The following is a 144179-nucleotide window of genomic DNA, read 5'->3' as shown; positions in this document are numbered from 1 at the left end:
TATGATCACATGTGTGAATTAAGGCCAACCCTCCTTATGTGGGATTACCATAATCTTGGATTAACGTATGACCACTATAGTTTCAAATTATGGGGCTTCCATGGCTTCCCCAGGTTGCACTTTAACCTTATGATGTGCCTACCTAATGAATTCTTTATAGCACAATTTTAATAGTCTGTCTATCAAGGAATGTATATAGGTGACTCCATCTAGAACTCCCATAGAATATATTAACTTCATTGCCTAGGATCACTTGAGTCTACCCTTGCAAAAGAAGATCCACCTCATTCCCATGAGGTATTGACTTACAAAAAGGGTTCCTAACTAGCTCTAAGGCCTACTAACAAGTTTCTAGCATCAATTATGGGTAGTAGCTTTCATGCGACAACCCAAATCGAAATAGACCCATGTTGGTACTTGGTTCAAAGAGAGTGAGAAATGAGGGGAGCTAGATGAATTAACCCCTCTACCCTAGGGTAAAGTGTCACTCCAGTCCCCTAAACTGACACTAAGTCGAGATCTAGACAACACTCTTAGACGGCTCTTCCTAGGAACTCCTAGTCTAGCACTTCTTGTGGGCAACCTCTTGGCTAGTCAAGATGACCCTACCATAGAATGAATTTATTGAGAATCATCCCACCACCCACTTCCCATTGAGACAAGGTTTTCTCATTTTGTAATTACTCACCACATGAGTTTTACATATACCAACTTCTTTAATTAAACCTATTAGTACAAGTTCTTATACATGGGTTTTGGCTAGTGCATTTTTTACATATAGAAGGGTATCATATAAATGGGTTATTTACAGATTGAATACAAAAGGGTTGTAAATTTTTCAAGGTTTATTCATAGATAAGGATATTTATAAATAGGCCTTGAATGCATGTCATATATAGGATATACATATAAGCATCAACCCTTGTTTGCAAGTCCTCAAGATGAGTATAGCTCTCCCCCTTAAGGGATTCTCAAGATTTAATAAAAACCAAGGCAAACAACTTGCCTTCATCTTAGAAATCATTCTTCTTTTCAAGCAAAAAAGTGTTTCTTAAAACATTTTGACAAATGCCAAAATAGCCCTTTGAATATTCCACAATGAAAAATATCATTCAATAAAATATTTCCATCTAAGGACTACAATTAGGTTTCTTCATGTCTCTTGAAGATAGAGTTTAGTTACCAAGTTAGCCCGACCATTTTGGTCTACCTTCTAGTTTATAGTTTTGTGGTTTGCAATCATACTTCATGGGGTATATCAATTCATATAATAATTTCTCATCAAGGAAAGAAATTAGTAGTTTCTAATCTCATAGTCTTCCTATGCAAACAACTAAGTTTTATTGGAATATATGAGTACCCTTAGTACTATATAGGTTAATCATGCTCCTTCAAGGATAACCTAGTCATGGAGTTATCTACACCTTTTATAACATGACCAATCAAATCCCATTTGTACTCACATTAGACTATAAGGATTGCTATCACATAAGAGAATTTCAAGAATAATTTCCTTCTTTCTTCTAGTATAACTTATCCCATGAATAACTTGTATGGTAACTATATAATCATCTCATCATTCCTTGCAAGAATATATTGACTTAGGTGTTGAGAAATATGAGCTAAGGTTGACCAAAATAGGAAATTCCTGGGAAATAAGTCATAGATGATCATGACCTCAACTCAACAAGACTGAACCCATTAATGACTAGCCCAAAATAAATAATTAACAAAAGTAGAAAAAGAAATATAGGGGGCACCATAAGCTTGATTTGATTCTGCTGAACTCAAACTATTTCTCTAGCTTGCTTTAATGCTTCAATGCTCCTTCAAACTCTCGAAGCTTCAATCCCTTGGTCAATGGGTCTCAAGCACTCATTGTAGCTTGCCCTTCCAATATTCTATTTATGCATTGATAAAAAGTCAAAGGAAGTTGACTCATCTTCTTCCATTTTGATATGATGATTCCACTTTAATCTTAGCTCTTGACCCACTAGACCAAGCTAGAAAATGATCATCAACATAAGCCAATACTTATAAGACAAGTAAAGATTGAGCTTGTATTTTGCAATGGATTATTCAAGCATTCATGTAATCCATACTTCTTGATATAATAGTGAAGCTTATATTTTCAAGATTCTCATATTCTACCAACCTTTCTTTCTCCTAAAGATTGATGGATCTTAGCTCTATTATAGCAACATTTCTATACATCTCCTACAAATACCCTTATCGATGAATTTTTTTTGAATAAATAACAACCCTTTTCTATTCAATCTATAAATAATCTCTTTATATGACGCCCTTCAGTAATGCATTTTGTTAGGGAAATCTATTCATAATTAAATGAGTATTACATAGATATTTTAGCAAAACTTGGAGTTTATACTGAATCAACCTTACAGCATATATACATGCATTTTGGTAGGGTTGGAATGCTTGTATGCATGTTTGAGACGTATCCACCGAGAAAACTAGGGAGTAACATTTGGTGGTCGCCCAATTGCACGTTTCAAATTACACTACCTAGATCCCATGGAACATGTGGACTTAATCAATTAGATTGTTTTTAGGTCTATCACTTGCAGGGGAAGCACTTGGCTTGAGCTATGAGGATTGACCTGGGTTCCTAGTAACTATATAAGGGGTTACCTAATAGTGTTCAACATCGAGCTAAGAGAGCCACTTGTGTGATTAGTAAAAGTTCAAAAATGAGGGTAAGTATCACACTTGGTTCAACGAGAGTGAGAAATGAGGGAGAGCACAATACTAACCCCTTTTCTCATAAGGCATAGTCTCACCCTAGCCCCCAAAAACAGTGTTATGCTAGCCTAAGATGGTTATCCATTATCAACTCTAAGTATTTAATCTATTTGAGAATCACTCAACCAATCACACCCGCCCATCCGTAAGACTTTTCCATTAGGGAAAATAGTCCACTAGCTTTCCATGTAAGCACATGAGGTATCATTTAGTCCTCTATTTATTTAGCACAAATAGTGAACATTTAGAAACAACTTCATTAATGAACCCAATAAGAGCTAGTTCCTCCGTGTAAATTATCACATAAACATGAAGACAATTGAATACACTCCTTTCAAAACAATCTTTCATTGCAACCATGAAGGAAATACATCTTATTTCTTTAGTTATCATGCACACACTCTACAAAGAAGGTGAAAGGGGTGGTAAGGAGATAATGGTAAAAGTTTTTCACAACATATACCATGCCCAATCCCTCTCATTATGTGGTTGAGTAGTTCATTTCTGTTTTTGTGAGCTATTGACAAGTGAAGTTCACAGGAAAATCCATGTTGTCTTCTCCTAGCTGTCAAAGCACAGGTCCAATAACAATTTTGGATGCATCAATTTGCACATGGAACATTAGCTTCCAGAGCTCCTAGGATAGGTGCATTGATTAGAGCTTTCTTTAATGCTCTAGACTCATGTTTATTGCTATTCACTATTGTATATTGTTGTGGATAACAATCTTTATTAGTTCTCTTTACCATGGATTAGCCTCTATCCCTAAGTTCTCTCTTTTGGATTATGGATTGATGTTGGGCTTCTTTGTGATCACTTTATTGATTGTGGAGAAGAGTCAAAGTGGTAAATGAGAGAGAAAAAGCAATTTGAATATTGTGAGTACATGCTCTTTTGGATTATGGATTGATGTTGGGTTGCTTTGTGATCACTTTATTGATTGTGGAGAAGAATCAAAGTGGCAAATGAGAGAGAAAAAGTAATTTGAATAGTGTGAGTGAATGCTCTTATACCACCCTTCTCCTTGTACAAGCTATATTCTTCTATATTTATTATTATTTAATTAGTTATTTCTCGCTTATTTACTCTCATTTTGCTTTTCTTCCTCTTCCTAAGTCTAGGACTCATGGGCTACTTTATTATGCTTGGGAATATTTTATGTCTTGAGAACTCATGTTACATGTATTTGATAGTCAACATTGAAGGTTTTATGAATTCACAACAAAAGATAAGCGAAGTTAACTACTAAGACAAATCATATGGGTGGTAAAATAATTCATGGGATTATTACAAAGGTCGAGATAGGTTGAAATAAATCCAATTATGTGAAATGTAATTTGGATACATGTACATTACATCCCCTCCATGTTTGAGGAATTAGGATGTCCTCATCTCAAGAGAAAATAGGGGTGATCTTTGAATAGAGTAGCTTTGTCTATTCAAGTGGCACCCTCTTCAAGGAAGTCCTTTCATTGTACCAAATATTCTCAAATAGTCCTATCTCTAAAGATTCTCTCAAGCTACGTCTCAAGAATCCTTGTTTGGCAATTAATTGTCATCAAGCACATGATCATGATTTGGGACATATGCTTTGAGAAAATCGACAAGAAATACTTAAGATGTGGCAAAATTTGCAACATGTAGGCATGCCTTCCAAGACACTTAAAGATCTTCTAGGGACCATAGTATCTTGGACTTATCTTCTTAGATGTCACCAATGATAGATGGGAAACTTGTTGTGGTTGAACCCTAAGCAAAACAATATCTCCCTCCTTGAGTATTCACTTTGACCTCTTTAGATCTACATATGCTCCCTCCTTGAGTATTAGCTATCTCGATGACTTTGATGTCATGATGGATTGCTTTCACTTGCTCTTACATATCTTCTAGCATTTTCTTATATGCTTCTCCATTAAGCATAGGGTTTGAGAAATTTAAAGGATATTAGGTAATCTTGGCCGTAGAGCACTTGAAAGGGATTCATTCTAATGCTCTCATGATAGGAGGCATTATAAACAAAGTCTAGCAAGAGTAGTTATTTAATCCATAATTTGGGTTTCTTGCTACAATAAGCTCCTAGTATGTCCTCATTCACCTAATTCACCCAATTAGTTTCAAATTATTTCTTTACTTCTTTCATCACTTAGAGAAATTTTGACTCATTCACCTATTTCACTCAATTAGTTTCAAATCATTTATTTATCTCTTTTATCACTTAAGGTACTTTTAATTCAATTATCATTACTCCCTAGGAGACAAGATTTGTGAATAGGCCATTCTAATCGATATATTTCAGGAATAGTTTTTAATGTGACATAAAGTATAGGGTTCACATGCCAAGGATGAGACCACAGACACACCCTTGTTGTTTCAAAGGTTTGGCTCACAAAGTCGTGGCTCTCACCTAGCCTACTCAGATGCACATGATACACAATGAACTAACCTACCAATGATAGATTGAATTGAGGCAGTTATAGTGAGCATGCTTACCAATACTTACCATGTTGTAGTTGCAACATGTTGACAAGTGTTGCTCCATGATCCACATGTACACCTACTCACTCATCTTCTAGCTTGTGTCATTGCCACCCTTGCATGAACACTAGGGATAGCTCAAGCAGAAGAAGAAATATGGAGGAAGCTTCACTTTCCATGTCCCTTGCTTCCTCACTCTCCTCCCTCACAAGCTCTCAGTTGCTCTAAGAAATATGGAGGAAACTTCACATTCCATATCCCTTGCTTCCTCACTCTCCTCCCTCACAAGCTCTCACTATCACTTGAGTTGCTCTAAGAGAATAGATTAAGGAGAAGAGAAAGGTGCAAAAGCTTCTCACTTGATATCCCTTACTCTCATACTCACCCTCTCCCTCAACCTCACTCTCTCCTTTATAAGAAAAGATAACACAAGCATGAAGACCACAAGTTTGCACACACATGAAAAGCCCTAGACCACACTTGAGTTGCTCTAAGAGAATAGATTAAGGAGAAGAGAAAGGTGCAAAAGCTTTTCACTTGATATCCCTTACTCACATACTCACCCTCTCCCTCAACCTTACTCTCTCCCTTACAAGAAAAGATAACACAAGCATGAAGACCACAAGTTTGCACACCATGAAAAGCCCTAGACCACACTTATGACATCTTGGCCACCCACACTTGCATGCACTCGGGTGTTTCCATGAAGCTAACTAGATTTCTCAAAATAATAGCCACAATTTGCACAAGAGTGTGGCCCTACACAAGCCCTCATTTTCCATTAACAAGATCTTTAACAAGAGAATTGTTGTGGGACACATAATGATAATAATAATAATAATAATAATAAAGGTTGCACACCATTTGTGAATACATTCACTTCTGGCTTGCTTACTCCATTGGGAGGGAAGGGTTAACATTTTATCCCCCTCCTAGATGAGTACTAGTTCCATGACATGTGGTGTATAACCTAGTTCTGGGGATGGTTGTGGTAGCATTGCTCTTTTGGAAGATCATACTCATCCATGAGGCTGTGGTGTAGGTGTCATTGTAGTTCTACATTTGGTGCTTGAGGAGGTAGAAAAAGGCTCATGGATCTTGTGTTAATGCAATGGATAACAAGTAAATGATGTCGTAAGCTCTTCAATGGATTCTTCAGCAACCTAAAATCAAGGTGCTCTCCCTTGGGGTGTGTCTACCTTACTTTTCAATGCTTGTGCTCCTACATGTGTAATTGGGAGATGGGCCAAGCCAAGTAGGCATGCTCCTTTGTCCCACACTTAAGGTTGTAGTTAGTGCATGGTATTATTGTGCAGTGAAGTCTCAAGGTGATAGGTCATCCGAGCAAGCTTGAGGTGTCTTGCCCTTGATGTGCCCTAAGATTGTGCAGTGGGGAAAGGGATAGGGGGTTAGAAGTGGATTTGGTTGACCAAGGCCACTAGATGTGCCTAACTTGAGGAGCTCTAGGTGCAGTGTTTGTGATGTGCACCTATCTAGACCAGAGCTTCTACTCTCTTTTATTTGATTTTCTTTTTCTTCTTATTTTCTTTTTTTTGCCTTTTTTTTAGCTTTGTTTCTTCGAGAGTGGTTGTAAGGTGAGACTCAGACATCTCTTGCTAAGCATATAATCTTTAATTGCATCCCATAGCTCAATGGAAGGCTTTGGATAAAAGGGATGGCTAAAAAAAGAAAAGTGGTTGTCCACCATATCCTCTAGTAGCACCAAATAGTAGGATGAAAAAAAAGTGGCCCGTAGGTGCAATCATATCGTGGCCACCTTGTCTATGCCTACATTGATGTCAAAGTATAAAGGGGGTGCTCTTTCTTTGTAAGGAGTAATGACTTGCTCCAACACCTTGACCAAAAGACAAAGTATTTGCAAGTGGTGATGAAGGTAAGGTCAAGGCAATTGGTGAAGTGTCTAAGGAATGTGGAAAATGAAGGTTGCAAGTCCCTAGGTTGGAACAAGTACAACTTTTCTTGTACCATGGCATTGACTTTGGGAATCTTTGGAAAGTTGTACCAACCATGGATTTCTAGATTATAACGTGCATGTTGCCAAGGATAAGGATAGTATGTTCATTTTCCCTCTCATAGCTTTTATCATCACAAAATGTTGACCTTGCAATGTCATCCATCTCTAGGACAGCATACCACCACTATGGCTGAAGCTTCCAAATTTCTTGTAGCTAATAATTTAAGTGCTCACCATAGCTTTTACCTTCTTGAATTTGATGAGCTCACTAAAGGGCATCTTCATCCTATTGCTCCCTCCATTTCTTTGCTATGCTAGGCTCTCCATTTCATGTTATAAATGAAACAATACATGCTCATTCAAGTGGGCATTTTGCATTGCTCTCAGCAATCATAATGATGGGTTCTTAAGAGGGCTTTCCATTGTTCTCATCTATCATAATGATGGGTTCTCTTAAGAGGCCTTAAATAACTATACCACTATTTCTTATTGGTCATGTGATAGGACGCTCCATCATCTAGCATCGAGGATTCATCTACCTTTGAAGTCTAACATAAGGAACAAACTTCTCAATCACTATGAATAGCTCCACCTCAACTTCATCAACATTCACAAAGTCTTTGCCTTTGGAAGAAGACCTTATTGTGCCATTCTTTTCATCACTCTCTTTCTTTTTGCATTCAATTACCAGGTGATCACTCTTTCCTCTACAATGGCACTTTCTTTTGGGCCTATTCTTACCATCCTTCTTCTTCTTACCTTTAGCTTTAGTCTTTACTACAAATCTAGCATCTCCACCATTTTCTTTCATCATGGTTCTTCAGCTACATCTCCTCCTCTAGTAACATGGCACTCAAACATGAAACTAGACCATGATTCAAAACTTGGAGAATCAACTATGTGGATCAAGAATCTACATTATAAAATGGTAGCTAATAGGATAGCAAATAAAATTGATAGACTCCCTAGGAGATGCATCTAAGTCCCCCCCCCCCCCCGCCCACCACCACCAATTATGATGGCTTTGTCATAGCATGGAATACATAAGTTAGAACTCTTGCTCTTACTTTTGATTGATATCTGAGTAAATCCCAATTGGCTAGATTTGGGATGTGTGTTTAATGATAAGGATTAAAATTTTAGATGCAATGGTAAAAATGACACAAAGTGCATCTACATTTTGTTATTTCCAGGCATGAAGAAGAGTCAGATTTGGTTGCAAGGATTTCTTAGATCTAATGTTGCAGATAGTTCATTAATCTCCAAAATTCTATCCAAGAGCTCATATAAGTCTAGAATGGTGTTGACCTTCAACTTTTGCAAAGTATGTTTTTTCCATTAATGTTTCCATTCCGAAAGGAAGGTGGATGAATTTGCAAGGTTTACATTGGTGTAGCTAGATTGTTGCTTCCTCTGGTGGTACTATTATTACACTAGTTGTCTCATTTCTAGCATTTTTCTCTCACAAGGTTGAATTTCTTTTGCACTAAACTATTACACAAAGAGCCTAGTGCTTTCATAAGAAAGCACAGCACAATGGAAGATAATAGCAAACAAAAGTACGAGAGAAAATATCATAGCTTTTTTTTTTTAATATCTTTTACCAAACTGATACAATTGATTGTTGAAGGAAGGCCATGTCCCATGCACTCCTACAAGATTCGATCGTGATCTAGACAGATGCTGGACAGAGGGAAATCAGTGTAGAAGGTATGTGTGCTCAATAACTATGGATTATGCAAGAGCTTGGAAAAGAGGTCAACATGGTAGGTAGGGAAAAGGTGCATCCATAAAGCGGATAAGGGGATCTAAAAGTGAGGTGGAAAAGAGATATGGATGGATAAGGTTTTTAGAGAGCAATGTTGTAACGATCAAATCTTATACATGTCGCATATTAAATATCCTCCAACATGGTTCACCTTAAGTCACCATCCATGTGATCCAATCGACCCATCTACCACCACCCTGTGTTATGATAGTCTAGGGAATATTCCCCAAAACCCATCACTCATCACTTTGTGTATACCACTACCTTCATTAACTATTTCCCACTTTATCCAACAATCAAGTCCACGTATGCCATCTCATAGCAATCTAGTCTATAAGGTTAGACCCCTTCCAGTGTCTAAATTTGGTGCCCTATCAATGCCCAGTGCCCATCATGGATTCTCCTCATTTGGGGGCCTTACAACATTTGGTACTCGGAACATAGGCAAGGGGTGATTGAAAGATGGTAATTTGAGTGACGTGCAATGGAGGTGTATGCTCCTTTACTTACAAGGTAGAACTTTCATTTTCATTTTTAATTGCCTAAATATCATGGTAGAGGGAGTGAATAGAATGACTGAGAGAGGCAAGTCTCCCTCAAAATACTATTAATTGTAACATCATTCCCAATATAGTTTGTAGGATTAATAGGTGAGAGCATCACATGAAGCAACTCTCATGCCAAGAAAATTGCATCCCTTTGACATAACACAAATGAAATGGGAGTGCATCGATATGGAGTTTGTACAAGTCTTCCCAGTATGCAAGGAGATTTTCACATTACATAGTATTGTGACTCTAATTTTAGATCCAATTTTTTGAAAGCCTTATTCCAAGCAATAAGTACTATTTATCTTCCTCAATCCGATGGACAAACAAAGTGGATAAACTAGATTATCAAGGATATACTCATGACATGTTGTAAGAGAGAACAATAAAGTTGGATTCAATACTTACCCCTTTAATATATTTGCCTACTACAATTCCTATCATCAAAGCATAAAGACATCACATTTTAAGTCTAATATCAAGAATGCTTATCCCCTCTAAACTTCTCCAACCCTACCAGTAGGGTGAAAGGATCAATGCAATGCTAGAATAACTAAAGGTATACACAAAGGCCATTCCCCAATGTAGTAAGGTCCCAAGATCGATAAAAGAAGCATGTTAATTTAGGGAGATCCAAAATGATCTTCAAGGAGAGTGATATTTTCTCTCTTCAAATATGACCTAAGAAAATCTCAAAACTACTTGGGAAGTACAAGAAGTTGAGTCCCCAATTTTTTGGACCTTACAAGGTTGTAAAATGTATAGGTAGCCATACTTTAAAGGTGGAGCTTCTGTAACATATAAAGATTGATTATATATTCCATGTAAGCTTATTGAACTCATATGTACCTAACCCTAATCATCCTCTAGATCATCGGCAAGTTGTAATACCAAAACAAGGATTTCTTGGGTTGCAATCAAGTAAGGTTGTAGATGCAAAAACCAAGTGTCTTAAGGTTGTAGATGCAAAAACCAAGTGTCTTAAGGTTGTAGATGCAAAAAACAAGCATATTTGCAAATGCACCATCATAAAATACTTGGTGCAATAGAAGAACTACCCACATGGGTTGATAAATCCTCCCTTTTAAAAGAATACCCCAAGCTCTTGTTGAAAATAAGAACCTTGAGTTGTTCAAGGGGGATTGGATGTAACATCCCCATTTTTTTTCACAAAAAAATAATATTGTTTTTCTAGCATTGAAGGGAAATAACCAAGGTTTTTAACCATGCATGAATCTTCCCCAATCATTAAACATTGAGTGTCATGGCGAACTGCCTTTAGTTCAAAGTTTTAAGCCCCATACAAAGAAGGTTGTATAAAAGGTTTTAATGATCCTAAAATAGGGTTATCAAATGGTCATCAAATAGTCAAACATTGCCTATACCTTTCCCTCTATTGTTATTCTAGCCAAAATGCTATCTAGTTGCTAATTCCATCAAACCCATTAGGTAGGCCTCAATTAATAAGCTTATATAAGAAAGTATATAACAAGGTTTTAAGATCCTAAAATAGTGTCATCACAGTTAGACATTGACTATGTACCCCTAGCCTCGATTGTTACATTGGTCAAAATGCCACTTGGCCAATTCCATGAGAGTTATGACATCAAGAAGAACAATAAAGATGAGTTGCTTTCTACATAACTAAAATCAAAGCCAAGCGATCACCATTGCCTACATATAAGAATTAGAACCCAAGCTAACATTGTTTTAGGGGGTTGGATGTGTGACTATGCTATGAAAGATGGGTTGACACTTAACTTCTTCCTTTATTCACAGTCTCTTTGCCAAATATAGTTAGTTAGTATCATCTTTGAATAGTTGCAAGTGGTCTTTCTTAGATGGGCATTAGATTACTATTGAAGTGACTATCTCTCATTCCTTATTATTCAGGAGGAGAACTCCATGTTAGCCGTTAGCCTATGTCCACAATTTCCAAGAAGGGGATTGGATGATGTTGCTCATGGAACCATGAGATTTGGTTGACTATTAGAAAGTGGACCCCTCTAAGGTTCCTGAGGAGTGCACCTTACATAACATGTAAGATGCCACGTGAGTTCAAAAGAAATGGCATTTTATTTAGTAACATTTACATAATTATATTTACATAACGGGTTTTTCAATTACAATTTGGAAATATCTATAAGCTTAGTAAAGGAAAAGGGGCCATTTTGTGGCCTCATAGCATGTAAAGAAAGGGTATTTCTTAATACCCTATGAATGTACATTATATGGATAAATTCTTATAGGTGCACCCCCAAGTAAGGTTCCAATGAGGGGTATATCACATTCCTAGGTTTCAAGCCATTCACTAGCCTCATTAGTTCTTAACTTTGTTGTTTAAGTGTAACCATCTCTTCAGAGATTGTAGACTCTTTATTACTACTCCTATTGGTTTGGCCTACACTAGTGGGTACTAGGCTTTGCTTATTTCTACTCCTTTCTTTGTGCAAGTCACTATCTCAAATTATCTTATTAAAGAATGTTTATGTTACTTTGGTCTATGTAGAATTATTGCCTAGTATCTCATATCTCGAATTCCATTAATAGAGGCTCTTAGAGATAGCCCCTTTTGAATGCAATTCATTTGCAAGTATCATTTTGAATCAAACTTGATTTAAGATATGTAAGTGTCAGTTGATTTCTCCTCTTACTTAGCATTCATAAGCGGAAACATAAGGTTTTCCCATAGTTAGTCTTTGAGAACTTCTAATGAAGAGATCCTTGGCATGGAAAAGCCCAACTTTTTGGATAAAGTCCAAAGTAGTGAATAGGTTCTCCCTTTTTGTTCTAAACAAAGCTTGAAGGCATTTGTATGCTTCATAAACTTGTTGAAATTTCTTGATTGAATATTGTTGCTTTTTTTATCGTAGACTTTCAATTGCTCTTTAGAAGTAGTAGCTATTTCTTGATAACTAAGCAAACTTGTTACTAGCCTAGCATTTGTGTTCACAATGGAATTGTTATTTGCAATCTACTTTTGGATTATGTCAATAACTAAGCCTTCTAGAGTATATGAGTTTTGTTGTTAGCATCACATAGGTACAACTCATCCTCTCTCTTACAAAAAGGTGATCTCACATAGCCAAGGATGAGGCACACACAATAGCTTTCAATCCCTCCCTTGAGTTAGACTTTACTTGAGGCATACTACCTCTACATGAGACCTATATCTATTACACATTTTGGACTAGACACAACATTGAAATATTGGCTCCTACAATATGAGAGGACTACAATGAGATAACATACCATCATTCTGTTACAAACTATGGAGTGATATACCATCATCTCTCCACCAAATTTGGGGTGACATAACATCAACTCTCCATAAACAAATATCATTCTACACAAACTTGGAATTGCCACAAATACTACTCACATCTAAAGATTTTAACAAATAGCTACACTGCTCCAAATATCCAAATTTGAAGCTTCATCACAACTATTTTTGTTAGTAAAGAAGACTAGGAGATTTTTATATAAAGGTTCCATGTCTATTTAACCTTCTTATTATTGTTAGTAAAGAAGACTATGAGATATTTTTATATAAAGGTTCCATGTCTATTTAACCTTCTTATTATTTGGTAGGTCGATAATCCTCCATAAATCTCTCAAGTGTCCATCTTGTACATGGTTGATGGCCTTGAATTGGGCCTAACACATCTTGACGTTCTTCTCTCGATCTCATTCAAATTTTGTTGTGGAAGCTTGATTGGGCTCCATGGTAGTGCTCTTACAAAAAAATTTATTGATGGCTTCTTGGTTGATCCTGAAGGTGTGTACTTCATGACCAAAATTATCTTCCTATGTTGATCATAAAACACACAATGTGCATTAACAATGCATCTACTATGTGTGTGGTCAAATGGCCTAAGTGGATACTTATGTGTTAAAAGATGATGGTGATGTCAAGGATGAAAGTATAAGTGCTTAGGTGCTTATTGAAATAGTCTTAGATTAGCAATAAGTGATTAGTAAGGCTAATGAATATTTAAATTTTAATGGCTATGGAGGAAGCCTCCATTTGGAAGACTAGCACCTAGTTGCTGGGTTGTAGTAACACATGGCATAATGGCTATTATTAGAAACTCATGAAATTTATTATCTTTTTATGCACAAATGGGTTAGATCTTTTTCAAGATGATTTAATTCCTACTGCTCTTCTTGCAAATTATGACCTCTTTGATGATGAGAGAACAACTATAACTAGTTAAGGCTGCCCTTTCCCATGACTTTGGCTCTTGGCTTCCTCTAGGATCTTATGACATAGCCAAGGAACATATGATTTTTTTTTAATAAGCTAATAAAATGATGCTAATATTTAAGATTTGTGCTTCCTCCCCCCCTTAATTGATAGATGCCTCTTCTGCGTTAGTTTCTCACCTCTCTACCATCAATAATTACGTAGCCTAAGTTGCTACAAAGCTTCCATGCCTTGCTTCTCCATTCATTGACCTACTTGAAGGCAATGAGGGAGAATGTTCAGGGGAAAGAAAGAAAGGCATCTAAGCTAAAAAAGGGGAAGCCAAGTAACAACTATCACCATCACGATGTTCCTAGCTTTGACCAAGGCTCTTTACTAATTAGAACTACCAACCCACAATCTCAAGAAACCCTACAATAGCCAAGAACAATAACACTAATAATAACAAACTCATCACCAGTAGGCATCACCCCACTTGTAGTAGCAACAATTGCCCCCAAGGACCCTAAGGCCCCTAGGATACATTGTTGCCTCTTCACTACTCTCACTCAGCATGCACTTGCACAATCCCCCTCTCCTTACCATGCTTGACCCCCAAGGACTTCATGATTGCTTGTGAGGATCTAAAGTGTTTTGTCTTAAGGGCTAAGCATCATGACATCTCTTACCTTGATCTCTAAATTCTTTCTCTTTCCACCATCCACCAAGCTCATCCACATTGGCTGCTAGCTTGCTACAAAATTCTTGAATCAACTTGACCAGGATGCCGATTTCTTTTTGTTCAAATCAATGCCAATGGCATTCTAGCTTCCAAGATAATATTTCCACCATGTTTGGCACCCAACATGCATGTGAATGCTTACTTCTCAAGAAGAATAACCTTGTCCAATTTGCCTACTATCCTAACCCCATCAACAAGTGCCTCGACCTAGCTTGTTGCCCTTAGACACATATGATTGGCTGAAACTATGATCCTCAAATCAACAATCACTATAACTTCCCCAAGTTTCCCAATGTTTATGCCTTTATCACAAACATTAGATTCCTCTTCCAGCCTCAAGACCTCATTCCCTCTATTTGCTTCTCAATTCACAAATTTCTTAGATCTTGCCTTCCTTACCACCATCGACTACCTCTTCTTATTCTCCTCCTAAATGCCCCTCCCACTATCATTGATGACCATCTCCCCCATCTTTTCTTTGACATTAACGTGTATATTGACTCGCTAGCTAATGTGTAGCTCCACTCCCAAGCTCCATTTGGCACAAAGTATACCCAAGTATGTCTACACTTCTAGGCAAGTTTCATTAAGTTTTGGTACCTTCTTAAGATAATCAAGGCAAATCAATGCACTTTTAGCTTTATTTTTTAAGAGAGTCTCAACACTCCTTATTAACTCCAGAGGAAGGACCTCTCAAATGGTTTTTACTTTTTAAAAAGTCATTTCTTGTCACATTGATAGTACAAGCCATTTATGCAACACGCTCTTACTAGCAAAGATGATGGAATCTAGGAATGAATCCCATCATAAACTCTAATTTTGAAGTACACTAGTAGGAACATACTCCAAAAATTGTATTAGTTCATCTGAGTTTGTTTTTTGGAGCACCTACCATCTCAAGTTAATTGGATGATCAATGCCTTTGACCTAAAATCATATATGCATTTAAGTGGTTTTAAGAAAATACGAAACCTACAAAGAGCAAATAATAATTAGCAAAGCTCTCTAATTTTACCTAGACCACCACCTCAAACCCTTTCTTATCATATAACTCAAGGTATTCTAGGACTTCCTTGCATCTGTCCCATAGCACATATGTTTTCCTCTCCAATTTGAGAGCACCAAGGGATGACGCCATGGTTGGCACATATAGCAACCTCCCTAACACTAGTGATGACTACAATCTCATTGTTTAGCCGAATAGGAAAATTGTGGAAAGAAACTCATATGGGGCATGAAGGAAGAAGTTTGAGTGAGAGCACAAGCAAGTAGAAGCAATGGAGAAGTGGGCTATGGTAGATAGAGCAACAAAACAAAAGAGAGAGACTCAAGATGTGGGAACTCCAATAATCACAATGTGTGATTGGCCTTCCCTTATTTAAATGTCATTGAAACAATAAAGAATGAAGTGACAGTGATGGGCACTTGCCATCTACAATGTGTAAATGTGCGGACCCATGACCTATAATGTATAGCTATGCAGGTACTATTAGTGTAGTAATACATTGGCAACATAAGCACATGCACCTTTACCCCCAACAACCTCCCACTTAAAGGTGAATGTACTCCTAGTAAGGAGAGAACAAGAAAAAAGTAACAAAGCACAAATGTACATAAAGTACAATATGATGAGAAAAAATGTCATCTCATCCAACACCCAACAACTTCCTTAGGAAGGCAAAATGCTATGTTGAGAGACTTTTAGTGAGTAGATCTACAAGATTTTGGTCAACTGAGATCTTGACAAGCTCAATGGACTTGTCCTCAACAACCTCTTTGGATAAAGTGTTGATACACCTCAATGTGTTTTGTCTTTGCATGGAAATCTAGATTATTGGCCAACTAAATAACACTCATAGAATCTGAATGTAGTGTAGGAACCACATCAGTAATACCAAGGTTTGCCACCAATAGCTCAACCAGAGAGCTTCCTTGCAAGCCTCTATGGTTTCAACATAATTTCCCTCTATAGTGGATAGAGCTTTGCATTTCTATATCTTGGACATCCAAGAAACAATACCTTTAGCAAAGGTGAAGACATAGCCAAAGGTGGACTTCCTACTATCTACATATCCTACGTAATTAGAGTCAAGCATATCCCATGATTCTTGTATTCCAGACACCATAACATAGGCATGCATTTGTAGTTCTCTTAAGATACATCATGATACCCTCACAGCATCCCAATGTTGCCTGCCAAGTGTAGCCATTTAGTGTGACACAGCTTCCATTGTAAATGCTATGTCAGCATGAGTGGCTATCATGGCATACATCAAACTACCCACTACAAATGCACAAGGGATCTTGGCTATCTTAGCCTTGTACTCATCAGATTACGCACAATGGACATGACTAACATTCACATGAGAAGGTAAAGGACAACCAATAGGCTTAACATCCTATGTATAAAACCACATTTAAGGACCTTTTGGATGTACTCCTTCTACGACAAGTAGAGGAGCCCTTTAGAGCAATCACATGTGATGCGCATCCCAAGAACATGTGAGGCCTGTCCTATGTCCTTCATCTCAAAGCTCTTCTTGAGTTGACCTTTCAAAGCATCCAGTTTACCATGAGCACTCCTAGCAATCAACATATCATCCACATAGAGTATCAAAATGATAAGGCTACCATTGCGGACCTTCTTCATGTATAAACATAGATCCATATCACAATGAGTATATCTATGTGAATGCATAAAAGCATCAAACTTGTGGTACCATTCCCTAGGTGCTTGCTTAAGGCCATAGAGGCTCTTTCTCAACTTGCACACTAGATATTCCTTGCTTTTTTCCTCCAAGCCCTTACGTATCTACATATGAATCTCATCATGCAAGTCCCCATGTAAGAAAGCCATCTTGACATCTATCTGATGGAGATCCAGATCTAGTTGTGCAACCAAAGCCAATATCAAGTGTAGGGTAGACATCTTGGCTATACGAGAGAAGGGTTCATCGAAGTTAACACCATGCTCTTACTTAAAACCCTTAGCAACCATTCTAGCCTTATAAGCTAGCTTAGGGTGTCCAGGGGTACTTTTCAACTTGTACACACACTTGCATGGCAAAGCAGGCTTTCCACCAAGCAAAGGAACAAAATCCCACATATGGTTTTTCTATAGGAAATCATACTCTGATTGCATGGCCCTCTCCCAAGACTGACTATCACCATTATGCATGGCTTCATCTTAGGTAAGAGACTCACCAATATTTGTCACCATAACACAATCCATAGAGGACTCAAACCAATTAGGTTGACGTCTATCTCTAGTAGACCGCTACAAAACAAGCTATGGGGCATGTACCTCCTGTCTAACATCATGAACCTGGTCTGCTCAAGTATCAACTACTTTGCAAATTATCTAGGTAGCTATACAATAATAGAAGGCTTCTCCTGAAATATCACCCTACATACCTCAAGGACCTGCTCGAGCTGCTTACACATTCTCTTCTCATGGAAAATAACATCATATCTATAGACAACCTTTCGAGCATGTGGATCCCATAAGCGATAGCCCATCTCACCTACATCCTCATAATCAAGAAATATGTATTTCATAGACTTGGAATCAAACTTATTGCACTTATCCTTGGGAACATGGCAAGAAGCCTCACAAGTAAAGATACGCAAATGAGCATATGATGGAGGTTTTCCAAACTATACCTCCTTTGCAACCTATAATCAAAAGAGGTACATAGGGATCGATTAATAAAGTGTACAATAGTAGTAACTGCCTCAGCCCAAAAGTGTTGCAGTAAGCCTACCTAGCTAAGCATACTAAGAACTTGCTCATGAATCCTTCTATTCATGTACTTAGCCATACCATTATGGGTAGGGTGTACAGGGTGGTCAACTGACACTTAATACCCCTCTCATCGCAAAACTACTCAAAGGCTTTAGATACATACTCACCCCCATTATCAAATCATAGGCATTTCAACCTATACCTAGACTTGTTCTCAACAAAAGCAAGCCAACATTGAAATGTAGCCAAGACTTTCGATTTCTACTTTATGAGGTATATTTAGACCTTATGTGAGTAATCACTAATGAAAGTAACAAAATACTTCGCACCACCTAAAGACTTATAGGGCATAGGTCCACAAACATCATAATGAACAAGAGCTAGAGGCTCACCCATGCGTATAATGCCAAACTTCTTATGTAAATTGTGGGTCTACCTGCCATAAAGACAATGATCATAGGAACCAAAACACTTATAGTCAAGGGGCAAAAGATACATCAAACGAGTAAGCATTTTCATTTCATTTAATGATGTGTGCCAAGGCGATGATGCCATAATGTTACATGTGATACTTAGCCATTACCAAGACATGGTTGATAGACCTAGATACAAGTAAGGGAGAAAGAGTGCCAGACTTGGCACCTCTAGTGCCAAAACAAGATTTCCACACGTAAGCTCCCATGAGGAATCACCAAAAGATACAATATAATTTGCATCATCCAACTATCTAGCCAAAAGGAGGCTTTTACTAAAAGCCAACACACATGGCATACATCATGCAAACTAAACATTGTGCTTGAAAGAAACTACAATGGGATATCTCCAATATCGACAATATGTAATGCCAAGTACCAATCTGATAGATCCTGTCATGCTACAATAGGAGTGGAACTACTCTTGATGAGGGGTGATATGAAATGAAGCCCCTGAAATCAATCAACCAACACCACTGAGCATAGGTGGACAATGCATCAATCAACTACAAAACATTAAGAGAAGAAGCTTCAATTATACAATCATCATCAAAATCAGTCTACATGACATTAATCTCTTCAATCTTGATGCTAGACGTGCTTGGGACAATGCTACAATCATCATTCTTTTCTTGCACTTTATCCTTTCCCTTTCCCTTGTGCTTGTCGTCATGCATTTTATGGCATTATGGTGGAATATGACCATGCTTCCCACAATAGTGACAAGTTAATGTGGACTTATGGTCACGAGACTTACTACGAGATTGTCCACATGATTGAGGGCCAGACTTCTGAGAGTCTCTCCCATAATGGTCATTACCACTCTTGCCATTATTGCCTCTGAATTGTCAAAACATAAGAGTGCATCCTCTACATCATGCAATTTCAACCCATTAGTAGGAATATTTGCACACATAGCAGTAGAACTATGTCCCATGGCTCGAGCAATGTAACTAGCAAGAACAAGGGAGGAAGATTGTCCTTAAATTCAATCCCCTACAAAGATAAGTGGCTAAAAATAAAATGAAACTCATTTAAGTGGGCAGACATGAACGTCCCCTCCATACGAAGGTCCACGAGTTACTTTAGCTAATACATTTGAGAGGCATGGTTGTGCTTATCATAGACATTACAAATCTCATCTCGTAAAACTGCTAAGCAGTTTACTATCAAAGATAACATTATAATAGACCTGCTTAGAAAGTGACAAAATGATTGTAGATTTACATATCTCATCTAGTTCAGCCCAATTCTCTGCATTAATACATTCACACTTAACACTCTCATGTATCAATGGCTTAATCTATGATTTTTGCACTAGAACATACCAATTTTGTGCCTTCCAATAGCTATAGTTGGTGCCATCCAACATGTCAATGTTGAAGATAGCACTATCATTTGATCCACCAACCATAATGCAGTAAATGAAAGCATGCTCCAAGACAAATAAGTTTTTGTAAATGACAACAAAACAATCCAAAAGCATAGCCAAGACAATGTTTAATAGAGGAAAAATTGCAAAGAGTAGGGTTGTCCACTAATTTCCAAAGAATATCAATCAAGTCAAGGTATTCACTCTCATAAACGATGCATAAACTTGTAATTACATCAAGTTGAAAATAATAATAGCAGTAAATCCAAAGCCAAGTGTGAGCAATTAGCTGATAAAATCCAATCTATAACTACCAGCTATATCCTGTAAGAAGTAGGGTAAGAATAAACCATTAGCAGTGACCTAATCATGCAATTGGTTTTGAGAAATGTCAAACTCAATGTGTTAGAGTGGGATACATCCAATAGGCATAACTGTCATGCATATAGTGATCTTAAGATAACGAAAGAGAATTGCCAAATACACAATTGACTAATCAAGTGTAAAGAAGCTCAATACATAGCCAAACAAGATGAATACATCACTAACAACAACCTGACAAAGATAGGTGGTAGCTCAAAGCATGAATCAAATCAGCCCACTAGACAACAACAGTATCTAAATAACATTTGGAGAGCATAGATATAACTCAAACAAGTATCACTAAAGTAAGCTCAACTACATAAACTCAAAGCTCTGCTCAAATGCAAAATAGCTAAGTAGCTCAAGTGACTTCCACTTGAACAAAATTGAATGCTTAATGAGTAATGCAAGCTCAAAACATCAAGTATGTGGCCAAATAAAATCCCAAATACATCAAGCATAGAGCCGATAGCATAAATCCAAGAGAATCTTCAAGCCCGTAATGTCAATTATCACTGTAGCAACTGGCCAAAGCTCTAATACATTTGACAAAGCTTAAATGTGAAGCTCAAAATATTCCATAACCATATCCTAGTACATAGCATCAATGCCATACATCAATACATCCACTAAAGTACCCAAATATCATCAGATGTCAATAGACATAGACTTTCATAGTCAATCAGCTTGCTGTGATAGCATACAACAGATATGTCCTGAATAGTAGTTAACAATATTCAATCTTGAACACAATTAAATAGTAGGTCTATCCTCAATATACATTGAATAGTAGATCTATCTACAACATAATGAACAGTAGATCTATCCTGCAACATAATGAATAGCAGGTCTATTTGCAATAGAGTAAACATCAGGTCTATCTTGCACAGAGTAAACAATATGTCTATCCTGCATAGAATAAATAGCAGACATGTCCTACATAGAATAAATATCAGATCTATCCTACATAGAATAAATATTAGATTTGTCCTACACAAAATAGATAGTAGGTATGTCCTACACATAGTAGACAATAGGTCTGTCTTACATAGAGTAAATAGTAGGTCTATCCTACACAGAGTAAGTACCAAGTATACTACCAATGCTAGGAAAAAGAAGCTTAAAAACATGTATAATCTAGGCTTTCCATGATGATCTATTTACTACTATTTTTGGCCATAGTGGAGCTCTTGTTGAAGCTTAATCAAGTCTACTCGATGCCATGAAGGAGCCCACACAAGCCAAGAAGAGGTCTATGAAGCATAGGATGAATGCATACCTTCTTGAGGGGCAACCAATAAACCTTGAGCTGTAGGTTTCAAATATGAGCTGAAGCACACTAAAGAGAAGCTCCTCGAACCAATGCTATGATACAAATTGAAGGGAGAAGCCCGAGTGAGAACATGAGCAAGTGGAAGCAATGGAGGAGTGAGCTATCACAGATGGAGCAAGAGAGCAAGAAAGAGACTCAACATGTGGGAACTCTAACAATCATAATATGTGATTAGCCCTCCCTTATCAAAATGTCACTGAAAGAATAAAGAATGAAGTGACAATGATGGGTGGCTACCACCTGCAATGTACAAGTATGGAGGTAGTGTTAGTGTAGTAATATATGGGTGGTGTAGGCACAAGTGCCTTTACCCCCAACAAGGCACTTGTGCAATAGAACAATGTCAGGTGAAAAGAATGGACACTAGGGCATTACCAAGACCAAGTTACCATTGCAACTGACAACACAACCAACACTAGGGCATACCAATAACTGAGGAAAGCCATTAAAAACCCTTACCAATAAACCTGAACTGCCGCATATAGTCTCTTCCTTGATAGGTCACCACCATGAACCACATGTTGAAGTCTTCCTTCAGTGGCAGGCTTCCATGAAGTAGAAGAAGACTCCAATGAGGCATAACTGGAAAATCTCTACATGATCCTATCCATGGATAGGGGAATCTATGCCCTAAGGCATCTCTTCCTAGTCCATGTGGCACCAACCTCGTGTTGTTCGTTTAATGGTGGCATGCTCCTTCCTAACTTTGATCTCCATGTCAACCTTGTCCACTTTGCTCCTACGAGAAATTGCAGCAAAGTCTAGTTCCATTACTCAAATCTTGTTTCTTGCCATGCTAAAACTTAGAAGCTCCTTCCTCTCCACCCCGTTTTTTGGTTTCAGGTGCTTTCATGCATGCAAGACACAATAGCTGCCACATGTCAAGTGGCTTAAAGGGGAGTTAATGCCATGATAGCTAGTAATGCTATTAGCTAACTCCTCTCTACCCTCCTATTTTCTTTGCCCCTGCTTCTAGTTTTCTACTTCAAACAATGCAAACTACTCAACATAGTTGGTTCATTTGATTAGGTGATAGCTAGTGGGAAAAAGGCAATCCTCATGAATATGGATTTTGACAAAGTGAATGATTACATCTATTGACGCTTCATTTTCTTGACCATGAAAGCTCTTAGCTTCACTAAACAATGCATAGGGTTGGTCAAGACATTTTTCTCTAATATTGTGACCCAGGTATGCATCAATGGCTCTCCATTGGAAGAATCTTCATTGCAAAGATCCATTAGGTAAGGCTGCCCTTTAGTCCCTCCTTCACTTTGCTCTAGCTATAAACCCCTTAATACATTGCATTGAATGGTTAGTGCAAAGGGGCACCCTTAGACCATTAAGGTTGCCTAAGGAGGAACACTTTACTACACAATTTTTGGTAGACGACAACTCTAATGCGGTGGAACCGGAGAAAAACCAATTGGATGAATTGGTTGATGCTTACCAACTATTCTCTGAGGTTTTGGCTTGCTGGTAAGTCAACACAAGATAGAAATGTTTTACATGGGATTGGATGACCCCCTTGATTGCTTGGCCGACTATGGTTTCAAGGTGATAAAGGTGAGAGAAATATTCCACTACCTAGGGTGCCCTTTAGGTTTGGGCCTCACACAATAATAGAGGTTTAACTAGTTTCTTAGCAAAGCTAAGACTAAAGTTTGTGCATGGGTGGAAGGGAATATAAGGGATAGTCATGAATAGCATTCAATTCCTTGGGACCTAATCACAACTAAAAAGTATGAGCCCCCTGGGGATAGAATCCCTTAGAGACAAAGCTAGTAGCCAATTGCTCTTAGGAGTCTTGGGAAGGATGGTAGCCATGTGCACTAATAATAAGGGATTGGTTAGTTGAGAGCAAGATACCTAGTGGTTCTAGCAAGGCCTCGAATGGTATGACTTATTGTTCTTCAAGGGATTCCAATAAGAATGTCAAACTCAAAAATGGCACAGAAGATGGTCCAGGAGTGGAAGAAGGTGGTGGATGAAATTGAATAGAGGGGGAACCAAGAGGGGAGAGGTGGCTTATCTTCTAAGGGTCATATGGCTATTTCGTGAAGCATTTGAGGATGGCTACCCACCAATAAGGGACTGTCCGGAGGAGCTAAGTCGATAGTATAGGCTAGAGGAAAGGGAGGTCACCGGGTTGGAAGGAGTACTAACCAAGTTTAGAGAGGGTTGGCCTACTTTGCACATGCTAAGATATATGAACCTCTTGAGATGTTTCCAAATTAAGAGAGGGGTTACACGTGCTATTCCAAGAAGAGAAAAGATTTCCAAAAGAAGGATGGTCACTTTGTCTTCAGGCTCTATGAGCAATGGAGGAGCGGGTACCCGAGAACCAAATTGAGAACATGGAAAAGAAGAGTCGGGAGGGTGTGGAGATGTACCTCGTCACACCATCTTAACTTAGTTTTATGGCATACCATCGTGAAGAAATGGCCAACTAGGGAGAGGCTAGCTAAGTCAGAAAGCTCCTCTCCTATGTGTAGCCTATGTGAAAGGCATGTGGATTCTTTGCAACATTTGTTATGGGAGTGTGCCAAGACGTAAGGCCCATGTGGCAATAACAATGAGATCTGTTGAATGTAGGCTTCTGTGGAAGGATTGATTGCAAAGGGGCCCTCTTCGGTGACTTTGGTGGCTTGAATGAGTCACTAGTAGAGCAGAGCTATGGGATGTCATTAAAGGCTATTTTGATCAAAGAAGTTTGGAATTCTAGGAACCTTAGGCTTTTTGAAAGAAAATGGTGCAATATAGACTTCTTCCATTGTAAGGAGATCTTAAGAGAGATGGGTAAAAAGAGCTCCAAGTATAGGGTCTTTCATAGGTTTTTGAAAGTCTCAAATTGAATCTTAGTTGTCATTGGGTTTTAGGGTAAAAGCATGATGATATTGGTATCTTTTCTTTAGGTTACAAATGCACCACACACAACATAACCACACAAGCTATTTTAGCTCATGCATTAATTATATGCATATAAGCACTTTAATGGTGACTTAAAGCATCCAAAAGGGGTGAAATCCACTCAACTAGTAACAGGTGATTTGAACATCATTTTAAGAAAATACATAGCCTACAAAAGGGCAAATAATAATAGCAGAATAAATGAGTTCTAGGGTAATTGCTATCCTTTCTATACTTAACATGTGCAAAACATGACCACATGAATTACTTTAGCTCATGTGTTATTTATAGACTTTAGCACTTTAATGGCCACGTAAAGCATCCAAAAGTGGTGAAATCCACTCAGCTGGTAATGGACGATTTGAACATAATTAAAGATTCTAACATACATTTCCATATTCTCATGCAAATAAGTTGTGTCCAAAGGCACAAAGGGCAATGGTTGTCTTGACAATTTTGACCAATAAAAAATGCACGGATTGGATTTAACCTAAGTATCTTGATTGGAAACATGTTGAATTGCTCCCAAAGTAATTGGGAAAAAAGAATAAGAAATAACTTTATAAGGCTCTCCTTGAGCTCAAACTTGATTATGCTAAAGGGCACTTTTATGCTATGTAATAGATTCATTTGGAGAAGATGTATCATCTTCTTATATAACTTTTGTGGATTTGTAGCTATTAGATACACTTCCAAACTATAGTAGATGTTGGGGCCTCATTAACTTATCATTTCCATATAAAGTAGTGATTTGCCTTGGAGGTGTCCACATTCAGTCATGGAGGATGGATGAACTCATGGATCCCATGGTTCAATGTTTACATCCATAGTGATTTGTTGGAGGTTACATGCCCATCATCGAAATTCCCAACATTGTAAGACCCCCAAATGAGGAGATACCATGATTGGAATTGTACATTATTAGGGTGCCTAGTTTAAAATTGGAGGTAGTCTAGCCATGCAGCCAAAAAATGGCTACAAGATGTTTTATGTGGACTTGACCATTGGAGCAAGTGGAAAAGCATTAACAAAGGTTAGTGGAGGATACACTTGAGGTACCTTGCATTTGGTTGCAAATTACTAGGGGTCATAGTGGTGGCAAGTGTGTTGAACTATGCATGCATCAAATGGTCACAAGTGTTTATAAGATCACCATTGAAGCTCATTTGAGTGCACAAGTGGCCAATAATTAGCTAGTAGAAATTTTTACTCTCTCTTATTCTCCCTCCCTCCCTCCCTCCCTCCCTCCCTCCCTCCCTCCCTCCCTCGTATGCTCTCTCTCTCTCATACTTGTGCTTGTAATCTTCCTATAATGCAATGTTTTCTTTCATGATCATGCATGGTTGATGGGTTCTCTACCCTAGCTTGCTTGCACCTATACACACATTATGCTTATGCATTGTAACGTGTGTACCTAAAATTTTATCTGCACCTAGTAATAAGGTGGTTGGTAACCTTGGAGCAGGTTTGTTAGTTATAGATAATCTTGACTATGTGCCAAGTGTTGATAGGTTGTCCATGTACCCTTAAGGATTTAGGGGCTAATTCACACCTTGGACTACATGAAAAGTTGCATGCATGGTCGCGTGCCTTGTGGCAAGCGTTTCAATATATGTTGCATGTTATAGGTGAATGCGGATGGAAGTAATGCTACAACAATTGTCTCTTGCTTATGACATTTTGCAATTGTGTATGTATCTCCATGCACACTAAATTCTATTGAACACTATTGTGTATAACTTATGTATTGGTTTGGCAAATAGTTTTAGGATAATGCCCAATTTTCCTTGAATGAAAAAATCAAAGTCATTTTAAATTACAACGAGTTAAGAAATCATGATAATATAGAAATATTGTATATTTATGGTGATGGTTTCAAGGAGGTGCACATTGGCCCATGTTTAAAGTTGCATACAAATCTAAGTAGGAATAGTTGCTACAAACAATCATAGTTCATTTTGTGTGTGTTGCACATGACCGTCTAAGTTGGGCCTCGAAGTAGCACATGAACGATCCCTAGTCACAGTTCTCATTCGATTCTCCAAAAGCATGCATGGGGATGTTCTCTATCTATTTATTTCTCACATTGTCTCTCATAAATGCTTACACATGTGAACCTACTGTGTTTGAGCTATGATGAAGAAAGAGATTAATATTTTCTATTGTGATTTTGCACCTACGCTCAAAAGGTTCTAACAAATCAAGCCCATACAAAATCTGTATTTCCAACAGAGTGTTCGTAATTAGTTCTAGCAAAACACATGGCCTGAAAAGCTCACCAAGGAGACGTGATATCATGATAACTAGCTACTATTCAAGAGCTAATACTCATGATTAGATCGATCAAAAATAAGATTTGTTAAACGAGAAGGGGCATGCCATGAGCATAGTTTATTTTAGAAGACATGGGTTGGAAGGAACTAGTGAGCAACTTTGGGATGAAGCACACTCTTATTTTCCTAGGGTTTAAGATGGAAGCCATTATTCGAAGAAGCAATTAAGGAAAGGGCCACATGTAGGTAAAAATAACTCATACGAGTTGATGGAGTCAAAGTTTAGCGCATGCGAAGTTTACTTGACTTCATCTCCTTAAAATGACTTGCTTGTGTGGCACTAAAGCATTGTGTGAGATGAGTCTTTAACTCTCCTTGATGAAGAGATTCCCTCTCTTGTGATGTGTTTGTGTAGTTGGTGGCTAACGCATTTGTACTTATACGTGGCCCAATTCATGTTGCTTGCAACTAGTACCTCACATAAGCTAATTGACCTATGCCGGCAATGACTATGTGACTCATCCATAGCGCGCTCTTTGTGGGGACCAAGCCCCAACCTTTAATACACATTATGTGACTCCCCCATAGCGTGCTCTTTGTGGCGACCAAGCCCCAACCTTTAATACATTGACCTATGCATAGCTGAGCTCTAACTAGAGTTATCCATAATGTACTCGCCATGGGACCAAGCCCCAACCTTCAATATCTATTGAAACAAGAAAATAAGTAGACATGATTAAAAGAGTGTTGGCAAGGATTTTGAAGACGCTTTAATGAAAGCCTTCCGTGGGTCTGCGTTGGTTTGTAGTAGGAGGGAGGCATAGGCTCAACCCTAGAGAGACTCCCCACGGGCCACCATTCTTTACACCCCCCTGTTTTTTGATTGATTTGCCCCTTTGCCTCTTTTCTCCCCCATGTCACTATTTACACCCATCCTCCTGTTGCCTCTGAACTAAATTAAGAACACTCGTTCAGTTCTTTCTTCCCTTCGCCATCATCTCCCCCCTTTCCTTCTATCTTTTTCCCTTCGGCGGTTTGCGTTTGCCTCGGCTCTGGTTCTTCTTGCTCAGCTCTGCGCTTTTTAGGGTTTCCCGGCTTCGGCACAGATCCACCCGTAGCGAAAACCTTCCAAGATGCGATTGTTTTTGTGGATTTTTTGGAACAAAAAAGAACCATTTTAACAGAACTTGCCCTCTCCTTTTATGGAAATTTATCGCCATTAAAACTTAAACGCTAAAAAAAGAATAAGCTGCGTCTGCTGCCATTCAGCTCCCCGCTATGATTGCTACACCATCATCAAGGCCTCGCAAATAATGTGCGATGATACTGACATCACTTGTTAATTACGCCTGTTACTGTTGAAACTTAGGAGACGGAATAACGATTCCGGAGCCTTGCTAGGCCTTCTTTTTGACCTCTCCAAGAAGAAGCAAGCGGTTCTGTTGGATAATCTTCATGTGTGAATAGCTTACTTGGACATTTGAAAGGAGGTGTGTGTACTTAAACTGGCCATTCAGCTACACTTGTGGATTGTTGCCAAGCATGCCAATTTAATGACCAAACCTTGTTTTACAGGCTCCCGCATTAACAACCCTGTCAGGAACCCTTGAACCTGGCAGGTCTTCAGATGGAAAGATAAGGAGCTATGGCTGGAGTTTTGCAACCTTCTGAAGGGAAGGATTTCATGAGTATCAGCTAATAGAATATGCGCAAAAGAGGAGAGAGAGAGAAAGAGGTCTTCGTGTGCACTGATTATTCATGGTTTTTCTTGAAAGGAATTGATGCTACCATGTTCTGAACCTAGAACCACTTGGAACTATGTCACCATGTCCAATCATACTTTTTACTGCCAAAAAACAGTCTGCATTCATTTTTGATGCATGGTTTTCAAGAGGACTCCTATCAGTGTAGACCCTGCACCAATCATCATGGCGGACAGTGGCAGAATTGTCACTCGATTTTTCTGTGGAGATAAGTCCTTGGGCTCGGTAGCCATTGTTCCATTGTCTAAACGGCTGCCATTCAAGCCTGGAGAAGAATTCAGAGTGTCTTCATTTTCACCAGCAAGTGACCGCTGCTTCCCACTCATAGTTCTTCATACACTTACCAATGACGGGGTGTTGATCAAGCTGGAGCCTACGGAGTTTTCCAACCTTTCAGCAGAGTCAAGGGAGTTGGAGATGGTACATTCTTCATGCATCAAGGAAGCCAAGGTATGTTCTGCAAGGGGTGAAGGGATTGGTTTTGTCTTAGTCACTTTCGAATATTGAATGGCTTATGAAAATTGAAAGTGATAAGCATGGCAATGCAAACTGTACAAGTAAGAATGTAGTTAAAGAAACTTGTGATTGGCAACATTAAGGATCTTTTAATTGAAAGTGATAAGCTTGACAATGCAAACTGTACACTTAAAGAATGTAGAACAGGAAACTTGTGATTGACACCATTAAGGATCCTTACAGGTTTGGCCTCCCATGCTGGGTTCCTCAAGACATCTGCAGTCAAGCTGTTGGAGGTCTGTGAGTGATGGGTCAGCGATGCATTTTAGGTGTTGGGCTTTTTTAAAGCCCAGAGGTTTCGCTAGCTTTGCCTTTCTTTAGCCATTGGATATCGGAATTGTGATCTTTGCTTTGTGCCAGTAAGTCTACCTAGTCGGCTGATATGTTTGGTCTGTCTTGCTTGTGAACTTGGCCTTGGAAGTCATAGCGATCTATGGCTATGCAATGGCCCTTTCGTTTGATGATATCCCTCAGGTTTTTACTAGACTCAAATTTGAGACACATTGTAAACTCGATGAAACTTAAGGTATAGATTCCCAATCCACATAAAACCCAACAAATCCATCATGAATTGCATGTTGATGCTTGTAGACCACCATGGGGTTCTCCATTCCTAACTAAAAGTAATGACAATAGTATCCGCTTCTGTGTGGATTACAAGGGTGCTAATAAAGGAATTGTTTAGAATAGATATGGGTTACCTATGATGGATGATCTCATGGTTAGATCATGTGGTGCAAATTGCTGTACAAGGTTGACCTTTGGTTCAGATATAGGCAGGATTGCTTCTAGGGATGCCTTGAAAATGGCCTTTTGAAGTGGGTATGGATGCTATCAGCTTTTATCTTTTGTAGTACCACTCTTAAATATATTATGAACCCTCAATTTTGTTTGTATCTAGGATAGTGGACTGTAATGCTTCTTGATAGCATATTTGTTTTACAGAGATCATTAGACAAACAAGTGCAACACTTCGCCTCATTGTACTCTTATTTAGGTGAGAAATGTTGTATTAAAAACAATCCAAAGTGTGATTAGATTTTATATTTTATATTTTATAGTTTATAGTTTATAGTTTTAGGGCAGGACCAGTTGTATCTTGGCCATGTTGTCTTGGCTGGTGACATCCTCATAGACTTAAAAAAGTGAGAGTAGTGCATGGGTGGCCTATTCTCTGAATCATCTTCTTGTTTGAGATAAAGATGAAATGTCTAGTAGAAAACACAGAATTTATCTAGGTTGGCCACTCTCAAGGGGAGACGTGCTTTACAATGGGCTGAATAGAAAGCCAATTTGGTGGGCTAAAATGCCAGTCAATGTGAGTCCTCCACTAAATGGTGGTGCCAATATTTCAAATAGCTATAAAGCTCTTCTCTTGGAACCTCTATAAATGCCTTGAGTTTGCCTTAAAGATCTCTCATCTATTGGATTCTTTGTCCATATGGAGATAGAATGTTAAGCTACTTGGCATTGGACTTCGAGTTAAACTCTTTTTTTCAGCAGCCCCAAAATAAATTCCTCAATTGAATTCGTTCAAAATGGTTTTCTAGAACTTTGGTATAACGATTGGCCGAGAATGCTCATTAAAAGGGAATAATTGTCATTGCCAATTTCATCTTGTTGCTACATTCATCCACCCCTGTTTGCTGCTCTGTTTCAAAGCATGTGACCCTCCTCTAGCCTTGGAATTGCTATATTGCATAGTTTTGTTATCATTGTGCAGCCATATCTTCTTCTTCAACACCTGACATTGAGTATTGGTGGCTCTTTGGGCCTATTTCAGTGGTTGTTGGATAGTCCTCTGTTCCTTGAGCATCCATTGTATCACACCTTGCACACTCGGTTTATTTATTGACTTCTCATTCAACTTGTCAAAATAAGGTATGTTTTGATACTATGTCAAAATAGTGTGACGGAACGGAATGCACTCATACCATAAGAGAGAGAGAGTAGGGTTTGTGGGAAGAAAAATAGACTATATGGCAAACATTGAGAGAAGAAGAAACTTAGAGAAAACACAGAAGAAGATGATGATGAATGATGAATCGTTGAATCATGCTAAGTGAATCAAGCTAATACAATAGAGCTGAAGCTCTAAAGATGACTGCACTATCTTGTGTGATCAAGCGGCAGCATTTGAAGGGAATTTGCACAGTGAAGGGAGCGAAATGTAGTCCTAGATGAAGGAAATGCTGAAATCTCTTTGAGATGATGGCAGCTATCAAGGTGATTCTTGGGCAGCCAGCTGGAGAAGAAAACACGAATATCTGATGAAGATCTCTCTGTGTAAGTGGCTGCAGATAGTGGGCAGCCCTTCAAGAGTGAAGAAAATACAAAAACGAAGGTATTTGATGTAGGGATGATAAAGAGGGCATAACCTGCTGTAGATGGCCTGAAACTGTTGCCAATGCGAGCCTGATGATGACGCCAAGTGAGGAGGGTTGACACCAGATGATGAAGGCTGCAAAATGCTAGGTGGAGATGGATGCAAAAGCCATGAATCATAGTGTCCTTGCGGGGTGTGAACGGCAATGGAGAGGATGGAGAAAGGAGAGAAGAATATGGAAGAGAGTGATAGAGTGTCAGAAGGAATGAATGTGTGGAATGAAGAATATGGGATGTCGGTGCCGTATTTATAGGCATAGACTGTCTCAAGTGGTGCCCCAACTCCTCGAGTGGCACCCACTGAAGTCTCTCAAGTGATGCCTTGGCTCTCTTGAGTGGTGCCCTGACACTAAATAATGATCCGAATAAAGCCTTCTTGGGGCTGTAAATGGAGCCCAAATGGAATGAAGGAGAGAGATGTATTGAATGACTTGGTTTCTCAACACAACTTTCATCATCCATCTTTGTAATGGCGTGGTAGGATCCATTCGGACACGTGGCATAACAAAAGCCATATAGGCACATAATCAAGCATAACAAAATTGACAATGTGCTCACCTCCTAGCCATAAACCCAATATGGGTTCACCCTTGACTCGAGTCTTGGAATTAGCAACAAATAGACCGAGCCTCTACCACGAGCTAGCGTCCCATACCACCAATCCATAGCAATATGAGTGTGTGGATAGAGCTACCTAGGGGTTGTGTGGATATAGAGTTTCCTAGAGTCTTGAGTCTAAGTGTGCATTGTGAAAAAATGGTATGGTAGACCCAATATGGGCCATACATGTATGCACTATGGGCTATGCATGCATGGGCTCAGCTAGAAATCCTCAACTCTCAAGTACAACCATGATTGTGACCACTTGATGGACAATGCCTATAAATAGGAAAAAGTGGGGAGAGAATGTTATAGGTCAGCTAGAAAAATAGGCCAACTGGGTGTAGTTGGTTTGGATTGAGCCGTGGAATTAGTAGCAAATGGACCAAGCCTCTACCGCAAGAGCTAGCGTCCGGTACCACCAATCCATAGCAATATGGGTATGTGGATAGAGCTACCTAGGGGTTGTGTGGATATAGAGTTTCCTAGAGTCTTGGATCTAAGTGTGCATTGTGAAGAAATGGTATGGCAGATCCAATATGGGCTATGCATGTATGCGCTATGGGAAATGCATGTATGTACTCAGCTAGAAATCCTCAACTCTCAAGTATAACCATGATCATGACCACTTGATGGACAATGCCTGTAAATAGGCAAAAGTGGGGAGAGAAAATGTCGTAGGTCAGCTAGAAAAATAGGCCAATTGGGTGTAGTTTGCCTAGATTGTGTTAGCAGATATGTTAGTTCATGGTTGAGTTTGTGAATGTCAGTGGGCTAGGGCACCAGGATATTGTCTTGATTATTTAGGCATTTTCTTGGCATTTTATGACGGTCATTTTAGCATTTATTATTGGCCAACCAGCATTAAATGCCGGCCGACTTGACATGATTTATGGCATTATTTTTGCCTGTTTATTCAGGCTTCTCCTCCACATTCATTGATCATTCATCACCTGATTGGTTTTGGTGGAGGGAGAGGAGCAGGTGTCCGTGCCTTCACAGCCTAGTGACTCACATTGGTTCTGTAGTGTCTCATATCTTGGTATATGGATTCCATTTCTTGAGTGTCTCTTTGCTTTCGAGTTCCTTGTGAAGTGTTCTTTTCTTTTGCAGTGTTTCTCTTTCTCTTTTCTTTGTCTCTTTTGTTTAGTAGTCTATTACAATAGTTTTCCATGCTTCCATCACTGCATCCACTTTTGACAGATTGACATATGGGGGTCTCCCTAGCTTGGCCGGTGACCTCTAACACCCCCTTGTAGATTTTGGACGCAGCATGAGGCTCGGGGATTTGGAGTTTTAATGTAGAATGGTGTGATGAAGAGCTTTGTGAAGAGATCTACTGAATTGTCTTCTGTCTTGCAGTACTTTGTAGTGACAGTATCATCCAAGATCTCTCGGATGAAATGGTATTGGATCCCTATGCGCTTTGTTCATGCATCTCGAGGCTTGCTCGACTACATGGAGTACATCATGGAGAACAAGAGAAGTACTAGTAGGAAACTACAAATGTACATCACCGATGCCAACAATATCACATACGTGATCATCTCCTAGGTATATTGAATCAGAAATGATATGGTAAGTATAGAACTGATTGCGATGTGAGGACATGAAAGGAAGTCCCCAAATTAAGTAACTAACACTGAGAGAATGAAGATTGATCTTTAGTTAACTGCATGGCACCAAGTGAAGAAGCAACCAAGATATAATCATCTGAATTGTATTCCAATGCATTAATCTCCTCAATCTTGATAGTGGATTTAGTAATATGCTAATCATCAGATGGCTTAGTATTATCTTGCATTTTTCCTTTGCCTTTCTCATGCCTATCCTAGCCCATCTTTTGCCATTGTGGTTGTATATGTCCGTGCTACCTACAATAACGACATGTAAGAGAAGACTTGGGGCTGTGGGATTTACTATGATCTTGCCCACGAGCTCTAGACTTAGATCTATTTTGCTGTGGGTCTCTACCATGGCAGTCCTAATTGCCTCTTGTATCATTCCCACCTCTAACTATCAAAGCATGAGAGGCGTGGGCTGCATCCATATTCTTCCTGTTCACTTTCTTAGTGAGTAAAGCTCCCTCTACATTTGAGCATTTAAAACCATCCTCAAAAACATTAGTGCTAATGAAAGTATAGAATGTATCCCATAACTCAGGAAGAGTGACAAGCAAAAACTTGATATTATCATCAAAGATGATCTTCTGCAATGTAAGCTGGCTGTAAATAGAGTGAAACTCATTTAGATGAGGAGACATAGGAGTGTCTTCCTTCATACAAAGGTCCACAAGCTTCTGGAGCCAGTGTAATTGTAAAGCAAGGCTTTGCTTATCATAAAGATCACATATTTTCTCCCGTTATTGCCATGCTCCACTAGTAGTCTCAATGATATTAAAGTTTACTTACTTAGACAAATACAAAATGATAGGGGACTTGCATAACACATCAAGCTCCTCCCAAACATCAATATCCATATCTTCTGACTTTAGGCATTTGCATTTTAATGGCTCAACATTAACAAGTTGATGTAGTCAATGTAAGGAAGCCTTGTAAATTGCACCACAATTTTCGCGCTGCTATCTTGGGGCTTGCCTTGTTACTCTTGACCTTTAGAGGTCACTTGTTGGCAATGGCTAAATGCCTTCTTGGAGTTGGGAAAGAAGTTGGAGAAGGTGGGGAGCTGATGCGTACCTCAAACGGATGAAGAAATGGCTGCTATGGAAGCTCAGTCGAAGCTTTGTCTCCTAGGTTGAAGTAGAATGGCTAAAGCTCCTCAAATGCTTGCTCTGATACCTGCTGAAAGGGGTGAGGAGTGAGAGTGAGAAGAGCACAAGCAAGAGTAAGAGCATAAGTGGAAGCAAGAGCTATGTCTATGGAGGTTTGACCTCAAGAGAGCAATATCGATATGTGGGCACTCCAATAGTCACAATGTGTGACTTGCCTTCCCTTTATTATTCTATAATAGTAAAGAATAAAGAATAAAGATGACAATGATGGGCGGCTACCACTTGTATTGTACAGGTGTGTGGGCACTTAAGTACAAGATAAATATAGGCGACTAGGCACAAACGGCCTTTAACCCCCAACATCACCTTGTGATAAATAAGCCTAGGCACTAACACCGAAGTACCATTCTGCTCTAGAGTCTCCAACTCTTGTTCCATGGCCTTATACCAATGGACATATTTCAATGCCTCTCCAACCGATGTGGGTTTCTTGTTTGCCATGGCATGGGTTATCAGCCCATAATTAGTGTGTAGGAGCTCTCTTGTATGTGCTTGGTTATGACAAGAACGTTGTGGCCCTTCTTGCCACTCCCACTCCTTGGGGATACCCTCAATGCTTGCATTAGGGAAGTTTCGACGAACCCATAAGGAAGGAGGCGAAATTGCCCCTGCTCCTTAGTCTTTGATGACGTTTCTTGATTAGCTGCATTGGCAAGGTATCTAGTAGTGAAGAAGCAATCTCTTGCTCAATAGTCTAAGATTCTAATGGCTCCTCCTATATTAGCCGCGATGATCACTATCACTTAGATCTTGAAGCATTAAGTCTCACCTTCCTCTATGGCTCGAAGCTCTACAAACTAACATCTTGACTAGTGAAGACATCTTGGAAATTTGGACCATAGACGCGGTATTCCATTGTTGGCAATTATAACCCACGAACACTTGTTTAATAGACTTTGGATTCGTCTTGTTAGACTTCTTTGGGATATGTACACATGCATCATACCCAAAGATCTTGAAATATGAAACATTAGGCTTTGTACCAAGGTACGCCTTAAATGTGGTCATGCTTGGAACTCTTGACGTGGGTGATCTATTAAGGATACAAACAATTGTGGCTACTACCTCTGTCTATAGCACTTGAGTTATCTATCGATGCTTCAACATAGTCCTTGCCATCTTGAACACTATCTTATTCTTTTGCTCCAAGATACCATTCTCTTGTGGAGTATTGGTGTTTAAGACCTCTTGATGAATTCCTTGCTTCGCACAAAATCAAGCGAGCTCACTCGAGGTGGATTCTTTGTCTTGTGTCACAAGGACATGAAATTTTATTGCTTTGCTTAGCATTTGATTAAAAGTTAATCAAATGTGCTAATGTGACTCGCACATGTGAGGCGCAAGTCAATTATTTCATAGTGTGGGACCTAGGACTCCGAGATATCAGTTGGTGCTAAAGGCAAAAGTTGTAATTGTTAGAAGATGGGCATAGAAACCCACTGTAAGCAAGGGAGTATAAGGGCAGATGAGTGTGAATAGCCCTAGGGGCAGGGGAAACCCTAACCCTAGCTGGCAAAGGGCTATATAAACAGCCTATGGGTCACTATCATTTGTGAGAGAGTGTACCCAAGTTGTACTCTAATCAACTTAGTAAGCAAGATTTCATTCTTGTACCTTGAGCTCTCTTCTCCCTCTTGTGCACACATTCTACTGTTGCAAACTCTGATTCTCAACATGGTATCGGAGCCATCTCTGATCTCCTCAGCTTCCCTGAGCATCAGTTATCACTAAGTGCACATGAGCTGTCATTTTCTTCATCCTATCCTTCTTTCCTCCATAGCTGCCTGCAACCTACCTCCATTGGAGGACTTGAGGAGGACAAAGGAGGCCATATTAGCCTGAGCTTTCTTCTGGAGATCTTTTCCCCACATCAGGGCGCAGCTCCTCGTCAGTTCAAACCCTGACATTGTCCACGTATGAGGCCAGCATTGTCAAGATCCCAGGAATGGCATAGTTTCTGACAGCGTGGCATCTTCTGGCATGGCGCGGGCAGCAGGCGGCGCAATCTCAGCCACCACCATGGGGCTTTGATAGCCTCCCAAGTGGGCTATCCTCATCTAAGAGGGCTCTGAGAAATTCATCTTATGCTGGCTACTACAAGCCAAACCCTAATTGTGTTTTTTTGGGCAGGCATAGCCAACAAGCTCCAAGCTTGACATTTTGTCATTTTTTCACTCTGAGCTTCATTAACAGTAATTCTAATCATTGAAGCAGAGTCTCTGAACCCTATTCCAGAGTCTAAAGCTCTTGGGCATGCTCAATGGACATCACCAAGCATTGGGAAGCCAACTTCTAACCGGGTTCCATTCAAGCACTTCACTAAGCTTAACAATAGTGCTTTTTTAACACTAATAATAAATCATCAGGTTAATTGCTTGCTGGGCATTCATTAAAACCCAATGAGTTTTTTATTCCTCTTCACATATTGTTGTAAGGTTGTGTGTAAAATTAACACATAGACCATCATGCACAAGAAGTGTATTGCATACCGTGAGTGACTTTGCCTCAAGTATATTGGTTAGTGAAATCAATAGCATGAGTGTCATCATACTCTCCTCGGAATCATCAGCAACAAGCATTGAGATCATAGATAAACCGTGCCCAACACAAGCTTCATCCACTAAGCCGTACCACAAGGAGGAGCCTGAAGTCCAGTCTAGGTTTACTTCATTAAAACCTAAAAAGACTATTAAAACACGGAAGAAGCTTGCACATACGAAAGGACCACCAAAGTCATACTTTGAAATATTACACTTATATGATTTTCAGCCTTTCTCTTCATTGCAACTTTGACTTCACCTTGTCTAATTTGCTTCCGCATTCAGTGAAAGGTTTGTAAGGGACTAGACACTGCCCTTGTCCTAACAAGTGGTAAGACCTTCCCAATGACCACAACATATACTGATGTCCGTCCTCAAATTCGAAAGTTTGATGGTAAGGATTTCCATCCATGGCAGGTACTTATAAAATACAAAATGATGGAGAGAGGGTATTGGCCTCTTATTCAAGGCAGTAGAGTTGTAAACTTTGCAAATATGATTGATATAGAGGATGACCAATGTGCTCAAGCAATCATAATGCTACACTTAGATGAATCCCTGATTCATCATGTTGATCAACTAAACACTGCTAAAGAAAAATGGGATGAGCTTGAAAAGCTCCATGGAGCCATTGGCAAAAATACTAGAATCTTCCTTAAAATTGAATTCTTTAGCTTGGAATATCGTTCAGGAGAAGATTTGGGAAAATTCATCTCTCATATGAAGGGACTTATGGCACAGCTTGCTTCTGTACAAGCTCCAATACTTGAAGAAGATGCTATTGCTATTCTCCTAAAAGCTGTAAAACAGGTGTTTCCTACTCTTGTAACCACTCTCACCAACATTCTAGATTCTACTTTGGCAAGTACCATTCAATCCTGTTTGGATGAAGAAAAGAGAAATCACAAAGAAAGCAGCAACAGTCAGGCAACTTCAAATTCCCGTGAACAAGTATTGATTCATACAGTTCTCACTAAATGTTCTTTCTGTAAGAAAAAATGACATCTTGTAAACAATTGCTGGAAGAAGTATCCCGAGAATATGAAATGTAACAAATGCAAGAAGACAGGGCATATCACTAGTAAATGCCCCAACACTCCTGAAATACCCAAAGAATTGGTGGCCAACTATGTCTCCAATTCATTTGAAGATCGACTGTTTTGACTATTTAAATCATCTACCTAAAACAACCTTGTAAGCTTGATTTATAAAGGCATTCCAAAAAGGGGGGAAATCTCTTACATGCCTTGTAATCCAATGCCACCTTGGCATTGAGGGGGGTGTTAGAAGATGGGCATAGAAACCCACTGTAAGCAAGGGAGTATAAGGGCAGATGAGTGTGAATAGCCCTAGGGGCAGGGGAAACCCTAACCCTAGCTGGCAAAGGGCTATATAAACAGCCTATGGGTCATTATCATTTGTAAGAGAGTGTATCCAAGTTGTACTCTAAGCAACTTAGTAAGCAAGATTTCATTCTTGTACCTTGAGCTCTCTTCTCCCTCTTGTGCACACATTCTACTGTTGCAAACTCTGATTCTCAACAGTAATAAGTTATGCTTGACAGGTATACTAGGTGGTACTCGGTGTTAGATTTTGGCCTAGATCAATTTATTGGCCACTAATATTGGTGGTCGTTGAGAAACCATTTCTTCAGTTCATCACCTTCAGTAAGATGGCCTATTTAGGCTACCTTTTCATACATTTTCCACACTCACTGTTCATTCTTCACCTCTCTCCTGTCATCAGATACCCCTCCACTCCATCTCCAATCTCTCCATTTCCCCCACACCCCTTTTGGAGGATATCAAGGTTGGTAGTTGGTGGCTCCTTCCTTCTTCGTCTGGATGCATCAGCCTTCCACACCTAGCAACAGCTCCCACACTATTGGTGTCATCATCCTCATACTTGGCGTCATCATCCTCATACCTGGTGTCATCATCCAGACCCTCCTATCTTGCGTTTTGGGTCTGTTTCCACTTGGCGTCATCACATCAGCCTTGGCGTCAGTGTTCCTCCCTTCTGTCAGAAGTGGTGCAGCAATGGAAGCGTAAAGAATATGCTGAAATAAATGCTGAAACACAAGATAGAAGAAAGAATGAACACAGTAGACAGATGAGAACTCAGATGTATGCTCGGGAAATGGAATCCATATCGAACACGAGACAGCAGCATACAACGGTGAGTCACTGGCTGCGTGGGCTCCTCAGCACCGGCTCCTCTCTCCCAGAAGGATCTCCACTGATGGCTGAAGTACAAAAGACTGTGGAGGAGGAGCCCTATAAATAGCCACAAAAGTGGGGAGCATAAAATGCAGGTCGGCCAGCATTTAATGCTGGTCGGCCAGCAATAAATGCTAAAAGTACATCATAAATGGCCACAAAAATGTGCCATAAAATACTGCATAAAATGCTACATAAAATGCCCAGCCTCTGCACATAGACTCACACCATGAGCTGACTAATATCTGCTAACACCCTCTCTCAGATCATGTGGGATCTGATACAATAAAATAGTACAATGATGGAGAATCATAAACTACACAACAAAGAAACACCAGAAGGACCATGGATGTCCAAGCGGTGAGTGGCCAGCCCACCACCAAGATGCCTCGGAGAGTATTTGATGTCGATGTCGATCGTACCAACACCACCTGAAAATAGAGAAGACTCATAGTAGCTCTCTGTGTAATGTCACCTATGTCACTCAGGACAGACAAAGCCAATCTGCCAAACATGTCTCTGAACATGTGACCATGGATTCCCCGCCTTTGGCCAAACCACCAAAGTGTCCCCTCTTGTGAGCTCCAGACGAAAGCCTCTCGCTCTCTGTCAAGAAGAACAGCTCATCAAGAACCCAGAAATCAACTCCAGTCTCTAGGATTTCACTGCCAGATACCGTCGATGCGTCAGGGACATCCCTCTCTGGATCCTGTGCATCGATATCAAAATATAGATGAGGCACTGCAGCCCCACCAACACCCGCTCACACTCCCTCTCTGGCATAAGAGAGTCGTGAGGGATGACCTCATCACCACCACTAGAAAGCAGCCGAGGAAGGGGCAACCAAGCCCTTCCCGCGATCCGAAGAAGAGGATCCCTTCCGCGCCTTGGACTTCCCCTTGGTCGGAGGATCGGAGTCGGAGTCTGAAGAAGGAGAGGACTCATCGGTAGAGTCAGCATCCCGCTTCGTCTTCTGCTCCTTCTTCTTGGAAGCCGCTAACTTCTTGCAGTCCTTTCGCAAATGTCCCTTCTTGCCACAGTGGTAACACTGGGCCTTTGACTTCTTCTTCCCGTCACCCCTCTTTGAAGCTACATAAGCCTCACCTCCATAATGTGCCGGAAGCCGCCCCTGTAATCTCAAGGATGCCTCATGCTCAAGAAGCATCGAGGTCATATGTGTAAAACTGACAGGAGTCGATGATGTCTGCACCCGCAAAGCATTGGCCACTCCATCAAACTCCGGGGGGAGCTTGTAGAGAACCGTCCCGACAAGATGGACCTCGGGAAGAGCAGATTGCATGTGCCGAAGCTGGTCCTGTACCTGCGTAACACGAAGAAGAAAAGACTGAATAGTATCTTTCGGCTCAAACTTCATCTGCTGGAGCTGGCCATAAAGTGTGACGGCCCGCATGGTGGAAGGTGCCTCGTACATCTGCTGCAACTTTTGCCATACTTCAGGAGACGTCCTACAGGAGGTAGAAAAGAGAAGTAGAAGAAAAGAAGGTCGTTTGGAGAGTGAGCACAGCCAAAACGCAACCAAAAACACCAAAAATAGTGAGTTCACATGCAATATAACCCAAAGGCTGACCAGAATAAGCCAAAAGCTGCTGCACAAAGTGAAAAAATCAGTCAAAAACTGCCAAAACCAGCAAAAACGGCCTGAATAATCAGAAAAACAGGCAAAAATAATGCTGTAAACAGCAAAACGCAGGCTGCAAACTGAATAAACAGGGGCTAAAGATTGTTGCCAGTAGTTTGATGAAGGAAACACGGGCAGCAAAGAGTGGAACAGCAGTAAACGCAAATCTGTCCAGAAAAACGCAAAACGCAAATGCTGAATCACTGTCGCCAGCAGCAAATCAGCAGTCGCCAGCAGGAAGGACAGCTGGCTGATCAGCAAGAAGGGTGTAAATCCTGAAATCAGCAAGAAAACACAGCACAAATAGGTTGCAGCCTGAGCTCTGATACCATGTCAGAAGTGGTGCAGCAATGGAAGCGTAAAGAATATGCTGAAATAAATGCTGAAACACAAGACAGAAGAAAGAATGAATACAGTAGACAGATGAGAACTCAGATGTATGCTCGGGAAATGGAATCCATATCGAACACGAGACAGCAGCATACAACGGTGAGTCACTGGTTGCGTGGGCTCCTCAGCACCGGCTCCTCTCTCCCAGAAGGATCTCCACTGATGGCTGAAGTACAAAAGACTGTGGAGGAGGAGCCCTATAAATAGCCACAAAAGTGGGGAGCATAAAATGCAGGTCGGCCAGCATTTAATGCTGGTCGGCCAGCAATAAATGCTAAAAGTACATCATAAATGGCCACAAAAATGTGCCATAAAATACTGCATAAAATGCTACATAAAATGCCCAGCCTCTGCACACAGACTCACACCATGAGCTGACTAATAGCTGCTAACACCTTCTGGCATCTGTGTTTGGTGGATAGAGGCCACACCTGGTTGCGTTTTCACCTTCTAGAGCCTTCCTCATACTTGGCGTCACTTCTCCCAGCTGGTGTCAGCTCCATCTCATCAGGCTTAAGCCTTCTACACCTGGTGTCATCTATTTTGGCTATGCACCTTGTGTTTGGCGGTTGGATCTTCCCTTGGCATTGGATCAGCTTTGATAGACACTCCACACCTTGCAGGAGGGTACGTTTTGCAGCTACTGGGCTTCTACACATGGCGTTTAAGCTTTTTGGTGGTCGTCCTATTGTTTGACATCCTTTGGAGACCGATTGTAGCTGTGATCACTCTCCTTCACTCAGACGGCATCAAAGGATTGCTCTTTGCTCCCTCAACAACTACCCTTCACCTTCAGCACACATCTTTGATATCCCAACTGTCGGAGGACTACGCTTCGCTCCCTTCACTGTGCAGATTCCCTACAGGTGCTACCACTTGATTCAGACAAGACAGTGCAGTTATTTTTTGAGCTTTGGCTCCATTGTATCAGCTTTTCTCATTATAGCATGATTCAGTGCATCACCATCGTGTTCTTTTGAGTTTCTTTTCTTTCTCAGTGTTTGCCGTATACACTATGTGTTTCACCTTTGCAAAACCCATTGACTCTCTGGCACCTTGTTTTTCTCGACATGGTAATAGAGTCGGAGGTGTTCAGAGAGCTTCAAAGATCCTTTGCATTAGAGAAGGCAAAGATAGGTTGCGGGTTTGGCATCTTCTTTTGACTACCCCACATCTTCCGCTGCATCATTGGGAGATATCCTTTTCCTCTTCTCCCACCCTCCCTCTCTTTTCTAGGTGAACACTCCAATGATGATATGACTTCTCCACAGGCAGATGGACATACCACTGGGTGCTCCTATTGTGGCATCACCAGACACACCACCGCTGCTTGCTGCCTTTGACCTTCGCTCCCTACTCCTTCGGAGTATATGCGTCTTCAACTCGGCACTCCTTGTGCCACCTCTCCTTTTTGGGCCACAGAGATCGTTCTGCATCGGCTATCAGAATACTATGCTCAAGGCAATTAGATGCATCCGATGCGCACTAAGTCCTTTTTAGCAAAAGGAGGATCGACAGGCGCCACGACCTCTTGGAGATTGTTGCAATGCCAACGATAGTCTCCTCCCACTTATTTTTAGGTAGTGTGGCTTCCATGACCTACGGATTTGTAGTTCGCTCCCTCGCGAGATAGTGATTGTTGGATACCGTCTCCTCGATAGTCCGCTCCTTTGAGAGACAATAAATGGCTACTCGACTCCTTCCTCTTTTTCGACTACCCAGTCTGCTCCACTGAGAGACAACGACTATCACCCACCTCTTGCTCATTCTGAGCCCCACCCTTGCCTACTCAGGTTCGAGAGGCCACCTCTGGGAGTTCACCACCCCAAATACCTTCGGCATGACTGGCGTCACTTCCTTCATCCTTAGACATTTCGGAGTTCGTGATCCATGAGTTTTTGGATTCCCTATCTACATTAGAGGGGGATTCAGAGGGGGATGTCATTTCTTTGCCCCGAGAGGGGGCATCTACTTCTTCTTTGACTTCAGCAGGGGTCCCTCCACCTCCCACCTCAGAGGGGGAACCTTCTCCACATGAAGTTCTTCACCCATCCTCTACTTTCTTGGGGTGGTTGTCTTCGAGCCATTATCTCTTCTATTGATACCCAGGATCTTCAGGTACCATCTCGATCGGGATCTTGGAGGTTTAGCTGTGACTTGGTGACGAGGCCTTTGTCTTCCTTCCAGCATGGATGCACGGAGCTAGTGGCTTCTCTCCTGAGGTTGAGTTTCGGGTTCTCCAGTTCATCCTATTTTGTCAGATGGGAGAGGATCGAGGTGCAGTTGAAGTGCAGTAGACAGTGTGAGAGTGAGAGACAGAGTTGAGCACGACACCCAATGCAATAGTACTGAATAGAGTGTTAGCTGAAAGTACAAATGATAACCCTTATACCTTAGGGTTATAAGGGGCTGTTCACACCCGAACACAGTAAGTGCCCGTAAGTGTGCACCACAAGCACATACAAAATAGTACACATAATCTGGGGGAAAAAACCTCTCCTACCGAGAGTAAAAAGTGCCCCAGTGTCCTAGTGATCACCCGCACACTCCCATATGAGCGTAGGCGTAAGTAAGGTGTGTGAGATACCCAACAAACCCCCCTGGAGTGAAGAGTGATCAAGTGTACAAGGATCATCCGCCACCAAAGGGCGTCAAATTCAAAGCATCGCGAAATGCTTCAAATTTGTCTCGTGGAAGAGCTTTGGTGAAGATGTCTGCCACATTGCTGGTGGTAGGACAGTAGACAAGGCTGATATCACCTGCACGTAGCCTCTCTCTGACAAAGTGGTAGTGAATCTCTATGTGTTTCGTGCGAGCATGAAACACAGGGTTCCGTGCCACTGCAATGGCACTCTGACTGTCAGTATATAAAGGAGTAGGCTCCGTAACAGATACATCCAAATCAGCAAGTAAGCGTCTAAGCCATACGCACTCAACTGCAGTAGTGAAGGCTGCCTTGTACTCAGCTTCACATGACGACGTGGCAACAGTGGATTGTTTCTTGCTAAGCCAAGAAATGCATGACGAGCCAAGAAAGAAACAATTGCCACTAGTGGAGTGACGAGTATCAAAATCACCAGCCCAATCAGAGTCACTGTAAGCATGTAACTGCAGTGGTCCCCCCTTGGCATAAAGCAATCCAAGAGCTCTAGTACCCTGCAAGTAACGAAACACACGCTTCACAGCTTGCCAATGCGACATACGAGGCTGATGCATGTACCTGCTCAAAACTGAAACGGCAAACTGTATGTCTGGCCGAGTGTGGCATAGATAGATGAGACATCCCACTGCTGGAGCATAAGTATGGATATCAAACAAATCACTGTCATCATGTAATGACAGTTTGAGCCCAGGTTCCATGGGTGTACAAACTGGCTTGCAATCCTGTAAGCCAAACTTCTCAAGAAGTTGCCCAATGTACCTTGACTGACATAATCCAATGCCTCTAGCATCATGTACAAACTGGATGCCCAAGTAATAGTGCAAAATACCCAAGTCAGACATGTCAAAAGTTTGCTGTAAATTATTTTTGAATGCTGAAATCTGATCAGCACGTGTTCCAGTGAGCAAAAGGTCGTCTACATATAGACACAAAATCAGCATGGATCCCCCCTCTTTGTGTACATAAAGGGTAGACTCAGATGGGCTGTTTACAAACCCCTGACTAAGCAAGAAGGCATCTATCTTTGCGTACCAAGCTCGTGGAGCTTGTTTCAAACCATATAGAGCTTTTTTCAGCTTGCATACTAAATTTTCTGAGCCTTCAACTGCAAAACCAATGGGCTGCTGTACATACACTTCTTCCTGAAGTTCCCCATGTAAGAATGCAGTCTTTATATCCAGCTGATGCACTTTCCAACCAAAATGTGCAGCCAAGGCAATCATAGACCGAATGGTCGTCATACGGGAGGTAGGAGCAAAGGTCTCCTCATAGTCAATGCCCTTTTTCTGTGCGTAGCCTTTAGCTACCAGCCGTGCCTTGTACTTATCTATGGATCCATCTGCATTCCTTTTCAATTTGTAGACCCATTTCGTACCAATGGCACGCTTGCCAACTGGCAAAGACACCAAATCCCAAGTATGATTCTTATGAATAGAATCCAATTCAGCTTGCATGGCTGCCATCCAATGCACACTATGTCGTGCATCCTCAAAACATTCAGGCTCCTCATTATCATGAGTACATGCTGCCATAACCAACTCCATGGAATGTGCTGAATCATGCAGTCGAGTTTGCCTTCGAGTACGACCAGCCAAGGGTGTTTCCAAATGACTATCTCTCATAGTCTGCGTGTACCATCTAGGCACCTGTCTTGCTTCCTGACTGTGTACAAGTTCCTGCTGAATTTCAGTTTCAGCAATGTGCTGATTTACTGCATGTTCCATAGGAGCAGCTGGCTGAACATTAGGTTCATTTGCTGAAGTACCAGCTGAATCACCAAATGTGATGGGCAGCAGCCCTTCAAAGACATCACGGGCAGCCTGATATGTATCAAAACCAGCCAAGGATAATTCTGATTTTTCATCAAATACAACATCCTTGCTGACAAAAACCTTCTTGGTCACGGGATCATAGAGTCTGTAGCCTTTGCTTTCGCTGCTATATCCCATAAAGATGCATTTTACAGCCTTGTTGTCCAACTTCTTTCGAAGTACCTGTGGAATATGGGCATATGCAAGACACCCAAAAGTACGGAAGTGGCCAACAGAAGGTTTGCGGCTGTGCCAAGCCTCAAAAGGTGTGACGGTTTTCAAGGCCTTGGTAGGGCATCTGTTCAAAATGTGGCAAGCGCACATGACTGCTTCCATCCAAAAACTATGAGGCAAACTCTTTGCCTTCAGCATACATCTGGCCATCTCCATGAGTGACCGATTTTTCCTCTCTGCTACCCCATTCTGCTGTGGAGTATATGCAGTAGTGTACTGATGGATAATGCCCTTCTGCTGCAAATAAGAATTCAGCATAGAGGACATGTATTCCCCCCCTCGGTCCGAACGGAGAGTCTTAATCTTGCAACCAGACTGAGTTTCCACAAGTGCACTGAAAGCCAAAAATGCATCATACACTTCTGACTTCTTTTTCAAGCAGTAGACCCAGCACAAACGTGTAAAGTCATCAATAAATGTTACAAAATAGTAACAACCACCCAATGACTGTGTCTGCATGGGCCCACAAACATCCGAATGCACAAGCTGCAATCTGGCTGTTGCTCTAAAAGCAACATCACGGGGAAAAGAGAAACGATGCATTTTCCCCAAAATGCAACCCTCGCATAAATGCTCAGGAGGTCTCTCCAAGAGAGGTAATCCATCCAACATCTGAGTACGCTGTAATAGCATCAAGCTGCCATAGTTTACATGCCCCAAACGAGCATGCCATAACTCTGCCTCTAACATAGCAGGAGTAAGAGTGGATGTCAAATATGCAGACTGATCTACCGAAAGAGCATCCAACTCATATAACCCATGACACAGAGAACCTGTCAAGACCAATGTCATGTGTTCCTTGTCACGGACCATGCAACGGTCATCATCAAAGGTGACCTGCAAACCACAACGTGCCATAGAAGAAATGGAAAGCAGATTCTTCTTAATGCCAGGCACATACAAAGCATCCTGTAGGCGGAGAATAGAGCCATCAATGGCTCTAAGCTGAATCTCCACAATACCACGAACAGGGTATGATGCATTATTAGCACACTGAACAGACTTCCCAACGGGAGGTGCACCAAGAGAAGCAAACAAATCTCTACGAGATGTGATATGCCGTGAAGCACCACTGTCAAAGAACCAAGTGTCAGCATCCTCTGTAGAGCTAAATGCTCTATCAGCCCAAGAGACATCATAACTGCAAGTGTAAAAACAATAGTCCCTGTCTGCAACAAAGGACGCGGACTCACTAGCAGTGGAAGGAGCTGCAGAAACAGACATCCCTGACTCCTCCTTCTTTTCTTTGGCGATGCGCTTCCTGCACTCAGTGATGTAGTGGCCAGGCTTCTTGCAGTAATGGCATTTTCCTTTCTTGGCTTGCGTGCTCCCCTGTTTCTGACTTGTCTGTGAAGTGTTACTACTACCAGAACTCTGCGAAGCATTTTTCCCTTGGCTGTTTTTACCCTTCTGCCTTGACATAAAAGCCTGCTCAGAGGCTATACCATCCACACCACTGTTCCGTCTAGTTTGCTCCTCCTCTAGAAGCAAACTGACAAGCTGAATGAAAGTGATGGGCTCTTTCGAAATCCTCATAGTGAGGTTCAAGGCAGTATGAAAAGCCAAGTAAGAGGGAGGCAGTGAATTCAATGTCGTAGAAATCAGCTGCGCATCTGAGTAGTACTCATCCACATTCATGAGTTGCTCCCGCAAGTCCTGAATTTTGTTGAGATGATCCTGCATAGAATCACCCTCATTCATCTTTAGAGTCTCTAGCTCTTTCTTCAAGAAAGAGATGCGAGTCTCATTCTTTCCTGCAAACATCTGCTCCAATATCAACCAAGCTTCTTGTGAAGAAGCTGCTGAACGAATATGAGGAATGATAGAACGCTGAACTGCCAATGCAATCAGCGACATAGCCTGTGCATCCCGTGTATCCCAAGTTTTCTGAGCTGCAGTTCTTGGGGGAAGTGGCTGAGCGGGGTGAGGTGGAGGGGGCTGAGGTTGCCCTCTTGCACGTCCTCCTGGAGGAGGAGTAGCGGGAGCCACAACTCCCGGTCGTGCTTCCTCTCCACTGACATAATCCCACAAATTTTTGGCCACTAATACATTCTTCATCATGAAAGACCAAAGGGAATAATTGTTCCCATCCAATCGGTCTTCCTTAGACACATAGGTGAATACATCTCCTCCCTGATTTGCCATTATTTCCCAAAAGGTAATAGAGCAATGTCAATGCAGTACGGGCTGGAAATCTGCAAATTTCCAGAAATTGCAGCAAACACAAGTCTGCAATTAATGTGCAAAGGGTACTCTGTCAAAAAAAAACTGTCACTGATGCACGCTTCCCAAGGTGCAATTAGTGCTCAGCAGCACTAAAACATCAAAAGCCCCAAAATTTTGCCAAAATCTCTGTCAAAAACAGTCGTTCTGTGACTGTATCAGCAGTTTAAATGCATCTGTCCTCCAAATACACAAAAGCCCCAAAATTTCTGACCATTCAGTCCAGAAATTTGCATGAATTTTCCTTTTCCAGTAGATCTGTGCCAACCGCGTGTGAACCGCCGCTTCCAGAATTTTATTCTGGGCTGGAATGACAATAATTTTGAAAATTTTACCTGGGCGTGCAGCACGTCGCGAGCTGCTGACGTGACGTAGACTGGCGGGCAGGCGGGAGCAGGTCGTCTGATTGGCTGACGAGTCGTGATGGGCAGGCGGGCTGCGCGTAGACAGGGCAGGCAGCGTGAAGCACGTCGCGAGCAGGCGTTGACTCCGCCTGCACGAAACTGGTCGCAATACTCGCGAGCTGCTGACGGATGTTTGCAGGAAACGGGCCCTGGCGTACTAGTGGTGCTGCTCGCGAGCTGCTGTCAGACGACTGCTGACGTGGACTACTGTTGACGTGGATGACTGCTGACGGGCAGGGTACTGGTGGAGGCTGACCACGAGCTGTACTGTGCTGAGGCAGCTCTGTGGAACAGCGCCTGACTGCTGACAGAACTGACGACAGGTTGTACCTGTGCTGTCGTGACGTCTGACGCTGGAGCAGGACTGGCGTGTGCTGCAGAAGCTGAGCTCAGAGCTGAGCTCTGATACCAAATGTCAGATGGGAGAGGATCGAGGTGCAGCTGAAGTGCAGTAGACAGTGTGAGAGTGAGAGATAGAGTTGAGCACGACACCCAATGCAATAGTACTGAATAGAGTGTTAGCTGAAAGTACAAATGATAACCCTTATACCTTAGGGTTATAAGGGGCTGTTCACACCCGAACACAGTAAGTGCCCGTAAGTGTGCACCACAAGCACATACAAAATAGTACACATAATCTGGGGGAAAAAACCTCTCCTACCGAGAGTAAAAAGTGCCCCAGTGTCCTAGTGATCACCCGCACACTCCCATATGAGCGTAGGCGTAAGTAAGGTGTGTGAGATACCCAACATATTTACTGTTCTTTATTGTAGTTTACCTTTCATGTGAAAATCTTTGATCTTAGGGATCCTCTACCTCCTATGCATTGCATGATTTCATGATCTTTGTACTAGGGCGCTTGGGCAAGTGAACAATTTCCCTACGAGGGACACTGTCCAAGTGGCACCTGCTACATGAGCATTTTTCCGCATGTAGTATTGCATCTCTTCGCTCCTCTTTCTCCAACCCTTTTTGGGCCTGAGAGGGGGTGTTGAGAAACCATTTCTTCAATTCATCACCTTTAGTTAGGGTTTCGCATTGACAGCCCCAAAAAGGGCCTATGCCCTCATTTTTGGGTATCAGTTGGGCGCCCACATTAGTGGGGAGCCACCCTAGATTGTGCATGCCTATTTATAGGCCTTCTCCACACTCACTGCTCATTCTTCACACCAACCACACTTCTTTCTTCTTGATCTGCATGCGTCAGCCTTCCACACTTGGCGACAGCTCCCACATTGTTGGTGTCATCATCCTCATGCTTGCGTCATCATCTAGACCCTCCTACCTTGCGTTTTGGGTCTGTTTCCACTTGGTGTCATCACATCAGCCTTGGGGTCAGTGTTTCTTCCTTTTGGCATTTGCGTTTGGTGGATAGAGGCCACACTTGGCTGTGTTTTCACCTTCTGGAACCTTCCTCATACCTGGTGTCACTTCTCCCAGCTGGTGTCAGCTCCATCATCATCAGGCATCAGCCTTCTATACTTGGTGTCATCTATTATGGCTATGTACCTTGCGTTTGGCAATTGGATCTTCCCATGGCATTGGATTGGCTTCGGTAGACACTCCACACCTTGCAGGAGGCTGCGTTTTGCAGCTATTGGGCTTCTACACGTGGCGTTTCAGCTTTTTGGTGGTCGTCCTACTGTCTGACATCCTTTGGAGACTGATTGTAGTTGGTGATGACTCTTCTTCACTCAGACGGCATCAAAGGATTGCGCTTTACTTCCTTGATAGTTGCCCTTCACCTTTAGCATACATCTTTGATATCCCTACTGTCGGAGGACTGCGTTTTACTCCCTTCACTGTGCAAACTCCCTACAAGTGCTGCCACTTGATGTAGACAGGACAGTGCAATTATCTTCTAAGCTTTGGCTCCACTGTATTAGCTTTTCTCATTATAGCATGATTTAGTACATCATCATTGTGTTTTTCTGAGTTTCTTTTCTTTCTCAGTGTTTGCTGTACACACTCTGTGTTTCACCCCGCAAACCCTACTGTCTCTCTGGCACGTCATTTTTCTTGACAATGGTGGTGACATTAGAGACTAGGCATTAATTTTTGATTAATGTCGATCTAATGGCTAATAATTGCTTAGGGATACTTGGAAGACAAATTGACCTAGCCAATTTAATTATTGGCTGGTGAAATTAAATTTTAAAGCACTAGAACAATTATTAAATTACTTTTCAGAATTAATATTTTAAACATTAATTTAATAAGTTGGATAATGTTGAAAAATGGGATTAAAGGGTTGCCACTTGGCAAAACTTACCCATGCAAGTGGAAAAAACGTTTTTAGGGGTTGGTGGAAGTATATTCCAACCATTGTGAGAGAAAAGGAGGTTGTTAGAGATGAAAGAGAGGTTGGTGATGTGATTTCAGCCACCAAGGATTAGTCCTATAGCATGTGACAGTAGTTTGGAGCCCTTTAAGAGTAGTGACGATAGTCCAAGGTCTTTTTGGTGTAGATGACAACATATAGGATGTGATAGTAGTCTTTTTGGTGGTCCTAAGTTGTAGATGATAGCTTTCATGGTTGTTTGAGTAGGGCAACATCAGTTTTTTAGTGTTTCTCGTGATGAAACTTTGAAATTTCTCTCTCTATAGCATTCTCTCTTATCCCCTAGCCATCTCTCAAGTTATCTCAGCATTTTCTAGCAGTTTGAGCCATCAAAGGAAGAGATTTCAGTCAAACTCTGTTGTAAACTCTAATTCACAGCAAAAATTAGGGTTTTGACAACTGCCTCAAGATGTGTGTTCAGAATTGAGGGCCTAGGACTTGAATTTCAACTGCTGAAATTGAAGAATTTCAGGGAGATTTAAGAGGCTAGCTAGCCAATATCAGATTTGGGGCTGAATTTGTCTTTCAAGGAGGAAGGTGAAGGCCAATTTCCAAGCAAACCAAGGGGCGAATTGGTTTGGAGGCTTATTGGTTAGTTGACATCAAGAGGCACTTGGATTAGTGGAGGAGGTTAAAGAATTTCAGTTGTACTCCATCCATTTATAATAAAAGTTAAAGAAATTACCGCAAGGGACGTCAGTTTTGGGACCAATAGGCTGTCCAATGTCCAAGATTGTATGGTAAAGTGTGCATTTTAGTTTTGTGAATTTGTTAGTTTCTGTAATTAAGTGCTTAATTAGGTTATTTACCACTCAAATCAAGAAGGAAGGTTGGTTTCATCTTGGATGTGGCAAAAGACCAAAGAAGAGATGGATCTGAGGGTGACAAGAAGAGTGCCAATGTTAATGAAGTCTGTTGATGAAGAATGCTAGCCAAGGAGCAAGACCTCTCTCTAGATAAAAATTTGATTCAACAAAAGGTTAACACAGGCTATGGGAAATGGAGAGGCCTCAAATGGATCACTCTAGAAAACTCTAGTCGGGGAAGGGTGAGCCAAGCCTCTAACTCAACTGTGAGACAATAGTAAGGAACTATTGAAGGCACCATAACTTGCATAAAGAAAATAGGAACCAAGGCCAAGTAGCAAGGGATGGTGGCTCAATGACGAAGGAAAGAGATAATCACATAAACAAAAGGCTTAGAGTAGACTCTGATTCTTGAAGAAGCTTCTCACGACCTTGGGAATCCCCCTTTGAAACACAGAGGTCGAGGGAATCCACAATTACATTACCGATATCATCCCCTTTGAAAGAGATGAGAGGTATGAGGGGACCACAAGAGGAGATGGTTAGGGATGGATGGAGCCTATGGATAGATGGTGCACAATCGAGAAAGTGTGGCAATGGAAATTTGGCTTAGAGGGCCTTGTGCAATGGAAGGGGAATGGAGTATGTATAGTCCCTTCTCTTACCAACTTGCCATACGAGGGGTGGTTGCAGAAGAATCCTCAACAAAGATGGCTTGCTTGGTGAAGGTGACATGTCCAAAGTCTAGTAAGGCCATAAATTGAGAGAAGATGGAAGCCCAAGTTCGGAACATGTAGCTCCTTTGAAATGGAGCTTAGTGAATGGTTAGACAATAAATGCAAGGTGCCAACACCATTGGCACCAATGAGATGTCATCAATAGTGATTGTACCCTTAGATGGATGAATGAAGATCTTGCAACAAATATATATGATTCAAAGCACCATTGTCAATAAGCTAAGGCTTCTCTGAAGACAAGGTAGTTGTGGAAGAAGGGTTCTCCATCTCATGGATGTGAAGGAACATACACTCACGAGTGATAGTTGTGGTAGATGAAGGCTTTGAATCCCAATGTAGATCCAACCTTTGGTCTTGGATGGAGATGAGGGTATTTCTTCTAGGACTTATCCTTTGGGTGAAAGGTCTTCCCTTAATGGGGACATGTGGGGTACCCTCTCCACTTTCCCAAAAAATATGTATCAGAGTTTGAAAGTGACTTCAAATTCTTCCTCTTCTCTTTCTTGTGCTTGGCTTGTCTTGCACTTGTGGATAATGCCGCAAAAGTACGATTATGTGCACAAGCTCTGCCAAAATCAGTCTCCCTATGACACACATCCTGCTCAAGCACCAATGGGACTAGCTCCTCCCAAATGATAGTCTCCCATATACGAGAGGTGAGAAGACCGGTGTAAAACACATCATATGTTGGTGATGGAAGATGTGAGAGAAGTGTGGTAGCTAGGTCCAGTCCTTATCAAGGGATGCAAGCTTGTCCTGAATCTCCTCCATCTTGTGGATGTGATCCTTGATTGTAGGGAAATTTGCCATAGAGAGTTGTCATAGCTTCAACTCAAGAGATAGATGATGCCCAAATGTTTGGATATGGTAGAGAATTGCCAATCTCTTCCAAACATGTGTGGCTGTGGGGATACATCTGCTATGCACAAACAGAGAATATGCACAACTCACAAAGGGAAAAGAGGGGGTGTTGGCACTCAACCATAGAAATGTTAGAGAGATCACAGCCAGGCAGGAGGTTTCAGCCCGGTGCAGTCCAGTGGGACTGCATGCAGTCGGACTGCCACGTGGCAGTCCGACCTGCAGCAGGCAGTCGGCTGCATTTAATGCAGCCGACTGCGCATTTCTGGCGCCCTATTTTCCAGGCAGTTCTCGGCTATTTATACCCGACAGTCTCAGCAGTCTGACACACTTCTCTGACGCAGATTACAGACCGGTGGCGTGCAGATTCTGTCTCTGTTCATAGATTTCAGACAGCAGACAGTGCAGACTGCAGCAGACTTCGAGGTGGACAGCAGGTTGTATCGTCGAGGTGGAGACACGCAGTCCAGCGCACTGCGCCCGTGTATATCTTTGTATTCAGCATTCTTTATACAGCAGATCTTCATCGTCCACTGTCTCTTTCTCTCCCTTCTCTCTCTGCGTTCTCTCTCTCTCAGTCCTACGCTTCCGCACCGCTGCACTCTGACATGGGCATCAGAGCAGTTTTTTAGGGCTGACTGAGCACAGAATCGACCTGAAGAGGAGTTTTCATTGCGACACAAATTTGCGTTTTTTTGCGTTTAAGGGCAGACAGGAGGGCTGCGCCTTGGAACAAGGCTGAAACGAGTGTGGGCGCAGAGGAAAGGAGTACAGGTGGTGGATTTGCTGCTGTTTACTGCTGTTTGACGCGGAGGAAGTTTGAGTTTTCAGCCTACAAGTGCAGGTTTTGCTTTTTCATTGCCTCCGGCGGGTGAAGAAGCTTCAGGACGCGGAAGAGCCTTAGCAGGCTGAGTTTTCCCAGTCAGAGGGGGCTGCTTTTGCGTTTGTGAAGGCATTGCAGGTGAAGATGTCTACAGAGATGGACTTGGAGTTCCAGGCGATTATGGACCGGAAGGTGCCTGTATTACCAGCTCTTCCTACAGATCAGAAGCTCGACGGCGACAACTACCGCATTTGGCGCGTCATGATGTTGGCCAACCTTGAGTCCTATGATTTGGCGGAGTTGGTACAGGAGGAGATTGACCGGCCCTCGGTAAGAGATGAGTCCAAACTCTCTTCCGATGCTCGTGCGGAGTTGGCCAAGGCCCAGTCTCATTGGGACAAACTGAATGCCAGGATTCGATCCTTTCTCTTTCTATCATGCACTACAGCCGTGATCGCTCACATTGAGCACTTGACGGTGGCTCGGGAGATATGGCTGGAGCTTGATCAAATGTACAATCGGATGACCTTGATGAAGAGGGTTTCTTTGGAGGTACAGATGCGGACCTTGTCCGTCAATAAGTCTTCTTCGCTACGGAAACACATTAACAAGCTAAGGCAGCTACAGATGCAGGTTCAGAATGCGGGGAAGCCGATTTTCTCCGAAGACATGGCGATCACACTATTATCCCAGTTGCCGCCACGATTCGGTACATTTTACTCTGTCCTTATTGCTTCGGGGCGAGAGTCTACTCTTCGCTGGGAAGAGTTGGTTCCTATGGTTTTGGACCAAGAGAAACAGTTAAAGGGACGGAATGCTTCCAAGTCGGAGGCGCTGATAGGTCAAGCCTCTCAGAAGAAGGGAAAGGACCAAAAGAAGAAAAAGGGGGATAACAAGTCCAAGAAGGACAAGGACAAAGACTCCACATGCCATATTTGTGGAAAGACTGGCCATTGGAAGAAGGATTGCCCTGACAAAGACACGAAGGACACCAAGAAGAAGGATACTAAGGATTTTGAAGCGGTGGCTGCACCCTCATCGGCTGCATTTCTTCATCTAGCTGTCATTGAGGACGCTTCACCGAATGCTTCTGATGCTGCGATGACGGATCCCCAGGCTCGAGAGTGGATTGTTGATAGTGGTGCCTCACGGCACATGACTCCTTCATCAGATGGTGTTGCCCAACTGCGACCCTCGCATGGGCAGATTCTCATTGGAGACAGCTCTTCAGTTTCTATTGCAGATCGGGGTAAGATGCAGCTTATTCCGGATGGACGAGGTGGTACCCATACCTCAGAGGTTTTGCATGTACCAGGATTAGGATACCATCTCCTTTCAGTTCATAAGATTTGCTCCCTTGGTCTTTTGGTGGAGTTTGACAGTTCTACGGTGCGAGTCCTTGATCGTGGATCGAGGAAGATTCTCTCATCCGGATATGAGGAGAACGGCATTTATAAACTGAAGTCTTCCACTGCCCTCTCTACTCTTCTTCTTACCTCACAGTCACAGTCAGAATTATGGCATGCTCGGTTTGGTCACTTGAACTATGACTATCTTCGGAGGGCGTCACATGGACAGCTTGTTCGAGGGTTGCCGGATATAGTGGTGAGCCAGCAGCCATGTGTCTCCTGCATTCGGGGGAAGCAGCATAGGGATGCCATTTCCCACACAGCTTCGCGGCGGTCTACTTCCCCGATGGAGCTAGTATCTACGGATCTATGTGGCCCTATGAGGAATGAGTCCCTGCGTGGGAGCTCGTACTTCATGCTGATCGTGGATGACTATAGCAGGATGACATGGGCCTACTTTTTGGCATTAAAGTCAGAAGCTTTCTCGCACTTCAAGGATTGGGTTCTCTTTGAGGAGAACCGATCATGCCGGAAGTTGAAGACCTTGCGATCCGACAAGGGAGGTGAATTTGTGTCTAATGAGTTTGCTCGGTTTTGTGCAGATAGAGGAATTCACCAGGAGTTTGCCAATACTAATACTCCTCAAGAAAATGGTATTCTTGAACGGAAGAACCGCAGTGTGATCGAGATGGCTCGCACCATGATGGAGCACCGACAGACCTCTCAGGTTCTGTGGGCCGAGGTTGTGGCTACTGCAGTTCACATCCTTAATCGATCCCCTACTTCGGCCGTGGAAGGGATGACCCCATTTGAGGCTTATTTTGGAACGAAGCCAGATGTTTCTTACTTTCGGGTCTTTGGGTGTGATGTCTATGTTCACATTCCCAAGGCTCACCGTGATAAATTTGAAGCGGCTTCCCGAAAACAGGTATTTGTTGGCTACAGCTCCCAGTCCCAAGGCTACCGACTGTATGATCCCGTCAAGCGAGATGTGTACACTAGCCGTGATGTGCGGTTTGTGGAGGTTCCGGTAACTTCAACGGGTGAGGAGCATTCCATTCTTGGAGATCCAGGGGAGAGTTGGGCTCCTTCTACAGTTCCATTGGAGCCCGTGCCTTTTGATTATGATTCTGTTTCTGACACAGAGTCTACTGCTCCACCGGACACCTCTGAGGAGTTACCACCGGTGGATATTCCAGAGTCTTCTGTTGATGGAGAACGACGGGGGGAGGTTCAGCCTCCTCCACGCTGGGCCCGTGACACACTCCGTGATTCAGGGATCGAGGGGGTTCGTGAGGAGTGGGGACCGCAGGATGGTCCGCGGCGGTCATGGAGGCACCAGGCACATTCTACGGAGCTTGTTTGCTCCAACTATTGTTTGATGACTCGTGTTATGCAGGATCGAGAGCCCACCTCCGTGAAGGAGGCTTTACAGTCCGCACCATGGAAGAAAGCTATGGAAGCTGAGTTGGAGGCTATTGAGAGGAATGGCACTTGGTCACTCGTGCCCCGCCCCCCGAAGAAGAAGGTGATTGGAGTCAAGTGGGTCTTCAAGACCAAATACCTTAGTGATGGTACTTTGGATAAGCACAAGGCTCGCCTTGTTGCTAAAGGTTTTGCACAGCGCCCAGGTATTGACTGTCATGACACTTTTGCCCCCACAGCTCGTATGGCGACCATTAGAGCTGTTCTTGCTTTGGCTGGCCATAGGAGATGGCCTGTTTATCAGTTGGATGTGAAGTCGGCCTTCCTGAATGGTGATTTGAAGGAGGAGATCTATGTTGAGCAGCCTCCTGGCTTTGGTTCTTCAGATGGGAAAGTCTACAGGTTGAAGAAGGCCTTGTATGGCCTCAAGCAGGCTCCGTGTGCATGGAACGAGAAGATTGATTCGTTCCTCCAGTCTCAGTTGGGTTATCGGCGGTCCAAGGCCGATCCGCAGCTGTATGTTCACACTTTCGAGGATGGTTGTGTGTTGTTTGTATTATATGTTGATGATTTGATTGTCACAGGTGATGATGCACAGCAGGTCCAGGAGACGAAGTCAGCTTTACATTGGACGTTCGAGATGACGGATTTGGGTCTACTCCATTTCTTTTTGGGCCATGAGATTTATCAGTCTCAGAGGGGGATCTTTATCTCTCAACAGAGATATGTACAGGAGCTTTTGGTGTCTTTTGAGATGGAGGATTGTTGGGCCCTCTCGACTCCTATGGATCTAACTGGAAGGCCACTTCCCATTCAGCTTCTCCTTTGGCGGATGCGTCCCGCTATCGACAATTGATTGGGTCCTTGATTTGGCTTCTCAACACGAGGGTTGATCTATGTTTTGCTGTTGGGCTCTTGGCAGGGTTCATGAGTGAACCTAAGACGGTGCATTGGCAGGTTGCTCAGAGGATACTTCGGTATCTAAGGGGGACGTCTGATTTGGGGATTCATTATCCCGCAGGGACAGATGGGTCAGATCTTGTACTTGCAGGTTGGAGCGACTCGGATTGGGCCGGTGACGTGGACCACAGGCGGTCTACTACAGGTCACTGTTTTACTTTGGGTGCATGTGTTATTTCATGGAGTAGCAAGAAGCAGCCCACGGTAGCCCTTTCGTCTACTGAGGTGGAGTATCGGGCCGCGTCTTCCACCACATGCGAGGTTGTGTGGCTTCGGAGATTATTGGAGGAGGTTGGGTGTCCCCAGACTCGTCCTACATTGCTGCGATGTGACAATGAGAGTTGCATTGCCTTGGTAAGGAACCCTGTTTTTCATGCCCGGACGAAGCACATTGAGATCCAGTACCATTTCATCCGAGAAAAGCTTCTGGATGAGACCATCACTGTGGAGTACTGCAAGACGGAGGACAATCTTGCGGATTTGTTTACGAAGGCGCTTCCACAGGCTTTGCTTCGGAGACATTCCAGATCCCTCAGGCTTCTGCCCTGCCCAGGCTCTGAGAGGGGGTGTTAGAGAGATCACAGCCAGGCAGGAGGTTTCAGCCTGGTGCAGTCCAGTCGGACTGCATGCAGTCGGACTGCCACGTGGCAGTCCGACCTGCAGCAGGCAGTCGGCTGCTGGGCATTTCTGGCGCCCTATTTTCCAGGCAGTTCTCGGCTACTTATACCCGACAGTCTCAGCAGTCTAACACACTTCTCTGACGCAGATTACAGACCGGTGGCGCGCAGATTCTGTCTCTGTTCACAGATTTCAGACAGCAGACAGTGCAGACTGCAGCAGACTTCGAGGTGGACAGCAGGTTGCATCGTCGAGGTGGAGACACGCAGTCCAGCGCACTGCGCCCGTGTATATCTTTGTATTCAGCATTCTTTATACAGCAGATCTTCATCGTCCACTGTCTCTTTCTCTCCCTTCTCTCTCTGCGTTCTCTCTCTCTCAGTCCTACGCTTCCGCACCGCTGCACTCTGACAAGAAAGAGGGAATGCCCATTCTGGGCCTTAGGAACGGATTAACGCGTTCCGGCATGTGTCTACTAGCGAAATGCCCATGGAATGTTCTTGCCTGTTCCTAGCCCCGTTCCTGTCCGTTCCAACCCTATTTCGGGCCGTTCTGCTCATTGTTACTAGCTAGAGCTCTATGTTTTACACATAGCCATACTTAGTTTCCTTTCTTATTTTGCTTTGTGCTACATATTTTGCCCAGACAATTGTACCATCGTACACATGATTGTAACTCATGGTCTCATAGGTCATTTTGGCCTTTTGTAGACGTTAATATATCATTTCATTTCATTTTCATTTCTCTCTCTCTCTCTCTCTCTCTTTTCGTGAAGATAATTAAATTAAGTAGTAAAATATTTATATCAAACCATCAGGTCAGCATTCTCTCTGTATCTCTTACTTTCTATTACATCAGACCATCAAGTCATCAAAGAAACTAACGAAAGACTATTAGGACTTTTACATAGAGAAACAATCACACAGAAAGGATAGCTGGAGTAGAGCGAACAATAGCTAGCCAAAGAGCAGCAATGTTAGGAAGAACTAGGTCAGCTGATATCATAGAAGAAATCTGCCATAACACTAAACCTCGAACACAGACCACATGACTATGGATGCCCGAAACTGTAATTGTTTCTTGGGGCTATTTAAGGAGTTTAAATTAGGCATTAATGAATGCAAATTTAATTGTGGTTGAGGGGGGGTAGTTGGGTGGCAGCTAGAATAGGTGGTTGCTTCCCCAAAATGCAAAGCAACACCTCTAGAATGATGGTGATGGCACCTCTTGTGAGTATATGCAACAAGATGGAGTGAGTATTGATTGAACGATCAAGGATGGAATCGGATGTCCACAATAAACTCATTTATAGAGGATTTTTGGGTGCTTGTCCTATTGTTCAAAAATAGCCATCTATCTTCAAAAATGCTTTTAATTGTTTTCTGGGGTGGTTTAATGGGTTTAAATTAGACATTGATGCATGTAAATTTAAGATTAATGCAGGCCTTCATTTAAGTGGTTCATCAATTCCCATTGAACCCAAAAAGATCCCAAGATGAGAGTCATTACTCCACCCTCTTTTTACCCAAAACTCTAGATTTGCCAAGAAAATCATGTCTAGAGGAGATAAGGCTATGAGTGAGAAAGGCTTGGCTTGTGTTAGTGGTCATGCTGATCCTATTACACCTATCATTGGGAAATTGAGGACATGTATTCATGCTGATCCTATTACACCTATCATTGGGAAATTGAGGACATGTATTCATGTTTATGTGGATAGAAAGAAATTCTGCATCATTGCCACTTTCAGGATTGTGATGTTTTATTGGGTGTGCCTCGGTGCTGCATGGTTCATGGAGTGGTGTGAAGATATGCTAGGGTTTGCACATTGAAAATACTCAAGACTCTCAAGAGTGTAGAACACGATGAACAATGTTTACAGACAATAGTTCAAAAGAAATGAATAGGAATGTAATGAACGAAATGATGAATGGAGAGAATATGATATACATGGAGCTCAAGGAGTACAGATGTCCAATAGTCTTTCTCTCTTGTGGGGATAGAGTAAGGCAATGTTATCCTATAGAAAGGATCCCAAGTGCAACAATGCCCCAACCAAAACCATAACAATTCCATAGTCCAAGCTTTATTGAAAAAGCTTGGGAATGAAGATAGGGCTTGATGTACGATGAAGTTTGACCTAGTGTGGCTACTAGGTGCTTGATGCAATCATTCGTGTTGGGTTGAGCAGCGCGCGTGCGAGAGAGAGAGAGAGAGAGAGAGAGAGAGAGAGAGAGAGAGAGAGAGTGTGTGTGTGTGTGTGTGTGACCAACCTTCTTTCCGTGGTGGATGGGTGGTAAATCCTTGATTACAACTTAATTACAGCAGCAAACAATTAGTACAAATATGAAAATACAAATTTACCTACTAATCTTGGACAATGCACAGCCGATTGGCCCTAAAATTGGTGCCCCTTTCGGTATTTCTTTAGCTTTATTGAAGAAGAAGTTGATTTACAATGGGATTCTCCCAATCCCTTTTGGTATTTCAACTCCGCTTGCTGTCCAAAGTGACCAGCAAGTCTTCAATCTATTTTGCCCTTTGATTCACGTACTTAATTGGCCTTCACCCGCTTTGATGGAGATGGAAAATGCTCCAAATTCAATTATTTGCTGGTTCCTCCACTTGAGTTCAGCTGAAATTAACCTTCAGGCTTGTTGAATCCAAGTCTTGGAGCTTCCAATTCTTGGCATGCTTCCCAAGGCTGCTGCTAAACCCTAATTTCTGCTGTAAATTAGGGTTTACAGTAGGGAAATTTGCAATTTCTCAGCCTCCAAGGGTCCAAATACTGAGGTCTTCGGAGCAAGGCTGTGAAATGGCTGGGAGATGAGAGGGAAAGCTGTAGAGAGAGAAAATTCAGAGTTTTGTCGTGAAGAATGACTGAAAATCAGTCAAATGCAGCTGTTGCCTGCCACCACAACAGCTTGTAGATGCAAAGAACTGAAGAAAATCAGTCATTTACTGCTGCTGCTCTGTCTCAACAGCCTGTAGATGCTGTCTCCTGCTGTTGATTGGTCTTCTCTTGCGCTTGGCAGCTTGAGAAGGTCCTCCAATGGCTGCAAATTAGACCAGCAGCCTCTCCTCCCTCTCTCTTGCAGGTTGAATTTACAAAAATGCTTCTCTCTAGCCTCTAAATACGTTTTCAGTCTTGCATGGGCATTTTTGACAAGTGGCAGCCTTTCCAAATGGTTTTTTCAGCATTTTTCATAGTTAAATATTAATTTTCAACCTTTAAATACTCAAAATTAATCTAATAATTATTTCAGTGCCCTGAAAAATAATTTGACTGGCCAATAATTAAATTGGCTAGGCACCTTCCATTTCCGAGTGTCTCTGCGCCATCTTTGACGATCAAATTGGCGTTAGATACCATTAAACGCCACTTCTCTAGTGTCACCAACTGTCACTTATGACCAAATGGATGACCTAAGCCAACAACCGGCACGTGTTTTGGTTTTGGGGTCAATTCCTTATAGCTACTTAATTCCCTGCTTTACCAGATCTTAGACGTTTTGCTTACGGATGATCGAAAGACTCATGGCCAAATGGATGACCTAGACCAACAACTGGCACCGGATACCACCAAGTACCTGTGCGGCATAACGTATAGTAACTTTTGCCTTTGATATCACGTGATTTCTTCAAGTCCTAGGCTCGTAAATTTACTTCAACCTTGGTTGTATCTCACATGTGCAAAATTTACTTAATCATGTGATTACAAATTAATCCACATGTTAAGTGAGGTTTCAAAAATACATGTCCTCATGACAACCCTCCCCCTTGAAATCCTTGTATTTCCGTAGGGCATCATAGTCAATACAACATTGCGTATTGTTGTTCAACCATTCCTATGCCCAACATATGTTGAAACTTATTAGCCAACGTAACATAGTATAAGACTCACAAAGAATCTCAAAAACATTGCCAGATTATCATGTGACATGTCTATTTCTCATGAGCTTAACTCATTTGGCAAAAGCAAACCATAGTATAGCAAAAACTCATGAGCTTTATTGGATGTTAATTTGTATCTAGTTGCTTTGAGACTAGCACTTTTGTAGGCACTATGTGTACAAAGTCATCCCTGGTTAGATATTGCAAATTTTTTCATAGAAAAGATTGGTATCTCTCATGGTAGTACAATTATTCAAGTTTCTTGGTGACATGTGCTTAACTCCACAAGGCCTATTAAGGTCTCCCAGTCTTTTCTCCTTTCTCATTTGATTGCATGGTAGTAGGAAATGTTGTGTTTTGCAGTTTGGCACCCTCCCGATCTTCGTAAGGAGGAGAATTCACTGCAAGGAGAAGTGTTGGCTACCTCTAGGTTGTTGGATTGGCCTGATAAAGATTTGCAACAAGATAAGTTTAATTGGATGGCTCGTTTGAGGTTGCAGATAGTCCATGATGGGGCAGCCCTGTTTTTATTCTTTCTAGTGTATTTGTTAACACTTTCAAGTGCCTCGTGGCTATCATGACATTTGGTCATCCTTACAGGACAAGCTTTTGAGGTTCTCTCTCTCCTTTGCTTGCTTTATAGCCATCGTCTCCTTGGCTAGATTGGATGTTTGTGCTTCTTGATGATTTTGAGAAAAGGTCAGCTAATCAGATCTATCATTAGATGGTGGAAGCCAAGAGATGGGTTCTGGAAAGTCTAATAAATTATGGCATATTCGGGATAGCAAAAAGAAGTGGTAGGAAAGATTCCTCCAGCTCTTGAAGTCTAAGGTTCCTTATTAGGGTAAAGTGTTCATGTGGAGGTTGCTTATTGGGGGTCTTCCAACTGGGGATGTGTTGCGTACTCGCAAGATCTCCCGTGATCGCTATGTATTTTGCACTACATGTGATGAGACATTGCTTCATCTGTTTGTCTCTTGCCTTGTTGCTCAATAGATTTGGAGTTTTGTTTCTTGTGTGTGGTCCTTAGCGATTCAGCGATGGATATTAGCTCGCTCACAGATTATAGGAAGGATGACTTCTATGTTTGCTTTGCAATCAAATTATTCCTGCCTCTTCCATTTTCTTAGATGGACAACTCTGTGGCATATTTGGTGTACTTGGAATGCCTTTATTTTTGATTCAGCCTCAGGTATCCATGGTCATGTGGCCCGTGTTCATGGTTTAGTGTAATAGCAAATCTCCTCTATGGTTTTAGTTGATCTGGTTCTTCGTGCCTTTGCTACTCCCTGGCTGGATATTATTTGCTTCACACCAGTTGTGCTTTTTTGTGTGATATTTGTGTATTAGAGTCTTAGAGGCCTTTCAGCTTCATTTGTGTTTGTTTTGTTTTTCTTAGCTGATCTGATGGTCTGATGTAAATATTGCTACTTAATTCAATTATCTTCATGGAGAGAGAGAGAGAGAGAGGGAGATTAACGTCTTCTAAGGCCAAAATCGGCCTATGCTCTTACAAGTACACAAGAAGTTGAATAGGTTGATGTGATTAGATGTTGATGAAAGTACAATGGGCATTATATAGGCCTAGGGTTTCCCCAAACCCTTAACCTTAATTAAATGCTGGGAGGTGTAAAAGGTGTTCACACCTTTGACACACAGTTACATGCCTAAGGGATGTTCACATAGGAGGGCAGGTATAAAACTAACAAATCTCCCTTCGGGTCATGGGTGGCTGAATCTGTGACATCATACACACAAAGAAATGAAAATGGAAAGATTTTATCTCAAAGAGGCAATGTCTAGTCCCATACAATGATTTTGGAAAAGGAGATATGTAAGTGAGAGAGGTGCAATATGAGGATGACATGTTCTACTGAGAAGCTTAGGGACTTGAAGTAAGACATGGTTTAGAGGTGCACGTGCATGGCTTAGAGGCTAATCAAAAGTCAATGTGGCTTGGAGGCATTGGGCACATGACTAGAGGTCAGGTTCGAGATTTTTTTTTTTGCAAATAAAGTGTGGCTAATTATATTACTTCAGAAAAAACCTGAATACAAAGAAGTGCTCATGCTCAACAGACTAGCTGGAGTTGATGTAGAGTCACAAATATATCAGATGTACAAGCTTCTCAGGGTGGTCTAGGGGAAGATGGGGGCAAGAAGCCATTTGGGGGGGGGGGGGGGGGGAGAAGGGGGTGTATTGCCATCTAGGGCTGCTTGCCTGCATCATGAAAAATAGGTTTTGGCCGCCCCAAGTGTGCATGAAATGACAACAGAGCTCTTGACGAGCCCTAGGCTCACCCTGCACGTGGTTCCATCGGCCGCGGAGAGAGTGGATGATGGAGGTCTAGAGCTTTGCTAAAGTCGAGTGTATTGAAAGTCTCTCTCCACCAAAAACCTCTTGACACCGTGCCTTCTAGATATGCCTTCCAGTAAGACTCCCTATGATCTCCCATACCTCAGAGCGGTCTGCTGTGGGCTCTAGTACGTGGCGGATGGATAGAGCCTCCAAACCGACCATTGTGCATGACCCTGTCTCAATAATGAATATCGTGTCTTGCATTCGGGCCTCATACAGAAGGTGACGGCCTTGGTTGACTGCTTGCCGACAGAAAGCTCCCCATGAGATACATCCAAGGTTGGGTGCTATATGACGAAGGATACGGCATGCTCCTCTCCACACAAGCTGCGCCGCCTCACACGACCAAAGGTAGTGCCTTGGGGTTTCCAAAGGCTGCTGTGTGCAGCACTTAGAATCTCTCTTCTTTTGCATCTGGGCTAGCTAACTTCCCATCGCCAAGCCTCCATGTGCCACCATCCATAAGAAATACGATACTCTCCTTGGCCTCTATCTATCCCATAGGCGGCGCTAGAAGGTCCCTCGGAAAGGCTCCGTGATGCTATGCTCCCGCCCAGTGCTTGCTACGTGACAGTGTCCAATCCATGTCCTCCTGCATCAATACGTGTGTGTCAATCCTGGTAGTGTACTCCAGGAATCTCGGTGGCTTCTTGACGACCGCAGTGGCCGGCCATAGTCACTCTCTCGGATCCCACTCCAGCTCATTAAGTGGCCTACCCTCCCACATCCAGAGGCGCCACTCCTTGAGCTCTTTCCAGAACACATAAGGGTCCAGCCACCATGTCTTCCCCTGAAGGCGAATCACCCGAATCCTCCTCCATGAAAGGATAGCTATCCCCTCATCGTGTTGCCCTCTGTCAAGGGCCAAACGCCCCCTCTCCTGCCTGGTGAAGAAGGTCCGAGGTGGAGTGTCTCCCACTCTACCTGCCACCTGTAGGGGGATACCTGCTGGTGAGAATCTGGCGGCCCATACCTCCTCGGGCTCTATCGGCTCTCATATCATGGGAGCAAGCCACTCCTGAGGTATTGCTGTGTCTATCTCCCTTCTCCTCAGCTCCACTCCTCTCTGGCAGCCTGATACTTGTTGCAGCACCTTCTCGTCCACCATCTTGTACACCTCCCGCCATGTTTTGATGGTACGAGCCGTGCCGGCCTCCCAAGCAGCTCACTGGATGTGGGGGTGCTTGCCAATCTGTGCCCCTTCCCGATCTCCGACTTAGGGGTTTCAGATCACCGGCTGACGGTCTATCTCCTTTTGGTAGCGTGGGGGGCTCTGGATTAGGACCTTATGGAAACCCTACCACACACGGAGCATGCTGTATAAGAAGGGGGATCTCGGGGGGGGGGGGGGGGGTGATTTGGGCTATCGTGAAGATCCATCTCAAGACGGCCTCCACTCACCGCCAAGCCTCGGTCTACAATCTTGAAGACCCTCTTGCAATAAGACCTTCTAGGTTTTCCCTCCTGGTGTGAGGCCGTGGACTACTAGCTTGCCCAAGTGGGCCATACTCTAATACTCTGGGTCTATGATGCCAAGCCCTCCCTCTGACCGATGCTGGATGATGGTCGCCCACGCCACCTTGGCACGAGAATCCCTGGAACCGTTTGATCCGAACCAAAGGAAGTTCTGCACTAGGCGGCGAAGTTGAACTACACAGGATGAGGAGAAGAACCAATATGAGGCGATGTACCAGGCCGTTGCTAGGACTTAATTAACCACCAGGGCTCGACTTACTTGGGAGAGGCGAGCAGTACTCCAATAGGTCAGCTTCCTCCGAATAGAGTCGAGGACTGAAAGAAACTGTTGGGTGGGATTGATGTTGAGTCCAACTTGGAACCCTAGGTAATGAACGGTCTGCCCTTTGCTCACCCATCTAAACTTGGGAGAGGCGAGCAGTACTCCAATAGGTCAGCTTCCTCCGAATAGAGTCCAGGACTGAAAGAAATTGTTGGGCGGGATTGATGTTGAGTCCAACTTGGAACCCTAGGTAATAAACGGTCTGCCCTCTGCACACCCATCTAAATCTTAGGTGAACGCCCCACTCTGTGCTAGAGTCCAGGTCTGTAAGGAAACAAATCAACTTTCGCAAGTTGATTTTCACTCCCGCTGTAGTACAGAACACCTCAAGAGTCAGTCTCACTCTCTCGAGGATCAACTCATCGTCCTCTATGTAGAGTGCTGCATCATTTGCATACTCTAAGTCTAGCAACTCCGTCTCCTCTCTCACTAGAAGTCGGAGGTCGCGTAACCTGCTTACACGTGACTTGAGGAAGTGAGACATCGCCTTTGCAAAGAGCCAGGGGCAGCCCCGCCGCCAGACTGTCTCTCTAGCCGAAACACCTCCCTGCGCCTACCACCTATAAGAACTCTGTTGATAGCCGATCTGCAAAGTGCAGAGACTCTGCGGATCCGTTCTTGAGGGAAGCCCAACCTCACCATGGTGCCCTCTAGGAAATCCTAGTCCACCCTGTCATAGGCTTTCTTGAAGTTCAAAAGTAGTACAACCAGCCCTTGCCCACTGGGCCGAGCCCACTCTGTTCCCTCGAAGAAGGTGAATGCATTTTCTAGGATGCTCCTATCCTGGACAAAGCCTGCCTGTGTGTCATGAATGATGTCTGGAAGCACAAGGCGTAGTCGCCTACTAATCATCTTTGCTAGTACCTTATAGGCCAATGACAATAAGGTGATCGGTCTCCACTGGGAAAGCTCCAACCAGTCTCCCCCTCCTTTGGGGAAAAGACTGATGAGGCTTGTCGAGAGCCTCCCTGACATCTATCCTGAAGTGAAAATCTTTTGGAAGGCCATCAGTAAGGGGTCCTTCACCACCTCCTAGTAGGTAGTGAAGAAAGCCTTAGAAAGGCCATCCTCTCTCGGGCATTTCTGCCCGTCCTGTGTATGGAAAGTCTCCTCTAGTTCCTTCTCTGTGAAGGGGGCTAGGAGGGAGCGTCCCATCTCCTTTGTGACGAGAGACGGGATGTGATCCCAGACCTACTGTCTACATCGTTGTCCTCTAGCTAAGGCTTTCTCCTGTTGGAAAAGGCGCATGTAGTAGCTGGTGGCAATCTCCATCACCTTGTCTGGGCTAGAACGAGTTCCCCCATATTGATCCCAAAGACTGTGTATCTGCTCTCTTGAGGTGCGGGGCTGGTGCACCTAAAAAAACTTCGTGCACAATATGTCCCCCTTTTGCGGCCAGAAGGCTGCTGGGGTGCGGAATGAGAACTTCAAGCGCCTGTTCTCTAGGCCGGCGATGGCTGCTCGTGCACGCACCTCCCGTGCGTGGAGGGTGGGATCCCCTCGTGCCTCCTCTAATAATGTTTGCGTGGTTGCAAGGTCTCGCCGGAGTGCTCTCGTCTCCTCCCAGCTCTGTTGCATGGCTTGTAGGGCTGCCTCTTGGCAAATGCTACTCGACTCGGCTAGGACCTCTGTGATCTCCTCTACGATTTGGTCCCTCTTGCCCCATTCCTTGGTCCAGGTCTGCTCAATCTATCTCTTTACCTCCTCCCTCCTATAGATCGAGTCAAGGATCCGATAGGATCGTGTGTTTAGGGTAGATGTTGGAGGATCAAGTGTCAGGAGAACCGGGCAATGATCGGACAACGTGGTATCTGCCAACTGCCCAACTTGGCCTCCATGAGAGCATCCCCACTCTCCCACATAGAACCTATCCAACTGCTCCAGCAGGACTCCACCTAGCCCCTTGTATCCCCAAGAGAAGTCCAGTGATCTCTCCCTCTTGTGGAAGATAGTGTCTTTCCAAGCATCGTGTGCTCCTATTGCGAGTAGAAAGATCTCCCACGCCTCCCGCTCCTCCCCAGCCATGCCTTGGTAGTTTTTGCCTTTGCCTTGCTGGTCCTCTAAAGCCTCTAGGTTGTTAAAATCTCCTCCAACAATCCAAGAGTCCACCTTTAGGAGTCCTGCCATGATCTCCACCCAGAACCTGCTGCGTGCCCTAACCTTACTAGGGGCATAGACATTGAGGACTCCAAGGCAGGAGTCCCCAATATCCAATTTGATCCATAGAATTCTCCCTACCACTATCGTCCCGTGGTCTTGTACACAGGCGGTGAGACTCGGGCCAATAGAGGTGCATACTCCTCCACTCTTGGCGTGGGCATCGATGGAGTGCTCCTGGTAAGTGCATGAACCACCCGGGAGTACCTTCCCTACCCACTGGGCCTGGGTGAGAGTGAGCTTGTGCTCCTATAGAAGTAAGATGTCGATCTATTCGGCAAGGGCAGGCTGCAACTCCCGCTAAACAATCAACTTTCTGGAACCACGTGTCCCACTATAGTGGAGGGCATTCACATTCTAGGTGCAAGATGTAAACTCATGGGGAGACTTGTGACTGCGACCGAACAAGCATTTGTTCGGAGTTGAAGCTACTGACAAAGAAGAGGAACTAGGAGGCATGTGTATACGCTTTGCTGCGAGCCTGGATGGTGAGCTCCATCCCCCCGTGGTAGCCCTCGGGTGGGGACCATGGGGGTGATGGATACGCTTGGTGGTACCACCAGGGCATTTATCAACTAGGCTGAGAGGTGAGACTCCGTACACTCCTAGAAACGGGCCGCTTTTGCCAGGGGCCACTCGATCACATCTATTGGCGCTCTCCACTGCGAAGGGGCTCGAAAGATAATGCTTAGATGAGGAACCTCGGCCCTAGCCCACCAGTTAATGTCCATCATGCAACCTGGCCACTGCTGGGAGAAATGTGCCAGTCCACCTTCTTCCATCCACTGGGAGATGTGGTCTGCTACCTGGCTCTTGACCTCTTCCTCAATTTGAGTCGTTGTCCAGTCTCTAGTGTGAGAGTTTTGAAGGAAGAAGGCGTAGTTTGTTCCATCTGGTGGTGCCAGTAGATGGGCCTTGCTGCTCCTTGACTTGCGTACCACGAAGATTCCCACCTCTAGGGGTAGTGGAAACTCACTCTGCGCGCTCCGCAACTCTCAGGTAAGACCATGGCCCACTGTGAAAGAACTCTTGTGGTAGCAGCTGCGCACGGAGGAGCTGGTGGCTGTGTAGGGAGGGAGGGGGGGACTAGACTGCCGGTGAGTGGAGGATGTTGGTGTATGGGGATCCTCACCTCTTGTGGGGAGGGGGGAGATGGGTGAGGGGCGAGGGTCGCCTGTGCTGGGTGGGGATCAGGGGTATTGGTTGGCAGGGGGGATGGTGGGGGGAGGGGAGGATTGAGGGGTGGGGGGATGGTCAGAGGCACATGGCATGTGTGGGGGAGGGACGGTAGCTCTGGAGGGTAGGGGTTGTGGACTAGGGCCGGGAGAGGGGCTGTGGGAAGGGGGGGTGAGGGAGTGGGGTAGGTGGGCCCTCGGGTGAGGTCGCCTGTGACGCCTTTGTGGGGGGTGGATATGTAGGTTTGTGGTCCTGCTAGGTGGGTTGAGGAGGGGGGGCGTGCGTGGTGTTCTGTTGGGGGGCGATGCTTGGCCTCCTGCTCCCTGCTGTCGTGGCTATGTTTGAGGGGTTGACTGCGGCCCCTCCCGCCATCTCCCTCTCTGCCGTCTCTGGACCTATGTGAAGCCGTCCGTGTCCACCTGTGGGCCTGTCAGCGACATTGCCTTGGCTCCAAAGCGCGTGCACTCTGCTGCCAGATGCCCAAAATCATGGTAATGCAAGCACTACTCGGGCTGCCCTGTCACGATAACCTGTTGCCTAAAGGAGTGTGTGCCTACCTCAATCTCTAAAAATTGTGGTATGTTCTTTGTCTCTTTCATTGCCACCCGTACCTTTGGGACTCTTGTGGTTGTCACTACGTCGGCAAAAGAGGTGGGAAGGAGAGTGCCGAAGAGGCGTCCAAAGTCTTCCACAAGCTAAGGATACTCTATCGCCAGTTCGGGGAAGAGTAGGGTGACCGGGTGTCCAAGGAAATTGTTGTGGAGTACGAATGCCTCCAGTGTAAAACCATTGTACCGAGGGACCATGTAAATGACTCCTTTTGTGGAGGCATAGGGGGAAGTGGCCACTAATTCCTAGGCTACATTTGCCGAGGTGAGTTGTACCATGAAGATCCCTTGCCCCATAAGAATTGCCTCCACTATTTGTGCCGTGTTGATGCACAACGCGGAGTGAAGCCACAGTCCTAAGCTGAGCCTTGGACGGGGAGTGTCCTACAACCTGTCCAAAGATCGTTGTTTCTTTTAGCTCCAGCTTTGTGGCACGGACTGCTAAGAGCTATTCCTCAGAGAGGACTACACGCAAGGTGTTTGACTGGGGGGCACTCGCAGAATGCACTGACGTCTTACCAGAGGTTTCCATTACGTGTCCCTTTTGAGAACCCACCAAACACACTGCTGTACTGTTCGAGGAGGGGGGGGGGTGTTGCTGCAAGTGGAGGGAGCAACCGGGGGGGGGGGGGGGTGTGATAGTGAGGATAGGGGGGTCTATTTTCTGACAGTGGTGGGGCATCGGGCGCCAAGGGTGATTGCTTTAGGTTGGAGCTGCACGAGTGGGAGGCTTGGATCCGTAGGGTGGAGGCCAAAGAGTGCCTAGGGAGTCAGAGTGGCATCGTTGAGTGTAGTGGGAGTGGTACGTCCGCCTGGGGGTAGCGCGGGGGAGAAACTAGGGCGGGGAAGGAAGGGGAGGCAGTGCGGATGGTTGCAAGGGGGTGGGGTCCTCTTGCGAATGGGATGCAAGCAGGGGGCCATAAGACTGGGGGGGGGGGGGCAGCCAGGAGGCGGTGCAAAGAAGGCAGGCGGCGGGGGACCATAGGACCCGGGGGGGGGGGGGAGGTGGGTGCAGGGCACAGTGTGATGATGTGGAAGGGGTGGGGCAGTGTAGTGTCGGGTAGGGGGGAGGCAGCGCGATGGCGGGCGACAGGCAAGAGCGATGGGGGGGTGCGCCGCCAGTCAACAGGGGGGGTTTCAACGGTTTGCGATGGAGGGGGTGTGAGCAACGACGTGTCGGTCGGGAGCTGTCGATTGATAACTTTGATGATTGGCCTTCGGGATTAAACTCAGAGGTCATACATAAAGTGGTTACAAACCCCCTTGAAATAGAACTTCTAATAGAATCATGAAAGGAAAGTGCGAATCTTTTTGGATAAAAATTTGGGCAGAGTATCCCACACAATAAATAGATGTGTTTGGAAAGGTCTTAATATATGAGTTGGCATGATCAGTGTGTAATTCCAAAACACATTATTGATTTATTTATTTATGATTTAATTCAAAATGCATATTGATAGGGTCCATCATTGCCAAGAGACACAGATTGAATAGATACATTAAGAGCCTTGTCAGAAGTGGTAGGTGGCTCATTAGGGTCACTATTGGATAAGGTATTAGCAATGGCATATTGGGTGTGTTGTTTGTCTTTCTTCTTGTAGTATTGATCAATAGTATGACCAACACACTTGCAATATTGGGTGGATGTTTCTTAGTGTAGAAGGTTGCCACTTCTGTGTCAACATCTTTGTTGTGTCTTTTGTCATCCAAAAGGATGGCAACTATCTCTTTATATTGAATTTCTCAAGCCACCTTGAGAGTTGTCACGGTTTCATGGAATTGTGCTTTTTTCATCAAGCTATTAAGAAGTACAACCTTTTTTATCATTGCCATCTAGATGACTATTGAGAGTGGTCGATTGTTGATAAAGGAGGCTTAAATGATTAAGATGTTGCTTAAGAGTCTCAAGAGGATTGTAGGAGATACTAAACAATTACATCTTCAAAAATAATTTGGAATTATTAATATCTCTCCAAAATGTGACTTGAAGGCCATCCCATACCTCTTTTGCCATTTTGTGATGAGAGAGACCGAGTTCGATGATGGTGACTCCACTTTCGTTCTTCCTCGAGCCATTCTTGATGAAGTTGCGGATTGCTGTGAACGTGCTCTGGCTAGTTAGTGGATACGACCCTCCAACGTCTTTTCACATAAGTATGAGTTGAATCTTGATCTTCCAAATGGAGATCTTGACGGTAGATACCATATGCCATATCTTGATATCTCGATGGTAGATACCATGGAGAGGACTTAGATTGAAAAAGCCCGAAATTTGGTGATAAAAATTTTGAGAAATTTTAAGGGAAAAGAAAATGTGGATAAGATTTGGGTAAAGTCAAGCGATTTGAAGTGAGATTTGATGGCAGGTGTTAAAAGCCCTAAATTTGATTGGCAATATTTGTGAAATTTTGGCCAAAAAATTAAAATCTCCAATTTCATGTAAACAGCCCTTAAGAAGCACAGGTTTGAATTGAAATTAATTAAGGCTTAATGCTAAAAACCTCATTTGAATGTGGAGAAGTGATAAATCTTGATGTGTCAATAGCCAGGTTGATGTGGTGAGCTTTGGGTGTGACGTGGCTTGTAGGTGTTAGTGCTTTGTAGGTCAATGATTAGGTGTCTAGAGAGTCAACGAAGAGGTTGCAATTGGGTGCTGACTTAGGAAATGCTGCGAGTGGTTGTGCACTTTTGTTGCAAAGATGGCAAAGAAAACTATATGTCAAGGAGATGTGGATTTTTTGAGATGCTTTAATCTTGCTAGTAACATTTGATTAATTTAATAATTAAATGTGCAATGTTGTAAGGCACATGTGATGCACATGGGATTATTTCATGGTAACAGGCCAAGGACCTCAAGAAGGTAGTGGGTGTCAAAGGCAAAAGTTGTGATAAGTTATGCCAGCTGGGTTTTGGATGACAGTTGGTGATAGTTTTGGCCTTAGGACAGTTAATTGACCATTAAGTGTCAGTAGTGACACTAGGGACTAGGCACTAATTATTTGATTTGTGCCTAAGGGTCAATTAAGGCTATGGACCACTTGGGGTGTCAAATGGCCTAGCCAATTAAATTGTGGATGGGCATATTCAATTTTGGGTAGGGTTAGAAGGGCTGAAATTACTTTTCAGAATTAATCAATTTCAAAAATTAATTAATTGGTTGGAAATTGTGGGAAAATGGATTAGAAGTCTGCCACTTGGCAAAATGCCCATGCAATGGGAAAGAAGATTTTTTGGGGCTGTAGAGGCTGATTGAGTGCATTCAATTGGAGGGAGAGAGAGAGGGGGGGGTTAGGAGATGCTGGTCATTTCCCTATGAAGAATACAGCCATTTGCTGCAGGGGACAGCCACCAAAGGCCTTCAGGAGGCAGGCGACAGCAGGGAAACACTCATTGGAGGCTGATGACAGCATTTGGGAGGTGTTTGGCAGCAACCAACTGTATTTCATGCAGGCTGGAGTAGGCAGCAGGCAGATTCTGGGGTTTTCTCGTGAAGAATCTCAGATTTCTCTTTCATCTCAGCATTCTCTCACATTCTCCAGCTTGTGCTTAGCCATTTGTAGCAGATCTCAGCCAAATTTGGTGGACAGCAAAGGAATTTCTACTGTAAACCTTAATTTATAGTAGAAATTAGGGTTTAGCAGCTACCTTGGGAACCATGCCATCAGTAAAGGCATCGTACATTGAAATCAGCAGCTGAAATTCAAGGGAATTAGCAGAGATTTCAGATACCAGCCCATCCCAATTGATTTGGGTTATCATTTGGCCATGAAAGTACAATGGTTAGAGCTGCATTATATAGGCCTAGGGTCTCCCCCAAACCTTTGACCCTTATTCAATGCTGGGTGTAAAAGGTAAAACACCTTTGACACACACACTTACACAGCTAAGGTGTGTTCACACAGGGGCATGTATAAAACTAACAATTGGAACTTTGCCATTAGTTTGGATATAAGCCCTCATACAAAACAACCACCATTAGTTCCCTTATGAACCCTACATAATTAGTTAGGGTCTTGGTTCTTATATGAAATATTTGGCTGTGAGTATGCACAATTTCAAAGAAATAAGAGAATCCAAAGGTGGACATGATTCTCCCATTCATTTATCTTAGCAATATTTGTGGTGTGTACAAGAGGAAACAGGTGCCAATATTCTGCACTCCAGTTTGGATGCACTTTTTCACACTTCTGCACTGCTTGCTTGTGGAATGCACCTACTGTGGAGTCTTGGATAGAGCCACCTCAATCTAGAACCCATGAACTTGAACTGAAGTGAGTGCTTGTCACAATATGTGAAAGCTTGGCTAGGAGAAGACCGTCACAAGTGAGTAATTTTTGGACCAGAGGATTGCAGGGATGGTAGCTTCTTTTTGTCCCATGTCCCATTCCATGTGACTGTATAGTCACAAATGACAGCAATTGCTCTCCGTCCCCCATCCCCTCTGACTATGGAGAAGACTCCAAATACAAAGCTTTGATTTTGATGGTTGTGAAAGTGATGAGGTGATCATTTTATATGGCCTGTCTAGCTAGCCAGCCTTCTGATCTACCTTATGATCTCTTGCCCTGTCAATGCACTTATGCCTAGATTGCTTTGGGTGGCATTGACATATTAGGAAAGAGGCCTTCTCAGGTCTTAGCATTTGCATTATTTCCTCCCTATGTTTGTCCCATAGCTACTATGAGCAGGGATCAGGGTTAGAGAAGTGGGAATGATAATGGAATAGGTAGGAAATTGGGTATTAAAAAGAATAGGTAAAGTTAAGTTTTTATTATTTCAAACAAGTACTGGACGAGTATAGAAAGACATTATCACTCACTTTATGTAAACAAACATATTCAATTACCAAGGAAACAATGAGCAATGCACGATTTCCAATCAAGAGATAAAGTCTGTGTGTGAACAAAAAACTGCAGCAAACAGAGAGGAAAGAAGAGTGAATAGTTATGATGTAGGGGCAGAAGTTATGGCAGAAAGAATTGGCGAATGAGATAGGAAGAGGAATACATTCCCCACTTTCCTAACAGGTAACACCTGCGAGTGACATTAGCTAGAATATTCCACAAATTAGGAATACATCCCCCCTTCCTATCCATTTGAAAACACGTTCTCTGATTCCTCCTAGCTGCCATTACCCCCATTCCTTGTTGCTATGGGACTTTGCCCTCCATCTGAATGTCGTTGCATTTCATAGAAGATGGAAAGTGTGTTATTCTTTTGCAGGAGAGTTCAGGAATGTGGTCATCTGGACCATCACTTCAAAAACTGAAAATAGAAGTCAGATTGCCTGTGTGGACAGCATGTGCTATGTACCTTTCCACTCTAATAATAAAATGAGTTGGAGGCATGCAGTTTTTTCTGTTGGGAGGAGGAAAGTTGTTCCTTTGTTTCACTTTAGATGGGTGGTTTGCTCCAGTTCTGTGGTGTTTGTGTTTACAAGGCCAAACAGAAATTATGGACGATTTTATTATGGGTCGACGATTTTATTATGGGTCCCATGCCAACCAATATGACCTAGTTTTTTCAAATTGTTGGTGTTACAACTGCATATATGCATACAATTAGTGACCTGAATGTTTGCTTTCATGGAGTGATTGCAGTTTTTATGCAATGAGTGCACATAGTTTAACTATGAGAATAACAAGGCACATGCTTGCTTGTTATGTCTTTGCAAGGGCTACAGATTTTTAGAGTAACTTGTTCTTGTTTGGTGTGTCTTTTTGCTGAGTTTTTGAGGTTTGCCATTTGCTTGTTTGATTGTTGCAGACAGCTATAGTTTCATTTGCGGGAGGACTGGAACTTCACTTGGTGGCTATGAATGGTGGCAGAAAACAATGGCCATGTTTTTGGGGCTTTTTGATTGCAGCAGGATTATACAGTTCTTGCCTCACTATGCTGAATCTCCGGTGCCTAGCTCTTGTATTTGACTTAGATGAAACACTTATTGTTGCAAATACAATGCGCTCGTTTGAGGATCGGATAGATGCCCTTGGCTCAAAGATTAAAGGTGAAACAGATACCCAAAAACTGTCAGGAATGTCAGCAGAGCTAAAACGTTACATACAAGATAGGGCATTGCTCAAGCAATACGTTGATGACAATCATATATGGGACAGTACTGCAGAAGGATTTGTGAATGCTCAAGTTGAAGTGGTGCCACCAGTGGTTGAAGGAGGCCTTCCCATTATGCGGCCGGTAGTTAGAATGCTTGAGCGAAATATGATTTTTACTCGTATAAATCCTACTGTAAGTGAGACAATGATATGTGAATCTGATTGGTTTTGTTTTGATGGCATGAATTGCTTCATTGGACTAGAGAACTGTTGCATGATTGTTGTACTAGTTTTTTGCGCATGAATTTCATTTCATGGCTGTGTCAGAAATAGTCAACATCAACAAAGGTTGGATGGTGTAACTGACTAGTTCTTGTCGATCAATCGATAACATACTGCGCTGCAGAACCCAGACACCAGTGTGCTTGTAAGGTTGCGACCAGCCTGGGAGGAGCTAAGGAGCTATCTAACTGCCAAAGGTCGAAAACGATTTGAGGTTTTTATTTGTACAATGTCAGAAAAAGAATATGCATTAGAAATGTGGCGATTACTTGACCCTGAAGGTCAGCTTATAAGCACAAGAGAAATGATGGAACGAGTTGTCTGTGTCAAGTCAGGTGATTTGTTGACTGGTTTGCTCTTCTAGAAGGAATATAATCAAGATGCAATATTTTTCTGTTTTGTATGGGTTGTCTTGATCTTTTGGTGATGGATCATGGTATGTGCATGATGCAGGTTCCAAGAAATCCTTGTCAAATGTATTTGCAAATGGAAACTGTCATCCAAAATTGGCGATGGTGATCGATGACAGGCTGAAGGTTTGGGAGGACAAAGACCAGCCACATGTTCATGTAGTCCCTGCATTTGCCCCTTATTATGCTCCGCAGGCTGAGGTAGATTGAAATTCCATTACAGGCATCATTGAGAGAACGAGTCTTATGATTCATCATGTGACCTCTGTGATTGGTGGATGTTTTCTGCAGACAAACATTCCAGTACCTATACTTTGTGTCGCTCGAAATGTGGCATGTAATGTTCGTGGTGGGTTTTTCAGGTAATTTATGGTATTCCATATTATATCCCCAACCAAAGTGCAATGTGAGAAATGTGGCATGAAATGTCTATTGTTGTAGGTAAGGGATTAGCTCTGATATTATGATCTTTCTTCCCACGAGTTTACCTGAAATTTTTTTTTAAAAAAAAAATGTGTAGTTCTTCACACAATGTTACCTACGTAATACACAATAGGCCCTAGCCAACATAGAGGAGGACACCAAGCAGCCCCTGCTTTTTGGGTGCAGAAAGGAATCTGTGCAGAGGGTTCTTGCAGGTACGCTCGCCTAGTATGATGGGGATCAGATCAGAAAGGAACATGTGCAGAGGGTTCTTGCAGGTGCGCTCGCCTAGCATGAATGGGGATCAGATTTGCAGCCTTAGAGACTTGTATAGAAGGGTGGAGACTGGAGATGATTGGGCTGGCCATTGGCTTCTACAGATCATTGTTACAGCAGGACTAGGTGTTGGTCCAAGTGCTCCATTCTAGGGAGCAGGTTTTGGAGTGCATCCAGCCACTAGTCATCAGGCAGATGGGATGGTCCTTCCTTGTACCCTGCATGGAGAGGAGCTGCTTTGGATCTTCCAGGTGCAGGAGCCCTAACAGGATGGCTTACCTAGGGCCCTTCTTTTTTACCTTCTAGTAGGTAGGAGAACCAGCCCCTGATGATGGCTTTTCAGGAAATCTTCAGCTCTTGGCAGATGCCGGCTAGCTTCTGCTGGATTTTTTGGTCTCTTCTCCAAAGGAGGGATTGGCTGAAGCGTACTCAGTGGCAGCCCATCACTCTTTTGTGAGTTATCTGTAAGGTCCAAGACATTGATTAGGGGCAGACTCTGTTTTCTCTTACCAGATATCGTCCATGAAACTCAGATATGCTTTGTGCAGGAGCCATGTATCCTAAACTATATTTGCACCTTCTTCCAGGCCATGGAGGGAGCCTAGCATAGTGGGCAGGTTGTAACAGTGCTTTTGGGCTTTGAGAAGGCCTATGATAGGGTTGATGGGGATTTCCTGGATGGCAACCATGGCCCAGCAATGCTTTCTGCAACAGTGGATCAGCAGTGTTTCAGCACTTTACATGCCAGGCAGGGTCAGGATGATCATAGGAGGGCAGAGGGGTGAGGAGTGCCACCTAGAGAGGTTAATCAGGCAGGGGTATCCCCTAGTCCCATATATTTTTGTGCTCTTTGGGGAGGCACTCCCTTATTTTCTCTAGCCGAGTGAGTGGTTTGAGGGTGTCTAAGGTGGCATGTTAAAGTGGCATTGCAACCTATCATCAGAAACAGAGCAAAGGGATATCTGAGGATCATTGAATCAGAGTATCAGAGTCAGGCTGTGATGGGAAGTTGGTGGACTGAGGCCTTATGCCAAGCGGATAGACTTGGAAGCTTCTTCAGAGGGCTTTCAATGAGGTTGACCGTGTCGTGGAGGGGATTGGAGGCCCTTTTTGAGGTGCAATTTCACTGTAGCACTGACCACCCTTAGTCTTCATTCTCAAGCAATTTGTTGCTACTTGTGTGGCAGCACCTGTGTAAGGTGTTGGAGTAGAGATGTTGAGTTATCAAGAAGAGATAACATATAACCAGACATCTGGAATGGACAGGCTAGGGGTAAGGAGGGCTTGTAGCTTGGTGAGTGCAAGTGTATTTAGTGGTCAACATGGGAGGTTGCCTTGCCCATTCCATTAAGAGTTTGGAGGGATGTTTATTAGGATGCAGATGTGGAGGCTCTTCAACTGGGAGTGGGGAGTAGGGCTATAGGAGTCCATCACATGCAAGTCAATGCCTTTGTCTAACCATGGACCAGCAAACATCATAATTTGGCCCAAAACAATATGTTTTTTGACATTTTCCATACTTTTTTCTCCCTAAAACATGCTTTGTTTGAAACGCCCTTTTCATACTCCACATTTTCGCACGTTTGCAAATGTCTACATGGTGTGAAAAAATGCTTTAAATGTAGAAGACACAAAACGAATCGTAGAATAAAGAACAAACTGATAACATAGAACACTATTAGGGTTAGGGTAACTCAAGAGATAGTGAATACAATGAACAATGAAGTAAATGACCATTGAATATACAATGCTCATGCAGGGAACACACTATGCATTGAATATTGAACCTGGAACTCTTGTATCTCTAGTATGAAGGCAAATGCTATGAGCTGGAGAGTGTCTCATACTCCAAACGGATCTTGAAATGTAGCAAGGCAATCTCTGTGTGTCAAACAACAACAAATGTAGCCAGAGAGGTTGGATTTGATGCAGATAGGTAGTGAGGAGTGAGAAAGACAAAAAATACAAGTACCTGAGAGGAGAGAAAAATTGGGCGAGAGCTGGAGATAGTAGACAACTATGTAGGAAGTGGAGGCGACAGCTTGGGGAGAGAGAAACTTAGCAAACACAGATTTTGGATGATGGTGACAGTGTTTGATTGATGGCCACAAGTCCAGCTGATGATGTCAGCAACAAACATAAGCATTAGACAGTAGGTGACAGCTCCAAGGTACGAGGCGATAGCTCTTAGATGCAGGCGACAGCTCAAGGCTACAGGGGATAGCTCACAGGTGGGGTTAAAGGTTGGAATCAGGCCCCAGATTGTAGCAGACATTAATGTTGATTGTCATGTTCTCCCCAAATGGGGTTTGGGCCGTAGAGATATGGTTCTTGAAACTTGTAAAAACTAAACTAAGGGAGAGTGGTGGGCTACATGCTTATTTATTGATTGTTTGGCACACAAATTAGGGTTTTGCATGTGGGACATAGGAACTCTCTAGTGTTGCGTTTCTTTTTAAAATAATAAGGGTATTCATTAATTAAATATGTTTTTGGGCTGTTTAAGTCAAGCTGATGCATTTTCAGCTCAACACTCCCTTTTAGGTCCAAAACTAAGCCATGAGAAATAAGCCCTTTTTGTTCATGTTTTTGTTACCTGAAGGTGTCCCATCCCAAAGTAGCTAGGGTATTGGGCAAAGGGTGTACATCGACTGCCCAGTGACCTACCAAGACTATAGAGGTGATGGTTATCTCACCAAGGAAGCTTGAGCAATCACCTCAGAGAGGCCAAGGTATCGGACGAAGGATGCTCATCGGTTTCCCAAGGGCGTAAGTCTTAGAAAGGCGGATGGAAACAACAATGGACTATCTTTTTTGGTTTTTTTTTCAGGACTTGGTTTTAGTTTATGACAAGATTTAGCATTAAGTGAGAGTTTCAAATGAGTGCTCATCCCATTGAGTCACTGTGCCTCGAAGTACAGAAAATAAGGATAGATAGCTTCACTACCTTCGTAAAACAAGCAAAATAATTCCACACGCTACTAGGATAAGTGCTTAGGGATTTCTAAGGAGGTGTGTGTATGTGTCAATCATATGGAGAATATGTGGAGAAACAAGCAAGATGATGTGGTGAGCAAGCAAGGCAAGCAAAGCCAGTATGCAAGTATAGAAAAAAATTGCCTTTAGCGACTGTCATGTGCAATGCCATGAATATGATGGATCCAAAGTGGACCATTTTTCAAGGGTGATCGAAAAGTGATAAATGCGTACAAATGTATATTTACATGAATAGAATGCCAATGTATAGGGTAATGCAAAGAAAGATACAAGATTTTGTGCTCATGGAGAATGAGATGCAATGGTGTCACTTGGGTAGTGTCCTTACGGGGAATTGTTCACTTGCCGAAGCGCCCTTTTACAATTATGCCATTTTGGTAGTGCAGATGAAATCATAAATATCCATAGTGTACCATACAAAGTTAATAAATGATTGAGAGTAAAAAAAAAACTATAAGCATCATCAACCGTCCCCTCTCAAACTGAAAGGCAAAGCAAGAGCAAACCATCCTCTCCCCGTTAAGGTGAAAAAGTAGAGGAGGGTGTACCAAAGCCGATCTGTGGTAGAAGGTACTATAGAATTGGCTTGTTGATTGCCCTGGTCAAAGTATTTGCAAAATTGTCATTGGATGACACAAACTCTAGACGAATAGTGCCTAGCTCAACCTGCTCTTTAGTAAAATGAAAATGAACCGCCATGTGCTGTGTCTATAAGGAGTAATGATCGAATTGCCCACAAGGGCAATGGTACTCTGGTTATGGCAGTAGACAACTATAGGGGTCTCACAAGAAAATTGAAGTATGGCAAATGAGTTTCTCAAATACATGGCTTCCATAGTACCATTGAAGAGAGCTCGATACTTTGCTTTGGCTATGGAAGCCACCACAGTCGCTTGCTTATGGCTAGCCCAAGAAGCTTAAGGTGTTGAGGTAGCCGCCATGGGAACGCCAGGTGTCAGGATCTCTCACCAAGTCGAAATCAATGTATCCCTGCGAACATAAACCATGGCCATAGGTTAGTCCATAATTATAGGTACACCTTAAATATCTTAAAACACGAAGACAAGCAATCCAATGAGACATTCTAGGTGCATTAAAATACTGACTGAGCAAACTAATTGAGTATGTGAGATCTGGCTAAGTATGAATCAACCAAAGTGGTTTTCATATAACAAAACAATAGGTGGGAACATCAAAAGATTGACTTGATGTATACTTATGCATATTGAGAGCAGGATAAGGCGTGTGGTTGTGTTTGATCAGTACTATACTGCTCCACTAGTTGTAGGACATACTTATGTTGGGACAAAAAATACTTCCCTCGAATTGAACAATCTTCATCTCCAAGAAATAAGACAACGGTCACCTTGAATGTAGCACAAAGCTTTGCCTTGATTTTTGCTATGGCCGTAGAATTTGAGCCAGTGAGAAGTATATCAAGGTATAGCAGGATATAGTTGATCCTTGCACTAGTGGTGTGCATATAGAGATCTGGATCATAGAGGGTAGAATGGTATCCATGAGCTTGTAAGAACTTGTCAATCTAGTGGTACCAAGACCTTGATGCTTACTTTAGTCCATAAAGAGCTTTCCGCAAGCGAAATACCTTGTTATTTTGGTTAACAGAAGAAAAGCTGGGAGGTTGCTCTAGATAGACTTCCTCCTCCAAATAATTGTTTAGAAATGCATTTTTGACGTCCATCTGATAGATTGGCCAACCATGGTGAGTGGCATTTATAACCAATAGACAAAATGACGTCAATTGAGCAGTAGGTGTGAAGGTTTCTTCATAGTCAATGCCGTGCTTTTGCTTGAAACCTTGCTCTACAAGGCGAGTCTTGTATTTGTCTAAATTACCATTAGTGTTTAGCTTGGTTCTAAAAATCCACTCCGTCCCAATGATTGGCTTGTGACAAGGACGATCTACCAAGGTTCAAGTCTCATTTTGGTCAATACTATCCAGTTTTTTCTTGATGGTCTCACGCCACAGAGGATCTTGGAGAGCCTCCTACCAATTGTCCTGCTCGGAATGTGCAATGTAATTAGCTGTAAACAATGATGCATATGAAGCCTGAGGGACGAGTTGAGCAGATCTTCTAGGGCCCTTGGGAGTGGAATCTAGTGGAAGGATCTCCAAATCTTGCACGGTTTGTTGGTAACAATGAGGTAACGGGTCTTGCAGAGAATGCCTAGGAGCTACAATGTTTGTAGGAAGGTTAGCAGGTAGTAGACTTGGCTCAGAAGGCACAATCTCATATAATGTGAGTGGACGTGAGGACACCAGTCTAGTGTAGAAGATTGCACGATGTCCCTCTCATCAAAGACGACATCCCTCCTAATGATCACCTTGTTCGTCCGAGGATCGAACAATCGGTAAGCTTTGGCTTGGAAAGAATCACCCATAAAGATCAAGAGATCTGCTGAAGAGTGAGCTTTTCTATCTTGTCATTCGGAGTGTGTGTATAAGCACAACTACCGAAGATCCTCAAGTGAGAAACAAGAAGCCCAGAGCCAAAAAATGTCTCATGCAGGGTCTTTTTAGGGAATGCCGCTATCGGATATCAGTTAAGGATATACATTGAAGTGTTAACAACCCCTAATCAAAAGGTGTTATTGCCTGCCAGTAGAAAGCACCCCAAGAGATGCATCAAAGGCTGAGAGCCATGCGGCGAAGGATGTAGCATGCTCCTCTCCACATTAGCTGTGGCGCCTTGCACGACCAAAGGCAGTGTTTTGGGGTTTCGAAAGACTGCTGTGTGCATCGCTTACAAACTGCCTCCTGCATTTGGGCAAGCCAACTTCCCACCGCCAAGCCTCCATGTGCCACCAGCCATGAGAAATATGATATCCTCCTCTGTCTCCAGCTATCCCATAGGCGGCGCGAGAAGGTTCGTTGAAAAGGCTCCGTGATGGCGTGCTCCGCCCAGTGCTTGCTGCGCAACAGTGCCCAATCCATATCCTCCTGCATCAGTACGTGTTTGCCAATCCTGGCAGTGTACTCCAGGAGCCTCCGTGGCTTCTTGGCGACTGTAGTGGCCGGTCATAGCCACTCCCCTAGATCCCACTCCAGCTCATCAACTGACTTGCCCTCCCAGATTCAAAGGCGTCACTCCCCGAACTCCTCCTAGAAGACAAAGGGGTCCAACCGCCATGTCTTTCCCTGTAGGCCAATCACTTGGATTCTCCTCCATGAAAGGACAACAATCCCCTCATCCTGCTGCCCCTTGTCAAGAGCTAGACGCCCCCCCTCTTGCACAGTGAAGAAAGTTCTAGGTGGAGCGCTGCCCACTCTACCTGCCACCTAGAGGGGGATGCCTGCTGCAGAAAACCTAGCAGTCCATAGCTCGATCGGCTCTCGTATCAGGGGAGCAAGCTAGTCCCAAGGAATCGCTATATCTATCTCTCTTCTCCTCAGCTTCACTCCTCTCTGGTAGCCAGATACTCGCTGCAGCACCTTCTCGTCCACCAACTTGTACACCTCCCACCATGTCCTAATGGTACGAGCCAAGCTGGCCTCCCACCCAGCCCACTGGATGTGGGGGCACTCGCCAATCTGTGCCCCATCTTGATCTTTGACCTCAGGGTTCCAAATCACCGACTGATGGTCTATCTCCTCTTGGCAGCTTGGGGGGCTCTGGATCAAGGCCTTACGGAAGCCTTGCCACACGCGGAGCAAGCGGCGTAGGAAAGGAGATCGGGGGGGGGTTGATCTGGGGTGACGTGAAGATCCATCTTTGGGACGGCCTTCACTCACCACTGAGCCTCGGTCTACACTCTTGAAGACCCTCTTGTAATAGGACCTTCTAGGTCTGCCCTCCTGGTGTGAGGCCTTGGACGACTAGCTTGCCCAAGAGGGCCATACTCTGATACTCTGGGTATATAATCCCGAGCCCTCCCTCTGAGCGATGCTGTATGATGGTCGCCCACGCCACCTTGGCCCTGGAATCCTTGGAGCCGCCTGACTCGGACCACAAGAAGTGGTGCACCAAGCGGTGAAGATGTCTTGCTTTTGAATAGAAAAGGTTGCTTATTGAGATCCACACAGGATGAAGAGAAACACCAACATGAGGTGATGGACCAGGTTGTCGCTAGGAGGACCGGATTAACCACCAGGGCTCGGCTAATGAAGGCGAGCTGTGCTCCAGTAGGTCAGCTTTCTCCGAATAGAATCGAGGACCGGAAGAAACTGCTGGGCAGGAGTGATGTGGAGTCCCACTTGGAACCCAAGATAACAGATAGTTTGCCCTCTGCTCACCTATTTGAATCCTAGGTGGATGCTCCACTCCATGCTAGAGTCTGGGTCTGTGAGAAAACCAACTGACTTTCGTTAGTTGATTTTTGCTCCCAATGCAAAACAGAATACCTCTGGAGCCAGTCTCACTCTCTCCAGCATCAACACATTGTCCTGAATGTAGAGTGTTGTATCATTTGCATACTTTGAGTCTAGCAACTCAGTCTCCTCCTGTACGGGAAGGCGGAGGCTGGGTAATCCGCTCACCCAAGACATGAGGAAGTGGGACATTGCCTTTGCAAAGAGTAGGAACAGGTACGGGGCTAGGAGGCAGCCCTGTCGGACCGATCTTTCCGGCCGAAACTCCTCCCCCTACCTACCACCTATGAGAATCTTGTTGGTGGCCGATCTGTAGAGTGCGGAGACCCCACGAATCCAAGCCTGGGGGAAACCCAACGTCACCATGGTGCCTTCAAGGTCCCAGTCCACCCTGTCATAAGCTTTCTCAAAATCCAAGAGTAGTATGGCCAGTCTCTACCCACTGTGCTAGGCCCACTCCGTCGCCTCAAAGAAGGTGAATACATTGTCGAGGATGCTCCTATCCTGGACAAAGCCTGTTTGTGTGTCATGAATAATGTCTGGAAGCATAGGGCGTAGTCGCCTACCAATCATCTTTGCCAGTGCCTTATAGGCCACTGACAATAAGGTGATCAGTCTCCACTAGGAAAGTTTCAACGTATCACCCCCTTTGGGGAGAAGATTGATAAGGCCTGCTGAGAGACTCCTTGGCATCTGTCCTGAAGTGAAAATCTCCTGGAATGCCATCAATAGGGGTCCTTCACCACCTCCCAGAATGTAGTGAAGAAGGCCTTAGAGAGGCCATCCTCTCCCAAGCATTTCTGCCCATCCTATGTGTGGAAGGCCTCCTCGAGTTCCTTCTCTATGAAGGGGGCTAGGAGGGAGTGTCCCATCTCCTCTGTGACAAGGGACGGGATGTGATCCCAAACTTACTGTTTTCATCGCTGTCCTCTGGCTGAGGTTGTTTCCTGCCGGAAAAGGCGCTTGTAGTAGTTGGTGGCAATCTCCATCACCTCGTCTAGGCTAGAACTAGTCCTCCCATACTGATTTCGAAGGTTGCGTATCTGCTCTCCTGAGGTGCGAGGCTGGTGCACCTAGAAAAGCTCCCTACACATCCTGTCTCCTTTCCGCGCCTAGAAAGCTGCTGAGATGCGGAAAGAAAACTCTGAGTGCCTATTCTCAAGGCTAGCAATGGCAGGTCGCGCGCGCACCTCCTGTGCTTGGAGGATGGGATCCCTTGGTGTCTCTTGTAATAATCTCTGTGTGGTTGCAAGGTCCCACCGAAATGCTCTCTCCTCATCCTGGCTCCGCTGCCTGGCTTGTATGGCTGTCTCTTGGCATATACTGCTCAACTTGGCTAGGATCTCTGCAACCTCCTCTCTCCTGCCCCACTCCTTGGTCCAAATCTGCTCAAACTGTCTCGTCACCTCCTCCCTCCTATAGATCGAGTCCGGGATCTGATAGGATCGTGCGTCAAGGGCAGATGTTGGAGGATCAAGTGTCAGGAGAACCAGGCAATGATCGGATAGCGTGGTGCCTGCCAACTGCCCGATTCGGCCTCTGCGAGAACATCCCCACTCTCCCACATAAAACCTGTCCAAACGCTCTAGCAAGATACTACCTAGCCGGCTATATCTCCAAGAGAAATCCAACGACCTCTCCCTCTTGTGGAAGGCAGGATCTTTAGGCATCGCGTGCTCCTATTGCTAGTAGGAAGACCTTCCATGTCTCTTGCTCCTCCCCAGTCATGCCGTGGTAGTTTCTGGCTTTGCCCTGCTGGTTCTCTAAATCCTCCAGGTTGTTGAAGTCTCCTCCAACGATCCAAGAGTCCACCTCTGGGAGTCCATCTGCGATCTCCAGCCAGAACCTGTTGCATGCCCTAACCTTAGTAGGGGCATAGACATTGAGGACTCCAAGGCAAGAGTCCCCAATATCCAATTTGATCCATAGAACCCTCCTTGCCACTATCGTCCCATGGTCTCGTACATAGGCTGTGAGACTCGCACCAATAGAGGTGCATACGCCTCTGCTCCTGCCGTGGGCACCGATGGCGTGCTCCTAGTAAGTGTGCGAGCTGCCCGGGAGTACCTTCCCTACCCTCTGAGCTTGGGTGGGAGTGAGCTTGTGCTCATGTAGAAGTAAGATGTCGATCCGACCGGCAACGGCAGGTTGTAGCTCTTGCAGAACAATCAACTTTCTGGAACCACGTGCCCCACTATAGTGGAGGCTATTTACGTTCCAAGATGCAAGGTGTAAACTCAAGAGGAAATCTGTGATTGACCAAACAAGTATCTGTTCGGTGTGGAAGCTGCAGACGAAGAAGAGGAGCTATGAGGCATGTGGATGCGCTTCACTGCTGGCATGGATGGTGAACTCCATTCCCCCATGGTAGCCCTCGGAAGTACCATGGGGGTGATAGATGCGCTTGGTGGTACCACCAAGGCATTAATCAACCAAGCTGAGAGGTGAGACTCCGTACATTGGTAGAAACGGGCCGCTTGTGCCAAGGGCCACTCAATCACATCTATTGGCACTCTCCACTGTGGGGGGGCTCGAAAGATAATGCTCAAATGAGGAACCTTGGCCCTTGCCCACCAGTTGATGTCCATCATGCAGCCCGGCCACTGCTGGGAGAAAAGTGTCAAACCCCCTTTTCCCATCCACTGGGAGATGTGGTTTGCCACTTGGCTCTTCACCTCCTCCTCTACCTCAGTCGTCGTCCATCCTCTTGTGTGAGAAGATTCCCACCTCTAAGGGTAGTGAGAAAACTCCACGCTCCGCAACTCTCAAATAAGACCACGACCCACCGCGAAAAAACTCCTGCAATAGTAGCTACGCCTGTCTCGGGTAAGTGTGGCGTGCGGCATGGGTAGATGAACTAGTGGTTGTGTGAGGGAGGAAGGGTTGGAGAGCCGATGGGTGGAGGATGTCGGCGTTCAGGGCTCCTCATCTCTTGTTGGGGGGGGGGGGGGGGGGATGGGCGTTTGGGGCTCCTCATCTCCTGTTGGGGGGGCGGGGATGGGTGAGGGAGGGGTCGCCTGAATTGGGTGGGGATCAAGAGGGGGGGCCCCGGGGCAGCAGGGGTGATGGTGGGCGGGGTGAGGATCGAGAGACGGTAGGGGGGTTGGAGGCACCAGGCGGGTGTGGGGGGGGGATCTGTTTCTGGGGGAGGGGGGGTGTATGCTAGGGTTGGGGAAGGAGCCGTGGGGAGGGGGTGGGGGTTGTGGGCCTTGAGGTGAGGCGGCCTGAGACGCCTCTGTTGGAGGGGGGATGCTTGCTCTCCATCACCCTATCATGGTTGTGTTTGAGGAGCTCCCTGTGGTCTCCCTCTTTGTCCTCTTTGTACTCTTGTGAAACCGTCCGCATTCATCTGTGGGCTTGTCAGCAGAGCCGTCCTCGCACCGAAGCGCGTGCACTCTGTTGCATGGTGCCCAAAGTCATGGTAGTGCTGGCACTGCCCTGGTTGCCCAGTCACAATGACCTGCTGCCTAAAGGAGTGTCTGCCTGCCTCAATCTCTAGGAACTCTGGGATATTCTTGACCCCTTTCACTGCCACCCGTACCTTTGGGACTCCTGTGGCTGTCACTGCATCTGCGAAAGACGCGGGAAGGACAGTGCCGAAGAGTCGTCCAAAGTCTTCCACCAACTGGCGATACTCTATCGCCAGGCTGGGGAAAAGAAGGGTGATCAAGTGCCGAAGAAACTTGTTGTGGAGTGCAAATGCCTCCACAGTGAAGCCACTGTACCAAGGACCATTTATATGACCCCCTTCTTGGACGCATGTGGTGAACTGGCAAGTAACTCATGTGCTGCGTCTGCTGAACTGAGCCGAACCGTGAAGATCCCTTGGCCCATTAGGACCGCCTCCACAATCTGCGTTGTGCCGATGTGTAGCGTGGAGTGAAGCCAGTCCCAAAGCTGGGCTCTGGTTGGTGAATGTGCTATCACCTGACCATAAATCGCTGTTTCCTTTAGCTCCAGCTCTTTAGCTTGGATGGCTAAGAGCTGCTCCTCAAAGACGATGACACGCAAGGTGTTTGATTGGGGGCACTCGCTGAATGCGCCTGCGTCTGACCAGAGGTTTCCACTGGACGTCCCTTTTGAAAAAACTACCAATCACGTTGCAGTGCTACCTGAGGGGGAGAGTTGCTGCAGATGGAGGGAGCAACTAGAAGGTGGGGGAGAACGATGGCGAGGGGGGGGGGGGGCAGCAGGGTAGGGAGTGGATATGGCAGGGGGGGCAGTGCTAGGGAAAGGGGCCACGGGGGAGAGGGTGATGGGCGGGGGGGGGGGGGGGGGAGGGTGCTCAATGGCAGCGGCCGACAGGGCGGGTGCGAATAGTTGGGGCGGGGGGTTGAACAGTCGGGGCGGGGCGAGACAAATAGTCAGGGTGGGGCAGGCGTGGGCAAATGGGGCGGGCTGTTGTGAGTAGTCAAGGCGGGGGGGGGGGGGGGGGAACTCAGCGTGATGGGCGAGCTGTCAATCAGGCGCGACCAGTTGGGGGCGGGTGCGAGCAGTCGGGGTGGGAGGCAGCATTACGATGTGACGGGCAGAGTTGGCCACACACAGAAACTCTCTAGGATCGATTTTCTTTTAAATAAACTAGGTTTCTTCATTAGTTAACCATGTTTTGGGGCTGTTTAAGTAAAGCTAATGCATTTTTAGCTCAACAATGGCCTGCTTTTGTAGAAACTTAGAGAACTCGTGGGAGGTAAACTCACCACTAGAATCACTCTTCATTGTATCCACACGATGACCAGTCTGGTTATGAACCAATAGCACCTAAGCACTGAAATAAGTGAAGGCATCCGACTTGTGCTTGAGGAAGTACACCCACATGTAACTAGAGAAATCATCTACTATAAAACAGAAGTGCAACGCGCCATTTAAGGCGGCAGTGGATATGGGACCACAAAGATCTACATGAATAAGCCTAAGGGATTCTGCAGCATGTGTGGTAGACTGATGAGGGAAGGATGTACGATGCTGCTTACCTAGCTAACATGCTTTACAGAGCTCTTGAGATAGTTTTAAATGTGCAAGGCCCTTAACCATTCCCTAATGCGACAACTCATAAAGAGAGTTATAGCGAAGATGTTCTAAGTGAAAATGCCAAGGGCTCTCGTGTAGTAGCCAAGGCTTGGAAGTGATGGAACTGTGAATCATCGACAATCGGCTTGGTAAGAAAATGGATCATGTGGTAAAGGCATTAGGTCATGCCTTGCCGCGAGCAATTACTAAACCAATTTGAGAGTCTAGAACCTTGACAGTAGTCACTATGAGGAAAACAAGTTGCCCCAAGTGACAAAGCTACTAAATGGACAATAAACTCACCCCAAGCTGGGGGACATGATAGACATCATCTAGTGAAGCTAGATTCGGACCCTAGTTAGTGGAAAAATTGATGTGACCTTAGGCTTGAATCTTGATTGTGGAGTTGTTTCCTACACGGAATGTCCTAGCTGCAAGGGCTTGGTAAATGAAAATGTCCTCTATAGGAGTCATGTGATGGGTAGCTCCATTGTCCACAAGTCAAATAGGTGCTGATGTGTTCGGTTGTGACAAGTGAGCCTCTTCAGTAACATCGTCGGGAGGCCACTCGCAAATGTGAACAAGACTTGCATCTGATGTCTCTAAGGAGATGATGTGGGCCTTTGTAGACCAGTTAGACAAACCCTCTGGAGGTGAGTAGTTCACCGACTATGATGGTTGTCTAGTGGTAGTGTGGGTTTGGCCTCGCCATTGCCCTTGGTAGGGGTTGCCACCACATTGCTTCCCTTGTTGGGGGTTACTCGATTGGGGTGCGAGGGTTTGATTCTTAGATTTTGGCTATGTGCCTCTTTGCTTAGATTGACACTTATCATCATAATGGCCACCCTTTTGACGATGTTGACAATACCGATTCTTCTTAAGTACATTCTGTCGTCCAGATTTAGGAGTTGAGTGCGTGGTTCCTTGGGATTTACTAGCCTTGTTTTTATTTTGATTTTGATTTGAATTTTGTTTGCCCTTGCCCTACTGTCCTTTCTGAGAAGATACAACGAGAGTCCCTCTTCTATAGAGGACGTGCTATGAAATTGATTAAATAATCATGCATATTACAACAATTGACACTTAAATTCATAAAATGTGGGCATTTGAGGCTGTGAAATCACCTGCTACAAAAAATGGAAATATTTTCGTGTTAACTTGTTAATGAACAGGGTAACTTGATCGTCAGAGGACTTAGGAACCCTAGTGGTTGAGAACTCGGCGAGAAAATACCGATTGAAACCAACCTTCCTCCTCGGATAGGGTGGTAAATAACTTGATTAAGTACTAATGACAACAGTCTTAAAATTCACATATATTGAAAATTCACACTTACCACTTTAATGTTGGACATTGGATCCTCTATTGTCCCTAAAATTGGCGTCCCTTGCGGTATTTCTTTATCCTATATTTCAAATGGAAGGAGTATAACTGAGATCCTTTGATCTTCTATGCTAATCCAAGTGCCTCTTGTTGTCAAAATTGACCAGCAATCCTCCAAACCAATTTGCCCTTTAGTTTGCTTGGGGATTGGCCTTCATCGTACTCTTTGAAAGACAAATTCAGCCCCAAATCCGATATTGGATGGCTGGCCTCTTGAATCTCCTTGAAATTCCGCAATTTTAACTGTTGGAATTCAAGTGCCTACAATTTTGAGTACGTATGCCGAGGTGACTGTCAAACTCTAATTTCTGCTTTAAATTAGGGTTTACAGTAAGAGATTGATTGAAATCCCTTCCATTGATGGCTCAAACTATTGGAAAATGCTGAGATAACTTGAGAGATAGTTGGGGGATGAGAGAGAATGCTATAAGGATAGAAATTTTAGAGTTTTATTGCGAGAAACACTGAAAAACTGTCGATGCTTTGCTCAAAGAGCCATGGAAGTTGTTGCCTATAGTTTGGGACCACAGAAAGACTGCTGCCCCCTCTTTATGATGTTACTTGCACCAGAAGGACCTTGGGTTGTATTCACCTACTCCTGGAGGGCTCCAAATTGTTGTCACATGCTGTGGACTGATCCTTGGTGTTTGCAAATCACATTTGCAGCCTCTCCTTGCTCTCTGAAAGTCTTCTTTTCTCTCACAATGGTTGGAATAGTCTTCCACCAACCCATAAAAAACGTTTTTTTCACTTGCATGGGCAAGTTTTGCCAAGTGGCAGCCTTTTAATCCCATTTTTTAGCATTATCCAACTTATTAATTTAATAATTATTCTAGTGCTCAAAAAATTAATTTCACGAAAAAATAATTAAATTGGCTAGGCCAATTTGTCTTTCAAGTATGCTTGAGCAGTTATTGACTCTTAGATTGGCATTAATTAATTAATTAATGCCTAATCTCTAATGTCACCATTGATATTAGTAGCCAATAAATTGGTTTAGGCCCAAACCTAACATTGGGTACCACCTCGTTCTTGTTAGACATAACTTATCTTAACTTTTGCCTTTGACACCCACTACATCCTCGGGCTTGTTAGCATAAAATAATTGCCATGTGTATCACATGTACTAAACAATCTTGCACGTTTGATTAATAACTTATTCAAATGTTATTAGCAAGATTAAAACATCTCAAAATTTCACGCCCTCATGACATCGATACTTAGCCAACTTGACTTTCAAGTCATCCTTGTTAGTGATTCTAAAATTTTGGAGCTATGATCCAAATTGATGCAATGGGTCCTATCTTGAGCCGCATACTGGACAATCAAGTGTGTCACAACCCTCAGAAGCTAAGTCGAAATGCTTAAGCTGAGAGTGAAACTTAGACAATAAGCCTTGCATAGGCTTGACAACAACGGAGGCATTATGAGTCTTCCATGAGTGGACGACCTTGTATGAAACAAGTGCGAGATCAAGTTGGGGTTTCAACCCTTGCACTAAATCCCACAAGTTTTGAGAGTCTAAGACATGTCTTGTCAAATTAGACTAAGTGGTGTAGTTTGATCCGTTGAAACAAGTCTTGTCATTAAAAGCATACTTGGCAGATGAGGATCTAGAAACATGAGGTGTCTGTGAAGATGGATAGGTGGGGTAGGGTGGAGGATAAGATAGTGTTGGTGGTGGTGGATAAAGAGGAGGGGGTATTGGTGGATAGGCAAAAATAGGTTGCTGATGTCCAATGAGTGCCGATTGCTGCAAAGGTACTGAAATGAATATAGGCCCATATGGTACGATAGGTGGAGGTGGAGGTCCTGGGATATGATAGCCATGTCCAAATGTAGGCTAGGGCACAATATAATGACCGGATGGTCCACTAGATAATGCCATAGAGGCAAACAACGGTACCAAACGATCCACACTCAAGTATGTTTAGGATGCACTTCCAGAGGGAAAACTTGAAAGTGTGTGTGGAAGGTTGAGTCTCCATCATAGGTACACCACTTGGAAATAGGTATGTAGAAGTCCTAAAGACTATGCCTAAATATATAGAATCTCTTAGTGTGGTGTGTGGTGGTAAATGTCATGCACTTAAATAGAAGCTGAAAGGAAGGTATAGAGGAAGATGAGGGAGGGATGGATGAGAGCCCAAATGGATTGGTGATAGATGTTGTGGAAAACATGGTTGGCTTCTTTTGTCTATTGAATACATTAGATGAGGATGCACCTACTCCAAATTGACCATGTGAAATAAAATCATTTGAAGGAAAAGGAATGGAAGAAATACTCACAAGTTCTTCTTTTAGCTTCTTATATAGTTTTGAGTTCATAAAGAAATACATGTCTTCTTTATTACTCGGAAACCAAAGGTTATTTTGAAGAATCCCTTCTTGACAAGCATCCCACACGATCCAATAGAAAATACTGAATTAGTTGGCATAGAATTTGACATATTGGGGTTCGTACATGGCATTGGAGAAAAGTAGTACTGTGGAAGTGGATTGTAATCCGAGCCAAGTTTCACTTGCGGATAGCCGGTCTGTAGTGGAGATTCTGAAGGTCCTATAAGATCATTAGTTCTATGCACCAAATCTAAAGGAGATAACTTAGGCTTACCTTCAACTTCATGCTGAGCCCTATGCATAAGGACAAGATCATACATAGTGGCAGATGTTTGATATGGTTTGTGGACTTTGCGTAGTCCGATGGTTCTCCGCCCATGTTAGATCGGGTAGTAGCACACAATTAGGGTTAGGGTAACTCAGAGATAGTGAACAAAATGAGTAATGAAGTGAATGACTATTGAATATATAGTGCTCATGTAGCAAACACACCATGCAATGAATATTGAACCTTGAACTCTCTTATTATTGGGATCAAGGTAGAGGTTATGAGCTAGAGAGTGTGTGGTAATCCGAATGGATCTTGAAACACAACAAGGCCGCTAGACTTCTCTTGGGGATACAAGCAACTAGGTGGAGTCCTGCTGGAGCGGTTGGACAGGTTCTATGTGGAAGAGCGGGAATGCTCTCGTGGAGGCCAGGTAGGGCAGTTGGCAGGCACCACATTGTCCCCGATCACTACCTGGTTCTCCTCACACTTGATCCCCCAACATCAGCCCTAGACACACGACCCTGTCGGATCCCTGGCTCGATCTATAGGAGGGAGGAGGTGAAGAGACAGATTGAGCAGATCTGGACCAGGGAGTGGGGCAGGAGGGACTGGATCACAGAGGAGGTGGCAGAGGTCCTAGCCGAGTCGAGCAGTATCTGCCAAGAGGCAGCCCTATAGGCCAGGCAGTAGAGCTGGGAGGAGAGGACACTCTAGCAAGACCTTGCAGCCACGCATAGGAGGTGCGTACGCGAGTAACCATCACCAGTCTAGAGGATAGACACTCGGAGTTCTCATTCCGCACCTCAGCAGCCTTCTGGGTGTCCGAAAAGGGGACACGATGTGTAGGGAGTTTTTCCAGGTGCACCAACCCCGCACCTTAGGAGAGCAGATACGCAGTCTTTGGGATTAGTATGGGAGGACTCGTTCCAGCCCAGACGAGGTGATGGAGATTGCCACCGACTACTACAGATGCCTTTTCCGGCAAGAGATAGCCTGAGCTAGAGGACAACGATGTAGAAAGCAGGTCTGGGATCACATCTCGTCCATCGTCACAAAGGAGATGGGATGTTCCCTCCTAGCTCCCTTCACAGAGAAGAAACTAGAGGAGGCTTTCCATACATAGGATAGGTAAAAATGCTTGGGAGAGGATGGCCTCTCTAAGGCCTTTTTCACTACCCATTGGGAGGTAGTGAAGGACCCCTTACTACTGGCCTTCCAAGAGATTTTTACTTTAGGACAGATGCCAAGGAGTCTTTCGGCAAGCCTCATCAGTCTCCTCCCCAAAGGGGGAGACCGGTTGGAGCTATCCCAATGGAGACCGATCACCTTATTGTCAGTGGTCTATAAGGCACTTGCTTTCATGCGTTGAACAGTAGCAAATGCAACCAGAGAGGTTGGATCTAATGCAGACATGCAATGAGGAGAGAGAAAGACTAAAAACGTAGGTACATGAGGAGAGAGAAAACTAGGAAACATCTGGAGATAGTAGATGATCGTGCAAGAAGTGTAGGCGACAACTGGAGGAGTGAGGAACTTAGCAAATGCAGATTTTGGATGATGGCAGCACTGTCTCACTGATGGCGATAGATCCAATTGATGATGCCAACAGCAAATGCAAGTATCAAACAAGAGGTGACAGCTTCGGAGTACCAAGCGACAGCTCCTAGATGCAAGCGATAGCTCACAGGTGGGGTCAGAGATTGGAATCAAGCACTAGATGGTAACAGACAGCAATGGAAAGCTCTGACTGCAATGTCCTTTGCGAACAGGTGTGGGTAACAAAGATATGGTTCTTGAAACTTGCAAAAATAAGATTAAGAGAGAGTGGTGGGCTGCATGCCTATTTATATAAAGTTTGGGGCACCCAAATTAGGGTTTTACATGTGGAACACAGTAACTCTTTAGGATCGTGTTTCTTTTTAAAGTAATAAGGTTTATTCATTAATTCAGCGTGTTTTGGGGCTGTTTAAGTTAGGCTAATGCATTTAACCTCAAGCATGTGCTGTTGCCCTTTGATTAAGGAAGGATATCCTTTATCTTTTTGCTTTGTGGTTGATGTGGGTTAAATATTGAAGTGGTGAATACTCCTTCTCTAAGGGGGTGCTCTAGTGAAGTTTCAGGCATTACCAGGATTGGTGGTGCAAACATCTTCCCAAAATAGCATGACCTGTCTCTAAATTTTTGTATCAACTGTTTACTCTTTATTCTTTTTTGAGGGGTCATTTGCAGCAAAACGGCTTGAATAAAAGTTATATTGAGTTTGGTATACTGTGTGACTTCATCAGTGCATAATCTGTCTATTGTTTTCTTTAGAACCTCTACAATGAAGTCATGCATCTGGGCCGTGTAAGCAGTATGTAAAATTGATCCTTCAATGCCAACAGTGTAACATGCAGTAGACTAGGGGAATGTGGCAGCCCTATGGACATTTTTGAGCATGCTTGCTAAAGTTTGGGGAAGGCTTTGAGCACTTTAAGCTAGTCGACCAGTCTCATGGTAGTTCTGATATCACATTTTCTTCTTGGTGCATTTTTATTTGGTGTTGAATGTTTTGTTTGTTTTTTCTCACTCCTGCTCTCTTTTTGCATTTCTTGATTGCCTTCGGGGATGTTTTCTGGCCTTCCTCTTCAATGCCTTTTTGCATTCTTGATTGCCTTCGGGGTTTCAAGGCCAAATGTTTCCTGACCTTCCTCTTCAATGCCTCTCTTGCTCCATGATGCCTTGCTCGTCTTGTGGAGACACTGCTCTAGCCCTATCAGATGTTCCTTGTTCTTGCAACTTGCCATTTTACAAGGATTTGAGTACTTTAAGGAAACCTGAACCCTAAGACAGACAAGGTGAAGTCTTAATTCTAACTTTATCTTTATATATGAAAGTCTGTTTATATTATTGTAATACAATATACTCTGTCTAAACTGAATGAGACAGTAGACATTTGGTTACATTCTTTTATGAATGTTAGGCAAAAAAAAAGACTAAACCCATATATGGAAGGTAGCTAGTAGTCTTAATGCTAGAGAGTGGAGGGCATTCATAATGACACTAGACAAGATTTACAAAAAACATGGAGTGGGGAAATCTCCTCTTAGACACAAAGCACAATAAGTTTCTTGGTGACATTCATTGAATGCCGTTTTGGAGATGTACGAGCATCCCAAACATTCATGTTAAGCATTTGTATGTTGTCTGCTTACCTGCCTTTTCTTATGGTGCAAGTCATAAGAATGCACGAAACCAACCGAACTACAATTTTAGTATTTGTACTATTTTGTATCTTTCATGAAGATAAAAAGGATTTGTGATCAAGACATCGAAAAACGGAGGCCAACAAGGCACATTTCAATGTAACTACTAGACATCTCAAGGGCTAAGCAGGCCTAAATAATCTTCTTTTTTTCAAATTGAAAGGTCTTTCTTGTCTGAGTGATTAAAGCTATCTTGAGGACACATGTCATAATGGACAGCTCTATAGCATGCATTATTTGTAGACTAGCACTAAAGTTTGCTGTTGTGGCTGTTGGATACTTGCAGTTAAATGTAACCTAGAACTGATAAACAAGTTTAGTGATCTCTCTCTCTCTCTCTCTCTCTCTCTCTCTCTCTCTCTTTGGTGGCTTAAATTGGTGAGATCTCTGAATGGCTGGGGACTTTGCAGGGACTTTGATGAAGGCCTTTCAAAGAGAATGGCTGAGGTGGATTATGATGCTGATGTATCCAGTTTGCCTCAACCACCTGTCCTTAGTAACTACTTGGTTGCTGAGGTAATGAACAGTCTAACTTGCTTCATGTACATAAACATTGCCCCCTCGGTATTTCTCTATGGGGCATAGAAAGGCTAAACGAAAGTGCAGGAAATTTTCTTATTTCTATCTTTTTAATGTAGTGCAGGAAGATACAGGGCCCGTGGATGAGGCAGCAAATGGCATTAGGATGTTTCCGGATGGCATGACAGATACAGAGACTTCATCAAGTTTGACTGAAGTATACTCCTTTCCTTTTTGTTTTGGAAAAATTTTAAAGATCAACCAAAAGAGGATGATGTCCAATATTACAGCTGATTTTAATCTCCAGATCAGTAAACCAAAGGCTAGGCCTTTTTAAATGATGACTGTTACAAAAAAGTCAGAGCTGGGTTACCTGTTTGTGAGTGATTTTTAAGGATAGTGTGGCAACGAGCAGCCTGCAGTTCCTCTTGGATTAACCAGGTCTTGAACTTGGTCCCGAGTCCACAAGTGCACAATCACCTTGTCACTTTCAATGTTGGTCTCTTACCAGCTTTAAAGTATTTGTAAATGCATATGAATACTTCAGCTTGCTAAACTGTAAAAATGACATCATAATTTCGGCCTAATTTCATGGAGCATTTGCCTTGACAATTGTCTTGCATAGTCCCCATGCTATCCCACACTGTTCTCTCACAAACTGAAGGATTTTTCAATGAAATTGTGTGAACGTGACGAAGTTGTCTATTAAGTACACAAGGCCTGAGATCTTGGAGGAGAAGAGTAAGTTTCCGTTAGTTGTTTTGTAATAACTTGTTTTAATGATAATGATATCTAGATTAAGAATAGTGGCAATACCTGTTGTAGATAAAGTTATAGAGCTACCCAATGGATTCCCTATGTTGAGAGGAGAAGGTTAGCTACTATCCTGATTCCTCACTCTATACACGTAGTTAGCTTGTGTTCCATGGCTACTCACAATTGCTGTTGCAAAGAAGAGAAGAATAGGTTTCTCCATACACATTGATTAGCTCATGTTTGATGGCTAAAACCTACAATCGCTGGTGTATAGAAGAGAAGAATGGATGTTTCCAAACTTGGGTTGCTCAAATGAGAGAGAAAGAGACCCCAAATAGTTAAGTCAACTTTCTAAACGAGTCACTGGTTTTTCATTCAAGACTCGAATTGATTAAGGGCTAACTAATGAATGGTTGATTAATCATAAGTGAGCTCCATTGCATGCCCGGTGTCAAATTCTTCATAGTCAATGGTATGTACTATGGTCACTATGCCAAGCGCTAGGGGTAATAGAATTAAGTTTATTTTAAATAAAAATCTTGGTGAAATTAAATTAAATCATGAAGGTCATTTCTCATTTTGGCGACATTTTCTTGGTTTTCAATTTGGAAGTTTCAAATGTCTTTCCAACACCTAATGCATACCTAAAAAACTTGCTTAGGAACATGGGATATTGGACTAGATAGAATTGGTAGAGGCCTAAAGGAGGGCGTGGTGGGGATTGGAGAAGAGAGAAATCTTATCTTTGAATTTGAACCTCCCGCAAATAGTTGGACAAGGGGGGTAGTAGTTAACAGTTCTACATCTAACTTTGGAGAGAGCCATATTAACATCGTTAAGCCACTCCATCTTTAATGGCTGTTAAGGCCCAATCTTGATTAGGGGAGATCAAGCTCCTGGCTACCCACTTAGCAGCTAGCCTGTCAGCCACTGTCAAAATGTGATTTTCTTTGGCGCCCAATGTCTTATGTAGGATGGATGCTTGTATTCCGTGTGTTTTAAGGCCTGAAATGGCTAGTTTTGTGAAGAGAACGATGTAGAAAATCTTTTCTCTGATTGCTCCCTTATCTTGCTGTAGTTCAAATTTCTAATTATGGCTGGACCACTGGATCTATAAAATTCCATTAACCTTTCTTTCTCAACCATAATTTAGGACTTAAGTTTGCACAATCTAGTCGGATTTAGAATTCTGAGTTGTCGATTAGCTACCTGTTTTGCTGGGACCCTCTTTCAGTCAAGTCCGAGCTAGCAGATATTTTGTAGGTTTTTTGCGCTTGACCCCCCACTAGCATTCAGCCACTTCACCTTTGTTTTTCAAGTTTTCCAACATGTTTTTGCTTTCATCAATGTACTCAATGTATGTGGGTCTACTACAGACCTTAGGCCTGGAGTTGTGTAGAGTAGGTTTAAGGTAAAAAAGAAATCTGCTCTTGTGAACAGGTCATATCTTACGTCTAGTTGCTTGACTGGTCTCTGAGTACTGATGGCTAGTATACATTCATGTTTCAGCAATATTAGGTGTTCTTTTCACCTGGTTCAACAAAGTCTCACGCATTGTAGAATGCTTTACAGGTTGCAGGTGCTTCTGCACAGTTTCAGAATAATAACAGAGAAACTGAAGGACAGAAGACTGTGTCTATGCAACAACCTTCTTCAGTTGTACTGCCTTCCTCCCTTCAAAAGATGCAGCCATCCTTTGGTGAAGCTCAAGTTGATGGAAAGCTGAAGTATTCATGTCTCCAAACTGACATGCCAATACTGAGACCAATAACAGGATCATCAGAGTCTTTTGAGGCTTCACGCCAAAGTTCACCTGTACGAGAGGAAGGGGAAGTTCCTGAGTCAGAGCTGGATCCAGACACACGTAGGAGACTACTCATTTTGCGACATGGACAAGACACTGAACACCATGAGAATGTTCAGGATAATTCCATAGATCCACCGTTTTCCACAGCAGCAACTTTGCATTTGACAAACCTATCACCTGCACCTGCTGGGGGTTGGCTGGGAGCAGAAGAAGAGTTGAGCCCCAGACAACTGTCGAGGTCATCATCGACATTGATCTTGGAGCCAGAATCACCATCTTTTGGGAAGCAGCATTCTCATCTTCAGTCCTTTTTTGGATCAGAGGTTTTGACTGTTGATGGAAGCTCTATCGACGGCAGGAATTCTGTAGAAGAGGTAGTGTATGTAGCAAGAACTTTCAAATACATGTCAATTTAATGTATCTTTTGATTTTTAATCCAAAACTATTGCATCAGCTGGTGTTTCTAGGAGATGAAAGGCAAAGATCCGAAGCTATTCTCAGGGGGCATGTACTTCCAGGTTATAATTTGCGTACTGCCTTTTTTGTTGCTCAATTTTTCAAGGTAACATGATTTTATATGCTCATTCAGAGCAATAATGAGGGTTGGTTTTGGTTTGCAGAGAAAGATGGATCATCATTCTCAAACATCTCAACTCTTCAGATGAGAACAGCTCCCGGAACAGGCACCCCCAATTCTGTCAATGTTTTGCAGGAGATTGCTCAAAAGTGTAACACACGGGTGAGGCTGAAGTTTTTAATAGATTGCAATTTCACTTACATTCACCCTTGTAACCTACTGGGCTCTGATTCCATCATCATTACAGTGAGTTGAATATCCGTTGATCCTTTTTTACTTTGTTTGTGCCAATGCATACTCTGCTTTTTCCAGTTGGAATTCAAGTCTTTGTTGAATACCACAAAGGAGCTGCAATTCTCTGTTGAGGTATGTTTGATTTTCTGTTGTTTGCTGGCTGAGCTTTTATTGCTGAGGTGTATTATATACATATAGTGCGAGTGCAGGTTCTTTTTGGTGGGGAGAAGGTGGGGGAAGGTATTGGAAGGACAAAGAAAGAAGCTCAACATAAGGCTGCAGAGAACTCATTAAGGTTCATGGCAAGTAAGTTCAGCTTTCTTTTTGTGACCTCTATGGCCTTCACCTTTACAATCAATAACTTCTGTGCATTTGAACCTTCAACCTTGGCTCCATATTTCTAGTGTCCCACATTCAGTTTGAATGATGAATGGAGACTTTTGCTCAGATCCACGATTCCATGTGGATGCTGTGTGTTCTCAATACTATGCCAGACTTTTTCTATTTCATTTACCGACATCGTTTACCAGTTTTTCAGCTTTTTCCGTTTACTCTCCTTTGATCCTTCTCCTGTCAGTTTGAGAAATGGCGTTGATTCATACATTTTGAAGAGAATACTTGTTGATATTGATGCATGAAATTTTAATATGCTGATTTGTCATATGGCAGGTCAGTTTATCTCTCATCCTACCCAAGCAATAACTATCCTTGGGCATGCATCTGTAACGAATCCCTATCCAAGTGATGAGCCTACCTTGCAATGGAACTCTCGAGATCCTAGATATTTGGCAAGACTTGCACCATTGAGAGTGGATGAAGATATGCCTACTGCTAGCACTTCAGGACAGTCCAAGCTGTCTGAAGTACACAGTGTACGAGAGCCAAGTAGGGCCTACAACCCTGTTGCAGCTCTGAAAGATCATGTAAGAAGACTTTATCACCCACTCGAGTTTTTGTCTAAGAATCAGCAGAGTCATCAGTGCAAATATAAAATCATTATTTTGATCTTATTATCTTTGCAGCATTCACATAGTTCCAGTGCTTACTCAGTTTTTTGAATGAAATCAGTGTACCATTGAGGGCATCAATGTAGTCTTCAAGAACCCATCCCCATCTGAACTCCAACCACAGGGGTTTCTGTGTCAGGTACTGTTAGCTATATGCACCACCCCCATTTTGCAGCTGTGTCAGGTGGAATCTCAACAATGATCAATGCACTTCTTGACAGGTCGAAGTTGCTGGCTCCTTCATGGGGAGGGGAAGTGGGCGAAGCTGGGACGAAGCTAAGCAGCAGGTATATTTGTGTTTGGTAATGTGTAATACCTTTAGCTTGGGATGTGCTCAATGCATATTGGTTTGAAACATAGTTATTGGAAACACCCTGAAACTCAACGTATTTGCCATTTCAACATTCTTGTTTCCAATTTCGTTTCTGTTTCTATCTTTGCGTTTGTCATCCATGTATTTACTGGAAACTCCCAATTTTCACCGTTTTTGTTTTCATACCTGTCTCTTTCCATTTCCCCGTTTCCCACAACTATGGTTTGAAATCCTAGTGCCAGTTCTCTACAAACCCAAACAAGCTGCTTATCTGGACAGTCAAGTTTCTATTAAAAAGGATATACCCTTGTCTGGTCATAAAGTAAAAACACGCACTTTCTTGGTACAATTAAAAGCATGCAAGATGTTGGTGCTCACTGGCTGCCGTTGCACCTCCTACTAGGGGGTATGGGGGAACTGCTTCTCTGATCCTTCCTGAGCCTTTGTAGCTCACTTTGTGACCTCTCTCAAAGTGGATAACATCTAGCCTGGATGGCTGTGATTTGCTATGTTAGAGATGTCTTTGGCTGTGTGTTCTTCTTGCAAATACGGCTGTCATTATGTCATTGAAAATTTCAGAGCAGGGATAAAATCCACGGAGTGCCTGAAGACCCTGATAGCCAATCTGCCTGTAGAAGTTTTGCAACCTAATGATGGGAATCAAGCAACAGCACCCAAAGAGAATACAAATATCATATCTCTTGTGCAAGTTCTGCAGTGTCTGAATCTCAGTATGATAGAAATAAACTGTTTCCGCTGTACTTATATATACAGGAAATAGATCTGTGTGTGTGTCAGGCATAAAAACAAGGCTTATGGAAATATTGACCCAAGGCAATGATATGAATGGGGTACATTATTGGTTTGAAGCTTCTTCCATTGAAGAAGTGGCAATATGACAATGGATAATGGGATCTTCATCTTTTTTGTAGCTAGAGAGCTTGCTCATTCCAGGTCCTTATTCACTAGGTTATGGAGTTTGGGTTCTTGGTTAATATCAGTGAGGAGGTTGGTTGTTCACTATAGTTAGGTACGATATGGTACAGTAGGATCAAATATGGTACTAAATGGTATCTTAAGTTTTCATAAGGTACGGTACCATATTAGTATGAATTTTTTTAAAAATTTATTATTTTGGACTTAAGATAATAGAATAGATGTTTCAAGTTTAAATAGCAATGCTGTTTGAGTATATAAGATGAACTTGAGGGTAATATGCCAAAACATTATGCTACATGTGCAACATGTGCTAATGTTACCTACAACTTATAACTACATAGATGGGAGTGGATACCTCATACATGAATGATCATACAAATAAGAGAAGTGCAGGCTTGAGAGAGAGAAGGTTGAGAGAGAGGGAGGGGCTAGAGAGAGAGAGAGAGAGAGAGAGAGAGAGAGAGAGAGAGAGAGAGGGAGGATGGCGACCTGACCTTCCGTTGACCCTGTTGATGCCTGCACGCGTGAAGTGCAGGCTTGAGAGAGAGAAGGTTGAGAGAGAGGGAGGGGCTAGGGAGGGAGGGAGTTGACGAGGACAGAGCGATGGCGACCTGACCTTCCGTTGACCCTGTTGACGCCTGCACGCCTGCGGTGTCCTGCTCTGTGTCAGCGCGCAGAGCTGAGGCAGCCACGTAGAGAGAGAGAGAGAGAGAGAGAGAGAGAGAGAGAGAGAGAGAGAGTTGACGATTACGAAAAAAAAAAAAAGAGAGTTGACGAGGACGGAGGGATGGCGACCTGACCTTCTGTTGACCCTGTCGACACCTGCACGCCTGCGGTGTCCTGCTCTGTGTCAGCGCGCAGAGCTGAGGCAGCGGCGTAGAGAGAGAGAGAGAGAGAGAGAGAGAGAGAGAGAGTGAGAGAGAGAGAGAGAGAGGATGGCGATGGCGAATCTGCTCGTGCCCTGGGGTTCCTGCTACGGCGATTTTTCCTACATCTCCTGCGCGTCTACGGCAGCTCGTCGACTCAGTTTCTGATCCTGCACATCCACACGTATTTTGGGGTGACTCTACAGGCAGTTCTGTTGTTGCAGACTTGCGATAGCCTGGTTCTACAGTTGCGCGGAACGTGCAGGCAGAGAGAGAGAGAGAAAGAGCCTGCGCCGTTTCTGCCTTCCATCAGCTCTGTTTTTCCCTGTCGTCCTGCGAGCTCTGTCCCTTCACGCTTGCAACCTGTCATCAGTACTTGCCTTCCGTGACCTCTGCCCGTGTACGCTTGCCACCTGTTCGTGTGGCACCCAGTTCTTTCCTGAGACACAGATGCCTTGTTGGGAGAAGGGACAGCTCTGTCCTAGACAGAAACAGTCCTGCTGTCCGGGCAGTCTTCAGCACACCCTGCTTGAAGGTCGTCTTACTTGCGGATTGTGGCTCTGCATCTGACCTGCACAAGTGGTGATACAACATGGCTGCTCTGGATATGGCCTTTATCGACCAAACGGTGGCAGCCCTTGGTCCGGATTCTGATATAGAGGAATCAGATGATATGGTTCCTTGCACAGAGGAGATGCCCCCTAGTCCTGATTTCCAGCCTGTGGGCAAACGCACCAAGCATACTTCGGAAGATACAATGGATCATCAGGAACGTTCTTATGCTCAGGTTGCTTCTGATTCTGTGGATTCTCAGGATGTTGACTGGGAGCATTTGTTGGAGTTTGCCAACACTCTACTTGGTGATTATGTTCAATATAATCATGAAGCGTTTTCTGTCTCTGGAATTGAAGATGTTCTGGAAGCCACTGTGGACCCGAAAAATGTCTTGCGCTCATTCTCAGTGTTTTATGAACGTGCTGTTATACTCTTCTTCACTGATAGGATCCCAGTGCTTTCCCATATTTGCCAGTGGTTGCAAAGTCTACTACAAGGGGAGTGTGTTGAAGAGATTTTTGTTGGGCACTGAGGCTTTTATGAGGTGCTGTTGAAATCTGAGAAGCATCGTGCCGATTTGTTGTCTAAGCTGCCATTGTTCTTTGATCGCTGTTTGGTCCATGTTTTGCCATGGTGCTCAATGGCAGATTTTCAGCGCCTGCTTCAACGTGAATGCCCGGTGTGGGTTGAAGTGGAAAACTGTCCCCCCGGCTGTCTATTGGCCACTGTTAAAGGATGCCATGGCCGTTGTAGGCACTGTTTTGGTTCCCCTGAGCCTCAGGGCCATGAATCGTAACCGTTTGTGCATGCTATGGGACACTGCTCGGAAAAGGCCTGCTTGGTTACGTCTTAATTGCTCTGGCATGCATCCTTTGTACTTTCGTTTGAAATGGGGTACCTTTGCAGGGCATTGTTTTTCGTGTGGAAAATTGGGGCATTTAATGGCCGAATGTCCAGCGAAGCAACCAGCTTCAGATGCTGAGCATGTTTTGCCTCCAATGGAAGATATGGTGCTTGATGCTCCGTCGCAGGATGCGACCCAGTCACCTAAAGTTTTGGATAAAGGCAAACATGTTTCGGGTTTGGATTCCCGTGACAATGATTGGGTGGATGTACGTGCAAAAAAAGGTAAAAGGTTTGATGTTGGCATGGCGGATACTGTGCCTAATGCTTCACAAGATTCCTTGGGTACTTATACGCGCAGGAAAGACATGTTGTCTCCAGAGCACACTACTTATGCTAGGGTTTCTTCGGCTCCTCGCAATTAGCCTACTAAGAAAGTATATACGGATGGTCCCAAGGGCCCATCTGCTAAGTTGGCTTTTGATGCTAGAGGTAATGTGATTACCCCATGGGATCGTCGTTATCCCTGTTCCATCCCCGAGACAGTGGATACACCATCTACCTCGAAATTTGGCCGTCAGAACTCTTTTGCCGTGTTAGCTGATTTTCTGGATGAGGGAGTTCTTGACATTCTAGCAGAAAAGGTTAAATCAAGGCAAGCCTTGCCTCGTTTTTGATTTTCTTTTTTGAATACACATGAAGATAGCCACGTGGAATGTGCGAGGCATTTGTTCTCGCAATAAGCAACATGCCATGTGGAGTTTATTGCATGAGAATCAGTGGGATGTCTTGTGTGTTGTTGAGCACAAGAGTCACGGTGAAGCAGGAAAAGTTGCGGATTGCCATGGCTTTCGCTTGTTTTATGCAGGGACACATGCCGTACACTATTCTGGTGTGCTTATGATTGTCCATGAGAAATATCAGCCGGTTCTTATTAAAAATGATGTACATGGTCGTTTTGTGATGATTGAAGTTTTATTTGAAGGAGAGATCTTATGGTTACTTGGGCTCTATGCTCCAAATGACCCTTTATCCTGCCGAGATCTTTGAAATACTTTGCAGACCTCCTTGTCACTTGGCAGATGGGGTTTTTTGATGGGGGATTTTAATATGTGTGTTGATCCTTCACAGTCCACATCAGAACATTCGGTGATGGACGGTCCGGAAAGCCGTGTGTGGAATACGTTTGCTCTTACCGTACTTAAGCAAGATCTCTGGTCATGGCTACACCTTTCTTCTACAGGGTTTACTTTTCATTTGGCACAGTATACAACTACATGGTCGCGGTTGGACCGCATGTACATCATGCAGGATGATGCTTTTCTTCTTGAGATGCTGGAAATGAAAGTGTTGCAGCAATATGCCTTGTCGGACCATTTTCCTCTACAGCTTGAGATACTTGTTCAACCCATTGCACCTTTTAAGCAATTTCTGGACAGACTCCCTTTGCGTTTCAACTCGTCTTATTTGAAGCATTCAATCTTTCAGGGTTATATGAAGCAATTGATTGATAGATTTTTATTGGACTTCTCCTCTTAGGGCAATGCTTCTTTTGAACGATTGCTCTCTAATGTGTAGCGGGTTGTTCGGCAATATGGGATCCATCATGCCTCTCTTTGTTGGCGGCGTCGATAAGCAGTGGAGGAATTATTGGCTTTGGTTCGTTCTCTACTAGTGGAGACTCCAGATGATGTATTTCTGCTGCCATTGGCTATGCGTTTGGCTGATTTTATTAAAGAGTTTCAGTTGAAATCTTATTAGCAGGCCAAATTGCAAAATTTGACTGAGAATTTGCAAGACAATGCTTGTTAGACTCATAAGTTCTTTCGAGCTCTCCATGCATCGCCTGCTCGAGAGAATATGACTAGACTCCAGGATGCAGAAGATCAAATGGTCATTGATCCTCAGACTATTGTGAATATGTGCAGGAATTATTTTCTAGACCTTCTTGGTTCTACTCCTTCACCTTCGGACCAAATTACTCATGCCCGCTCAATTTTCTATGATTTGGTCGGCAATCAGGTTCCACATGACATGCAAACTACTTTGGAGACAGATATTCGTGAGGCGGAGGTTATGGATGTTTTGTTACACTTGCCCAAGGATAAAAGTCCTGGTTGGGATGGTCTCACCAATGAATTCTTTGAGGCTTTTACTACCCAACTGGTGAAACCATTGACGGCTATGTTTCAGCAGGTTTGGGAAATGGGGTTCATGCCTTCCTCATGGAAAGGACTTATTAAATTGCTTCCAAAAGTTCTCTCGCCGTCTATGCTGAAACATCGGCGACCAATTTCTTTGATGGATTCTATGTATAAAATCTTTTCCAAAGTAATGGCGAATCTGCTCCATAAGCATCTTCCTGCCATTGTGCATCCTCTTCAATATGGTTTCATTAAGGGTTGAAACATTCTGCATAATGTCTTAAATGTGCAAATGGCTATTGACTATGCAAGGCACTCTAATTAGGAGGTGGTATTGATTCAATTGGACTTGGAAAAGGCTTTTGATTATCTCGACTGGTCTTTCATTGCAGAACTTATGTCTACCATGGGCTTTGGTACTCGGATGTCTCGTTTGATCTACACCATTAGTGTTGAGGCTTCTTCGTGAGTTATGCTGAATGGTGGTGTTACGGAGCCATTTGTCCTTGCACGCTCTGTGAGACAGGATTGCCCTTTGAGTCCTCTCTTTTTTGCTCTTGCGACTCATCCGGTTCTTTCGATGTTATCTCATATGGCAGCTTCTACTCAGTTGGCGGGATTGTCTCTTCCTTTTGGTTAGCACTTCATTAGTCAATTCTTGGCTGATGATAGCTTTATGATTTTGCGTGCGGACAAGGATAATCTTCGCAGAGCATTGGATGTTTGGACTCTTTTTGGTCATGCTTCTGGCCTTCGTATCAATGCTTTGAAATTAGCCATTCTCAGTTGTACGGAGTCAGATTTACAGTCATTGGACTGGCAGGGAATGGTTGTTCCCCGTGGTTCCATTGTCAGGCACCTTGGGTACACGTTGGGTGTTGATGTTCGGCCGAAGCAACTACTTCAGTGGATTTCATAGAAACTCGAAGCTAAGTTTCTGTATTGGAAGTCGCAGGCTTGGCCCTTCCATGTTTGCCTCAAAGTGGCTCAGACAATTATGTTGCCAATGCTCACATATTTCTTGCCACTGCTGCCTTGGACTAGTACTACATTGAATGCTCTGACTCAGTACATTCGTTTCATGTTATGGAAGGACTCCTTGCATGCAGGCATTTCATGGATTTATCCCAAAACGCATTGGTGGTGGGGCTATTTTGGATGCCGAAACTCATATGTTGGCACTCCGTTGTTTCTTTTTCGTGCCATGTGCTTGAATCATCACTCGTGGGTCTTTATAGCTCGTTATTTTCTTGAGGATCATGGACTTGTGCATGGTAATACCCAAATTCGGATCTCCTGGTGGCATGTCCTTAATGCAGTCTCGCGGTTTTCTAGTCCTCTATCATCCCTGCTTGCTCATTTGGTATGTTCCTGGAATTGGCTGTCCAGAAGGCTCAGTGGCATCCAACGGAGGACCGCTTAGCTACTAATTTTTTCCAACTGGAACTCTTGGCAGCCTCGCGATTACTTTCTTGGGAAGGTAAACATGAGCTCAGACCAAAGTTTAACCGCATGGCACGTTTGGGCTTGACTTCAGTTGCAGATGCCACCCTTGCCAGCTGCAATGTATTGATATCGTTTCGTACAGCTAGGTGGCTTTTCAGGATCCCTCGTAGATGCCGTAATTTATGGGGTTAGCTTTTGATGGTGCTCCAAAGCAGACAACCCTTTCCTGCCCTTGCTTTGGATCGTCCTTGGCAGGACTGGGACCTTGCAGGCCAGCTGAATTTGGAAAAGGCTTCAACTAACCGGGTGTATCATCTTCTGATTAAAGATCATCAATGGCTGCTTACTAAAGCTAACACTGTATGGGGTTTGCGTAAATCTCAGTCATGGTGGAAGGTAACTGTGATGGAGGGCTGGTTGAACAAGGCACCTTTCAAATGCAAGGTCTTTCTTTGGAGGGTGATGATTGGTGGTCTTCCTCTTGCTTCAGCCCTTTCCAAGCGTCAAATCTCCAACGGCAATTGTTTCTTTTGCACCACCAGTGTGGAATCAGCCCGCCATCGATTTATTTCTTGCCCTCTTGCTAAGAAAATCGGGTCATTCTTATCGGCAGTTTGGTGAGCAGTGGTTGGCTTCTCGTTAAGCCCTTTTGATTGGGTTTTTGCGCGGCCCAAATACCCCACACTGGCTCAGTCGCATATGAAGATCTTGTTTCACTTTCTTAGATACTGGGGTTGTTGGCACAATTGGACCATTCGGAATGCTTTTCTTTTTGATTCGGCCTATAATGTTCGGGGATATATTGCTAGGCTTAAAGGCCTTTTGCATTTGCAGATAGATCTCCTTCGGCACTCTGACTCCTTCCCTCGGGAGGACTTACTTTCCTGGCATATGGCAATTTCCTCTGCGTCTTTGCCATGACTTCTTGTAACTCTTTTGTCGTTTACTACTTTAGAGAGAGAGAGAGAGAGAGTTTACACATGATGGCTTAGAGCCATCGTGTATCTTGTAATTATGGAAATTTGTACATTTTTTTCGTAATTAATACAATTAGCTTTTAAGGAAAAAAAAAAGAGAGAGGGGGGGGGGGGACTTGGGGGAGAGAGAAATAAGACAGACGTCCCTGGCAGGACTGGGACCTTGCCGGCCAGCTGAATTTGGAAAAGGCTTCAGCTAACCAGGTGTATCATCTTCTGATTAAAGATCATCAATGGCTGGTTACTAAAGCTAATACTTTATGGGGATTGCGTAAATTCCGGTCATGGTGGAGGGTAACGGTGATGGAGGCCTGGTTGAACAAGACACCTTTCAAATATAAGGTCTTTCTTTGGAGGGTAATGATTGGTGGTCTTCTGCTGGCTTCAGCGGTTTCCAAGCGTCGCATCTCCAACGGCAATTGTTTCTTTTGTATCACCAGTGTGGAATTGGCTCGTCATCGATTTATTTCTTGCCGTCTCGCTAAGAAAATCTGGTCTTTCTTGTCGGCGGTTTGGTGCGTGGTGGTCGGTCTCTCGCTACGCCCATTTGATTGGGTTTTTGTGCAGCCCAAATACCCCACACCTACACAGCCACATATGAAGATCTTGTTTCACTTTCTTAGATATTGGGGCTGTTGGCATAACTGGACCATTCGGAATGCTTTTATTTTTGATTCCGCCTCCAATGTTCAGGGGCATATTGCCAGGCTTAAAGGTCTCTTACTCTGGCAAATAGATCTTATTCGGCTCTCCGACTTACTCCCTTGGGAGGACTTACTTCCCTGGCATATGGCAATTTCCGCTGCGTCTTTGCCATGACTTTTTGTAACTCTTTGGTTGTTTACTTCTTGTAGCAAGAGAGAGAGTTTTTGCAAACGATGGCGCAGAGCCATCGTGTATCTTGTAATCATGTAAACTTGTACTTTTTTCGTAATTAATACAATTACCTTTTACGAAAAAAAAAGAGAAATAAGACAGAAAGAAGAAAAAAAAAGAAAGGAGAAAGAAAAAATAAAGTTGTAGGCTTGGGGGAGAGTGGCCAAAAAGTATCTATTTTTTTGTACTATATCATACGAATATGTACCATATCGTACCATATGGATTGGTCCATACTATGTATGGAGACAACCTTGATATTCACTAGGTTATGGAGTTTGGGCTCTTGGTTAATCTCAGTGAGGAGGTTATCCAACAGAGGCAGTCCACTTGTTTAATTGGGCACAGCTGGACAGATTATGGCAAATCAAAAGTAGCACAGTGTCGTGCCAAATTAGGTTAGGTCCAAGGTTAGGATAGAATGTACACTGTTATACATGTTCGATCTGATATGTTGTTTGTGGTTGTGCTTCACAAAAATGTGAAAAACTCTCGGCCAACGGCATTTCAAAGCCAAAGCTGAAAGTAAAAAGGGAAATTGCAAACCCACTTTACTTAGAAGAATATGCAGGCGAAAGCTTTCTTATGGGCAATTTTACAAGGGCAAGTAATATGTAGCAATGAGAACTGAGCAGTTATAATAAATGAATCAACATTTCCCACAATGAAGAGGGCAATGGGATAAGGTAGGAAAAAGTCAGTCTACTCTTTTCCATGGTAAGGAGATCCTTAAAAAGGTACTTGTTTGCTCTTTGGAACAACTATTCTAATGTATAATGGATTGCACATATAAGAGAAAGATCCATAGAGTGACTGATTGAGAAGCTTGCACGTTTTCAGTCCGATCATAGAGACCACAGTATTTGAGAATTCCAAAGAGTGATTGATTGAGAAGTTTGCACATTTTCAATCTGATCATAGAAACCGCAAAATTTGGGGATAGTTTTATTGCAAGGCATTCAAAAGGAAAAGGCTTCTCCAAATGAGAAGGAACCATCAAAATGTTGGATGTAAAGTCCCTTTGTCTCTGTGTAAATAGTCTTACATGTGTGAACACACCCTTATTGTACCCTGACATATAAATACATTCTTTTATTCTTTGTGTACCATCACAATCTGGTACAGCTATCTCTGTGTTCACTCTCTCTAACTCTTAGCTCTGCAGCTCGCGCCTTGGTCTCGCACTCCATTGTGCACTCTCTCCCCTTCAAATTGGTATCAGAGCCTAAGGCTTCGTGCGGTTCCCGAGACCACAAAAAAGAGACAAGTAGTTGGCAGCTCATAGGTAACAGTCGGGACCAGGCGGCAGGTCCAGCGTGGACCAGGGGGCAGTAGCAGGTGTGATGGCAGTGGATTTCGTGTCCAACACGACGACTGGCAAATGTTGTGTGATAGGCGACATCCAACAGGAGAACCAACGTGGCAATGTGCAAGTGACGGCTGCAGGGAGTCATCATGATCTGCGTGACACGTTGACAGATGGGTGACAAGCCGGCGGGGTTCCGGGTTGCGCGACGTGACTACCATCAGACAGGAGGTCAACGGACCCCATCACTTCTTTTTTTTAAAAGTCAAAAATCCATTTTTTTCTTCAAAGTCCTCTTTGAATTTCCCGTTGGCTTGACACGGGTTCGCGCGCGCAAGCATAGTGTGCAAATTAGGCCCAGAAAATCGGGGCTTTTCAGATTGAGTGCTGTTCATGCATAATTGAGGCATTTGCATCAGAAATTGCAAACATTGTGCACGTTTGAATTGGGGATTTTGCCAAATTTACTGAAAATTTACTCATTTGATTGAAATTTCTCAACATTGGACCCATAAAATTTGGGGCTTTTGCTATATTGGTGAAATTTTGTTCAGATGAGTCAGATTGGTTGACATTCGTGCACACTTAGACCCGGAAATTTTGGGGAACATGTATTAATGCAATTGGGGCAGATTTGATAGTGAAATGTTGGGGCTTTTCCTGAAATCTGTGGATTTTGGCAAAGTTAATGTGTGAAATGCACTTTGGGAATATTGCTGAAGCAATCTTCTTGCCATAAGTAGAGTGATTTGAGCATTTTTAATCTCCCGCTTGTGTGATTTTGGAGAAATTGCAGAGATTTCTTAGTGTTTTGTGTATTAGAAGTTGATACGAGCATATATGTATGCAGTACAATGCTGGACAGCTCCCATTGAGCTGATGTATTGCTGATTTTTCATGTTGCAGCAGTCTTAGTGATCATTTGCAGATCTAGGATTGTTGTACATGTATTTTTTGGTGATATTGCTATAGTGGGAGTTACGTGGCAGTGATGTATGCATTTAATGTATGCTGAAAGTGCAGTCATGCTGCTGAAAGGCATTCATTCTACTGCTGTACGTATACTTGGACTGAATCTTGCTATTATTTGCTGAAAAACGGGGCTGAAATCAGCTGAATATTCAGCTGATTTTTGCTATTATAAATTGCAGCATTGAATTTCTGGTGTATTGCTGAAAAATGACTGCAAATGCTTCTAGCAGCAGTGACACTAAGTCCCTCTTTGAAATCAAGAGGTTTGATGGCATTGGCTTTGACTTGTGGAAGGATAGGATGCAAGGCATTTTTTTCCTCAAGGACTGTGAAGATGCTCTCTTGAAGACTAAGCCTACAACTGTGGCAGATGTGGATTGGGCTAGACTTAACATGAAAGTCATTATATACATTAAGATGGCAGTGTCTAATGATGTACTTACAGATATCAAGCATCTTGATACAGGTTATCCTATATGGAAAAAGCTTAAGGACACTTATGAAAATACAACTCTTGTGAATCAAGTGTATCTTATGCGTAAACTTGTGAACATGGAGTTGGATGAGTCTAAGTTAACATCTGAGCATTTGAGTGCTTTCACAGGGGTTTTGAGTCAATTGTAGGACTCTGGTTTGGTGGCTTTTGATAATAAATTGAAAGCTATTTTCTTATTGATGACTTTGCCTGTCAAATGGGAATCTTTGGTTGTGTCACTTAGCAACAACCCCGCTTTGACTTTTGATGGTGCTAGAGGTTCAATCCATAATGAAGAAATTAGAAGAAAGTCTAGTGGTGAAAGCAGTGGCTTAGCTGGTAGTACCATGTAAGAGGCATGTTTGAAAAGAGGGGTAATGTAGCCAGTAAGGGAAAAAGCAAAAGCAAAAGCAAGGGAAAACAGTAGGATGTTACATGCTATCAGTGTGGGCGTAAAGGGCATAGAAAGCTGGATTGCTGGTACTTCAAGAAATAGCAAGAAAGAAAGAAACAGCAAGGTAAGAAACAACTGAGGAAGATAGAAGGTGTAAGTACCATTCACTTGGCCCTTGAAAACGGCCAAGAGTTGATTTTACAGGATGTCAGATATGTACCTGGCATAAAGAAAAGTTTGTTGTCAGTTGGGCAGCTTGATGCAAGAGGACATTTTACTACCTTTGGTGGTGAATCTTGGAAGGTCCATAAGGGATCTATGCTGATTGTTAAAGGTAGCAAAAGGGGGACTTTATATTTCTTGCATTGTAAAGCATTACCTAGCAAGTTCTTGGTTGTGGTTGAAGTCCATTCACAAATGGAGCTTTGGCACAAAAGACTTGGTCATTGAGCCAAAAAGGCCTTCAGGTTCTCTCCTCTTTAGGGAGATTTGATGTAAAAGGCTATGGTCTCGAATTTTGTAATGATGGCTTATATAGAAAACAAGTGAAGTCTTCTTATTACTCTGGTGTCGTTAAGAAGTCTAATGCTCTTGACTTAGTACACTCTGATGTGTGCACTACGTATGCTAATTTGTATAGGGATGCACGCTACTTTGTTACTTTCATTGATGATTTCAGTAGAAAGTCATGGGTGTATGTACTTAAGAGAAAAAAGGAAGTGTTGGATGCTTCTAAAAAGTTTCATGCTTTTGTTACCACATAGAAAGGGTTTAAGTTGAAAGCCATAAGAATAGATAATGGGGGTGAGTATGTCTCAAATGAGTTTAACAAGTTTTGTGAGATGCATGGCATTAAGAGGGAGTTGACACCCCCTTATAATCCTGCATCAAATGGCATGGCTGAAAGACTTAATCGCACACTTTGTGAGAGGGTCAGATGCATGCTGTCCACAGCTAATCTCCTACAACAGTTTTGGGGAGAGGCTCTTAAAACTGTAGTTCATGTATGCAATCGCTCTCCCAATCGTGCATTGGAAAATGGCATTCCTAAAGAGGTTTGGTATGGCAAACCTGCTTCATATGACCATTTGGGTGTCTTTGGTTGTGATGCCTTTATGCATGTACCTATAGAAAACCAAACTAGACATGAAATCCATCAAGGGTATCTTCATGGGATATGGAGATGAGGGAGAGATGGGTTATAGAGTTTGTCTTCCTCAGGGTAGGAAGATAGTATGCAGCCGAGACGTAGTATTTAATGAGGCAAAGTTGCTGAAAAATGCTACACATGGTGATCTCGACAAAAAGGTCAAATTTCAGCATAAACAGCCAGCCATTCAGCAGCCATTAGCTGAAAGTTCTGTCCCTTTTGATGCTGAAAATGAGCAGCAACCTATTGTGCTACAGCCAGAAAATCATGGACAGCAAATAGATGCATAGGATGAAATAGGACAGCAAGAAGAACATGCTGAAAACAGATTACAGCAAAAAGAAAATGCTGAAAATCAGCCACCTGGTGATGGTGTGCACATTTCTCAGGATGTAGGCCCACTGCCTAATAATACAAATCATTGGATAAGAAGGTCTACACGTGTCAAAAGGCAGCCACAAAGGTTTCTGAGGAGGGTGAGCCTCTAACATTTAATGAGGCACAGTCATGTGAAAACAAGAGAAAGTGGGAGCTTGCTATGTAGGAAGAGATGAAGTCTCTATATGCAAACAACACATGTACCTTTGCCCAAGGATAGGAAAGCTATTTCAAATAAATGGGTTTACAAAGTGAAATGTATTGATGGGAAGCCCAAGTGCAAGGCATGGTTGGTTGCTAAGGGCTATACACAGAAGGAAGGCATAGACTTCCAGGAGGTCTTTTCACCAGTCGTGAAGATGACTACGCTTCATGTTTTGTTTGCTCTCACTGCATCCTTAGATTTAGAGTTCGATCAGATGGATGTGAAGACTGCTTTTCTTCATGGTGACTTGGATGAAGAGTTGTACATGAAGCAGCCAAAAGGATTTGTTCTTCCAGGAAAAGAGCATTTGGTTTGTAAGCTGAAACGCAGCTTATATGGGCTGAAAAAAGCCCCTAGACAATGGTAAAAAAATTTTGATACCTTTACACTCAGCCATGGATTTAAACGCAGTCATGCAAATCACTGCTTATACACTAAAAAGGTTGATGATGGAAGCCTTATTGTACTGGTTTTATAAGTGGATGACATATTGATTGCAAGACAGCATAAGAGTACTTTGAATGCTCTTAAAAGGCAGCTGAGTTTAGCCTTCTCCATGAAAGATTTGGGAGCAGCTGAACACATTTTGGGCATGCACATTAAAAGAGACAGAGGGCAGCCTTTGTTGTTTCTCTCACAAGACAAGTACATCAACAAAGTACTCGATAGGTTTAATATGGCTGATGCTAAGCCTCTTGGTGTGCCTTTACCGCCACATACAAAGCTTAGAAAAGCTGATTGTCCTAAGGATGATGCAGTTGCTAGTGCCATGAAGGGTATACCTTATACATCAGCTTGTGGATCTTTGATGTATGCCATGGTTACAACTCGCCCTGACATTGCTCATGCGGTGGGAGTTATTAGCAGATTCATGTCTAACCCTGGCAAGCTACATTGGGAAGCAGTGAAATGTATCTTTAGATACTTGAAAGGTACACAAGAAAAGTGTATATGCTATGGAAAGGGTACACTAGAGTTGCAAGGATTTGGTGATTCCGACATGGCAAGAGATCTTGACATTAGGAAATCTACCAGTGGGTATGTTTTTACTTTGGCTAGTGGGGCTATCTCTTGGTGTCCAAGATTGCAAAAAATTGTGGCACTGAGTACTACAGAAGATGAATATATTTTAGCCACTGAAGCCTCTAAGGAAGCTATTTGGCTTGGTCATCTGGTCAAGGATTTTGGTCTTTCTTCACGTACTCCAGTGCTTGGTTGTGATAGCTAGAGTGCAGTATGTTTGGCTAAGAATGCCATGTTCCATGCACGTACCAAACACATAGATGTTCAGTTTCACTTTATTCAACAAGTCTTGGATGATGGTCTTGTCACACTGACTAAGGTCAAAACCCAAGATAACCCTGCAGATGTTTTCACTAAGTGTCTTGCAAAGGCTTAGCATGAGCATTGCATTCGTTTAGTGGGAGTTGGTTAGCTTAAAGGTACCACTTTGGGCCTTTAAGTGGGAGGTTGTTGGATGTAAAGTCCCTTCGTCTCTGTGTAAATAGTCTTACGGGTGTGAACACACACACTCTTATTGTACCCTAACATATAAATACATTCTTTTATTCTTTGTGTACCATCACGATCTGGTACACCTATCTCTGCATTCACTATCTCTAACTCAGCTCTGCAGCTTGCGCCTCGCTCTCACACTCCATTGCGCACTCTCTCCCCTTCTCAAAACTTATGTCAAAGCGTAGCGGTGCAGAAGTGTATGATCAAGACTGAGAGATAGAGTGAACACAGAGAGAAGAGAGAGAGAAAGAGACAAAAGAACATAGAAGATTTGCAATGAAGGAATGCTGAATAAGAAAAGTAGATATGTACACGAGCGCAATGTCTATATTTGCGCATCTCCTTTTCTGACGTTCTCACTGGCTGTGAGCCTCAAAGTGTGCATAGCAGTCTCCATGATCAGCAACCTAGAAATCTGCGATTAGAAGATGACTGCCAAGTGTATAGGCTGGGCTGACATATACAGGCCTAAAAAATAGGACAGGTTGGTTAGTAATTACTAGCCGATTGCATAAAACAGGCTGACTACCTGAAAAAAAAGGTCTACCTGACTGTTGATGTGGCATCTATCCGGCTGCTCCTTCACGTGCAAACTTGCCTTGTGTTGCCATGTGACGCTTGTCCGATTGCCTAACTGAGATCATAGTGTAGGCGTTTGCTCTCGAATGCTGGTCCAAGGGATGATCATGTTGCTAACACCCCATTTCAGATCTTGGGCGCAACATCAGACTGAAGAATTTTGAGTGTTGTTGAAGTAAAACATGTGGAAGTGCCTTTGTAAACAAGTCTGCAAGATTATCCTCTGTCTTGTAGTACACCACATCGATAGTCTCATCCAAAAGCTTCTCCTGAATGAAATGGTACTATATCTCAATGTGCTTCGTCCTAGCATGAAACACAGGGTTCCCCGCCAAGGCAATGCAACTCTCATTGTTACACTGAAGAGTGGTAGGACTTGTCTGTGGGCAGCCAAGCTCCTCCAATAACCTCCGAAGCCACATAGTCTCACATGTGGTAGAAGAGTCACATGTGATAGAAGAGGCTGCTTGATACTCCATCTCAATCGAAGATAGGGCAACTGTGAATTGCTTCTTACTACTCCATGAAATAGCACTAGCACCCAAGGTAGAGCAATAACCGGTGGTGGATCTCCTATGGTCCACATCTCTAGCCCAATCTGAATGACTCCAACATGTAAACACAAGGTTCAAACCATCTGCACCTGCTAGATAATAGAGCCCTAGATCGGGGGTTCTCCTTAGGAACCGCAAAACCCTCTGAGCAGGGTGCCAATGCACTATCTTGGGTTCATTCATGAACCCTGCTAGCAAACCTATAGCAAAACGCAAGTCAATATGAGTGTTGAGGAGCCAAATCAAAGACCGAATCAATTGCCAATAGCAGGTAGCATCCGCCAACGGAAAATCTGTATGGATTGTGGCCTTTTAGTTCGGATCCATGGGAGTCGAAATAGATCTGCATCCCTCCATCTCAAACGTAGTCAAGAGCTTTTGCACATACCACTGTTGGGAGATAAAGATTCCCCTTTGAGTCTAATAGATCTCATGACCTAGAAAGAAGTTGACAAGTCCCATATCCGCCATCTCGAACTTCTCATGTGCGTGACCATCTAGGCATTGTCACCTATCACAATCGAATTCTCCACATAAAGGACAAACAACACATGACCTCCATCGAAGGTGTGTACATAAAGCTGTGGATCGGCCTTGGAGTGCTGGTATCCCAACTTCTTTTGGAGGAACGAGTCGATCTTCTCGTTTCAAGCACGAGGAGCTTGTTCGAGGCCATAGAGGGTCTTTTTCAATATGTATATCTTACCATTTGATGAGGAGAAACCAGGAGGCTTTTCAACATAGATCTCCTTCTCCAAATCACCATTCAGGAAGGCACACTTCATTTCAAGCTGTTAAACCGACCATCTACTATACTGGCTAAGGCAAGAATGGCTCGAACGGTAGCCATCCGAGTTGTAGGTACAAAGATGTCATGAAAATCCACCCCTGGCTGCTTCACGAAGCCCTTTGCAATGCAGTGCACCTTGTGCTTATTCAGAGTATCATTAGTGTGATATTTGGTCTTAAGGGCCCATTTTACACCAATCACCTTCCTATGAATGGGCGAGAGACAAGATTCCAAGTGCCATGCCTCTCAATAGCATCCAACTCCTACTCCGTAGCCTTCTTCCAATGATATGATTGCAAAGCCTTCTTCACGGAGGTGGGCTTTCTATCCTATATGGCACAAGTCATCAAACAATAGTTAGTATAAACAAGCTTAGTTGTATGTGCTTGATTCCTATGAGATTGCTATAGACCATCCTACAATTGCCACTCCTCAAGGACTCTCTCGATCCCTAAATCACAGAGTATGTCTCAAGCCCAACAAGGAGGAGGTCGGATCTCTACTCGTCGCGTTCCATCTGTTGAAGTCTCTGAACATCCATCGGTGATAGTTCACTTGGGGAAGTCAATGGAGAAGTAGTATCCTTAGCTGAAGATGAAGCATCTCCACGAGACACGGGCTCCAAATATACAGTCACTAGCGTCAACTATTTGTGGATCTCCAAGCATGGGGTGCTCCTCACCCCCCTCTGAGGTTGAAACCTCCACAAATTGGGCATCTTGATTGGTGTAGACATCACGCTTTATGGGATCATACAATTGGTAACCTTGGGACTACAAGCTATAGCCAATAAACACCTTTTCTTGGAAAGCTTCTTCAAATTAATCCACTGTGTCTTCAGGATGTGGACATACGTGTCACACCCAAAAACCCCGAAAATAAAAACATCAGGCTTAGACCCAAAATGCACCTCATAGGGTGTCATATCAATAACGATTGAAGTGGGGGATCGATTAAGGATGTGGACTACAGTAGCCATAGCCTTAGCCCAAAGACACTGAGGTGCCTATCTATGCTCACTCATGGTGCGAGCCATCTCAATCACGCTTCGGTTCTGCTCCAATATGCTATTCTCTTGAGGCGTGTTTGTGTTTGCAAACTCCTAGTGGATACCATGATTTGCACAAAACCTAGCAAACTCATTAGAAACAAATTCTTCTCTCGTATCTGATCGTATTGTCTTTAGTTTCCGGGGTGATCGGTTCTCCTTAAAGAGTAACCAATCCTTGAAGTGGGAGAAAGCCTTTGATTGCAGTTGCAAAAAATAAGCCCATGTCATTCTACTAAAATCATCCATAATCGGCATGAAATAGAAGCTCCCCTTAAGGGACTCCATCCGCATAGGTCCACAAAGATCTGTAGAAACAAGCTCCAAGGGTATTGAAGATTGCCTCTAAGCCTTGCTGGGAGTGGCATCACGATGTTGTTTCCCACTAATGCAAGATGCACATGGCTGCTAGCTCACCCCACAATGTCCGGCATACCTTGAACAAGGTGTCCCCTAGATGCCTTCTGAAGGTAATCATAATTCAAGTGTCCAAACCAAGCATACAAAAGCTTGGATTGTGTTTAAGAGGTAAGAATAAGAGAGGTCAAGGCAGAAGGAGACCTTATTTTCCTCGCAACTGGAAGTAAGTACTTATCTCGATTGACAATCAAGAATCTGAAAGGAATCCTCGTCAAACTCAACCAAAAAGATTGAGGGCACAAATCTTGTATACCAAAAGTAGATGGTAACCCAAGCCTGATACATAAAGCACCTCTGAAGTATGACCACCACAGTGTCCATCTGAAATAAGCTACATGTTGCGCCTCCCGTGAATAGGAACAAAAGAGCTATTGCCAATGAGAATCTGCCCATGCAAAAGTCGCAAATGGGCAACACCTAATGTAGAAGGAATCATGTGCCGAGAGGTGCTACTGTTAACAATCCACTCACAAGGACATGGGACCAGTAGCGCAGCATCAAAAGTCCTAGGGGTCAACACCTTGATCACCTCGAAGTGGAGGAAGGCAACTAATGAGGGAACAACAATTGCTCCTAAATCCTTTGAAGACTTGTTTTTCTTCTCCTTGTCGGGGCAATCCTTCTTTCAATGACCTATCTTGCCACAAATGTGAAAAGTGGAATCCTTTTATTTTTAAAGTATGAAACGTTTTTTAGAGTAAAAAACGTGGGCGTTTTTTTTTTTGTGAGTTGAAACCGAAAACATGGTTTTTTTAACAAAAACTATTGGGCAATGTTAAACATGATGATAATGATGTGTAATGACTCATGAGGGCTTAAGATTTTGAATGAGAGACTGATTTTTTTGTGATTTTGTTTAGTTATTGGACTTTGTTAATCTAAGTATCTATTCTTGTCTTGAGAGTTGAATATTATACGACTTAGTCTCATTTATGAGTTATTCATGATATATTATGATTCATTCTTGATTTTGACATTTTGTCAGTTTGTTTTAAAATGAGAATCATGATGTTGCAACTTGACTCATTCCATACTATAGATAGGCTATTTATATGTTAATTTTAATTTTCTTTGTATGATATGTATGAATCATAATGTTTGAGTTCTAAACCATAGTATAGCTTGTCCAAAGACTAACTTTGACATAAGTGACAAGTCAGTAATGGATCATGGATATGTAACATATTATTCTCAATTAACTCTATTATCACTCAAGCTCAATTGACCATTCTTTGTTTAAGAAAGTTCCATAGAGGTTTAGAACCTCTTTCCCTAGTTAAAACTATTAAAAATCCCTATATAAAAAACTCGTGTTTCTTATTTTATCCCCTCTTGAAAGAAACTTACGAAACACATTTCTAACATTTCGTTTCTAAACATTTCTGATGTTTCTAGCTGCTATGATGGTCATTCTGTTGTACATTTGATCCAGCTCTAGTCATATCTCCCTAGCCACTGTTAGGTACTCTATATGGGCGATCACGATTGTAGTGCATGAAAGAAAGAGAAATGAATGATACAGGCATTTAGTTTATCCCAACATGCTTGAACCTTGGCCAAATCCAAACGGTTTGCTATAGAAAGTTTGGATTCGTCTCTTGATGAAGGACGATCAATAGCCTTCATCAGAAGCTCCACCAAATGATAGGACTCAAATATGGCAAGCATCATAATGCACCAAAGGCAGTAGTTCTCACCATTGAGCTTTTGATCTGATAGAAGAGTTAGTGGGACGGGTACCTTTTGGGGGTACCTTCCGGTCCATGATTACCTCAAAACTTTGTGTTGGCCTCAGAAGATATCTGCACCTACAATGCTTACACAGATACAAAAGCCGCCTCTTTGATTGTGCAAACATAGCCCACTAAGGCTCTTTTTTGCTTGTCCCACACCTTTTGCACCCGTCGGTGATGATGAAAATGTGAAATCTACCACCAACGAAGGCTGAAAACGGTGCCTTCTTTTTTCAAAAATAGCAAAAATCAACAATAAAATTTGGTAGTTGACTCCTTTGTTGCATGCCCACGGTCATCTCAGCCTCGTGTCGATGCATAACCCTCCCGCTCACCCTCGAACGTTAAAAACATAGCCTTGTGTCGCATTGAAATCTCCTCTTTAGGTTTGCCATAGATCAATCAGTCCTTCTATGTTTCTCTAATACCATATCAGAGCGCAGCGGTGTGGAAGTGTATGACCAAGATTGAGAGACAGAGTGAATACACACACACACACACACACACACACACACACACACACACACAAAAAGAACATAGAAGATCTGCAACGAAGGAATGTTGAATAAGGAAAGTAGATATGTACATGGGTGTAGTGCATATGTCTGCATATCTCCTTGACAATCTCATCGGTTGTGAGCCTCGAAGTCTGTGTAGCAATCTCCAAGATCAACAACCTGGAAATCTGCGATCAGAATATGACTTCCAAGTGTATAGGCTGGGCTGATATATATAGCCCCTAAAAGATAGGGCAAGGCAGCCAGTAATCACTAGCCAACTACATAAAACAGGCCAATTGCTGGCACTTGTCTGATTGCTCCTTTATGTGTGAACGTGCCCTGCGTTGCCATGTGGCACCTATTGGACTACCTAATTGAGATTATAGTGCAGGCGATTGCTCTGGAATGCCTTTTCTAGGGATGATCATGTGGCTAAAAACTTGTCCATCAAAACGAGCAGCTATCTTGAAATACTTGTCTTGTTTTTCTCCTTATTCCTCTCTAGCATCGGTGACTAGCTGAACTAAAGCAATCTCCTATTTGTATTTGCACCTCCATGTTCTCATGTTGGCCTCCTCTCCCTCATGTTAGTTGAGGAACTCTTCTAACTTCTCTTGCTTGTTACCTTGCATTAATAAAGCCTGCAAGGTGTTGAAAAAAGGATCTTTAAATATCACCTACCTTTCTCTTTTCCTTTATATTGATTCACCTCTCTTTTTTTTAAACGAAATGCAACCACTTTTATGATGAGGATTTTGGAGGCCATTGCATAATCACCTTCTTTTTGTTACTCCTATCCTTGGAGATGTTGCTTGTCAAGTGTCCTAATTGCTTGGTTTGATACAAGCATTTGGAAAAGAAGAGAAATTTAGTCATAGCAGGTGCTCTACATGTGGGATATCAATATCAATGTTCAAAATACTAGGGAACCACTTGTGCCATATCCAAATAATACAAGCTTTGATGTTCCTAGCATAAGGGAAACCCTCTTACACAGTATACGACCCAAAATAGTTGCCACCAAAGGAATCTACATTGTTGAAGCAGTGGCAATAATTTCAGGATGAGCCAAACTAGTGAGCAAGTCATGTGATCTTTGCTTGGGGCAAAGAGGGGGTCTGAGGTATATCATAAACAAAATAGGACACTTTAGTTTCACCCACAATATCCTTCGTCCATATTCAAAGCATTCTAGACAATGGGAAATTGAGGGGACTTTCGTGGAGTGGCTCAAATGATAGGTGATACTTGGAATGATTGTGGTTGACAAAGTAAAAGGGCAACCAAAACACAAACTTTTGCAACCATAGAAATGAATTATATTTATGACAAATATGGCCATGCTCAATGTGAACATAGCCAAAGCCAAACACTAGATAAAGGGATTGACCAAGTCAAAAACATTGGAAAAGAGACAATATTGATCTTGATGAATATTTGAGAGAGAGATATTACTGTCTTTTTTTCATCATTTTCACATGGCAAAAGTGATCCTAATGATCATGAATATTTTGTCTGTAATGAGCTGCTGTAGAGATTTCCTAAAATGTGTACACTGTAAATGTGCCAATTGAAAAATCACCCAATACCACATGGTTGTGATTTCCAAGTAGTCAGATTTGACCAAAACTTAATCCAAGAAAATAACTAGAGTGTCTTGATTTCCCTCAAAGGATTGAGGATGATTCTTGATGTCCAAAATGTTTGTCAAACTGATTAGAAGAGAAGCACACCCTTGTAAAGAATGCTCTAACATAGAAAACACAACACAATCATACGACAAATGCACGGACTAATAAAGAAACATCGTTAGGTTTAGGGTAACTCAAAGACAATGAACATAGTGAACGATAATAAATGAACGTTGAATGCAGTATGATGCTGAATACAAAAAACACACTATGCATTTATAGAAAGTTTGGGTCCTCCCCAACAGTGTTTGTGCTTATGGGACATAGACACTCTCTAGGATTGCATTTCTTTTTAATAAAGAGATTTACTTCATTAGTTAAGCATGTTTGGGATTGTTTTAAAGAAGCTAATGCATTTTTAGCTCATCATTCTAAATAAATGCTCTAATATAGAAAACACAACACAATTGTACAACAAATGCACAGATGGATAAAGGAATACAACTAGGATTAGGGTAACACAGAGACAATGAACATAGTGAATGATAATGAAGAAGTGTTGAATATAATACGATGCTCAATGCAGCAAACACACTATGCAGTGAATAGTATGAACCTTGAACTCTTGTGTCTCAAGAACTAAGGCAAAGAGAATGAGTTGGAGAGTGTGTTGTACTTTGACAGACCCCGAAGCACAGCAAGCAGCCTCAAAAGGTGTCTGACAACAGCAAACCCAATAGCATGATGCAGGATTAGTGTCTATTGGGTGTAAACTCCCTTAATCTTCGTGTGTATAAACTTATACGGGTGTGAACACACCCTTATTTGTACCCTAACATGTGAATACATTTTATTCTTTGTGTACCATGACTAGTTGGTACACTCATCTTGGGATTCTCTAACTCTCTCAACACTACTCCTGCTCCATTTTTGACTCACATTCCATTGCGCACTCATCCAGCAAACTAGTATAAAAGCCGTGGCAAGAGTGTACGCACTTCTTGAGGACCGCGCAAGTCTGTTTAGTGTGCTCGTGCGAAGGAGTCAGGTCGTCATTCTTCTAGTCAGTCGAGGGGCAACAGGCATTCGTTTTGATTAGGCACAACTTCTCCAGGGCAGTGTGGCAACATGCATGTGCAGCATGTCAGTAGGGGGATCTATCAAGCATACGACAACTCGGCAGTCAATCACAAGCTGGTGATAGGTCATCGACTGGTTCCACATCACATTTCCAATCGAGCGTATGCAGTGTAGGTCAACGGCTGGCCTTTTCGCCACGTTTCAAGCAGTTTTTTGTCATTTTTAAAAAAAGTTCTGCAAGCAAGTCCTCGTGCTCAGTGACGGGGTTTGTGCGTGCGTGCAAGCACAAATCTCAGATCTGTGCATATTTGTGCTGAGAAATTTGGGCGTTCCCTAGATTTGATGTTGTTCATGCGTAATAGTGACATTGGACCCCGAATTTGCAGAAATTGTGCACGCTGCCCTTGAAAATTTTGGGGCTTTTCATGTATCAGTGAAATTTTGCTCAGTTGAGCTGAATTTACTAACATTGGTGCACATTCGGACCTAAGAAATTTGGGGATTTTGCAAAATTTTGCTAAATTTTGCTAAATTTGCATGTTTTATGCTCTCGGGAACATGTACTAATGCAATTGGGGGAGATTGGTCAGCGAAATTTTGGGATTTTTGCTGAAATTTGTGAATTTTGGCAAAATTGATGTGTAAAATGGACATTGGGGACATTGCTGAAGCAATCTTGGTGCTATAAGTAGTGAAATTTGAGTTTGTTATCTCCCTCTTGTGAGATTTTGAAGAAATTGCAGAGAATTTTGGTGTTTTTGTGTATTAGAAGTGCTTTTGGACACATACGTATGTAGTACACGTGTTAGGCAGCTCCTATTGAGTTTATGTATTGCTGAATATCCATGGTGCAACAGTCTTAGTGATCATTTGCAGATTTGGGATTGTTCCAAATGTATTTTTGGTGATATTGCTGAAGTGGGAGTCACCTTGTAGTAGTGTATGCATGGAATGTATGCTGAAATCTCAGTTATATTGATGAAAGTCATCCTTTCTAGTGTTGTATATGTATTTGGATCAAATCTTGCTCTTATTTCTTGAAAATTTGGGCTGAAATTAGCTGAATATTCAGCCTAATTTTTATTGTCATAAAATACAGCATTGGTACTTGGTACTTTGCTGAATAATGGCCACTAATGCTTCTAGTAGTAGTGACACCAAATCCCTTTGTTGAAATCAAGAGGTTTGATGGCATTGGCTTTAATCTATGGAAGGACAAGATGTAAGGCTTTTTGTTTCTCAGTGAATCAAGTGCATCTCATGCGCAAGCTTGTGAACATGAAGTTGGATGAGTTTAAGCCAGCATCTAAGCATTTGAGTGCTTTCACAAGGATTTTGAGTCAGTTAAGTAACAACCTTGCTCTAACCTTTGATGGTGTTAGGGGGCTCTATTCTCAATGAGGAGAATAGAGGAAAGTCTAGTGGAGAAAGCAGTGGTTCAGCCTATCATCTTAGATGCAGGTCAGAGAAGAGGGGTAATGTAGAAAATAAAGGCAAAAGTAGAAGTAAAAGCAAGGGCAAACAACATGATGGTACTTGCTATCAATGTGGGCGTAAAGGGCATAAAAAGCCCGATTGTTGATACTTAAAGAAAGAGCAAGAAAGAAAGAAACAACAAGGAAAGAAAAAGAAGGATGATACGAAATATGATAACAACTTTCCCTCAAAAGAAGTTGCAAAGGTAAATGTTGCATCTAGTGTGGTCATTGAAGAGCTCTTTGACACTCGAGAGATACTTGTTGCTGCCTCATGCAATGATATAGATGTTATGGCAGTAGCAGGTAATATGCACATTACCAAAAGGGCGGTATTTGATTCTTTACTTTCAGCTCATGATGGGTTGTCCCAATCATGGATAGTAGTGGTGCCTCTTTTCATGTTATTTTCTCTTTGAAGTCATTTTCAGAATACATTGGACGTTGCCTCGGCAAGGTTTACTTGTCCAACAACTATGCATATGAGATAGAGGGTGTAGGTACCATTCACTTGGCCCTTGAAAACGGCCAAAAGCTGATTTTACATGATGTCAAATATATACTTGGCATAGAGAAAAGTCTGTTGTCAGTTGGGGAGCTTGATGCAAGAGGACATTTTACTACCTTTGGTGGTGGATCTCGGAAGGTCCACAAGGGCTCTATGCTGATTGTTAAAGGTATAAAAAAGGGGACTTTCTACTATTTGCATTGTAAAACATTACATGGCAAGCTCTTGGCTATGGCTGAAGTTCATTCACAAATGGAACTTTGGCACAAGAGACTTGGCCATATGAGCCAAAAAGGCCTTCAAGTTCTTTCCTCTTCATGGAGATTTGATGTAAAAGGCTCTAGTCCCGACTTTTGTAATGATTGCATATATGGAAAACATGTGAAGTCACCTTATTACCTTGGTGTCGTTAAGAAGTCCAATGCTCTTGATTTAGTACACTTTGATGTGTGCACTATGCCTATTATTTCACATGGGGGTGCATGATGCTTTGTTACTTTTATTGATGATTTCAATACAAAGTCATGGGTGTATGTGTTAAAGAGCAAAAAGGACTTGTTGGATGCCTTTAAAAGGTTTCTTGCTTTTGTTACCACACAGAAAGAGCTTAAGTTAAAAGCTATAAGAATGTATAATGGGGGCAAGTATGTTTCTAATGAGTTTAAAAAGTTTTGTGAGATGCATGGCATTAAGAGGGAGTTGACAGCCCCTTATAGTCCTATATCAAATGGCGTGGCTGAAAGATATAATCACACACTTTGTGAGAGAGTCAGATGCATGCTGTCCACAACTAATCTCTCATAGCGGTAGGCTCTTAAAATTGCAGTTCATGTATGCAATTGCTCTCCCAATCGTGCATTGGACAATGGCATTCCTAAAGAGGTTTGGTCTAGCAAACCTACTTCATATGACCATTTGCGTGTCTTTGGTTGTGATGCGTTTGTGCATATTCTTGTAAATCAAAGAACTAAAGTAGACATGAAATCTAACAAGGGCATCTTCATGGGATATGGAGATGAGGGAGAGATGGCTTATAGAATTTGGCTTCCTCAAGACAGGAAGATAGTACTTAGCTGAGACGTAGTATTTAATGAGCCAAAGTTGTTGAAACATGCTACATAGGGTAACCTTGACAAAAAGAAGGTAAAATTTCAGCATGAACAGCCAGCCATTCAGCAGCCATTAGTTGAAGACTCTGTTCCTTTTGATGTTGAAAATGAGCAATGGCCTATTGTGCTACAACTAGGAGACAATGGACAGCAAATAGATGCACATGAGGGAATAGGACAGCAAGAAGAACATGCTGAAAACAGGTTACAGCAGCAAGAAAATGCTGAAAATCAGCCACCAGGTAATGGTGTGCACATACTTGAGGATGTAGGCCCATTGCCTAACAACACAGATCATTGGGTAAGGTCTACACACATGTTAGAAGGCAGCCACAAAGGTTTCATCCATCTTTGGATTGCATTCTATTGACTGATGAAGGTGAGCCTTTGACATTTAGAGAGGCATAGTCATGTGAAAACAAGAGAAAGTGGAAGCTTGCTATGGAGGAAGAGATGAAATCTTTGTATGCAAATAACCCATGGGAGCTTGTACCTTTGCCCAAGGATAGAAAAGCTATCTCTAACAAATGGGTTTACAAGGTGAAATGTATTGATTGGAAACCCAAGTACAAGGCAAGTTTGGTTGCTAAGGGCTATACATAGAAGGAAGGCATAGACTTCCATGAGGTTTTTTTTACCAGTGGTGACGATGACTACGCTTCGTGTTTTGTCTGCTCCCACTGCATTCTTGGATTTTGAGTTGAATCAAATGCATGTGAATACTGTTTTTCTCCATGGTGACCTGGATGAAGAGCTGTACATTAAAAAACCCGAAGGTTTTACTATTCCAGGGAAAGAGCATTTGGTTTGTAAGCTGAAACACAGCTTATATGGGTTGAAACAAGCCCCTAGACAGTGGTATAAAAAGTTTGATACCTTTATGCTCAGCCATGGATTTAAACACAACCATGCAAATCACTACTTACACTAAAAAGGTTGATGATGGAAGCCTTATTATGTTGGTCTTATATGTGGATGACATGCTGATTGTAGGAAAGCATAAGAGTACTTTGAATGCTCTTAAAAGCTAGCTTAGTTCAGGCTTCTCAATGAAAGATTTGGGGGCAGTTGAACATATTTTGGGCATGCGGATTAAAAGAGATAAAGGGCAGCACTTGTTGTTTCGCTCACAGGATAAGTACGTTAGCAAAAGTACTTGACAAATTTAATACGGTTGATGCTAAGCCTCTCAGTGTGCTTTATCGCCACATACAAAGCTTAGCAAGGTTGATTGCCCAAAGGATGATGCATTGTTAGTGCTATGAAAGGCATACCTTATGCATCAGCTTGTGGTTCTTTGATGTATGCCATGGTTGCAACTCGCCCTGACATTGCTCATGCAGTGGTAGCTGTTAGTAGATTCATGTCTAACCTTAGTAAGCCACATTGGGAAGCGGTGAAATATCTTTAGATACTTAAAAGGTACATAGGAGAAGTATATATGCTATGGAAAGGGTACACTAGACTTACAGGGATTCTGTGATTCAGACATGGCAGGTGATCTTGACACTAGAAAATCTACTAGTGGGTATGTTTTTACTTTGGTTGGTGGGGTTGTATCTTGGTCTTCAAGGTTGTCGAAAATTGTGGCACTGAGTACTACACAGACTGAATATATTTCAGCTAGAAAAGCTTCTAAGGAAGCTCTTTGGCTTGGCCGTTTGGTCAAGGATTTAGGTCTCTCTTCACATACTCCGGTGCTTTGTTGTGATAGCCAGAGTGCATTATGTCTGGCTAAGAATGCCATGTTTCATGCACGTACCAAACACAGATGTTCAATACCACTTCATTTGATAGGTCTTGGATGATGGTCTTGTCACATTGACTAAGGTTAAAACCCAAGATAACCTTCCAAATCTTCTCACTAACAGTCTTGCAAAGGCTCAACATGAGCATTGCATTTGATTAGTGGGAGTTGGCTAGCTTAAAGGTACCACTTTGGGCCTTTAAGTGGGAGGTTGTCGGGTGTAAAGTCCCTTAATCTCCGTGTGTATAAACTTACACAGGTAAAGGTACCACTTTGGGCCTTTAAGTGGGAGGTTGTCAGGTGTAAAGTCTCTTAATCTTCGTGTGTATAAACTTATACGGGTGTGAACACGCCCTTATTTGTACCCTAACATATAAATACATTTTATTCTATGTACCGTGACTAGCTGGTACACCCATCTTAGGATTCTCTCACTCTCAGTCTCAACACTGCTCCTGCTCCATTTCTGACCCACATTCCATTGTGCACTCATCCCAACAGTGTCAGACGGGCAGAGGAAGGTACAGAACAGCAGAACGCTGATCAGGCCCTCTAATAACTGATATCCCATTTAGAAGACCACGGGAACAAGTGCAAACCCATGAAATATGGGAAACAGTTTCTATTGGGGTTGTGCAATGTCTATGACTAGAACTTATAATCCTTCTCTTGGCAAGGAGAACAACCAAGCATCTCAACAAAACATGTTTTAAGAGGGATTTACAATATATATATATATATATATATATATATATATATATATATATGCTCTTTAAATTCTTCTCCATTGCATTAGTGGTTTTGCCAAATGCCATTTTGCATGTGTGATTCTTTATCTAAGAAGGGATGATTTGCTGAGAAACAAACTCCACAGACAACATTTGGAAGGACAAATGTGTCCCTCGAAAGAATATCCTGATTTCCCTCAAAGGAGCAAGGATGATGCTTGATGTCCAAAATATTGGCCAAACTGATCAGAAGGGATGCAAGAACTCAAATAACCAATATCTCATTTGGAAGACCACAGGAACAAGTGCAAACTCATAAAATACGGGGAACAGTTTCTATTGGGGTTGTGCGATGTCTATGAGTAGAACTTACATTCCTTCTCCTAGCAAGGAGAAAACCAAGTGTCTCCACAAAATGCGTTTTAAGAGGGAGTTCACATATTTATAATGCCCTTTAAATTCTTCTCCACTGCATATTAGTGGCTTTGCCAAATGCCATTTTGCATTTGTGCAATGCTTTATCTAAGGAGAAGGGATAATATGCCGAGAAACAAACTCCACCGGCAACATTTGCAAGGACAAAGGCATCCCTCACCCCCACCACCCACACCCACACCCAAAACAAGGCATCCCTCACCACCCCCACACCAAAACCAAGCCACCCAACCCACTCACACACCACTAAGCCACCCCCAGGCCAGGAAAACAAAATTAGACTAAACAGAACCATGAATTGTGTAACTATGAGACTTAAAAGGACTTGAAAAGATAATCCGCTGTGGTCATCTCGACTCTGCCCACCAGATCCTCCCAAGGTTACCTTCAAAAAGCCCAAATTAGTGATCCTATACTTGCTGCCATGACAACCCTTGTGTTGCAATGCTAATCCCAATCTTGCTACGTTACTGAATCTATGTTTCAGACTTGGCCCCACTTTATGTGTAGAGTGATTCCAGGATATTAGGCTACAATGATTGCTTGGCTGGTCTTATGGCAATATTTATGGACCTGAAAATATAGGGGGACTGAGGTTCTTAAACACATTCTCTTATTAGTATGCAGCAGTCTTGCATTCAAGCTAACAATGGAAGTCTGTTGGATATTTTAGATTATCCAAGCCAAGGAAGGGCATTAAGTAGATTGCAATGTGATCTCTGGTAACTTCTGGTTCATATCGTATACAGCAGCTTATAATATTTTGGTGCTGTGCAGGCAGCAGAAGAGGCATTAAGGCGTTTGAAGACAACACAGTTGCGTGGCCCTTTAAAGCGAACAAATGCTCCCGGGTGAGAAAAATGATCTAAAGAAATTCAGTAGTATGTTAAAGAAATACGAGTGACAGGTGCTAATAATTTTATCATTAAACCAAGAGAAATATCAGACAACATTCATTCATTTTCAGAATTTGTTCGTCTTTCAACCACCACCAAATTGACAGGCATATTGCTCTCAATCACAGATCTCCTCCTCTTCCGTCTAACAAGAGGGTACGGTCAGGTGAGGTTCCTCGAGGATTACAGAGGTTACCATCGTCCCCACATAAACTTTCTCCAGGACGCTACACAAAGAATGGACCATCTGTTTCTTGAAAGCAAGCAACGGAAGACTACTTGTGTCGTTAGAATCCCTCAACATTTGTACATTAGTTTGGTCTGGGCTGATGTGTAAATCCCATAGTAGTCACCGAGCTCTGGACCAAGAAATGATCTTACGATCCGGGCCAATATCGGAAATTCAGGCTCAGACCCTTTGCAAGAAAGTTGCATGTTGCAGGTGTCTTTCTGATACCTTTGAATGATGCAAAAGTCTTTCCAGTATGTATCCACAAATTCAGGTTCCCAATCTTGTCTAGTGTTTCAGGCATGATTCTTAGTGTCTATTATCGGCAATGATATGCTGGATCTGGTCATGCTTGGGTGAGTTTCACGAAAATTTTCAATCTGTTGTGACGGATTGCATGGAGCTCTCATCTTGCTACCAGGGCTTAGATAAGATCATTTTTTGATGCATTTTGTATGCAGCCTGTCTCATGAAAGAAGGAGATTTTGGTGCAAAGTTTTGTATTTTGAAGAACATTAACACTTTGATAATGTGTACATCCATCAGGATGTTCTGATGAAAAATGTAAATCTTCCAAGTTTTCCAGACAATGCCATAGAGATGAGACGAGATGAAACACTCAAAATGCTTCCGTACTTCAAACTGAAAGTCAAGTAAGTGCTGCAGCTTTTTATTTTGTGAATGCATTCACTACTGTTTCATTTGAGATAGAAACCAGTAAGAGTGCATTAGATGCTACAAGTGAAATGGGAAGGAGATCAGGGTGTATGTACAGCATAGCCTGTTCTCTGTCCTTGGTAGAGTTTGCGTGCAGCTTTGAAGGATTGAGATGGGGACGTGCCAAATGTGTACATGTGCACATGTGCGCACATGCATTGTGCGTTTGTATGGGTATATGGGGGTGTGCATGCTTTTTTTTTTTTTGGGGGGGGGGGGGGGGGGGGGGGGGGGGTGGTGGTGCAGCAGGAGGGAGATTGTGCAGCTGTGGGGCATCTCTGGAACTCTGTTACAGCAGTCCACCATCCTGGAAGCCATCTACAATTGATCATTTGCTGCTTTGTGATACCTTTCCCTACTAGTGCTGCAGGCTTCCTCAGCAGATTTTCTGCAGCAGTGCACGTCGCTTTCCGCTGTGTGCACATGCATGTGCATGTTACAAATTTGTACATGTGTGCAATGCAATGAGGTCAGATTTATTAGATATATGGTAATGGAATAAAATGGAAGAAACAGGGAAAGGACATGTTGCCTTGCCATGAATAGTGATTCACATCTGTTCTTGAGCCCGTAAGATCAGCTGAAGGTCAGTTTGTATATGGAGAACTCCGTGAACAACTTACGGAAAACAAAACAGAAGGGATGGATTCCTTACCCACGTTGAATTAGAAACTCAAACTGCCAATAATTGTGACATCCTTGGGAATACATTCTGAAAAGAGTGATCATTATTTTCTTCCACAGAAAATCTCGGGATATTACATGATGTCTACAATATGACGTAGGTGGCTCTTTAGTTGAAGGGGTGCATTTTGCAGCTTGCTGTTTTTATGATATTTTGCTTATGATAGTGAGCATAGACAAATGATGCTTGTATATGGTACTTGATGCACTTCCATGGTCTTTGATGATGGATTATCAGTTTCTTACTAGATAGTAGACACTGATGCTCAGTACAAGTGGAAGCATTTGGCTTCCTGATATTTGTGGGAATGTCTGTTAGGTATTGCTATGATTTAGTAAGGATGTCGTTCTGCCAAGACCTTCAGAAATCTATTTATTGTTGATATTTTGGTGCTTATTGGGATCTTTTAAATGAGGATGTTCTTTGTATGGTTAAAAAAGCTTGGCACTCCAGGTTAATACTTAGTCTCTTGGAAAGAACATATAGTAAGCTCTTTCCCAAAAAACAAATGTGTGACTCAAGGCCTAAAACATTAGTGCTTGTCACATACAACTGGGTGACTAAAATATTCAGCAATTGAATAAAGTTTTTCCACTATGATGACCTGCATCGTATCCAAATATGGCTTTATGCTGAGGAGACAAATTAATGATACTGTTACTGAAGTGTACATTAGCATGTATTAGCATTGAGGATGCTAAACATACCAATTATGATGCATGTAGACATTGAGAACTTTCGATTGTCACTCATGTATCTCATAGACAGGATTTCGGGTTATTTAAGGGAGCCTTCTGGATGAGATCTTAGACGCTTTGGAGCAGATGGAAATCTCGCAATCATATGGCCTTGGTGACAGTTTGATTGACACTTACTTTGTTCATCAGATCTCTATTCTCCTGGAGATCTCTGTAGGAGTCCCTTTATGATTAACGTAGACTCCGAGATATTGATCAAGACCAATATTCACTTTTTCATGTTTTTGAATTTAGCTATTTCACACTGAATATAGCTATCCTCATGTGTTGATATAGTAAAATTCTATACAATGATTATACAAAAAACTTTGCGTGTGTTTGGTGCCACACTTATGTTTATAAGCAAAATCAATGGTCATGAATGAAGGATTATAGGCATATTTTACCTCCCCATTTGATAGAATAAGGATGGCAATGCTATTTGACAATTAGAAAGCATATCAAAACGCACCCTGGTATAAGGCATCCTATACCAAGCTTCTACTAATATTCAATGCTTTTAAATTATTTTAACAATTTTAATAACAATAACAATAATAATATTTTTGCATGTCAATGTAGGGTGTAAGCACAATACACCAATATATATATATATAATAAAATCTTAATTATTAATTTCCATAAACAAAAAATATTAATTGTTTATTTTTAAAGCCAACATGTTGCGAAGAAGGGTATTGAAAAGAAGTATAAGTTGATGACCTACAAGTTGGTGGTGAATAGTAAAGTATGTTTAACACTTTCATACCAATAATTTTGATCATTACTCCGATTTATATGGGAGAATATAGCTTTGTAAAGAAAACTTCACAAAAGAGGGCTTTGTATGAAAGAACTCTTTCATAAACGCACAAAACATATTCTAGGAGTATGTGCATATAAATACAACTTACAATGTTTCCCCTTGTTCTAGGTTTATCCATATACCATTGCTACTAGTTTAGTCATGCCTATAATCATCTCCTAAACCCAAAGCTACCTCTCCTAGATACCTTTTTTTATCCATGACAGCTAGGAGACAAAGGATAAAAAAGTTTATCCATGAGATGTAAACTATTTTATCCTAGATGATACCTCTCCACGACAAGGGAATGTAAACTTTTTTATCCATTGTCATTCATGTCTCACTATTACTATACCAAATTAGTTCTTTATAAAAAATTGAAGCCTCTATATGGATTACTTGGAGAAATCCTCCTATGTCTACATCTAAGATCTTGGGGGTGCTAAATTGACTTACTAAGGCTAAGAAAGTAAAAAGTTTACATTCCCTTGTCATGACCTACATGAGACAAAGTGACATTGATGGAGCTCTTATTCTTTCAAGAGATCAATTGAACCCTATAGCTCAAGCTACCTCTCACATAGTCATATTATGCTCTTGCTTCAAATTGTTTATCTTCTCTCTACTCAATTTCATGAGAGCAAAGAACGTGAGAAGATTCATGAGTTGTAGTAGACTCAACTAAGTTAACTCTCTACCATTGTAGTCTAAGTGGAAAGGTGTTGATGGTCACATGATTCATGTGCTATTTACCACAAGCCCTCATCAATCTATAAGCCTTTGCTACTCCAAGCCAATATAAGATAATAGACAAGAGAATCAAGAAGATGGAGATCATCCTCTCCAACTAGTCCCTCGCACACTCCCTTACGCTCTTCCTCACACACACACACACACACACACACACTCTCTCTCTCTCTCTCTCTCCACTAATTCCCTCTCAAGCTACAAAAGTAGTCCCTTTCTCATTCTCTAACTCTCCCTCCCTACTCTCAAGCTATGGGGGATGCTATCTTAGTGGAAGAGAAGAAGATTAAAACTTGCACACACATGAATGAGCTTTCTATTAATTTTTACATATCATATACATAGGTTTCCTTTTAGGTAGACACCCTCAACCTTTTCTATCTTGCACTTTGGCTTGTAGTCTACTTGCAACGAACATTGTAATATAAATATACCATGTGCGCATCCTCTACAATGGTTATGGATCTTTTGATTTTAATTTTTGAAAATATTATCATCATAAAAGTGGGTTGGCTCTCGTTTACAAATCACATACATCTCACTTCTACATGTGCTTCTACATGTGGTAGACGAGAAAATTTTAACTTTTCCATCCAATACACTTTGCAACGCTTGAAATAAATAAGTAAAATGCTACAAAACTATATAATTCTCCTTTAATACTTCCATCATCAGTTGCTTGTTGGCCACTTCTTTCTTAACTTTGTCATTGCTTCATATAGCAATTTATTATTTGGGTTTGATGTTATCCCTATTGCTAGCTAAGTGCTCATACCATGGCATGACACATGCATGCATACCTATACAAAGATACACATATCAATATGTATACATGTGTGTATGTAGGTATATATGTATATGCACACACACGTGTGTGTCTTTCCCACTTGTGGAGTAGGCTACCAAGCTCTTTTCATTCACATCAAGAATACACTTTTGCTAGATGCATTAATGTATCTACCGAAATTTGGATCGCATTCTTCAATAAGCTTGTATGCATTAAGATAGATCAACTTACACTTACCTTAGTATCATTCTTCTTACTACCATGTCAACTTTATGCAACCATACAATGATAGATATTTAATATTGTGATTCATGTGAAGAAGCATGCTAAGGGCCATATAGACTAGAGACCAAAATAAGAACCATGATTAGAAAAGCAAGGGTCTGAGTAGATGGTACCATGGCATATCACCAAGAAAGTTTATAATCAAGTAGCTTTGTTCTTTACATGTGATATAAATCTGAAGTAGCACAACAATACACATATTTCAAGGGATCCACAACCTCAACACAGATGAACTTACACCAATATAACTCCAAGCTTGATTAATTGAAATTGCCAAGACAAAGGTGGCTTGGAAAGAGGGTAAACAAAAAATTTGTCAAGAGCTATCATAGAGAAATTTAGAAAGCCTAAGTAGTTCCTTTAGGATCATTATGAATTTAGTAACTCTTGTAGCTTTACTAGTTTAAATTCTTTTCTTCTATTGTGAAAATGGATCCTTGAAGTGAATTGTAACTAAAATCCTAGTGTGTGGAGATTTGTCTTATGTGAAATTTAGAGGATGTTTACATCTCTCTCTCTCTCTCTCTCTCTCTCTCTCTCTCTCTCTCTCTCTCTCTCTCTCTCTCTCTCTCTCTCTCTCTCTCTCTCTCTCTCTCTCTCTCTCTCTCTCTCTCTCTCTCTCTCTCTCTCTCTCTCTCTCTCTCCAAGTCTTAGTGTGGAATGTGATGTAGTATCTTCTCTCGTCTTGCTTTTATTTGGATCACCTTCTCCTTTATTTCTTTCATAGTTCCCATACCCATTAGGTCAAATGTTGCCATAAGTTGCCATAGTTTCCATAAGTTGCATGAGGTCGATTGTTGCAACCAATGGAGGAGCTAGGGTTTCTTCAATGATCTTCTCCTTGACTTAGATTGAGCTCCCTATTCGTTTAGACTCTCTTGGATCTACTACTCCATAGCCTCTTTTTGTTTTCCCATGTAGTCCTCATAAGAGAGCCTAAAGGCTACTAGAGTGTCCTCATTTTCCTTAGCTCTAGCTACTTTCCTTGTGTAAAGTCTCTCTTGGATTGCTCAAGGCAAATTGGTACTCGACTTTCTCTCAAGGATCACTCCTTCTCGACCCCTTATATCCTATATGCTCTTTCTAATTTGTTCCTTCCTCATTTCTTTTTATTTTTGCTTCTTCCTTTGTCTAGTCTCATTTCTTCTTCTTAATTTTGTTTCTCCTCTTCTATTTTAGCTTCTTTCCTTTTACATTTCTCATCCTTCAAGATCGATCCTTGATCCACTGGACTCATTGATCTTTTCTTGGTTGGACTTACTCTCTTAGAGTTTGAAGATTCTATAGATGAGTCCTACCTTGGCAGGCTTGGGCTTCTAGATGGTGTAGTTGGCCTCCTATGGATGGATGTGTCTTCTTGGATTGACTTGATCAACAAGAGAGTAATACGTCTCTCTAAGGATGTTTCAATGACCTTAGACAAAGCACTAGCACAATGAATCGCTACACTTTTGAATGAATCATGGCTCCTTTCACAGCTACACTCTTTAATTTCACCTTGGGCTCTTGATAGATTTTTGAGCTTTCACTATAGCTCATTGAATTTGTTAATCCATAGATCATTCAACTTTTGGCTCACCACATTTCTGGTTACAAGAACTTCCTTCAAAATTATGGAGATTCTAGTCACATATAGGAGTTTGGTCTTATGTTAGTGAAAATTGGGTGGGAAACTTTATCTACAAATCTTTCTTCAGTGTAGCACTAAATAGAGACAAACTTGACTCAAGTTTGACTTTTTCCATGTATCTAGGATGGTCTTGACATTGCAGGTCCTATCATAACTTGAATTTTCCTGCTTGATATCTAATGTTTCCTCCATACGATTGATAGTTAGGGTCATATTGGACTACCCTTTACTCGGTGTGGACCGATATGTATCTCGTGTTATGATCTAGGTTGTAGCTCTTGATGAACTCATGGCAAACTATGTAGTTGACTAGGCCTCCCAACACTTTTGTACAAGAGGTGAGGCCATGGTGCTCAACTATCCTCTTCTCTTTGTTATTCTTTGCACCATGTGTAGGTCCCTTTGTTGTTTGTATTTGAGATCTTGGTAGCACCAAATTTAGCATTTGATATGGAATTAGATTTGTTGTTAGAGCATGAAACATGTTTTCTCTTCACCCTTTCCCTCCTTGGTAGGCACCATGGGTCCTACCATGCAAACATGGCAAACATAATTTAAGGATTTTCCTTGTACACATGTAATGAAATTTTCCAAATCTTGAAAGGTTCATAAATTTGTTTTGAAAATTTTGACCTCAACTTTACATTTTACCACCTTGCACTTCACCTTCCCCTGCATAATGGATGTACAATTCTTTCTAAGATTACAGAGTATGGTGCTACCTAGATGGATGTTGGTAAAATTCTTATTCTATGTGTGATTTTTGTGGTTTCTTGATTAATTATGTATAAATTATTGGAGTGTTCATTTACATATGGCATTGGATAATCCTAGGCCTTAGGCATCCATCAATTATGAAACTAGGACTATTCTCACTTTGCTAAGGGATATAATCACTTGATTGGCATATGCTAAGATGGTTGATGATGTTTACAACAAGATTGGGTATAATTTCAAAATGACTCACAATATGAAGTCCTACAAATACTTTATCCAATAGAGAATGTTGTAACTAGTATAGAATCAAGGCTTCTGGTGAGGATGATTGTTCTGTGAGATATAGGGGCACAATTTGCAAGGTTGTATTGTTGCTTTATGTTTCTCTACATTGATAATAAGATGGCTGCCTATATTGGTTATTTTTTCCCATGTGATTACACTATTCTCTTAGGAAGGGACTTGTGGACTAAGATTTCTATTTGAGCTCCTTGATGTCTCCTTCATCTAAATTTTAACAATGGGATTGTAAGGGGGCAGCAGAGGCAAGGAACTCTAGCTTCCTTCTCCATCATAATCTTTAAGATTTTTTCTTGAGTTAGTATGATCTTGAGATATATGTATTCATTATTATCCTAAGTCATAGACCAAGGGGACATGATCTCAACAATGTCCTCTCCTGTGATACCTATATCTATTAGTTTGTAAGCTCTAGTTAGGGTACCACATGTCATGTTAAGCATAGTAAACATTTGGATATAGTCAGATCAAATCTTGCCACAAGTCTTTTGCCTTTCTATTAGTAGAAGTTTTGGATTTGAAGGGACTTGATGATACATTTGGTCTTTTGTGTGCAAATGTCTATTAGATTGTCTTTGTAGCTTTTGTTCCTTGCTCTTCTTCTTTTTTTGGAGCCCTTCGATTGTAGAATTTGAAACAATCAGGGGCTACCATGATGGTGGATTTACTATTGAATGCACTATGCTCTCTTTGACTGTGAAAGATTTTTTCTTATAGGGGAAACATTTATATAGATGGGGACTACTATTGTTATGAATCTTGGTAATAGGATTGGCAATCCTAGTGCATTTTATGATGGCTTAGGGATACACACTTCTAGCAACATGTTGGAGATCAACTATGTAGGTGATTATTGACTCTATCTTTGTGATCCCCCCATATAAGGCAAAGGCGTTTATGAGCATCGCATTCACCTAGCAAGTCCTAACCTAACCACCATGGTGGTTAAGTGTGCCTCGATACTTTACATTGTGAAGATTCAAGATGAGGACCATCTTCAGTGATTATGAGCTATGGGATATGATAGAAGGTTAGGATATGAAGCTTGTTCCACACCCAAATCAGGACGATCCATAAGTTGCAAATCGGCCCAACCTAAATGATGTGATGGTGTGAAGCAAAAGGGATGTTGATTTTCCTTGTGTCGAATTGTGATCATCATCAAAGACTCAAACTTGCAATTGATCCAATATGTTGATATTGTAGTAGAAGCATGGAGCAAAAGGGATGTTGATGCCTTGTGTCAAATAGTGATCATCATCAAAGACTCAAACTTGACATTGATCCAATATGTTGATACTGTAGTAGAAGTATGGACAAATCTTAAATCTCAATATAAAAGAATAGACAAGACAAGAAAGCAAAAACTTGAAAATCAACTAGCTCTTGAGAAGATGTTTGAGATTGAATCTATTGAAAAGTCTATCACTCAGGTCAAGACCTTAAGAGACCAAATTGTGGATATTGGAATATTAGTTCTAACTAAAAATGTTGCATGAAGGCATATTTGTATGCCACCTTCAAAACTTGATAGTCTAGTTACTTCTCTAAATGTGTAGGTTAGAGTTCCTCAAAGTTGAGTTTATGACTCGGGTCAAGAACTTAAGAGACCAAATAGTGGATACTGGAATATCAATTCTAATTGAAAATCTTGCATGGTGTATTTGTATAGTGTCTCCAAAATTTGATAGTCTAGTTCTCTAAATATGAAGTTAGAGTTCCTCCATTCAAGAATGAGGACTTCTATTCAATCTTGCAAGAGGAAGAATGAAAACAAATGGTGAGGCAACTACTTCAAGGAGAGGATGTTGCTTTCTTTGCCAATTCAAAGGTAAGGAAGAGTGAGAACTCTAGTCACCCATCTTTATCTACTTAAAAAGAAAAGAAGAAATAAGAGATGAAGTGCTTCTACTATAAGAAAACTAAACACATTTAGAATAAATGTAGAAAGAAAGTTTTAGTTTAGAAATATGGCACAATCAAATCCACTGAACTAGCCAAGCAACAATTCAGAATAAATGTAGAAAGAAAGTTGAAGATGAGAAATATGGCACAATCAAATCCACTCAACCGGCCAAGCAACAATGCACAAGAAGAGTGCTTGAATTATGGGTTACTATTGAACAAATTTGTGCAATTGACTCTTCAAAAGTAGACAATCATTGGATCATTAAGAGTGGTACCACTCAACACATGGCTAGTCATAAGGATTGGTATTCCTTCCTACATCTAGTAGGAGCTACCATTGTGGCTATTATCGGCAACAATGCAAAATATCCAACAAAATGTTCAAGTATTATTTTATCTTTATTGAGTGATGGAGTTATTAAAATGTTGTTAGATGTACTTCATGAGGAGCTCGACACATGGAAATGACTGATGGTGGGGATCCACCACTAGTTGAAGAAATTAAAGATATGCCACATTCATCCAAGAGGATAGAGAAGCAAAAGAAGGCTCAAGCACATTTGGTTAACTATGCATGGATGGCATAGTTAAACGTACAAGAGCCTACTAGCCATGAAGAGGCTATGAAAGATCCAAAAATGGATGGAAAGTCTGCAATTAGAATATGTTTCCATCATGGTAATCACAATTGGGACCTTGTAGATCATCCAAAGAATTGCATGGTGATTGGTGCCAAGTGGGTCTAGGGTTTACTATATGGTACCACGTGAGTGTAAGGGAGGGGGGTTATTTAAGGGAAGGAAGGTACATTTTATAAGGTAAGGTCCCATAAATAGGGGGTAGATAAGGGGTATTTTCATATATTTCTTGCACGCAAGTGACATCTCCTTATTACTACTAGTGAATCCCCCATGGTCTATAAAGCTAACATTAAGGCTGATAGATTATTGGATAAGTATAAGGCATGACTTGTACAAAGAAACTTTCCCCTATATCCATATTGATTACTATCCATACCATTCTAGGCCCCTTGCAACATAGGATAGGTGGTCAATAATGCAAATGGATGTCAAATCAGCCTTCTTGAATGGATAACTCAAGGAGGAAG

The 144179-nt window shown here is 42.7% G+C and overlaps 1 protein-coding gene across 9 annotated transcripts; it reads left to right on the top strand.

The window, feature by feature from the left end:
* The first annotated feature begins 27756 nt into the window (after positions 1–27756).
* On the top strand, positions 27757–136139 carry LOC148011569 (RNA polymerase II C-terminal domain phosphatase-like 1). Of its 9 annotated transcripts, none has more exons than XR_015689267.1 (20): positions 27759–28416; positions 28502–29139; positions 76781–77260; positions 77474–77684; positions 77803–77960; positions 78051–78121; positions 98445–98550; positions 98678–98770; positions 100870–101490; positions 101571–101634; positions 101737–101855; positions 102006–102059; positions 102137–102233; positions 102597–102850; positions 102996–103073; positions 103156–103221; positions 133406–133479; positions 133653–133966; positions 134054–134109; positions 134332–134391. XR_015689267.1 is itself a non-coding variant. In XM_087669936.1 (19 exons), the coding sequence occupies exons 2-19, from the start codon at positions 28807–28809 to the stop codon at positions 135955–135957; spliced, it is 2988 nt and encodes a 995-aa protein (XP_087526062.1). In that variant the 5' UTR covers positions 27757–28416; positions 28502–28806; the 3' UTR covers positions 135958–136139. The 9 variants fall into 9 exon arrangements, 5 of the variants coding, with proteins under 5 accessions (XP_087526062.1, XP_087526060.1, XP_087526063.1 ...); XR_015689268.1 differs by having other exon boundaries at positions 134340–134355; XM_087669936.1 differs by lacking the exons at positions 133653–133966; positions 134054–134109 and adding an exon at positions 135924–136139 and having other exon boundaries at positions 27757–28416; positions 134332–134406.
* Positions 136140–144179: the final 8040 nt, after the last annotated feature.

The sequence above is a fragment of the Lygodium microphyllum genome, chromosome 28, assembly GCF_053477565.2.
Source record: "Lygodium microphyllum isolate KBCC chromosome 28, Lygodium_microphyllum_v1.1.10, whole genome shotgun sequence".
In the NCBI taxonomy this organism is placed as follows: Eukaryota; Viridiplantae; Streptophyta; class Polypodiopsida; order Schizaeales; family Lygodiaceae; genus Lygodium; species Lygodium microphyllum.
Note: the sequence above shows the minus strand (reverse complement) of the source record. Positions and strands in the feature narration are given on the sequence as shown.

Coding starts and splice junctions, on each gene's coding strand:
- LOC148011569 (XM_087669932.1), top strand. CDS start 28,807: ATGGTTTTCAAGAGGACTCCTATCAGTGTAGACCCTGCACCAATCATC. Junction 29,140..76,780: donor CATGCATCAAGGAAGCCAAG/GTATGTTCTGCA, acceptor TGATTGTTGCAG/ACAGCTATAGTTTCATTTGC. Junction 101,635..101,736: donor CAGGGGGCATGTACTTCCAG/GTTATAATTTGC, acceptor TTTGGTTTGCAG/AGAAAGATGGATCATCATTC.